The sequence below is a fragment of the Gigantopelta aegis genome, chromosome 10, assembly GCF_016097555.1.
Source record: "Gigantopelta aegis isolate Gae_Host chromosome 10, Gae_host_genome, whole genome shotgun sequence".
Classification (NCBI taxonomy): domain Eukaryota; kingdom Metazoa; phylum Mollusca; class Gastropoda; order Neomphalida; family Peltospiridae; genus Gigantopelta; species Gigantopelta aegis.
The window spans coordinates 27,929,736-28,051,631 of record NC_054708.1 but is presented as its reverse complement, the minus strand read 5'-3'; the positions used below and the strand labels follow the sequence as shown (position 1 = coordinate 28,051,631).

General features: G+C 36.4%; 1 protein-coding gene across 4 annotated transcripts; it reads left to right on the top strand.

Moving 5' to 3' along the window:
- Positions 1 to 3,752: 3,752 nt before the first annotated feature.
- Positions 3,753 to 61,168, top strand: LOC121382798 (cytosolic purine 5'-nucleotidase-like). Of its 4 annotated transcripts, XM_041512412.1 has the most exons (18): positions 3,753 to 3,816; positions 4,420 to 4,587; positions 24,208 to 24,281; positions 24,719 to 24,836; positions 34,375 to 34,470; positions 34,766 to 34,854; positions 36,990 to 37,047; positions 38,992 to 39,085; positions 40,631 to 40,710; positions 42,256 to 42,316; positions 43,423 to 43,458; positions 45,472 to 45,576; positions 46,222 to 46,288; positions 46,736 to 46,958; positions 47,859 to 47,919; positions 49,113 to 49,170; positions 50,008 to 50,126; positions 54,206 to 61,168. In XM_041512412.1, exons 2-18 carry the CDS (start codon positions 4,454 to 4,456, stop codon positions 54,473 to 54,475), a joined length of 1,743 nt encoding a protein of 580 aa, XP_041368346.1. In that variant the 5' UTR covers positions 3,753 to 3,816; positions 4,420 to 4,453; the 3' UTR covers positions 54,476 to 61,168. The 4 variants fall into 4 exon arrangements, with proteins under 4 accessions (XP_041368346.1, XP_041368347.1, XP_041368349.1 ...); XM_041512413.1 differs by lacking the exons at positions 3,753 to 3,816; positions 4,420 to 4,587 and adding an exon at positions 19,576 to 22,024; XM_041512415.1 differs by lacking the exons at positions 3,753 to 3,816; positions 4,420 to 4,587; positions 24,208 to 24,281 and adding an exon at positions 30,157 to 30,304.
- Positions 61,169 to 121,896: the final 60,728 nt, after the last annotated feature.

Genomic DNA, 121,896 nt, shown 5'->3' with positions numbered 1-121,896 from the left:
TCGTTCCAGCCAGTGCTCCACGACTGGTATATCAAAGGCTGTGGTATGTGATAATTCTGTCTTTGGGATGGTGCATATAAAAGATCCCTTGCTACCAATGGAAAAATGTAGCATGTTTCTTCTTAATAGCCTGAGTACTTTGCCGTTTGAGAGCTAGACAGACATATGTACGGTTATGATTGCTCTCTCTCCCTTCTTAATAGTCCGAGTACTCTGCTGTTTGAGAGATAGACAGACATTTGTACGGTTATGATTGCTCTCTCAGTCCGAGGTTATCCTAAGGCGAAAACACGGAATAGCCGACCACAACACGGTAGATAAAGATAACCGCTCTAATACAAGAATTCTAAGTTGGACGCTAAATACCTTTACATTGATCATTTTCGAGTTCACCAGTAACAAATATTTTGCTTATTCACTACTAATACACGCACTACAGGAAGAAACCTGTCAGCACCTATGTATTTAACTGGAATATTATTGAAAGCGGGTTAACATTGTTGCTATTGAAAGCGGGTTAACATTGTTGCTGCTATTCAATAGCAGGAGTAGCCTGTGTGGTGGCAGATTCTACCCTCAAGAGCTAGATAAATTAACGATAACACATTCACTGGTATGTTAAACAGCTGTGGTTTAAAATATGTTTGGGTGTTCTTAAACAACGTCCTTTTCCCCAGTGCATGAGCCATGTGCCTATATACATGTACATTGACATTCTTTTTCATTCCTGTTTTTTTTTAAAAGAAGTAAAAGAAAGCAAAGTAAGTGCACTTTTTTACACAGAACATCATTCGTTATTTTTAATTGCGTATATGTGTGATGACAATTTAAAGACTACAACATACTGCTCCTAGGTAATGAACAGGTAGTGGGTAAGACTGTGCCATAGTGGATTGTGAAATGCCTTCTGTGATGTCTCCAAATATACTGAACTACTGACAACGCACCAGTAAGATTTGTAACTAAAAGAATATAATAAGAACTAATGAAACATTTAACAGCTTTTGTATAATTGGATATTTTCTGGTAGGCAATAATTAATCCAAAAATTGGTTACAAAGGTTTGGGGCATTGTATGTTTTATAACAATCTCACATAGCAACAACTTAAAATTAGGTAGTGCGTTTTCAATGGAATTCAGTATGTATATACTGTGTAGTAAATTGGTTGAAAATGACACCTGTACAGCGTGATTGACAGCCACTCTGGACTAATAAAGTATGTGGGCGCTGTGTATTACGATTGACCCATAGCATGGTGGAATGAGATATATTTAAAGTGAAACGTATTTGCAGTGGGAGGTGGGGGGAAGCAGGAGCACTGCCTCCACCAAATATTAGTTTTTGGTGGGTCAGCCCCCCCCCCCCCCCCCCCCCCTTCAATTATCCAGTAACTTTTGTACATGGCTTGTTATCAACTATGCGAAGTCTGTTTTTATACATAGGCCTATTTATTGTATATTATTATTATAAAACATATTTTGTTATTTTGCATCATTTGAGATACAACTTTCCACAAACAACTTTGAAACCTTTTATATAAACAAGTTTTAGAAAATTCTAGGGTGCTCATGTATGTGCTCGTTCGCACTGGATTTTGCAGAGCAGACCATCATTTCATATAGCTTCTGAGATGATAAACTTCAAATTAAAAAATGGTTTAAAAAGTATTGCAGAAGATTCACCGTGACCAAATATTTCAGCCATGGCCATGGCTCTCTGACTATATATCAATATTATACAATTTATGTGTTAGGCTACACGTTTGACGGCAAAATACATAAACCTAAAATATCGTGGGTAGACTTAGGCCTACATCAAAATGGACTACACCATTCTTTGGAACTTTTAAACCATGACTAATTATATTAGTTACAGACGGCTTACCAGGAGTGTGAACCTATTCACTGTTTATCGTCTTGGAACAATTAATTTTTATTTGAAAAAAAGAAAGGGTGTGAAGATATTAAAAAAGGACTGACAGCAATCAACATTGTTGTTTTTCAAAAACGTAAATATGCATAAAAATGTATGGTCATTAACTATTAGGCCTATATATGGTGCTGCAATCATACTGAAGTGACCGGCCTCGGTGGTGTCATGGTTAGGCCATCAGTCTACAGGCTGGTAGGTAATGGGTTCGGATCCCAGTCGAGGCATGGGATTTTTAATCCAGATACCGACTCCAAACCCTGAGCGAGTGCTCCGCAAGGCTCAATGGGTAGGTATAAACCACTTGCACTGACTAGTGATCCATAATTGGTTAAACAAAGGCCATGGTTTGTGCTATCCTGCCTGTGGGAAGCGCAAATAAAAGATCCCTTGCTGCTAATCGGAAAGAGTAGCCCATGTAGTGGCGACAGCGGGTTTCCTCTCAAAATCTGTGTGGTCCGTAACCATATGTCTGACGCCATATAACCGTAAATAAAATGTGTTTTGGGTGCGTCGTTAAATAAAACATTTCTTTCTTTCTTTCATACTGAAGTGCTTCTCATAAGTAATATTTCCATGCCATCTCGTTAAATACCCAATAGAAATAGAATACGCTTAAATTATTTCATATTATATGAATCATACAGTTGCACAAATTAAACAACATAATAAGTACATATTATATAATGGTTACATCAGATATAGAATATCAAGTGGTAGATAAATTATTATAAATAATATATAGGATACATACATTTTTGACCTTTCCCTGTTTAGGAACAACGCAAACTTTAATTGATTATTCAAATTGATCACGTTTGCATATGGATAATGTTAAAAAAATATATGCTACACAGTTTAATTAAAACTTCCTTAATTTGGAATAGAGCAAAACCACGAAAACTGGTTCAAAACAACCACTATTCCTAAGTGAGCATGCAATGACTGCACATATATACACACACTTAAAATGACCCTTCTCGTTTAGGAATAAAGCGAATTAGGTTCAAAACGACCACGATTCCAAAGTATGAGACTATATTCCATAGCAGAATGATATACCTGAAGTGGACAACATTTGCAATGGTACTAAATAACCGTGGTCCGAATAACTCTGGCACGAAACAACCAAATTAGATGGCCTCAGACCACAATTAATTTCGCTATATGTTTCTATATAGCCTTAGTGGCTATAACATTTTTATTAATATCAGCAGGCCCGTGAGGTTTTGTATGTACCTTTGCCTGCATGGGGGACACATACCCTGAAAAGGACAACCCCTGTTGTCCAGCTCTTTCTCCCAGCATATTGGTTTAAACAGACACACCCTCTAAACCAGACCGGAGTACACCCATTTTACACAAAAAGCACTACTTTTGCATGGGCCAGAATTACCACAAACAAGTCTTCAATGTCAGCAAGTTACACATGTTTACAAACTACATGATATCCCCTGTCACTTCAGTCAAACAGTTGCCACTTCATAGCTGTCTGCCATGAAATAATCACAGTCAAACAGCAGACTACTTGCGCGGTGAAACTTCCGGATTTTCGACAACCAAATGGGAAGATAACTGTAATCTGAGGCCAGATACGAAATTACCATGGTACAAAGTGGCCAGCAACCTAATTCCGCGATACAATGTAGATCGTTATGCTTTTTTGATATTTGTTCTAAGTATCACTTAACTAGGTAACAATAATGCAAAAATAGTGCATACTACTTCTGTAGTAGTTTCGAAATGGAATAAACTGTTCCATTTTTCTTTGTTTTCTTTTTATTGCAAATATTACAGCGCATTGACATGGATCAGCTGTTTTGCACATTCACATTTGACAGGTAGACCTAGGACGATAGAGAAATAAACTTTATATTGCTGATTTGTAAGTGGACTTGCATATATTGTTAATATGCTATTCTTTTAATAATTTTTTGTTGATATTCCCACACTAATTACAGTGTGAATAGACTTGATTATATAAAAATCCGACTGTAAAGTGTGTCCCTGCACCCATTTCGTATTGCCACAAATATTTATAAAATCGGTTAATCTCAAGGCTTAACCCCAGTGCAGCTTTGTTAAGAATGTCCTATTATTCTAGTTTCTTGCTGTTAACTCCGAATTATTTACTTAAAATGTTTGTTTTGTTGTCATTTTGTTTTTAAAACTTGAAATGCTCGTTTGAGTTCATCTGTCACTGCTCAAAAACAACATCGAACATACAGGGATAACGATAACATGATGCATGTTGTTTATTGTTTTTGTTTTCAAAATAGTTGATCAGGTAAAGGTCACGACAGATACATTGCATTATTGGTTGTAATGAGTCGTATACACACTACAGGACTAGAAACTTGATGTATGAGATGCAAGCAGGTGTTTTTGGAGGATGTTTATGAAATAGAATGTCTCACTGGAATGGTATTCCATGTATTATTGATACATTTTATTAATATAAATTGAACAATTTATCTATATATTTTAGCATTGGTACTACCTACTGCTGAGTATCATTCAATATGACTGAGACGCTAACTGCTGCAAGTGTTACCATGGACACTGGGAATGGTGAAACTGTGAAGAATGGACATGTAAAATCTGATGTCAACATGGTGTCACAACCGCATATATATAAGAGGGAACCTCATCACAGGTAACTCCAGCACCCCCACCCTTTCCACCCTCACATAAAATCCATTGTTTTAAGGTCAAATGCTTTATTTATCTCTTTGAACAAAGTTTCATACTCTCCCGGAAAATATAAAAAAATTGCTTAAAGGTAGAGTCAACTCAAACAAGAGCCTTATGTGTTGGAAAGATGCATACCCGGACCACTAACACATACTGACACTTTAATAAATTAAAAACGCGTAATTTTAGAGTTACTAAAAAAACCCAGAGTTCGACAAATCTGCTAGCCCGACGCCCGTGGCTAGTGGTTTTTAAGTTCGGGCTAGTGAGAAACGCAAAACCACTAGCCCCCCCCCCCCTCCTCTCATCATCGCTCGATCGTGTTTTTTTTTCTTTCTTTCTTTTTCTCTCGGCTGAAATTTCGTTTAATAAATTTGATTGTGACGTTTGTCATCGAATAATATCAACAACGCAATCAGTATATAATAATAATCCACTTGAGCTAGGTCTGCAAATTGCAGTAACATGCTATCTCTACATCGTCACAGTTACAGCATGCATTGTTTACCTTTCCCTTTCAAGTTTCTGGCACAGGAAATAAAGTCTAATGACATGCGTGTTTTGATTGGTTAGACACGTCACGTGGTAGTTAATCTCGCACATATGTTTTAGGCTAAGAACTTGGAAATCACCAATCGCGACGACAGGTTAATCTCAATCAAGTAAACCCCAGCCTTGCTTTGAATTTCAGTGTTTGTTTTATTTACCTATTGATTTCTAATTTAACACTTCGCTAACATGTGGTTATCGGCAATCAGGAAAACAATTTACTTTAATGGTAACCGCATATGCAATGACTCGGCTTGGCCTATTACGTGTAGCGGTTTGGATAATACGTCACACCTGCTGATACAAGATAATACCTTTTTTGTTCATCAATTAACAACGGATTAGATGTTGCCGTTATATTCTTTTGATATCGGTCTGACACGGGATAATGCCCTGTATTTGGCATCACCGTTCCTGGCGACATAAATAGTAGGCCCTAAATATATAACCAACTACCAAATACACTGAACCATCTATTACCGTGTGTCACACTGTCGTACCCTCATTTAAATTTAATTATTTTGAAAGTGTTTTTAGATACCAACCAAGAGTTTGCTCAATTATTTTTCCCGGGGGGGGGGGGGGGGGGGGGGGGGGGCAAAAACGAAAACAGGACAATGACGATGGATCACACTTGACAAAAGACAAAACGTACAACACGACAAAAAACTGAAAGTTACAACATGATTTAAGTGTTTGTTTTATTTTACTGTTATACTCGTAAATGTGTAATGTTACAAAAATTATATAAAAATCCAGTTATAATTGATCAGGAATTTGGGCTAGTGCTTTATCTTGGTGGGCTAGTGGTTTTCACAAACCCACTAGCCCTGTGGCTAGTGACTTTTCAAAATATTTGTCATACTCTGAAAAACCATGATTATTCCTGCTAACTGGGGGCAGCCATTTTATTTTGTTTTTGTGACGTCCAGTGGTATAGCTTGGGGCGAAGTGATGTCGGCTCCGTCCATCTCCTCTATGCACAGTGTAAACAAACGCTCCAATTTACGACAAGGCGCTTCGCTTTCATCAACATGACTTGTAAAACAACATAAATTACTTGATAGTATAATAAACTATTTAACTAAATATATTTCAATTTGCATCAATAGAACGAAATGGAGTTATAGTATTTTTCATTTTTTTTAAATCCAAAGAAAAAATGCATATTATTAGGCCTATTGGTAGGGTACGTTCGAGCAAAAACGACCACTCAGATACCCAAGTGATACTTTTCTTTTCTTTGGGACGACGTAATTGGTCACTTATACAAGTAATAAATGATATGTATATCAAATACTATTAATGAAACACTGTTAGTTTATGAAATCAATGATATTTACTTGTTTTAAGTGTTTTTATTATCAAAATAAGTGCATAAAATCCTAATTAATTGAACTGTCATGTAAAAAAAACATTCTCATACAATATTCATATATTAATATACTTTTATAACCAGTGACCATACTGTCAACAACATTGTTTATCCTGATGTTGCTAAGTCTGGTGATTTTTGTCTTACCTTTACAATACATGTACAAACTAAAAAGATGAAGTATACATGTAGGTATAACTTTTTCGTTGGCTGCGGCATCAACTTTTGCATTTAGCTCAACATTGATTGTACAAATGTGGCTACATTTCTCATAAATCACATGTTCCGCATCAGTAAAGCTTCATTTATAGTTCTGCCTATGAATGTTCACCTCAGTGCATGTCAAAATTTCTTTTTCAACTTTTTTTTAGCATCACATTGTATTTGAACAATGGTCAGGTCATAGGGCTTTACGTGCACATTCAGAGCAAGCTGTTGTAGCGCACGCTATTTGAACAATTCTCTGACACAGTATTTATTGTATGTGTACACCAGTTTGGATTCACAAAATGGAACATTTGGTATATTCTTTAAATTGGTGGATTATTTGTAATTCATTGTTTGGTCAAAACAAAGAAGCATAGAATTAATTGATAATGGTATATTTGTATAGATCTACATAAATCCATGTTAAAATTACAGTCTCTGGTTACCATATTATAACATGTACAAATATGAAATACAAGCTCAAATGCACTTTTAAAAAACTTGTGTGTGTTCGCTATGAACGGAGATCGTCAAAAGTATACGCTTGATTCGTCGCCTGTGCCGCCATAGCTCGGCAAAGCACAAACGACAGCCTGTTATCAGTTTCAGTTAATACGTGCGTTTGCCGATTTCAAATTGTAGGGTTCATCTCAAAAAATTAAAAGAGAAATACGGAGGATATGGTACAACAGTCTTTCGTTAAACCGGTTTGATCTTGACAATGTATTATCGACAATCGTACTTTCCTATTTCAGAATTAATATTTTATAAAGTGTTAGTAGAACTTTCAAAGTTTAGTTTGTATACTAGACTAGTAACACATTAATCATGTATATATTTTTAAAATAAAATATACTAAAATAGACAATGAATGTTTTCACTTCTTAATTTTAAGTGTTAAAATCGATAAATTCAAATAAATATTCTTTCGTTTGGAATGGGTAAAGTTAGGGGAGGGGTGTTTAACGACATCAAAGTTAGAAAAAATTGATTTAATAATCATCCAATGCCATACATCCGTATATAAAATGTGTTGAGTGTGTTGTTAAATAAAACCTATCCTTCCTTCCATCTGCTGTTGGATGTCTAACATTTGGTAATTTTGACATATAATTTTACAGAGGAATCGGGTGCATGTGCAAGGGGAGGGTATTGGACATCAAAACCCTTACTTGCCCAAGCTTAAAAAGAATTGAAATGTATTTTCTGGGGGAGCATGGCCCCATATAAACTTCGCTCAACACAGTCTATAACCCCAAACCCACTACATTTGTTTTTAGCAAGGGATCGTTTATATGTACCATCCCACAGACAGGATATCACATACCATGGTCTTTTATATACCCACAGATGGGGATTGATCCTAGACTGACCGCGCATTTCCAAAAAACACCTTTCTAAGTAATGAATAAAAATAACATATAGTCTTGAAAAATGTTACGTAAATCGAACACAGTACCCTCTTCCTCTACCCCTAGAGCGTTACATAATTAGTAACACCCCGTTACATGTAACGCATATGCCAACAGCTGGCCACTGTCAAAATTTCAAGGCAAATCCCCCACCCACCAACACCTGGAAAGACGTACCATATCTCTATGGATATAAATATGTTTTGGAGATATGAGACGACCCCTCAATCAAGACAGTTGAATTTGTTAAAAAAATTGCGAAATCTCACATGATCTCTTGTTGGGGAATTCCACACTTGTGATAAGCCAATGAAAACCGAGATTGGTAGGAGCCCGTCAAAAGTGTCCCACTTTCGAAATACTGGCTTTGTTTTTGACCTGGATAAGCCAGCGTAGTGTAACCAATGCGGAGTGCGGCGTCATATATGCATCAAACGTAATTGGATTTTCTGTTCTATATGCTTAAATAATAAAAATATTCCGGATACTGCCGCTTTAAATATTCTAATATGCTAGCTCCTCCGAACGTTCAGTTTCTCAAGTTTCTGATTCTTGATGGTGAGAGCAAAAATATTACAAAATAAATTAATTACTTTTAGGTACATGTGCATTATCTAGTCAGTTTTGCCAATTTCTCTATATAGAGAGATTTAATACATTTTTAATCTTTACTCAATTTAACATGCTATTTTGAATGTCACGTCCTGGCTCAATGTCACGTCCAGGCTCAAAGTTTGAGGTGCTTATTTTAATCATTTAATACAACCAGTCATCATTATACCTTTTATTTATACTTGGAACATTGAAAATAAGGAGAATTAACAAGGATTTTTATTTATGAAAAATAGTTTTAAAATAAAACTAACTTTTATATGTCAAATCAGCCAGGACGTGACATTATATATTTTGAAAAATAATTTAATATGCTAATTACGATATGAAAGAAAGGAAAGTAGTATTTTCATATGCAGTATATTTTAGATATGATGTCCTGATACCTAATTTTTAAATTTAACATAACAGTAATGAAATATTACAAAAAAACAAATGTCACGTCCTGGCTTACAAAAATAATTTTTTCAAATAAAACCGTCATTAAAACCCATAAAAATAGTAAATTGGCAATAAAAGTATATTTGTATGTGCTTACGGGTGTTAACTTTAAGCTATAATAAAAACTTTGTTTAACAGATCATTTTGAAATTTCCACACCCATGGACCAAATACCATGGAATGACCCTTCTTCAGTTCGAAGACTATAATTCCTGACGTGATACGTTAGGTATTACGAAACCACCAGCTCACCAGAGGGCGTATTCACTGGGATGGTACAAAATGGCTGCGCCCTTTATATAATAGCCGTCACATTTAACTGTTTTATTAATTAACTATACGATTATACTTGTTAATATTAAGCAATAATGTGCATTATACATGTATATCATTGAACATGCATACCAGGCCAAATGCCTTAATTGTCCCCTCCTTTAATATACTTTTTAACGGGAAATTTCGACTCCCGAATCACTCTATACATATGCAATTGTTTTAATAGTTCGTAATTAACTGGACAAACAAAATGCTATTGATTAAAGAATAATTAAGCAAACAACAATAGTTAGTTTAAGTATCTGCAGGGCTTCTAGAATTCTTATAAAATCCACTAGCCATGGAATCAGTAATTTTGAGAATTTACTAGCTACAATTATAAATTCTCTAACCCTACTTTACTTCAAGTAAATACAATTTTACTAATAGTAATAATCATGCAGATACATGTATGTCACCTAAACAGGGAGATAGAGCTTAAAAACACTGAAATTTGGGTGGGAATTGGGGCAGGATATTCATATTTACAAAATAGACTAAAATGCAACATTTGACAACTATTTTCACTAGCTTGTCGGGCATGGCAGTAGTAGTTATTTACTTGCCCAACATTAAATATCACTAGTCATGGAAGTGGGGCTACCATAACAGGGCTGCAAAAAGTACTCGCCTGGTTGCCAAATGAGAGTTAAAATTCTGACGGTCAAGTTAAAAAATGCAACTACCAGTCTGACGGGCGATCTGTCTTTTTCTGACTGACGAATTTAATTTGTTATATACATATTTTGTTCTTGCATTAAATTTGTGGTATTTTCTGAATAGATTGTTCTGTTTAAAAAATTTCAGGATGTCACTTGAATTTTGTAAATCTATATTTTAAAAATTTGAAAAACTTAGTATTTATCAGAGTATTTCAACATTTATTGATTTGTCAGTCGCGGTTTGGGTCTTGTTTTCGTTTGCTACATGATGTTGATCACTTAGCAATTGTCCTTAATTTTTTGTTATTAAAAAAAAAGAAGAGAAAAATATGTATATATCATTTGAAGTGAACAATAATATTGGGCTAGTCTGCCGGGCTAGTACATTTTAGTTGGTTCTGGTCTGGCGGGCTAGTGAAATATTTTCCATTTCTCCCCTGCCATAAGCTAGAAGCTTGGTCTGTAAGCAGCTTAAAGTTTGATGCTACTTACAAAAGCAGGTCTCAAAATTAAAACATTTTTAAGTTACACTGTATGCCTAACATTCTAATTTTAGAAGCACAATTAAAGAGACAATCCTGAGTTTGATGCTAATATAATTTTAATTTTAATGACAATTTAAATGATACCTTCATTTTTAAGATACGTGAGTGTGATAGTGCACGTACTAGGGGTGTAACAAATACACATGGTGGTGAATATAATACATATGAATATGAGGTGACGAATATGAATATAAAAGTGAAAAGGTTTTGCAGAAAGGAAGAACAATATTTTTTAAAAGGTAAAAACTGATTAATAATGGGCGTTTTTTGACAGAAGTGAAATCAAGGTAAATATAGGGTACGACTGTCAAGTTGAATTGGTTGAATAAAAAACGATTGGTCTATGCGCTTGGTCGAATAATACAAGACCGATTTGGGCATTAATATATATATCAAAACAATCAAATCGGTATTGTGTTTTAGGTTAGTGTGAATTAGAGACATAAATTGTACAGTTTGCATTGCATATATGTATTTGTGTATTCGGTTCAGCTAGTGACGAATACGAATGCAACTACAATATAGATCGCTGTTCGTTGCACTGAATATTCAAGTATATATCTTTACACCCCTATAGCACGTACAGCACACATAATTTCAACCCGACGAAACAGAAAAACAATCCATGTTGCACTCAGCATGCACATAGAATAATTTTGTATGTTTTGTTGGCACTATATATATATATATATATATACATACATATATATATATAATTTACAAAATGAGCAGTTTTCATACCTTATGAAGTTATGTAGCTGATAGCAGTCCATTAAAATTTTAAAATGTCGTGAAATTTCCATGCAAGCTTTCAATATATATGACTTGTAGATCACTTTACTTTGATAGCAAATCGAAAAATATAGGTTTAATAGACAACTTCAAAGACATACACCAGTAAAAATCCAATCAGAACATCTTTGCCTACACTCTTACACTCAGACTACACTAATGAACTAAACTGAACATACATGTAAGTCATTACATTTACCAATTTACTTCATATATTAATAATGCTTGGTTTTCACTTGCCTTAAATAGCATTTTGAAGAGAGATTTTTCACTCACCTGGGTTTTTCAAAAACTAAGGCTTGTAAAATTACATATGAAATGCATTTTCGTGTTTCGAATATCAGTGTTTCTGATCTCTTGATTGTTTCAATAAACTAAAACTAAATTTTACCTCCAATACCTTTGTACCGGCCTCAGGTGGCGTCGTGATTAGGCCATCGGTCTACAGGCTGGTAGTTACTGGGTTTGGATCCCAGTCGAGGCATGGGATTTTTAATCCAGATACGGACTCCAAACCCTGAGTGAGTGCTCTGCAAGACTCACTGGGTAGGTGTAAACCACTTGCACTGACCAGTGATCCATAACTGGTTCAACAAAGGCCATGGTTTGTGCTATCCTGTCTGTGGGAAGCGCAAATAAAAGATCCCTTGCTGCTAATCGAAAAGAGTAGCCCATGAAGTGGCGACAGCGGGTTTCCTCTCAAAATCTGTGTGGTCCTTAACCACATGTCTGACGCCATATAACCGTAAATAAAATGTGTTGAGTGCGTCGTTAAATAAAGCATTTCTTTCTTTCTTTCCAATACCTAAGTTGTATTTACAACAAATATCTACATGTACATTATTATGTATTGGTAAGTAAAGTAGGGGTGCAACAATACGGTCAAAACCGTATTGCGATATAAGAAACCGTATTGCAATATGTATTGCAATATAGTTGATATTATTTAAATTTAATGTTTATGGATGTTTTTTTTAAATGAAAGCAGAATGCATAAACTTATTAATGATCTTTATTAGTTTCAGCTGTCAGGCTAAACCCATCATTACAAACATCAAACACGTCGACGTTTCTTTGATGGTCAGTTGCTTAATAATTGTTGCACGCGTTTTTTGTGAATAAAACTTGACATAGCTAGTTTGAGTTAAATAAGTAATACTAAGTATATAAATCGAAATATTTGTAATATTCATTCCATCATAGACCTAAATGATTATATAAACCACGACATTTATTAGTTGCATAATGTTCTTGGTCATTTTTATTTTTTAACAAAATACTAGTCTACTAGAACACCAGTGTGACGGTGTCAAACTGTTTTTAAATTGTCACATTTGGAAATCCTTGCTATCGGGTTTTTCCGTTGCTGCTCGCTTGACACGGAAATGTACGTATTGAATCGCAATATTTCGGCAGATCGACCGAACCAGAGGTTATTGGCCGAGTTGTTTTGAACGATCGGCCGAAGTATTCCGATTTCAGTGAAAAACAGCGATGTGTGATTCTCACTTGTTGTTTTATTTCTTTGAAGATGATAGCCGTAGCCGTATTCCAACGTAAATGAACAATGAATGATAATGAGTAAGTAACAAAACATTTATTTGTAATTATCGTTAACTGGTTATTTTCATTGGACTTCTGACACGTTTTGTTTAGAAGTTAGAACCAGGTATAACCGACCTATCACTTTGTATGCCAACAAGTAAGCCGACTACGCTTGAAGTGATTGTTACATTTCCTGTCATCACTAATTAATAAAATCATGTGGTTTTTGTTTGTTTGTTTGCCTATTTCAAGTCAAATAAGATACGAGGAAAAAAATAGCGTATAAAAATCGCGATACGCAAAACTGTACCGCGGTTCGTATCGAGCTGATCAATTATCGCGGTATACCGGTTTATCGTTGCAGCACTAAAGTAAAGTGAAGTTTTAGCCATGCTACACACATTAGGATGACCAGAAACACATTGAATATACAGGCACCAATTATTCTAAACAATTTGTTTGATTTTGATATGTAATTTTAGTTTTTAAAACAGCTCTGTTTATCAAAGACATACATAGAGGTTATTACCAGAGTGTTTTTCGGTATCGCCAGAGGCTCGCATAATACATTATTTTTATTCCTAATATACATGTATGATATTGACGATACCGAAATACACGAGGGTAATAATCTCTTTATCATATAAGCTCAAGCTTAATACAACATGTTTTTGTAAACTGTACACACAACTTTTAATTCCAGTCCGCCATTACTAGATATTCAAATGACGTAAGAATATGTGGCGTGGTGTATTTTTGAATGGAAATGATGTCAAACTCGAATTATGTCATTTTGGATGTCCTTACATCAAAATAAAGTTATGCCTAACATTTTTAGTTTTCTGAACACTGGGCAGCTTTCAGTGTCAAATTGCCATTGAAATGTGTTTATTTGATGACTATGAATGCATACGTCAATTATGGATTGTCACTCAAGTACGTTTGCTTAAATGTCAATAAACCTAGTGCCGAGACCTCGACTAATTTACATCTAATTTGCATAGTTATCAAATTCTTAAAGTACATATATGTGATCTGAAAAATATCATATACTTTGATTGCACTGAAAATGTAAGATATTATATGATAAATGTATTTATCCCATAACTTACCCGGAGCAGGATTTAGCTCAGTTGGTTGAGTGATTGCTGGAGATGCTTGCATCGCAGGATCGAACCACCTATATAAAAGATCCCTTGCTGCATTAAGAAAAATGTAGCAGATTTGTTTTGATGACTACGAGTCAGAATTACCAAATGTTTGACATCCAATAGCTGATGATTAATTAATAATGTGCTCTAGTGGTGTCATTAAACAAAACAAACTTTTCATAACAAGTACCCATGATATCCATCTCATAAGCCCATGTGATAATTTAGTGTATTAACCCGGTTAATAATGGTATGCAAATTTAAAGGTATATATATATATATTCATAACATTTAGTTGAAGTGCGTGACATCCAAGTAATATTTGTGCTAATCGTGATGACGTCATATTACCGATGGAGGCTACTTTAATACTGTAATTTACTAAATATTGCATGAAAATGTTATTTTAAAAGTGTTGTAGGATAAACAGAATTCGCTACTCATAATTTTTAACATGTAAAATATTAACCTTGCAGAGCCTTGACATATACCAATTAACATAGACTCAGTTAAAATGTTCCATATTAAAAAACACTTGTGCAAATCCACTATGTATAATTGCAGAAAACTCTGGACAGTCCCTTTAATTCTGTTACGTACACAAGTGCCTGCTACAACATTTTCAAGACACATGCCATGCATAACTAGAGAGTCCTTTGTCTTTCTATAATTGTCTAATACCGAATAAAATCCACCGACCATAGTGTTGATTACATGGATTTTCAAGTCAACAGGCATTTTTGAAATGTCAACATACCACTTGGTAATTAAATTCAGTCCTTAGTTTACTAACTGAAACAACATGTGTCACACACAGCTTATAATTAAGCATTCAGGTCAATGCTGAAAGCAATAATAATTTTAAAAACTGGAGTTTGGAGTAAGTTTATTATTGTTAATATCATTGAGTAATGGCTAGCAATGCAGTACAATTTATGTATGCTGCAGCTGGCATCGCAATAATATCTATACCCAGTTTTGGCTACTGTTAGCAAATTGCACACTATTTACAAAATTAATGGTGACAACTGTTGAAAGTCTTTTTGTCAGGTATTTCTGTTATGGCTTACTTATGAAAATGAACATTACTGTGCATAATTTCCCTATGGTTTGACTCAGATTATTTAGAGGGTGTATACTACCAAATCAAATCCCATAGACGACAATAGTAACATATGTGGCTAAAACTCCTACCTGCAACGTATCAACCGACATAAACGCCACGGATATAAATACTACCACCCCTTACACTTAAAGTGAATCAGAAAAAAATGGGGGTCAGGCTGCTCGTTTCTGAGATAACGGGTAGGGTCTATGACTACCCTAGTTTCGCACAAAATTCTAGTACTTTTTTTTTACAGGTACCCCATACATGTTTCAAGCACAAGGCTACTTGACACATTGGTACTAGATGAAATAAAATTGCAATTTTTTTTTACCCAGATGAAACTATTATTTTTTACAACCAACACACTCACATTTATAACCAATCACAGGACTTGTGGTGTTCACTTCTCTATCAAAAGTTTGGTGCACCTCGCACTTTGACCCAGCCGGAAGTTATTAGGTTTAGTACTACCTATACTGATAACATACATTTTTCAAAAAGTGTCCAGCTATGTGTCTTTATGACAACCAGGATCTGGTGTATTCTGACATAAACTGACAACCTCACTGAAGCTGTTGTTTCTACAGTGCAACCTAATATAATGTACACCTCAAAAAGCATATATATTGCATATAGTTTTGTACAAATGCAATATGTCATATTAAACAACAAAATGTTTTAAAATAAAACTCCTGAAGATATTTACTTTCAGTTGGGTGTGTGTACTCAGGTATATATGTAGAGACAACAAAGATAGTCAGAGTACCTCTACCCCTTTAAAGAATTCCATTAAAACACATGCACTTGATTGACCCCTAGATTATGAAGACCTTAACAGGCACATCAAAGAAATATCAGTATTAAAAAAATACACTGTCTGAGGAAGGAAACACAAACATGACTGTACCTGTATGAAGTAATGACTTAATGTCCTGAACATTAGTGTTGGGAGGAAATCCTGTATGCTGGGTGTGGGTGTCTTCAAGTTACCAGGTGTGGGAATTTGAAATCCATCGGCCATGCTGATTTTCATAATGAACCATCAAAACTATTGGCAGCCACCAATATTCCTGACTATATTTTATTTATAGCCTACTGTAGTTGGAGGTTTTAATAGTTGTGATATCTGGAATAATCATGCAGCTTTAACACATTTATTTTTGATTAATTACTGAAAAAAACTATTTTTAAATGACAAAATTACCCGAACATCTATTTTCTTGCATTAGTTTCTAATCCGGATGAATACAATATGTACATTAGATGTATTCCTACAATCTGTAATCCAGCATTTTATTTAGCTAGTAACATTAGGTAATACAGCTTTAACAATAAAATAAATTATCAACTTAATCCAAGGCAGATAATCAGATCTGAAAAAATTGGTTCTGAATCTAGTATAAACTCAAAATGCTTTTCATGAGAGCTAACTAAGTGATTATTAAAAAAGATCTGGAGATCTAAGTATATGTTTTAACAACCTTATTGTTATGTACAAATAAGAACAGAAGGCACAATAGTGACAACAAATTTAATTATGTTTTTGGTAAAGTTTTTCTTCAAATTTACTTTAAATTTTGCATAAAACTACAAATTTGTCTAAAATATAACTTAGCACCCTATAAATATGTCAAAATGACAATAAAAATCAACTTCTTTACAAATTTGAGTTTTCAGAATTTCATACATAAAAAATTAACAATGTTAATGGAAACTAAAGACATTAACCCACTATTGGCACATGCTATTTTTAATATAAAAATAAATTGCTATTAAAATCTTAGTTCAGGTTGCCTATATATAATACCATATTTAAGAGCAGTTGTATATGGCAAGTCAAGTACCATGTAAAAAGAAATTATTGAAATCTTTACAGTATGAATTATAGGCCAAAACCAACTTTTCTTCAGTGCTAACTTTGATTCAAACTCCATTCAGAGCCATGTACAGAGATTATTGTCAAGGTCAAGGTCATTGTGAACTTGCATGATCGAGTGATGGCTAATTTATCAACCAGTTAGTTTAATTAAATAAAATGACAAAATCATATTTTTTATTATGCACTGAATATGTGCTATAGGGTGTATACTACCAAATCAAATCCCATAGACGACAATAGTAACATATGTGGCTAAAACTCCTACCTGCAACGTATCAACCGACATAAACGCCACGGATATAAATACTACCACCCTTTACACTTAAAGTGAATGAGAAAAAAATGGGGGTCAAGCTGCTCGTTTCTGAGATAACGGGTAGCGTCTATGACTACCCTAGTTTCGCACAAAATTCGAGTACTTTTTTTTACAGGTACCCCATACATGTTTCAAGCACAAGGCTACTTGACACATTGGTACTAGATGAAATAAAATTGCACATTTCTTTTACCCAGATAAAACTATTATTTTTTACAACCAACACACTCACATTTATAACCAATCACAGGACTTGTGGTGTTCACTTCTCTATCAAAAGTTCGGTGCACCTCGCACTTTGACCCAGCCGGAAGTTATTTGGTTTAGTACTACCTAGAGCTGCAGATTGAGGAAATTGTATGGTTATTAACTGAAGTGTTCCAAATGATCGGTCAAGGTATTTTGAGTGTAATTAATTCGACTTCAGGAAAAGATGGTAGGCAGTCCTAGCTAGTTCAGGCAGGGGTACTGATTATAAATGGTTCACATGATTCTTATACATGATTGTGTTGTTGGTTAATTGTAGATGAAAGCTGTACTTGTATCAAATGTAAATAAATAAAAAAGAATATTGTGCAGATAACAAAGTATATATTTACAGGCCTCTACATTGCAACCCTTTTTGGGGGGGGTGACTAAAACACTTTATACGGTCACATCAAAGCATATTAAAGCATGAGTTAAAAAGCAGAGGAAAATAATTGTATTTCTATTTACCACATATTTATAACAGCATAGATCAATTAATTTAAATACTATATTTTGTGTTTCGTATATAGGACATGCACACACAATTAATCACACACACACACAATTAATCACACACACACACACACACACACACACACACACACACACACACACACACACACACACATATACATATATGTGACTATGTTCATACATACATACATACATACCCTCAGATTTTATCGGTATTGAAGGTATGTAAACATGGCTCCTAATTTTGCTATTTGGCACCTAAAAAAGTGGAAGTAGGTGTCATCTGGCTCCTGGACAGAAAAGTAAACATAGAGGGCTGATTTATAATTGCCATTAACTGCTGTAATAACTTTATTAAATATGGTTATTTTAGCCTGTTTTGTTTTAGAACCAAGTATAATTAATCCATCAATTCCTCTCAGTTGGCAAGCTGACTTAGCTGTAGACATTATTGTTTGTTACATTTCGTGTCATCAGTAATTAATAAAGTACTCTTTATAGCTTTTATTAAATATGAAGTTACTTTTTAACAAGTGGGTCTGCTGTAGCATTGAAAATGATTTGGTCAGTACAGTTGATCTCTGCCCACCTGAACATATGCGTCCATGCATGCAATATTTCCACCAATTATTGTTAAATTTAGTTACATCTTTTAATTAAACAGAGCTCTGCAAATACCATGATCTAAAACATTCAGCTGATAAACACACCTCATCAGAAATATATTTTACAAAAAGGACAGTGGGTTAGTTGTTAGTGGTTAGTGAGAGAGAAGAGGGTGTAGTGGTCTTACACACCTACCCACTGAGTCGTTAAAACTCACTCTGGGTGGGAGCTGGTACTGAGCTGCGAGCCCTATACCTACCAGCCTCATGTCCGATGGCTTAACCATGACACCACCGAGGCCGGTTTCCCAATCCCATCAGACTGATGAAAAATCCTGGATAAATCCCTGGACCTACATGTATAGAAGAATCAGATAAATCTACCAGATATTTCTTCAATGAGTGAAAAAGAAACACAACAAAAAACGGGAAGCTTTATGACCTAGCTCTCACCTCCTCAAATAAAACCCCCCAACTGAGACCTCTCCAATGACACAATTCACACGGCTTCAAAAATATCCCATGGGTATTTCTTCCACATATAGTGTAACAAATGATTGTATTTCATTTGTTAGTACAGTGAAACCCGCTTAACTGCATACCCTAATTGCCCAATAAAAAAATGTTAATATCCGGGCTATGCTAAAAGCCTGGCCATAATAAATTCAAGGGAAGTAACTCTTGTAAACAAACCCGACAATTTTATTACGAAGTTACAAGTACATATGCATGTATAAAGAAAAACAAAACATCAATAAAACGTTTGTACATGTAATAAACAATGTATTTTACAGCTACATGGGGTTAATATATTGCTTGCACGTTTACTACTTGCTAAAAAAGTCATTTATTTTCTTCTGGCTGACTGAATTTCTAACAATTTCCTGAATATGTGTTTCGAATGCATAAAAAATGTCAGTTCAGCGCACCATGACACTCCAAATATCGTCTCAGTGCCTTTACTCCCATCAGTGCCCCGGATGCAGTAAGCACAGGTTCGTCGCTGTCATCGACATCATCATCATCATCGCTATCTTCTGGCACTTCAAGCTCACACGGTTTAGCCTGCAAAACATCGGCACAAATCTCCTCGTCGGCTCGCATTCCAAAACATTGAAGGTTATTGTCAACGTTCACATACGTGTCAAACTCTGATTGGTCGATTGCGTCTGGCGGTGTGATGTCACTCGACGTAGTTTCTTCGTTTCCACTGTTACAATCAGCTGATTGGAATCCGGCTTTCCGATAACAGTTCACTAATGTTTCTTTTTTCACTTGACCCCATGATTTGTTCAGTATATGTATTGCATCTAAAACCGTGATTTTCTTTACAAACGTTTTGACCTGTATGTCTTGACCACTGTCAATTTCCGTCAAAATGCTATTCACGATCTGTTGTCTGTAGAAATACTTCAGGTTGCGAATGATCCCTTGGTCACACGGCTGGATGCAATGATGTAGTGTTGGGAGGCAGGAAAATAAGTTTCAAGTTTTTTAGCTTTGCATCAGCATCAGCTGGGTGCGCAGAAAAGTTGTCGACAATTAAGACAATTTTTCTCTTTTCTTTTCGCATGTCTTTGTCCAAATCACAACACCACTGTCTAAATAAGATCCCTGTCATCCATGCATTTGCGTTGCTTTGATAATCAACAGGAATGTCTGTTACTCCACGAAAACAGCATGGGTTTTTACTTTTCCCGATCACCATTAAGCGTCTTTTATCTGTCCTAGACATGTTACAGGCGACGAGAGCCGTAATTCTTTCTTTCTGTTTTTTCCCACCACTTAATTTTTCACTTTTGTAAGTTAAGGTGCTCTCTGGAATTGCTCGGAAATATATTCCAGTCTCATCGGCATTGGACTGTACTCTTCAAGCAATTTTGGAAGTTGTCCTTTCACCCAATTGTCTGTGGCCGGCAAATCTGCATCTTTTTTCTCTCCATGAGCTTTTTTTGTAAACTATGCAGTTTCTTTCCTTCCATCTGCATAGCCACCCGTTCGTTGGTTTGAAATCAGGTTTATTCAGCGTTTCAGCCAGTTTCTTTGCTTTTTCTTCCACAATTGGTCCTGAAAGTGGAACATCGTGACTGCGAGCTTCTGTAAACCATGTTTTTAAAGCTGTTTGTACATCGGCATCTTTTCCGGTACAACGTCTTTTTCTGTCCGGATTTTCATTCCGTTCCCACTGCAAACAGATTTCGGATTTCTTTGCCGCTATGCGTGAAACCTGGGACTGTGAAATTCCCAAACGTCTAGCGATGTCAGATTGAGAAACATTTTTATCAAGCTCTTCGATAACACCTATTTTTTGGGAGAGAGACAAATCAGTTCGTTTTCGTTTCACACTCATTTTCGTAATGAATGCATTGCGTGCGTTGGGTCTAACACGTTCATTACACAGACTGCGCAACCGATATGATAGGTCTACTCATTATGTAAGTGTTGTTTGTTAAGTAATAAACATCTAATTTAAACAAGACACTTGAGCAGATAGGGAGATAACGATATCTATTGCATATGTTAGTTTCCCTCCTCACAATAAAGGTTTTAATTAATCGAGAGTGATCGCTTCCGCTACAGGTGTAAACAGTCGTGCCGGCTATTATACTTGCGGCAATGTATTCAGCATAATCACAATGTATTCAGCATGATCACGGTGCGGTCTTGGCTTAAAACAATACGACTTGTTATTCAAGGCCAGTTGGCAGATAAGCCACAAGTTAATCAATTAACTGTGTTTGGCACGTGGAATTCAGTGTTTTTGCTGTGACAATAAGCGGGATATGTTAATAACAGGTAGTCGATTATCCGGGTGTTTTTGTACAAGCGGCTATGTAAACGGAACGGTGCAGGGACTTCCTATGTTTATAGCAGGGCTATTCTATTAAGCGGTATGCAAATAAGTGGGTTGCACTGTAGCATAATATATTGCTTTTGACATTCAAGTTACACTGCAGTTCTTATTCATGTGTGACATCGGCTCAAGCATGGCAGCCCACTTTGGGGAAAGGCTTTTTCCTACAAGTTAGTAATTGTGTAAGAATGTGAACAATATATAATAAGGATGTGCAACTGTTACAATACCACAGAAAACAAATTTTATTAGAAGGATACATGTTAACTTATTAAAATGGCAGACAACAAAAATACACCAGGTTTGAGGTAAGATATTGTACTAAATCATTACACATGAAATGTGAGCTAATTTGTACTTGATTTTCAGTATATTCATACTTTTATTTAATTTAAAATATTCCCATTTAAACTATTATAGTTCTAGCTAGCTCTGAGTGAGCAAAACAATTCGCCAAATTGTCTATTAGACTTCTAATATTGAAGAAATTGTCAGTTATTTTCATAAAAATGTCAATTATTACTTGAAATTATAAACTAAACTAAAATTTGCCAACTGCTTTCAAAATTCGCAGTTGGCGAGTGCCAGAGCTAGCCCTGCTATATATGCCAAACGTATCTTCTATACAACATATGTATAATATATCACAGTGGATTTTTTGTTTGACTTACACTCAACTACAATATGCAGTTGAGTATATTGTATTTCATGTACACTTGAGTTTCCATTATCCACACTGATTTAAATAACAAACTGTCTGCAGTATTCAAAGCTACAGTGTTCCACACCGAAGTAGGATTAACTATAAAAAAAAAAAAAAAATCTGGTCATAGAATGTCAGTGATGCATTTGATATCATGTTTCTTGACGCAGTTCATGTGTATATTGAAAGAAATATTTTATTTAACGACACACTCAACATTCATGTGTATATTGATACCCCAGATCATGTACTTATATTGCAGAACAACTTTTAATATTAATGACCCTGGAACGCGCAGAGGGAGTGGAATGAATGAACGAATGAATGAATGAATGTTTAACGACACCCCAACACAAAAAATACATCTGCTATTGGGTGTCAAACTATGGTAATGCAAATAAATACAGTGATGATCAACATCAATATAAAAATTCAAGATTTAAACAAAAACAGTGTAAAGAACTGCAAAAACACAAATATCACAGATAGATACTGAATTTTACTCAAAACTTCAATTTTGTGCTGTATTGGCCATTCTCAAAGAGAATGTTACACCCCTGCACCACAGTGAGGTTACAGCACATGCAGGGGCGGAGGGAGTGGAGTGAAACTACTATTTCAATGTAACTAAAAATCCAATCATGTACCGTACATTTTAAAGAAAAAAAAGAAAGAAATGTTTTATTTAATGACATAATCAACACCTTTTGTGTACGGTTATATGGCATCAAACATATGGTTAAGGACCACACAGATATTGAGAGAGGAAACCCACTGTCGCCACTTCATGGGCTACTCTTTTCGATTTACAGCAAGGGTTCTTTTATATGTACCATCCTACAGACAGGGTAGTACATACCACGGCCTTTGATGTACCAGTCGTCGTGCACTGGCTGAACGAGAAATAGCCGAATGGGCCCACTGACTGGGATCGATCCCAAACCGACCGCGGATCAAGCGAGCGCTTTGCCACTGGGCTATGTCTCGCCCTACATTTTAAAGAAGCTGTATCTACATGTACAACATGTACTTCTGTTGATAGAGCACTCACATGAGATGTTTGCATCATAGGATCAAACCACCTCAGGTAATTAAGTACCCCATTCTCTGATTTGTTTTTCCTGTTCCAACCAATGCCCCACAACTAGTTTATCAATGGCAATGGTATGTGCTGTCCTGTCTGTGGAAAGTGTATATAGGTTAAAAGATCCTTTGCTGCTAATGGATAAATGTTGTGGGTTTCCTTTGTGTAACAAATTACCAAATGTTACCAGATGATTAATAAATCAATGTGCTCTAGTGGTGTCATTAAACCAAAACAAGCAAACATGTACATACAGTTTAGGCCTACATTGTACATATACAGGAGGTAATTTTAAGCAGAAACCATACAAACATTCCTGTGGGGAGGGGATACAAAGCACAATATTTTACACGAACCTGTCAATTATGCAAATTTAAATCCACATATACATGTACAGTGTACCTCCAAAATTGGTTACTAAGTTAATCTTTACGTTTTAAAATTAAGAAGTGCCAGAGATAGCCCTGGCTAGAATTTGGACACATCAGATATACACTGTATATGTGCTGTATCATTTAAATTTCATCAAGTTGTTTAAAATAACTTTGCAATGACCAAAAAGTACAGAAACGTACATTGTATAATAAATATATTAATATATATACACACTAAATAATCAGAGAATTTTAAACACATTTGAGAAAGTAACAACAATACTAATATTACCTAATATATGTACATGTATGTTTATTCTATCATTTTAGAATTTTTGTGAATAGAAGCCTTCACTTGGAGAAGATCAAATTCTATGGCTTTGATATGGACTACACATTAGCAGGTATATATTTAAAACTTAACTTCGTAGCTCTCAAAATGGCAAATGAATATCTTTAAGATTTTAGCTGTCATTAATTTAATAGCAAAATTAGAATTGAAATTTTTTCTTGGCAGATGTATATATTTCATAATACATTTGTCAAAAAAGCAAATAAAAGCCTCATCTTCCTAACCGTTAGTGTGTGTGCTCAAATGACGTCACGGATTGAGCCTTTTTAAGATGTCATACTAATAGTGGCACAATGTAAGGATCAAATGAGTTAATATTTTGTTCATAATATTTGTCTAATGTAAAATAGGCATTCTATTTGTAGGCCTATATTACACTTGCATGCCTCATTTCAAATTACATCTTGGCCCAGTTGTGTTTATATTTTGTGAAATTTTCATCTTGTCTGGATTTATTCATACGTTTTATGTTTTTCATGCTATTTTCAGTGTACAAATCTCCGCGGTACGAATCGATGAGTTTCAACCTGCTGAAAGAGCGGCTAGTTGATGTGGGCTACCCGGCCTCCATTCGAGAGTTTGAGTATGACCCTTCTTTTCCAGTGAGGTCGGTATCCTACATTGAGATACAACTTTATTTATCGTTGCTATCAGTATTAAGATTGTTAAAGAATATGCAATATTTAAACATAATTATAGGTTAATCTTATGAAATTCTGCTTATATGTGTGTTGTTTTGTTATGAAAGGTACTGTACAGGTAAGGGCGTTTTGTTCACAGAAGCTTTTAAAGGTACATATATTAATTATCCTGCATGTGTATATATAGAAAATAAACAAAGTTCTTAAAATCACTTATATCATAAAAATCATTAAAAATATGAATTAGTATAATTGCATGGAATACACCTTGGTAACAATAAACCATATTGGGATAAAAGATATAGCAGAATAAATAATATTGATGTGATATTGATTTTGTCTGTGATTAAAAAAACAAACTCCAGACATACCCCAAAACACATACACAGAAAACAACAACAATAACAACCACCCCAACAACAACCAAACACTGTTAAATGATGCTATGTACGACAGATGTGAAAAACATAGGATATGCTGAAGGCCTTAATTATTCTAGGAAGTACTCAGTGATAGTTGGGTGCAGTAGGTCATAGCATTGATACCCCTCATGAAACCAAATGGATTTTCTCCATACCATCCATTGCCCCACAATGTACAATGTAATTGTATGCCAAAGGCTGTGGTATGTACTGTTTTGTCAGGCAAAGTGCCTATAATGTATCCCTTGCTGGTATTTGGTACAATAAATTTCTCTGTCAGCAACAGGTTTCCTCTTTTAACTCCAGACGAAATTTTGCAATTATTATCATTTGTTAGACACCAAAATAGCTATTGTTTTGAAAAATGTGCTACGGTGTTACTAGTAACGGTCCATTTCTTTAACAAGTAACCATTAGTCAGCAATTAATATACAATGATCATGTATAAGATACATAAAGCTTCATCTGTTGTGTGCATATATACATGTAGTCTTGGTCCTACAGTGAATCCTGACTGTGGGAGGACTATCTTAAATTCTCTTCAACTGAATGCTCATAAATCATTACAAAATGAAATATTGTGTGTGTCACATCCGTATGTTAGTACAGTCAGAACTATGATCGTACTTAAACACACCTTCTGTTCTTCTTATGTACATAACACACCTTTCATTCTTACATGTATGGCCTACATGTCTTGTGTCAACAATGCCTCTGTGAGGTTGTACCATTTGACCCAGTGAAACAGTTTCTTGAGTAAACAATGGTGGCATTTTGCCAGTATGCTGTGTCATGCCCTGCCTATGAGAAAAATGCTGTATAGACTGTATAGTTGTTGCTCATTTATGAATATTTTTACCTAATAAATTATAAATTAAGTCTTGAAATGTATTTTCCACACATAATATGATAAATTTTAAAATCATATCATATGTTAGTGTTTTGTTGAAATTAAAAAAATTTTTTTTTTTTTTTTTAAATAGATAGTTACAATAAAAATGGTATGTGATGCACCCCCTCCCCCCATTCTACCCATCTCAATAGTACCACTTACCAAAACTGTCAAATATGTAGGCCCACTGGGTATATATATGTGCATGATAAGACCCCAAATATCTGTAGGTTAAGATATGATGAGGTGTCATGACAGTTTCTGCTGGGGTGTTGTTAAACATACATTCATTTATTCATTCATTCAGTTATTCAGTCATTCAGTCATTCATTCATTATAGTTCTAACATTCTTGTCCATTCCTATCACATACATAAGTGCTGGTAATCTAAATGATATTGGCCTTTGTATATTGTGCTTACATTCATTATCATGTTAAATTTCTTTCTTGCCATCTTTCAAGCATGCTGTCCTGGTCATGTATTAGTACCTCATCTACTTGAACTGTCTTTCCGGGACAGGAAGTCAATGGTTAGTGGATAGTGAGAAAGAAATCTGTGTAGTGGCCTTAATGCATCATCCCATTGAGTTATTAAACATCTGTCCAAGTTAGAGCCATTACCGGGATGTGAACCCAGTACCTACAGATTACCCAGTCGAGTGGGATTGTACTGACCAGGTCATTGTCCTGACTTCTCTATCATTAGTCACCAACATCTGTCCTTGATAGACAGCCAGGGGTTGGATGTAGCCAAGTGGTAAAGTGCTCGCTTGATATGTGGTCAGTTTGGTATCGATCCTCATTAGTGGACCATTTGGGCTGTTTCTCGTTCAAGCCAGTGCACCACAACTGATATATCAAAGGCTGTGGTATGTGCTGTCCTGTCTGTGGGATGATGAATATAAAAGATCTTTTTTGTACTAATAGAAAAGTGTATCGGGTTTCCTCTTTAAGGCTATATGTCAAAATTACCAAATGTTTGACATCCAATAGCTGATGATTAATAAATCAATATGCTCTAGTGGTGTCATTAAACAAAACAAACTTGTTTTTTGACAGACAGCCCAGTAGATGAGCAGTGTATAACCAGGACTACATGCTTCAATTTTAAGTTCAGAATAATTAAATTAAATTAAAATGAGTTAAGCAAAATTAGTAGATTATTTAATATATACATGTAGTGCAACAGTTTTTTCTTCCATGACACTTTAGATATGTACCCATTGATTTGACTGTATGGTGGGTTTCATTGCACAATAATGTTTTTATTGGTGTGGGGGGGATGTATTTTTTCAATACTAGATCTGACACCTCGGCCTGTGGTTATAACATGAGTTTAAACTTAAATCTCTTAAATACATGATGTCCTACACATACAATTTTGTATGGCGTTGCCATGACGTCAAGTCTCAGGCTCTGAAAGAATCTTGAGTAAAGACTCTTAAAAGTTGTTTTAAGTTTGGGGCCAGGCACATCAAATACAGGGTGGGAGTGTTATGTGAATCACTGAGATTGCATCAGGTGCACTGGCTAGTGAATCATTCGGGTGTGTTTGACATGTGAATTTGTTTAATCTTTCAAATTATACTGGGGCATATATATAATGTTAACTTGGGCAATTTTCTGTTTTCTAACAGAACAAATCCCTAAAAAAAAATTAATTAATGTAATGAGCCAGTCAATAATACTGTTACCCATTTATATAAAAAAAAAATAATTAAAAAATCACATTCTATGAAAATTGTTCATCTTTTTCTTTTAAAAAGAATTCAGATTTATAATTTCATTTTGAAAGTTTGTGTTTAAATAAAATAATAGTTATTTTAAAAATATATGAACCAATGATCATATGTGCTTGTTGGACACAGTGCAAATCGCAAATGATAAGTTAGTTTACAGTAATATACTGTATTCCTAACAAAATACTGTAATTTCAAGTGACTTGTGTGTGTACGTTATATTACACAGAAAAGAAAGAAAAAATTAAGACATTAATTTTATAATTTAGTCTCTACATTAGAAGATTGTTTAAGAATTTAAATGACACATTTTATTTAATAAAATTAATAACTGTATTACATAGCAGAATTTTTGTGATGTAGTCTAAAGCTACATGTATATATTTATGTTATAGTTCTACATATCTTGAAATGGGTTATTAATAAGGTTTAATTAATACCTGACAGGGTGAGATTTGTTTACTTTTTGAAAACAATTTACATTTTAAAGTTATGGAACCAGATTGTGTTAAGGTTACACTTGGGTACAGACGTTTGTTATTTTACTGTAACCTTTTTCGTAGGACTCATCCTCAAAGTACAAAGTTGGCTAATTTTTAGAAATGTTATATATGGTACCGTATAACCGGAAATATTTATGTTCTAAAATGTTTGTGGTTTTAGGACTTAAATGTCTTGTGGTTTCTTGTTTTTAAGACGTGCAACACTAAAATGATTTATTTTTTTCTTCATGGTTTGGCATATTGGATATTTTATTCCATGGAATAAAATATTCAATATGCCAATGTTAATATGAATTATATATTAGATAATCAACATTAAACGATTCACATCAGCTTCCATTTGCATGATATCGCTGGTGTTTAAAGTTAAACAATGGGGAACATGATTACAATTAAATACAGTGTGCTATCAGCTTGACAACTTATCAGTTACTGATTTTATATAAAGTTGGTTAAGATTTGTCTGTGAAGTTTTCTAAGCCAGACAGTGTAGTGTTTAACCTGAGCTTGACACAGTTCACTCATTTTCCTATAGTATGTTGGCGTAAAATACTGCAGTAAATTCTCAGTTTATGATGACCGCAATGAATATTTTTCATAAATTTATTTAAGATTTTCAGATTTTTTTCAAGATTTTATATTTCCAAGGTTCCCCACTTCGGGCCCATTCAAATATTCAGTAATGCTCAAGGGGGTGGGTGGGTGCAGGTCCAAACGTGTAGCATTACAGTGGGTGGGTGGGTGTATTTAACAGAATTACTTAACGCTCTTTATTTATCACTAAAATCTTGTCTCTTTTTTTTTTTTTATAAACTCCCTGTCACTGCTACAGTGTTAAACAAACATAGGTAGTTATAGCTAGACATATTCACACACTAAGGATTATAAATCCAATGGAAATGTGTATCTGCGCTTTCCCAAATTGCAAAAACAAATGCATATTAAAATTATATTATATCTATCACATGACTTTTTTGTGAATGGGAAGGGGTGTGTGTCTCTAAGCATTATGTAATATTTTGGGGGTGTATGGTCTAGCATTATGGAGTGTTACGGGGGGGGGGGGGGGGGGGGTGGTGCGAGATTGTCTAATTTTGACAAAAATAGCATTATATAATATTTGAATGGCCTCACAACTATGAAAACCCACAGAAAACAAAAAACAAAAACCAATGAAACGTTCCGGTTAAACAGTATTCATTTCTTTTTTTAAAAATTGGTTAAAAGCAGCTATTTAAAGCAATGTTTTATTAGCTAATATTTATATGTAGTCTGTATAAATCGGCAGCTGACTATTTGTTTTTACTAAGAGAATGAGTCCTGCTTTTGGTTTTGAAATGGAATAAAATAAGTATGTATAAAAATGCTACGAAACATTTATTTATTTTTTATTACATTTGCACTCTATAGATACATGTACAATGTACATGTACTTTAAGGAATGCAAACATCATTATATATTTTTTATGTTCAGTTTGAAATTTAATAATAACCTGATTAACATAAATAATATGTCAGTGTTATATATGTAACATTAGTGAGTTTTGCATTAAATTAAATGTTTATATTGATATTAGTATAATTACAATTTGTCACCAATTTTGTGTGGGGTGGGTGGGTGGAGGGAACGATAAAAAAAAAAAAATCCAAAAACAAACCATGTTAATTGGCTCTTCATATATAGGGCCATGATCACATTATCTGTGCAACTTGCTTTCTGTGTATGCCAGGGCAGTTTCTTGCAAGTGGGCTCACGGAGACACCACAGTACCCACCGTGTGTACATAGTGACCGGCCTACAGGGAGCCAGTGTGAGAAAACTGGTCCTGATCGCCATCCTCCCCACCTTGGCACCGTGTTTGCTTGATAGGTAGCCGTGTATGTACTGGTCATTAGGAAATACCTTTTTGTCGTGTGATATATATATATAGCTCTGCGTACGGGTACATTTAAATTAAACGTCTAATTCTGGTATATTTCAGTTGGTTATATATATATATATATATGTGGCTCGTTTCGGTGCAGCCAGAATGATTCAGGAAATTAAGTCTTGTACACTTTGCAAATTCAACATTTGACTTGCACCTTCTTGTATATTTTATCTTCTATACTAAAAAACGTTTTTGTGGTAAAAAGCGGTATATAAAATAGTCTCATTGATTGTTTTTCTTTACTAAAAAAGAAGATACTTTATTCCATTTTGTTGATAAACATTACATGTACATATATTTTGTTAATTATTTTATATAAATGTGCACACTGTTGCATGATATCGCTGGTGCTTAAGGTCAGACCACACCCTAAAAAGCTAAAATACTTAATAATCAAGATAACGACTCCAAATTTTCAGGTAAACTTCTTATTGATGGAGTTAAAAGAAATATTACCTTCAATTCTCACTGTGCTATATACATGTTATGAAATCCAAGATGGCCGCCCTAAAATTCTGCATACACATGAATAACTTAAAATTCAAAAACTAATCATCCATTACTGACCAAATTCGGCTGAAATGATCAGAACAGTATGTTGTTATAAATGAACTAAAATTATAGCTCTGTTTTGAAGTAAAGTGATAAAAAATGTCAAATTTTGAAAGTCCCAATATATTATTCGGTATCACAAGTCTTTATCGCAATACACAACCCACTCTATTATACCTAACAAGCTGATTTTTAGTTCAGTTTTGAGAGGTTTTCTTCATGAATAGGTATGCCAAATTGTAGCCTTGTACCTGTAAAACTTCTCGAGTAGTAGTGTTTTATAGGCTATAAAAGATGCCGAAATGTTAAAATGAGAAAATGCTGTTTAAAGTTTATAACACAGCAAAACGGATAAATCCGACACATACAAAAGCATCTAGTGTCCACCAGGCAAATAAATGTCATCATTATCATTGTCTTTATTTTTCCCCTGTGTTTTTTTGTCTTTTCTGTTTCACAGATTCATTTCAGATCGCTCCGCAGCTGTGATACGACCAGTGTCACGACTCTTCATCATGGTTAAACAGTACCGACCGGGAACAATCCCTAGTTGTCTAAGAAAGGCAGAACTGGCACACTCTCCATCATTGAATAGAACTGTTGCTGTATTTACAGCAATTTCAAGTCTCCTCCTTCCCACAAACACCTCTTTTGGACACAGATTCCATATTATATGATGAAATGACTCGTTGTTGTTCTGGGTACCGCCATGTAGACATTTGGACAAAAGTTCGTCACTTGCAAGGAATTCAAAAACTGGCTTTATTTCTTGTAAAACATACTCGGGTAGAAGGTTTTTTTTGGCTTTTTCAAAGTCACCTTTGGTAGCAGGACACCAAGTGCCACAAGCGTCATGCCGATCTCCACGGTGATTCCAGATGGCCCACACTGCTGTTTTCATTGCGGCCAAGTTCCCAGAATTATTTCTTATGGCTGCTCCATAATGCCCCTGTATTCTCCACACAGCCTTTTTAGTAAGTTTTACCTATCCCTCCGATCCCGTTGTATGTTTTTCCATTATGCTGGTAGCTCTTGTTTTTGCAGTGTGTTATTTTGTCTGTCAGACGACGACCCATGCGCTTCTGAACATGTCCACAACACTCTAATTTTCTTATCTCTTTCCCAGGATATATGGGGGATCCAATGTTGATATCTGTGAAAAGCTTTTTGAATCACCATCACCAAGATAACCAGTATACTGTAAATCATGCTTTTTCTTCTGATCTTGAATAAATGTTTAGCACACCTGCTGGCTCCATTGCCCCTGCCGATCCGAAATGGTTTCTTGAACAAGTATCCTTGTGTGTCACAAACCACTGGTTGAATTCCTCATCAGACTTGTACTTTTTCCGTCTTGTTGAACAAACACCACAATAATTGGTTAGTGTTTCGCTGTCAAGTACTTTACAGGTTTTATCACTCACTGATAGACATGTTACAACGCCATTTTTGCTCTGAAAACCTTTTCTTTGCCATGTGCCGTCGAACGAGGCTACAGTTTCAGATGGACCAGGGGATGTCTGCCGTTCTTTTCCAGCATTCCGCTTGCTGATGTAACTTACAACCTTTGTTGCAAAATGAATTCGCTGTGATCCCTTTCGCCATGTTGTTTCAGACACAGGGGGAGGCAAATTCATCAGTCCGCAGAATTTTTGGGCCTGCGTATGGTGACGTCCAATGCCAAAAATGGACCATTGAAATCGCTCATTGACATCAAACACTTTTGAATCTGCAACTTTGTTTGATGATTGCAATGAATACTGTTCAGCACATTCATTACAAACAAACCTTATTTCTGAAGCAATGCCAACTTTCTTTTCAGAAATCACTTTTAGGCCTTGTCTGCTGTCACATAACATATTAGGACAGGGAAATAATTGCAGAAAATTACATAAGTTGGCAATATCTATTATTCTGTAACCAGTAAGTTCATTGTTGTCATATTCTACATTTGGGACACACTGCAAATGTTCGAATACCTTTCTGTATGATGCCGTTTTTAGCAGGATTAGAATCGCAGTCTGTTTTATCAACTTCAGAAAGTTTGGGAATTTTCAATGGTCCGGTGTATCGGTTTTCCACAGAATGGACGTTTTTTTGTCCGAGGCATAATAAATGTTAAATATTTTCAGTTCACATGAATCTATAAATGTCCTAAACAACTATAATTAAATTAAACCTGGGTATCCTTACTCATAATCATAATGTATTATATTATCTTCGCTAAATGTGTTCACGGTGTAATTTCTACTAAAGAGAAGCCATGCTGTTTACAGCTACCGACGCTATTTGAAAGGAGCCCGCTGATTGGCTGAATTGAAGAGTCTAACATATAGCCTGTGTATATATTAGCCAATCAAATCCATCGTTTCAGTCCAATAATGTTGTTATACTAAAACTATTCTCCTGAATTCTATCTCAATTTTGATCCTTATTTTACGAAAATCGGACGAAAATTAAAAAAGTTATGGATATATGAATATTTAATTAGGTATTGTTTAAATGTGTGTGTAGTAATTAATTACTAATTTAGCTAATTAATATAACTTTTTAAATAAAATGCTTTTTATGGTTGAAAGGTAACATTAATAAAGTGTTTGAATGTTTAGTTTACAAAAATACTATATTTTTATGATTTTGTTACTTTATTGGGTTTGGTCTGACCTTAAAGTTAAACAATAGGGCACTTACACAAAACAAAACAAAAACATGGTTTAAATATTAAAATTTTGTATTAAATATTATTTCTTCGATTTTCTTACATTTGAGAAAATAAAACTAATGAAATATGCATTTACGAAAGGTTGCTATCAGAAACTGATATTTAATTGAAATGAACCCGTGCAACATTAAACAAAATTTAATGATAAAAAAAAAGAAAAGAAAATCCTTTGATAATCTCTAACTATATTGTAGTTTAGCAGAGTTTGTTTTCTCAGTCTGTGTACATTATGAACAAACTGGCTAGTAGTAATTGAACAAAAATCTGTACATATATGATAGGAATTAAGTATTATGTTACTGATATTTTTGCATATCACTATGCCTTTTCGTTTCTTATATAAAGTGACCTAGCATTAACATACATTTTAAAGTGTACAATGTCATGTAGATTACAGTTTGATTTAAAAAAAAATTATTATATTATACAGTTCAGTTTAGATTTTCAAAACATTATAGTTTATTTTCTTATTGGCTTGTAACATTGACGGTAGATTATAAAAGTAATGCAAAAGAATTCATGTCTATGCAGATAACTACATGTGTACAGTGGTAACAAATGGATTTTCAATCTTTCTATTTTTTTTAATGGTGCATGTTTTTAATAAAAATAGTAATTAAATGTAAATCTTAAAAGTAAGAAAGATAAAAGCTACATTCAGTATTTTCACTGAGACATATTCTCACAGTATTCCAGTTAAAACTGCAGATGCGTACATGTGTTTTATTATTTATGTGTTTTAGAGGTCTTTGGTTTGACAAATGCTATGGCAACTTGCTGAAGATGGATGCATATGGCAACATTCTGGTTTGCGTCCATGGATTCAAGTTCTTAAAACCGTAAGTAAATAATCAGTCTTCACCAGGAAAGTCGATCGATCAGTCCCGGTCCCCTCCACACTCGCCTGGAACGTTTTAGGAGAGGGGCCAATTTATTGCCATGCAGTGAAATTCTAATACATTTGAGTTGAAACTTCATGTCCTTTCTCACCTATAGCACCATTTGTGGATAGGGGCGGGACTTAGCTCAGTGGTACATGGCTCGCCTGATGCGTAATCAGTCTAGGATCGATTCCCATCAGTGTTGTTAAGATGAGTTTTGATATGTCTAATTCAATAATTATTTATCTTTCAGACAGGAAATTGGAGAACTGTATCCAAACAAGTTCCTTGCATTGGATGATACTAGAATGTATGTTCTCAACACACTGTTTAATTTGCCAGGTATGGATTTTCTGAAATTTATACGAATATGTCAAGGCTAATGTCAAGCTAGTTACAAATGAAAAATATGTTTTGAAGGATCTGTATTAAATGTGCTTTGCAGAAAATACTTTGTTCACCAAATGCTTTGTGCATCTGTGATGGGTCATATTATGGTATGGTATTGTCTGTCCGTCCGTCTGTCCATCTGTTCATCCATCTGTTAACGTTTTCTTGTCTGGACCATATCTTGCATACAGGTGTACATACAAGACCATCAAACCTCACACATAGGAACAACTTGGGATGGTGGTGTATTGCATACTATTACTAGGTCACTACAGTGTGTCCACGTCTCCTTTATTTCAAAGAATCTCCTTTATTTCATGATTCTGCTAGATCTCCTTTATGTCCTCCTTTTTTTGTTTTTTACAAATCTCATTTTTTTGAAAAAAGGAAATTGTCTGCATTTTTATTGGCTTATTTCCTCACAATTGAGTGTGTAATTGTATTCAAGTGACTTTTATACTTTCAAATTGAGCTCCTTCTGCAATAAAACACTGGTTTAATAAGGATGTATTGTCTATTTTCCCATTCATGTCTATATTATAAGTGTATCTATCTATGGTGTAACAAGATAGGTCTCCACCACCCCAAGGCTGCGTTGCAACCACAAATAAAGCCTATGGCTTAGTCTCCTTTACTTTCATTTCAAGTCTGTGGACACACTGCACTGTGACCTACTTTTCACAGTCTACTGCACATAATAGTAAATCCTTGTCGGACCATATCTTGCATACAAATTCATACAGGGCCATCAAACCTCACATGTAAGAACAACTTGGGATGGCGGTGTCACATACTATTACTAGGTCACTGTGACCTACTTTTCACGGTCTACTGCACATATCAGTAAATCCTTGTCCGGACCATATCTTGTATACAGATTCATACAGGACCATCAAACCTCACATGTAAGAACAACTTGGGATGGCGGTGTCACATACTATTACTAGGTCACTGTGACCTACTTTTCACAGTCTACTGCACATAACAGTAAATCCTTGTCCGGACCATATCTTGCATACAGATTCATACAGGGCCATCAAACCTCGCATGTAAGAACTTGGGATGGCGGTGTCACATACTATTATTAGGTAACTGTGACCTGCTTTTCACGGTCTACTGCACATAACAGTAAATCCTTGTCCGGACCATATCTTGTATACAGATTCATACAGGACCATCAAACCTCACATGTAAGAACAACTTGGGATGGCGGTGTCAAATACTGTTACTTGGTCACTGTGACCTACTTTTCACAGTCTACTGCACATAACAGAAAATCCTTTTTTGGACCATATCTTGCATACAGATGCATACAGGACCATCAAACCTTACATGTAGGAACAACTTGGGATGGTGGTGTGTCACATTCTATTACTAGGTCACTATGACCTACTTTCACGGTCTACTGCACATAACAGTAAATCCTTGTCTGGACCATAAATTGCATACAGATGCATACAGGACCATCAAACCTCACATGTGAGAACAACTTGGGATGGGGGTGTGGCATACTATTACTAGGTCACTGTGACTTACATTTTAATGTCTACTGCACATAACAGTAAATCCTTGTCCAGATCATATCTTACATACAGATGCATACAGGACTACCAAACCACATGTAGGAACAATTTGGAATGGTGGCTGGTCCAAAACAATCTGTTCATACATCCCATTGCACAAATTTCACATAATTCATTAATATAGATATGGTTTTCCATCAACCTCCTGATGGGCGTATCATGTACCTCACCGGTACTGGGTTTTTTTTTTTCAAGTAGAGCTCTAAACAACATTAGTTTTTAATCTTCTTCATTAGTTAAAACTCATGGTCCACAGTATTATTGCCAAAAACAAACCCTAATATCAAGTAACTAAAATGAAAAGGGTGCAAATGTTGGACAACCGTAAAGAGTAGTTAAAAACATTCTGCATATGTTAATGGTTTTTTAGGTTATTTATTTATTTATGTATTTATTATTTTATTATTTATTTTTTGTCTTTCATGGAATGTGGGATGGTAATAGTAATTCCATATATTTGAGAAAACTTGAATTTAAATATAAACCATTTTTTTTTCATTACAGAAACCTACATGCTGGCTTGCATTATTGATTACTTCACATCGTCTAATAATTACAAAAGGTAACATCTTGATTAGATACTCCATAAATTGTACAACTACTCACTCCTTTTTTCTTTATCTTTGTTTTCTTTTGTTCAAAAGAACTTTTTACTCACCCCCACAACCCCCCCAAAAAAAAAACAACCCAAAAACCACTTCCACCCACAAAAAAAAAAACATCTCCCAAAACTTTAAAAACTTTAAATCTAAATTGCTTGATTGTCTGTGTATCATTCATCATATAATTCGGACAATCATTTAATTTTATTTTGCGTGGGATGTAGCCCAGTGGAAAAGCGCTCACTCGATGTGATCCCCACAACTGGTATATCAAAGGATGTGGTATGTGCTGTCATGTCTGGAATGGTGCCAATAAAAGATTCCTTGTTACTAATGGTAAATTGGTGGCAGGTTTCTTCTCTAAGACTATATGTCAAAATTACCAAGTGTTTGACATGAAATAGCCAATGATTAATAAATTAGTGTGCTCTAGTGGTATTATTAAACAAAATAAACTTTTACCTAAATTGCATGATTGTCTATGTATCATTCATCGTATAATTAAGACAATCATTTTATTTTATTTTATAATATTTTGGTGCTGTTCTCGGCCCACACATCAGCTACATGTATCTGAACTGTCGAGGACAGCTAGTGTCTTAGTAGAACTTAGTGAAAAAGAAATAGAGGATAATAAACAAGTTACCAGTTATTATCAAATTTATGTTCCGAGTGAAATTATTTTTACTTGTCACGAGCTTTAGCGAGGGCCAAATGAAAATTATTTCATGAGGGACATAAATTTGATAATAACTGGTACCAAGTTTGTTATTCTATTTATTACCCAGCTATTTTTTTCTCTAAAAGCCTTTTTTTCGACACGCATGCACGTACATGTATAGAAACGATATAAGCCACTTTACATACTGTTCTGAGTATTGCTATGACTTTGTATTTTAATCACGTTCACAGATAATGTTCATTAAAAAAAAGTCCTTTTTATCCTGCTAATAAATCTATAATGAATTGCATTAAAATGACATTTTGTTATAAATTTAACACTGAAAACAGAGCTGTAAACATAAACTAGGTTTGAACTACAGGATGTCATTTTATGTATTTGCCAAATCATGATGACATCATATTTAGTACCAACAAGATCATTGGTTTGTAAGCGTCAAATCGTCCAATAGTATCGTTCATTAATTACACCAGTGCAAAATATTTCTCACTGAGAAAGTAGGGTAAATATTTTCCCTGTTATGAGTGACCGCTGAGGTAATAATTATAAGATATTAAATGATTGATTGATTTCAACTTATTTTCGTGCTTATATCCAATTAAGGTTCAAGCACGCTGTCCTGGGCACACACCTCAGCTATCTGGGCTGCCTGTCCAGGACAGTGGGCTAGTTGTTAGTTTGTTAGTGGTTAGTGAGAGAGAAGAGGGTGTAGTGGCCTTACACCTACCCATTGAGCCCTTAAGAACTCGCTCTGGGTTGGAGCCGGTACCGGGCTGCGAACCCTGTACCTACCAGCCTGTAGTCCGATGGCTTAACCACTGCACCACCGAGGCCGGTGATATTAAATGAGCTTCCATTTTGTATCATGTTTGTGTCCCAAGTGAAATAATTTTCAATTTTCACAAGTTTTAGCGATTGACAATGAAAATTATTTTATGAGAGACATAAACATGACATGAAATGGTAGCGATTTTAATATCCTATTATAACCCATAATTGAACTTAATTTATATCACTCGACTCGTTTCATTGATGTTCCTCTAAGGTTGTAGTGTGCCAGTTGATGATATCATCATGTATGACGTCGAAGTGTTATGTCCCACTTGGCGTTATAATGGGACATATCACTTTGGTATGTACCAAGATATTTTTAACCGTATGGGTAATAAATTGATTTATTGACAATGCAAGTATCTAAGCCTTGTGATGGTTTGTTTTTCAGAGAGAAGGAGGGTGTGCGATCAGGAGAGCTGTATATGTCATACAAATCCATCTTTCAAGATGTCAGGTCAGCTGTTGACTGGCTTCACTACCACGTAAGATCCTAGAATTAATTTATCTGAAGATAGCCATGTAACTCGTATACTACACAATAGTTGTGTTTTCCTGTGTAATATATAGAGGTTATTACCAGAGTGTTTTTCGGTATCGTCAATATCATATATTAGGAATAAAAATTGTATTATGCGAGCCTCTGGTGAGCATAATACATTATTTTTATTCCTCTAATATATGATATTGACGATACCGAAATACACGAGGGTAATAATCTCTTTATCATATAAACTCAAGCTTAATACAACATGTTTTTGTAAACTGTACTTGCAACTTTAATTCCAGTCTGCCTTTACTAGATATTCAAATGACGTAAGAATATGTGGCGTGGTGTATTTTTGAATAGAAATGACATCAAACTCGAATGACATCATTTTGGATGTCCTTACATCTAACACCTAAAGTTTTTTGTTTTCTGTACGCTGGACCGCTTTCAGTGTCAAATTACCATTGAAATGTTTTTATTTGATGACTATGAATGCATACATCAATCATGGAGTGTCACCCAAGTAGGTTTGCTTAAATGTCAATAAACCTAGTGCCGAGACCTCGACTAATTTACATCTAATTTGCAAAGTTATCAAATTCTTGAAGTACACATGTACATGTATGTGATCTGAAAAATATCACATACTTTGATTGCACTGAAAATGTAAGATATTATATGATAAATTGTAATACTGTTACAAATACAATATGAAGGATGCCAAACTATAGAAATAATCAAAATTAAATGGATGTTAATAAAAATGAAATCTCAAAATATATCCTTTTCACATTTATTTAATGTTTCACTTCGTAAAAGACATTGAGGACATAGGCAAAAACAGTTGTGAGCTAGCAGTTTAATATACATGGCATCCCAAAGACAGGAGAGCACTTTCCATGGCTTTTAATATGCTATTTGATAGCCATACACTGGACGGTATACATTTCTGTTATGTCATGTTGGCTAACATAACCTGTCTTAAAACAGGTAATGGTTTACTATAGCTAACATTAGCTGAAGTGGAGCACACACACACACACACACACACAAAACACATGCACAGACACACACAAACGAACGATATGTAAAGTAATCTATTTTAAATTATGTAAAATTGAGGAGGATAATGATGTACTTATAGTCCGTTCCATCATTCTATAAAAATAATTTTTTGTAAATAATTTTAGTTTGGTTTGACGAAAGAAGAAAAAGTAAGTGTTTGGGAAATAACAAAATAAAAAAAATAAAAAATTATGTGCAATTAACAAATCAATCGGCTCAGAAATAAATAACTTGTAGTAAATTTCATAGTACGAAAACCGGTGTTAATTCCTTGTAAGATGGGCTATATGTCTGTCATATATCAAATATGTCTTGGGTGATAAAATGTAATTATCATATTTAATCATTTATTATATGAAAGTGAAACTTGTGAACTTTGTCTGACTATATGCCATTAATATCATTAACAAAGCATACCACAGATTGGAGAGAGAAAAGATTAATAATTGAGAATCCATTCTTCTGTGTTATCTAGGGTGCCTTGAAGACCGAAACGATAAAAAATCTCGACTTGTATGTTCACAAAGACGAAAGACTTCCACTGCTTCTTGAACGGTAGGTGCATGCATGTTGATTTTATGTTTTTATTTCTTAACACACTTGTGTTCCATAGGTAGTTCATGTCCATTATGGCAAAAATCTATATGCACATTCTGTGTTCTGTAGACTATATTCAGTCATATTACTGTTTGGCTGTCAATCTTTACATTTGATACAGAATTTGTATGTTGTACCACCTCGGTCAAGCTTGGACAGTGATTCAAAGCACCTGATGTTACTGTCACTGGGTATTCAACTTGACATGTAAGTACTTTTGTTAAATAAAACACAAACAAGGACACCTTTAAAAAAACAAAATATATATAATTAAATTCCTAGAGTTCACTCTTTATACAAACCTAGTAAAATCTTGTTGTAATGTATAGCTAATTGAGTACATGTAGATGGCTCTGAACTGTTTTGAGAAACAAAGATGTAGCCCAGTAGTAGAGTGCATGCCTGAGGCATGATGGGTTGTGGGATCGCTTCCACTTGGTGGGTTATGTCCCATTCCAACCATTTACATATTAAATACGTCTTGTTTATAATATCAGCTAGTTCCTGTATATTTAGTGTTTTTCTGGTTGTCCTTATACATGTATGTGAGTAGCTCGAACTGGATTTTACCTCCCAATAATTTCATGGTTAAAAGATATAAATAATGGCAGGCTTTCTGCCAGAAAATAAATAAAGGGCATGTAATAAAATCAGCACAGATCCTAAGTGCCCCATCTAGGTGGTTATGGGTCTGAAATATTTTAAAATTGGATACTGCATTCGTATACTGTAACAACTTTTAAACAGCAGTTCTCTTACTATAATCTATCGAAGAAAAAAATAAATAAATATATATATATATTTTTATTTTATTTTATTATATACATTAATTTCCAAGATTTTAGGGTACGTAATTTTACCCTTCATACCCTCTGGCAGAAACCTCGATTGGGAAGTTAAAATTAAATGCAGTTTGAGCTACTACAGACTAGAAACAGATTGTGTTAGACTTACTCTTTTTCTGCATTCAAGCTTTATAGTTTATGAAACTTTATATTTGGAGTTTAGTTGTGTTAAAAATACCTCTGTCTTAATCACATCATCTTTGGTGCCCCAAAGGTTGTGTTGCTCTGTCTGGCCAGTGCTTTAATGCTGGATATTCAAACACAAATATTTTTAATAAGAAAATATAATTAATATATAATTTTAATTTTAAAAAAACCCCAAAATTCCCCCCCCCCCCCCCCCCCAAAAACACCTCATTTTAGAGACATGTTCCAGTGTGCTGTCCTGTTGAAAAGCACATATAAAATATCCTTTTCTGTTAATATGTAGGGGTAACCCATGTGACAGCTGAGTTTCTACATGTATTCGCATGATAAGAAGTCTCAAGTATTAACACCAAAAAACACATGACTAAAGACAGCTAAAGTGTTGTAAACAAATATTCCATTCATTTCCGAAATTGTAAGGTCATTGAATTTTTTTTAATTTTTTTTTTTAATCAATATATCAAGTGATTACTGATTCAAAACATTTTATTTTTATTTATTTTTTCTTCAGAATTCGTGCACATGGTGGAAAGACTGTACTGATAACGAACAGTGACTACAATTATACAGATGTAAGTATAGCCTGTATTGGTTTTCATGTTTAGTATTCAACCATTGTTTTTAACCAGCCATTGTAATTCAGTTGGAGAGATGCAACACCACATTGTCTTAAATATTACTTCACTCAAAAATTCATCGGTTTTGCTCTACTGATGTGATGATTGATTATGAAAATCCATAATTGATTGTGTGGGAAAATATTAACTGTAATTGTTCCTCCAGATTATTTGGTTGAATTGATATAAATATACCGGCCTCGGTGGCGTAGTGGTTAGGTCGTCGGTCTACAGGCTGGTAGGTACTGGGTTCGGATCCCAGTCGAGGCATGGGATTTTTAATCCAAATACCGACTCCAAACCCTGAGTGAGTTCTCCGCAAGGCTCAATGGGTAGGTGTAAACCACTTGCGCTGACCAGTGATCCATAACTGGTTCAACAAAGGCCATGGTTTGTGCTATGCTGCCTGTGGGAAGCGCAAATAAAAGATCCCTTGCTGCCTGTCATAAAAGAGTAGCCTATGTGGCGACAGCGGGTTTCCTCTGAAAAAAAAAAAAACATCTGTGTGGTCCTTAACCATATATCTGACGCCATATAACCGTAAATAAAATGTGTTGAGTGTGTCGTTAAATAAAACACTTCTTTCTTTGATATAAATATGTTGGTTTTTGGTGTTTGTTTTTACATGTACATAAAAGAAAAATGATGTTAAATAGTTATTAAAGGTAAAATGAGCAATTTGTAAGGTCTATATCCCAGTGAACATGACAATAGGTGCACAGTGCTTATTATTGAAATCCTTATGTTCGTATAATTCTAACCAATGTTATTGAAAGTTGATGGTTTGGTGCAAACCGATTACGATAGATGATGAAATTCCAACTGATTCCCAACACTACTCATAGTTTTAAATTTCAATGTAGATAAGGTATTGAAAAGAAATGAAATTTTATGTGAAATTGGTGTTAAATCTTGACATTTATTTTAGTAATTGTCATAATCTTGTTTAATTGAAGTTTTGTTAGGCCTACATGTGGAATTAATGTTTTATAATTTCAATGAATGTTGTCATTAATTACCTCAGGTATTTTATTTTAATATATTTGTTTTTTTGCTTTCAGAAAATCATGACATATCTTGTTGACTATTCATCACAGGTATAATTTTGTTTTTCATTATATTATATTGAGAAAATGTATAAAACAATGTTTATATATTAGATTTTAAGATCGTTATAAGACAACATTTCAAAACAATGTTTTGTGGATTTAAACCATTTAGCATGGTCTGTTTTACAGTTTTTTTCTTGCTTTGAAGAAATAGGAACAGTCAATCTGTGACTGTGATGATGTCAACTATTTTGTTGAGGTCTACATGTATATTAAGTTTTCACATACAACTATTTCTCACAGACTATAAGTCCTTGATACATAAAATGTTAATCATAATTTTATCTGTGGATGTGCATCACACAGGATATCAAAAAGGTGGGAAATTTGTTTTGATATAAATAAGTGTTATTTGTCTGCTTACCTTTTCATTTAATTCTGTTAATATGAAGATCCACGAAACCTATCATAATAGCATCCATCTCTGTGCATGCTTAACAAATCCAACCACGTTTTAATTAATTGTTTTAAAATATTGTTTTCATAATATAAGTACATTAATTAATGAATGACATGAATTTTACATCACAATAAAACATTTTTTTTTAAATTAAAAAAAACTTAACATACACCAGACCAGTTTATGGTAGGGGATAGCTGAGCTGTGTGCCCAGGACAGCGTGCTTGAACCTTAATTGGATATAAGTACGAAAATAAGTTGAAATGAAATGGTAGGAGAAACTTTTTTTATTCCACATAAATACAGCTTAATTAAAAGTTTTGCATAACTGTACACCATGTATTAAAAGAGAGGACAATTAAGGCATTTGGCCTGGTATGCATATTCAACGATATATAATACACATTATTGCTTAATATCAGCACGTATAATCATATAGTTAATTAATAAAACGGTTAAATGTGACGGTTATTATATATAACGGGCGCAGCCATTTTGTACCATCTCAGTTAGTACGCCCTCTGGCGAGCTGGTGGTTACGTAATACGTAATGCGTAACGTCAGGAATGAGCCTTAGAACTAGAAAAACACAATCTACCTGGTTTTTGCGGGATGATAAATAGTCGTACATTGCAATGTTCTGTAATAATACACATCCCAGTAAGCCAGCAATAAGTATATCCAGCACTATATATACGCTTTTTCAATACAAAATAAAATACCATTGTCAAAGTGGCTACACAACAAGTCAAAACAATTAACAATGTTTTGCCCATGTATAAACCTACGTACTGAAATGATACACGGAGTGTTTTCTTAGTTAATTGGTGTATGATTCCTGTGATTCCTGATTGGCAGGTGTGTATATGATTGGTAACCAGACGAGCCAATTAATTGACGCTGTCTAGACACAAAAATACATACTGGTATTGTGGAATATTAACTGTCGCCCCTAAAATTGTAATGGACATGGTTTATTACTGTAAATAGTTCTGTAAAACTATTAAGTAGACTCTTCCATCTAAAACCACAGAACTGACCAATTACGTAGTCCCAAAGAAAAGAAAATTATCACTTGGATATCGTGGGTTGTCGTTTTTGCTCCAACATAGCATATCAATAGGCCAATAGGCCTAATAGTGTACATTTTTCCTTACTATACTATAATACTATAACCCCATTTTGTTCCGTTAATGCAACTTGAAATATATTTAGTTAAATTGTTTATTATATTATTACGTCATTTATGCTGTTTTACAAGTCAGGTTGATTAAAGAGAAGCACCTTGTCAAAAATTACTGCTTTTGTTTACACTGTACATACAGGACATGGTCAGGAGCTGACGTCACTTCGCCCCAAGCTATCCCACCGGACATCACAAAAACGAAACAAAATGGCTGCCCCCAGTTAGCAGGAATAATAATGTTTTTTTTATTAACTCTAAAATTACGCGTTTTTCATTTGCTAAAGTATCAGTATGTGTTGGTGGTCCGGGTATGCATCTTTCCAACACATACGGCTCTTGTTGGAGTTGACTCTACCTTTAATGGACATTTATACGTTTAGCTTAGACATAACACTAGTTTATCTACTTTTTCCAGAATGGTGTGAAGAAGGACTGGACGTCTTACTTTGACCACATTGTTGTAGATGCTCAGAAGCCGCTGTTCTTTGGAGACGGCACAACACTGAGACAAGTGGACAGGGTGAGGAACATAATAGAGGTTACAGGCTGCTGACACTACATTTCAGTGATAGAAACATGGTTTTCATGTATGCAAGAGCATGGGGGAAATGGCACTTAAGAGTCCCCATATTTTACTAATTGAATCTGTGTTATAAATAATTTATGTAGGAAATGAAGGTTAAAAGTTTGTTTTGTTTAACGACATCACTAGAGCACATTGATTTATTAATCATCAGCTATTCGATATCACACATTTAAAAAAAAAAGTTAACTCAGTCTTAGAAGAAACCACCTACATTTTTGCATTAGCAGCAAGGGATATTTTTTATGCATTTCCCCACAGACGGGATAGCATATACCAACGTCTTTCATGCCAAGATTATTTCATTTATTTATAAATAAAAATTTTAACACATTGAATTCTCCACATTACTTTCCAGTCTTATTGTTTGAAAGTATGTAAAGTCATACATTCAGGAGAGACAATCATAATTGCACCTGTGCACTAGGTAAAACTTGGAGTATTTGGCTTTTTATTAATTCCCTTTTTGAGCCTATAGCTGGGCACAAGCTCTGGCTTAGAATTGGTACTGGAATGAAAAATCCCCCAGTGTAAACTATTTTTAATGAATATATTATGTAATCTGAAAAACGTTCATTGCAGGAAACTGGATCTTTGAAGCTGGGTGATCACCAGGGTGAATTACTACAAGGACATGTATATTCAGGAGGTATATATACTGATTCTGTTGAAGCTGTATGTGAACCAAACAGATCTTATATATTTAGAAAAATTGTAAGGTCTAATGATCACACTTAGATGAAGCACTTGTAATATACTTTTATCTATACTTGTTGAACTGTAGCCACATGTATAGTTATTATATATGTATAAAAATCATCTTATATGTTAACAACAAAAAAATCTAGTGATCAAACCTTGATGAAATGTGACCATTACCAAGTCTTAAGAGTTGGTTTTAGCTAAAATGTAAGTAAATATGTTTTTGTGTGTGACATTGTGAAAGTGTTTTAATAAATAAAGTGTCGAGGTTTTTCAGAAGGTTTGAGATATTGACCTGAAATTTTGTGTATAGCTTTATCATGTGGAATATTACTTTTGGTAAATTATTGGTGCCAGTGCTTTATAATAAAGACCTGTTGTTTGGGTTATTAAGGATCCAGTGATGTTCTTGCACATCTGATTGGCGCCAAAGGTAAAGATGTCCTCTATGTTGGTGACCACATATTTGGTGACATCCTGAAGTCAAAGAAGAAGAGGGGATGGCGTACATTCCTTGTCATACCTGAACTGTCCGAGGAGCTCATCGTGTGGACGGACAGAAGTCAGCTGTACAATCAGATAGAAAACCTGGAGAGAGTACTGGCGGCCATCTACAAGTAAGTAGGCACATTTATTAGTCCCCCACCAGTCCAACTGGAGGAGATTATAGGTTTCATCTCCGTCTGTCTGTCTGTCTGTCCCACATATAGTTTACATTAAACTAACCACACACTCCAACCTGACCTCTCACCAAGTGCACTGTATGGTTAAGTATTCATAAAATAAAGGAAAAGGATCAAAGTTTTACCCTTTTTATTTTTATTTTCTCATAAGCTTCATAGACTTGTAAGTCTATGGAATGTTTTACTGCCAATTGATAAGCTTGTACTTGAGTAATTTGGAGAGAATGTTTTACTGCCAATTGATAAGCTTGTACTTGAGTAATTTGGAGAGAATGTTTTACTGCCAAATAATAAGCTTGTACTTGAGTAATTTGGAGAGAATGTTTTACTGCCAATTGATAAGCTTGTACTTGAGTAATTTGGAGAGAATGTTTTACTGCCAATTGATAAGCTTGTACTTGAGTAATTTGGAGAGAATTATTAGCAGGAAAATAATTAATTCTTTTTTCTTTAAATCTTAAATTATATTAAGTTTATTATGGTATTTTTTGTGGGGGGTTTTAAAGTGTTTCTGTATTGACAGTAAAAAGACAACAACATTTTGTTAAAACTGCATAACAACTTTACTGGAAAATGGGCCATATAATAATCCAGATAAAGAAAAATATTTGTGTTAGTAATATAAACTCTGACCAGTGTTTTTTTGTTGTATAAAATATGACTTGTCTATGAGAATTGAACAGAATATTAAACCTTGGTTGTTTTTCTCTTCCAAACATAAAATTAATTTGCAAAATCTATATAATGTTTTTTTTTATCTTTAATTTAAAGTTTTTTAGCACGTTTGTGTAATCATTTATTCATAATTTGTCATTTTGTCTGAAATTTGCACAGAAACCTAGACAGCAGTACAGATGAAAAACCAGACATCACAAAAATACAGCAGTCTCTCAGGGTGAGTTTATTATTTAACCTTCTGACTACTGCAGGTGAGATATCTCACCCATACAAGCTGACACACTGTATACATTATACTGTACATTCACTCATTCATATTTCCTACCGTTTTGCACCCAGCACTGACCAAAATAATTATAAGAGAACAACACTGATTGAGACTATCTTGATAATGGCCGTTTTAATGTTTTGTTTTTGCGTGAGAAATACCTAGAAATTTTGAGTTGAAAAGGTTGTTTTGAGCAAGTATTTTCGCATGACAATAATGGCAAAACGTCACATTCATTTTGAGGAAGTGCTAGCTGATTGTGACATCTAATTTGATAATAAATTTGACCCTTTTACCAACAACGAAAAATCGCAAAATATTGGGTTATGAATCGTAGTTTGTTTCCAAATAAAAAATCTGGTCAGAAAAACAGTTACTGGGTATTGGGAATACTGGACATCAGGTCACAAATGTGTATAATTAAACACACCTTTATTGATTGTTCCTAATTTTAATCAATATTAACTGATCTAAAATATCATAACATATTTAGCAATTCACGAAAATAATATTTAGCAATTCACATATGATTATTTTATGTGAAAAAGTGAGTTAAAGTTATGAATTTGTACCTTCTCGATGTGGTTTTTGTAAAAACATTAATCCAATAGTTTTTCTGAAAGCTGTCATTCTGCCTTCCTTAGGAGAAATGCTGAGTTATTTTTTAATAAGTTTACTTCATTTTTATGCCGAATTATTCATACAAAATAAGTTGATACTTTTTTTAAATATTTAACATTAGTATGTTTGCTGATTGTGTACTGAATTTGTTCATGTTCTGTTTGGAACACCAAATGATGAAGTGTGAATTTTACATGAGCTTAATCTGAACAACTTGTGGACTGTTTGTTTCACTTGTAGAATGCACGTTTTCAGTTATTTTTGTGACTTAAACAATACGGAACACATTATGTGATTTTCTTCTTTTTAATTCTTGGTGAAAAATGTAATGCATTAAGTAATCATTGCACTAAAAAAGTAATAATATTTTTCACAATAATCACTTGCATTCATGTATCTTCACTGAATGATTTATTTTAACGATTTAGTTTTTTTCTTCTATTTTATCTAATGTAACTTGTTTACTGCCAGGAATTTTTTTTGTAGATATGTAAATTTCACACCTAGTTTTAATTTTTTAGGATGTCGTCCATAAACTTGACATGTCGTATGGAATATTGGGAAGCTTATTTAGAAGTGGTAAGTTTAATTTTTTATTATAATTCAAGACATTGAAAGTTAAACAAGTTCTGTGAATATCATGTAACATACTTTTAAGATACCATATGTCTGTGAACTTCGATAGTTAATGGAAGTTATCATCTTAATGTACTAAGGATGATGGAGTCTTTTACTGTCCTTAAAAAACATTATTTTCTTTATGGTTTGCACATATGTGTTCTATAATACACAACCACTCTGTGATTATATATTGACTGTTTTCTTTCCACTTTTTGTATGACTTAACATTGTGAGAGTGTGGGGCAAGGGGTCACTGGCCCCCATCTAAGAAGATTGTGCATTAAGCTCTCCTTGTTCGAAGGTGGGTGGTAGTTAGCTCAGCTCGTTGATTGCTCGTGTGAGGTGCTTGTATTGCAGGCTTAAACCACCTGATTGGGGGTTTTCTTGTTCCAACCAGTACACCACAACTGGACAAAGGCTGGTATGTGCTTTCCTGTCTGTGGGAAAGTGCATATAAAAGATTCCTTGCTGCATTAAGAAAAATGTAGTGGGTTTCCTCTGATGACTAGATTTAGAATAACCATATGTTTGACATCCAATAGCCGATGATCAATTAATCGATGTGCTCCAGTGGTGTCGTTAAACAAAACAAACTTTGTTTGGAGGTGAATTAATGTTTTATAGCCTGTCCATTTGCTGGCATCTTCCGTGTGTGGGTATGTTGAGGAGAACAGTCATGGGTTGAGTGGAACTGTAATAATTAGTTACACTATGAAAATTATGTTTTAGTTCACGGTTAATTACATTCCCAGTGAAGTGATCTGTAGCTGAAATGTTTGTATTTGTGTCATCTAGGCTCACGTCAGACGTTCTTTGCCTCTCAAGTACAGCGTTATGCCGATGTTTACTCGTCAACATTTCTGAATTTACTCCACTACCCATTCTGCTATATGTACAGAGCTCCACCGATGTTGGTAAGATAACACAAGATTTAAGATCGATAGACAAATGTAGATGTTGAATGTTGTGTGTCTGTATCACTGAGAAACTAATACATATAAATATAGATGTTTAATGCTGTGTGTGTCTGTCTCATTGAGAAACTAATACAGATAAATGTAGATGTTTAATGCTGTGTGTGTCTGTATCACTGAGAAACTAATACAGATAAATATTGATGTTTAATGCTGTGTGACTGTATCACTGAGAAACTAATACATATAAATATAGATGTTTAATGCTGTGTGTGTCTGTCTCACTGAGAAACTAATACAGATAAATGTAGATGTTTAATGCTGTGTGTGTCTGTATCACTGAGAAACTAATACAGATAAATATTGATGTTTAATGCTGTGTGACTGTATCACTGAGAAACTAATACTTTTTTAATGCTGTGTGTCTCTGTGTCACTGAGAAACTAATACAGAGAAATATAGATGTTTAATGCTGTGTGTCTCTGTGTCACTGAGAAACTAATACAGATAAACATAGATGTTTGATGCTGTGTGTCTCTGTGTCACTGATAAACTAATACAGATAAACATAGATGTTTAATGCTGTGTGTGTCTGTCTCACTGAGAAACTAATACAGATAAATATAGATGCTGTGTGTCTTTGTCTCACTGAGAAACTAACACAGATAAATATAGATGTTTAATGCTGTGTGTCTCTGTCTCACTGAGAAACTAATACAGATAAATGTAGATGTTTAATGCTGTGTGTGTCTTACTCATCACTGAGAAACTAATACAGATAAATATAGATGTTTAATGCTGTGTGTGTCTGTATCACTGAGAAACTAGTACAGATAAAATTAGATGTTTAATTCTGTGTGTGTCTGCATCACTGAGAAAATAATACAGATAAATATAGATGTTTAATGCTGTGTGACTCTGTATCACTGACCGGCCTCGGTGGCGTCGTGGTAGGCCATCGGTGTACAAGCTGGTAGGTACTGGGTTCGGATCCCAGTCGAGGCATGGGATTTTTAATCCAGATACCGACTCCAAACCCTGAGTGAGTGCTCCGTAAGGCTCAATGGGTAGGTGTAAACCACTAGCACCGACCAGTGATCCATAACTGGTTTTACAAAGGCCATGGTTTGTGCTATCCTGCCTGTGGGAAGCGCAAATAAAAGATCCCTTGCTGCTAATCGGAAGAGTAGCCCATGTAGTGGCAACATCGGGTTTCCTCTCAAAATCTGTGTGGTCCTTAACCATATGTCTGACGCCATATAATCGTAAAATAATGTGTTGAGTGCGTTGTTAAATAAAACATTTCTTTCTTTCTTTCTGTATCGCTGAGAAACTAATACTTGTTTAATGCTGTGTGTCTCTGTGTCACTGAGAAACTAATACAGATAAATATAGATGCTGTGTGTCTCTGTCTCACTGAGAAACTAACAGATAAATATAGATGTTTAATACTGAGAAACTAATACAGATAAATATAGATGTTTAATGCTGTGTGTGTCTGTATCACTGAGAAACTAATACAGATAAATGTAGATGTTTAATGCTGTGTGTGTCTGACTCACTGAGAAGCTAATACAGATAAATATAGATGTTTAATGTCGTGTGTGTCTGTGTCACTGAGAAACTAATACAGATAAATATAGATGTTTAATGCTGTGTGTGTCTGTATCACTGAGAAACTAATACAGATAAACATAGATGTTTAATGCTGTGTGTGTCTATATCACTGAGAAACTAATACAGATAAATATACATGTAGATGTTTAATGCTGTGTGTCTCTCTATCACTGAGAAACCAATACAAATAAATATAGATGTTTAATATCGTGTGTCTGTATCACTGAGAAACTAATGCAGATAAATATAGATGTTTAATGCTGTGTGTTTGTATCACTGAGAAACTAATACAGATAAAATTAGATGTTTGATGCTGTGTGTCTGTATCACTGAGAAACTAATACAGATAAATATAGATGTTTAATGCTGTATGTGTCTGTATCACTGAGAAACTAATACAGATAAAATTAGATGTTTAATGCTGTGCGTGTCTGTATCACTGAGAAACTAATACAGATAAAATTAGATGTTTAACACTGTGTGTCTGTATCAATGAGAAACTAATACAGATAAATATAGATGTTTAATGCTGTGTGTCTGTATCACTGAGAAACTAATACAGATAAAATTAGATGTTTGATGCCGTGTGTCTGTATCACTGAGAAACTAATACAGATAAATATAGATGTTTAATGCTGTGTGTGTCTGTATCACTGAGAAACTAATACAGATAAAATTAGATGTTTAATGCTGTGCGTGTCTGTATCACTGAGAAACTAATACAGATAAAATTAGATGTTTAACACTGTGTGTCTGTATCAATGAGAAACTAATACAGATAAATAAAGATGTTTAATGCTGTGTGTGTCTGTCTCACTGAGAAACTAATACAGATAAATATAGATGTTTAATGCTGTGCATCTTTATCACTGAGAAACTAATACAGATAAAATTAGATGTTTAACACTGTGTCTGTATCACTGAGAAACTAATACAGATAAATAAAGATGTTTAATGCTGTGCATCTGTATCACTGAGAAACTAATACAGATAAATAAAGATGTTTAATGTTGTGCATCTGTATCACTGAGAAACTAATACAGATAAATATAGATGTTTAATGTTGTGCGTCTGCATCACTGAGAAACTAATACAGATAAATAAAGATGTTTAATGTTGTGTGTCTGCATCACTGAGAAACTAATACAGATAAATAAAGATGTTTAATGCTGTGCGTCTGTATCACTGAGAAACTAATACAGATAAATATAGATGTTTAATGTTGTGTGTCTGTATCACTGAGAAACTAATACAGATAAATAAAGATGTTTAATGTTGTGTGTCTGTATCACTGAAAAACTAATACAGATAAATAAAGATGTTTAATGCTGTGCATCTGTATCACTGAGAAACTAATACAGATAAATATAGATGTTTAATGTTGTGTGTCTGTATCACTGAGAAGCTAATACAGATAAATATAGATGTTTAATGCTGTATCACTAAGATACTAATACAGATAAATATAGATGTTTAATGCTGTGCATCTTTATCACTGAGAAACTAATACAGATAAAATTAGATGTTTAACACTGTGTCTGTATCACTGAGAAACTAATACAGATAAATAAAGATGTTTAATGCTGTGCATCTGTATCACTGAGAAACTAATACAGATAAATAAAGATGTTTAATGTTGTGCATCTGTATCACTGAGAAACTAATACAGATAAATATAGATGTTTAATGTTGTGCGTCTGCATCACTGAGAAACTAATACAGATAAATAAAGATGTTTAATGTTGTGTGTCTGCATCACTGAGAAACTAATACAGATAAATAAAGATGTTTAATGCTGTGCGTCTGTATCACTGAGAAACTAATACAGATAAATATAGATGTTTAATGTTGTGTGTCTGTATCACTGAGAAACTAATACAGATAAATAAAGATGTTTAATGTTGTGTGTCTGTATCACTGAAAAACTAATACAGATAAATAAAGATGTTTAATGCTGTGCATCTGTATCACTGAGAAACTAATACAGATAAATATAGATGTTTAATGTTGTGTGTCTGTATCACTGAGAAGCTAATACAGATAAATATAGATGTTTAATGCTGTATCACTAAGATACTAATACAGATAAATATAGATGTTTAATGCTGTGTGTCTCTGTATCACTGAGAACCTAATACAGATAAACATAGATGTTTAATGCTGTGTGTCTCTGTCTCACTGAGAACCTAATTCCATTCCAAGCTGCTGTTAGCTTGATGCCATACTGCCATACTCAAATAAGTGCACAAGATGGCTCCCTTATATGACTTTGACCTACGGCAATTTATATTACAACAATGGCAATGGACCATGGTGCCATTGTTACGTTCTAACCCTGCTAACCCTGCTAGGTATTGTAACACACAGATGACAAAAAAATAGGCTTTGTACTATATAGGAGGTATTTGATTTGTAACAGATGACTGGGATAACAGTGTAGTGTATATGTGTTTCCTCCTCAGATGCCGCATGAATCGACAGTGAAGCACCAGACTGGTTCAGGAGAGACTGGAATTGCTCCGAGCTTCACGAGAGCCCGAAGTTACGAAGAGGTTGCCTGCATGTCCTCGCCGACAAAACGTCCACGACAGGTGACCTCACCGAGCAAAAAACAAGTCCCGCACCTTCGTGCCGACCTTCCACAGAAAGTGACGCATCACCACGACGAGGGCGACGATAGCCCCGACGACGATTCTTCGAGCCACACCAGCGAGAAGTCCGAAGAATGTTGATAGAATCCTCAAACCCAGAGAGCCACAGAGTGCATTAACTGTGATCACGAATATATATATGTCTTGTAAACACTGCTGCTTTGTGATGGTGTAACTGTTTTTCATATTGAAGGTTTTACATATATCTGCTGCTGTATGCATTTCTAACTGCAGCTTGTACGTACATGTACATTTGTGTATGCAATAAGGTCATTGCATGCAGTTGTGCTCTTTTGAAACCATAATCATCAAATGCAATATGATGTTCAGATGCTATATTGTGCTTTAACTGTTTTTTTGTGTATTTGTATAAATGTGTGACTAAAAAAACCATTGTTACTTCTTATAGCTCACATGATATTCAGGATTTAGTAAGTACGTATTTAGACACAATCTGAACACTGTTATACCCACATGCTGTTAAAAGTGTCTACATGTTTTTTTTTGTATTAATTTGTTGTTTAGTACTGTTGATCTAAAAAAAAAAAAGGCTTCATCATTCTGCATAAAACGTCCCACTCAGAATGTATTTTTATTTTACTAAACATACCACTATAAATTACAGACCTCACTGCCTGCATGTCCTCACCGACGAAACGTCCACGACAGGTGACCTACCCGAACAAAAAACAAATGTATCTTTGGCACATTCTCTGAATTTCCTGGTGGATGTGTCCAAGACGGGGTAACTTACTTTATGGGGAGCCATTTATTTTTTATTTTAAGCTATTCCCATACTGAGCATTGATATTTAATTCTTTTGTAGCACTTTCTTTTATTTTTTTTTATTTTTTTTATTTTTGGTGGGAGGTAAATTCATTTGTTATGAGGAGCTAAAAATGGCTCCTTAGACCAGTCGGAGGAGAGTGAGAGCGAGAGATGGCGCCACTTAAGCGGTGAGGTCTGATAAACCGTATATTTCCCTAAGTGTTCTTTGTCCAGTATGGGGGTGGGATTTAGCTCAGTCAGTTGAGTGCTCGCTTCAGGTGCTTGTGTCGCAGGATTGAACCACCTCAGTGGAACCGTTCAACTGATTGGGTTTTTTCTCGTTCCAACCAGTGCACCACAACTGGCAACGGCTGTGGTGTGGGGTTTTCTGTCTCTGGAAAAGTGCATATAAAATAGCTCTTGCTGCATTAAGAAAATGTAGCGGGTTTCCTCTATTGACTACGAGTCAGAATTACCAAATGTTTGAAATCCACTAGCCGATGATTAATATATCAATGTGCTCTAGTGGTATTGTTAAACAAAACAAACTTTTTGTCTAGTTTAAATATGGCTAAATCATACACTTGTTGATGTAGAAGATGAATATGGCTAAATCATACTTGTTGATGTAGAAGATGAATATGGCTAAATCATACACTTGTTGATGTAGAAGATGAATATGGCTAAATCATACACTTGTTGATGTAGAAGATGAATATGGCTAAATCATACACTTGTTGATGTACATGTAGAAGATGAATATGGCTAAATCATACACTTGTTGATGTAGAAGATGAATATGGCTAAATAGTCGATTTAATCTCCATTTAAATTAGATACTGTTACAGGTATGATTTTATGTGTTAAAACATTGTGTGTTTTTGTCTCGCCTTGCTAAAGTTGGAAGGCAAGATATAATTTTTTAAAAATCTTTTGCATTTATCTCTACAATGGTCATTGTTTGAAATGTTTACATGAAGTGAAAAGAGATGCTGTCAGAATGCATTATAGTGTATACATCATTATGTTTTTATCAAATTCATTAAAATGTAATTTCATTTCATGTACAATGAATGGAAGCAAAACTAATCAGATGTATTTAATTTAATGGATGAACACTTACATCTGTCTATGCAAACTTACATGTACTTCAATTGATGGACTTCACACAAACAATAATAATTAAAAAAAAAAAAAAACCCATAAAAAAAAACATTCTATGCAGAACCTTTAAATGGTATTATCATTGTTAAATTAATGCTTCTGTAATACTGCCATCATACACTTAGAAACCCTAATATTTATTTTTATACCAGGCTACAGATTTTCAAGGCTATCTTAGTGTCCCATCACTATGACATATGCCATAGCCTTTGAAGGTTTTTGATGTTGTAGTGCTAAAATAGCTTTGAAAATATGGACCCAGGGCCCCATTCCACGAAAGAATTGTAGCTAAGGTTAATTGCAGTGACTTAAGGTGAGTTTTATAACTGGCACCGTAAACTCTACAGTCGTTCCACAAAGCAGCCTTACGGTAGTCGTAAGTACCCCTTTAATGATTAATATACAGGTATATTCGTAATCGTTGCAAAGAAGTGTGAATTAGTTCAATAATTAATAAACTGGTTACCGACTTTTCGGAACTTCTTGGATGTATTTATTGGTATTGGCCATCCATGAAGTAACTTTGTCAATTGTGTGCTAAGTGAAAATTGACGAATGCAGAAGACAGAGTTATCTCCCGTATTTTCGTGTGGAATTCATATGGCCTAGAACGTTTTTCATGGAACGCAGAGTTTCATAAAAGGTATTTGGTATGTATTACATCTATTTTTACAATATGAGTTACTATCCTTCTTAGAAAATCATCACGTAAATGTCATATGACATCCAAGTTAGTGGCTTACAGCTGCCTCGTACCTATTGTAAGTTTTCACAGTAATTAACGACAATAGTAAGCTACATGTATGCTGTGTCGTGGAACGGGCTGGCGATCGTAGAAAAAAATTAAGGTAGCGATGGTAGGTATTGACGGTGATAGTGCTAAGATCACTTCGTGGAACGAGGCCTAGAACAGCCACTTAGTACCTGATTTTATTTCGTTTGTAGGTGATTTTGACACCAGTGTTATTATTACATCATTTCACGCTCGTTCAGTGTCTGACTTGTGCTGCTGTGCCTGTATATGCAATACATTATTTTACATGACATGGTATGTTAGTGGGAAGTTTGTCTAGTCATACCAAGACATAACGAAAGCTAATCATCTTGTCGCAATATTCATAATCCATCGACAATATTATTTTTGAGGAAAGTACCAAACTATATTTAGTTTTCCTTGAAAGTTGATGAACATGTGTTTTCATGTGTACATGTATACATGAGATACATTTTAAATAATTATATGATGTAATATAGTATTTACATAAAGATGATTGCATCATCAAACATTACCCAAATAGTTACAATTATTGTAATTGATTTTGTTATTTGTAGTTGTGTTAATGTTTCTGTAATCCATTTTCATTTTATCATTGTACAGAAGTGTAGTGCAATATTGACACCCACCCACCCCCCGCATTAGTACAGGAAACATTTATTGTGAAAATATTTTGAGAATTGGAGTTATAGTAACTGTTATAGACATGTATTTGCAATGCAATATAATATATAAGGTGAAATTATTTAACTGAATGATCTGCCTCAGTAAAGAACAATTTGTTGATTTATTTTTAAAATACTGGGAATATGAAAAGGAATTAACATCCTTATATTATACATTGTGTTCAAGAACATTGTTTAGAATCAGTTTTGAAAAGCAGTGTTTTATGCTTTGTCCCAAATAATTTGACTGAAATTTCATCTTACATTTCACTTCACTTTATATCTCACTTAGATAACATCTAATATTAGCTAACAAATTTTGTTTTGAGATGACCTTTTGTCTCGGAGCAGTCATTTGCAATACTTGCAGATTTATATCGCCAGCATTTTGACTGGGTGAACGAAAGGTCACCTGATCACATAATGGCATTAGCTGTGGTCAGATCTTCAGATGAGAAGAAAGCAGAATTAAATTAATTATAACATGTGATTTTTATATGGAAACACAAATTAAATCGGATTTGACTTGAGACAGATAAACACTGAAGCAGTCCATACATTGTGTGCATCAACTTAAAAAAAAAAAAACCCCAGACAAAACCACCAAGCTAACAATACTTTCTACACTTAATTTTGACATTATATTTGATTTGAAAACGGGTCATGGAAGCCTGTGTTATTTTTTAATATTAGATAGTGTGTTGAAAATAAAAGTGCTAGTCTAAGATGATTATGTCTGTGTAACCGATTGTTTGTTTCCGTAAGTTAAAGGCTGCTGTAACACCTGTAAACTGATTGTGTTGATATATATATCCTATTGCATTTTCTGAATTTACCTCAGCAATATACAGTGTACAAATGACAATATGTAGTGTACAAATAGTCCCAAGTTAGAATAATATGCACAATAGGAAGATTGATTATCCATGATTTCAAATGTAAACTTGAAAACATTATTTTTGTTCAGATGATGTTAACACAATTATTTATGATTTTAGAAATAGGTGCAATATATTGTAATTAAGTTTGGGATTGTGATGGTTGTGTTATTATGCTGTTTATGGTATTTCACTAACAAACATGTATTTACTAACTTAGGCTGAGTAATTTGGTAACAGTTGTTTTCAATATCTGTTTATGGTAGGCTAGAGTTGTTCAGTCCAGTTTTATTACTTTATTTTAAATCACAAAGTGTTGGTGTTTGTGATAAAAATGTATTTTAATTAGTGTTGTCCAGATCTTTAAAACTATTTTTGTTTTTCATTTGTGTAATGAATTCTAGAAATTGGCTATTAGTGTTTGTCACGTTTGCTTAAACATAGCACTTTTTCTTCTTCGTTTTTGTCTGTTTGTTGGTTTGTCTTTTAGTTTATTTTTTTTCTTATATTGGCTTAATTAAGGCTTAAGTGGGCTGTTTGTCCAGCATACATGTAGGTTAATGGTCAGGCGTTAATGGTTAATGCGATAAGTTTCTGTTGTGGCCTTATACATGTCTCTCCCCTTTGAACCATTAAAACACGCTTTTTATATCAAAGTAGTACTGGCTGCCAAAGGCTGGTGGCCAGCCATTACACCATTGAGAACGGCCTGTGAGTAACATCTTTTTTTGTAAACCATGTGAAATAAATGGAGAGTGATTTTATGGAGATTTTTATACCAATCGGATATCAATGATTGTTAGTGGAAGAAAATTATTTATTATTAATCTTATAAAATAGTCATTATAATACATTTCTCTTGTATTGCTTGTTTTTGTTGGTTTTGAACTTTGAATGAATATATGACTAAGGTTGTTATTATTTTTATAATGATGTATAATACATGTATATCTTTATTTATTGTCAGTGGTGGATCCCAATGGATCCTCAAACATCCCCTTAAACAAAGAAAAGAAAAGAAAAAAAAAGCTCACATACATGTATCATATATTTTTACTGGCCTAATCTCATCATTGTTTCATACAGTTAAAAGCATATTAAATATCCACAAGTCTTCAGGTTATAGGGAAAAATGCTCATAAATATATTTCAAAGATCAAAGGAATCTTGTCTTGGTGATAAATGTCTTGCTACCCAAATTTGTGTCCATTTAGACCTGCCACTGACTGCATGCCATTGTGAGTTGCATTGTTGACTTACATTTTTAATGAAAGAATATATTTTAAATATAGTTACTCATTCCATTTATTGTTTTGTTTTTAATCTTAACCATCTTGGTATGAACATGTATGTGATTTTTAGTACAGTGTGATTTCCAGAATATTATAGTAACACAGAAACCCAAGTTTTAACATAATATTCTTAGAATTTTATATGGCAAAAACGTCCAACGTTTTGTTTTGTTTCAACACTGCCGTTAGAAATACTGTACACGGCTGAAATAATATCAATAATGGTGTGTTGACAGTAGTCTAGTTTTCATACGGAGATGGTTATGTTGATGTTTGCATGTTGTTATTAATGAAAGTTTTATTATATCTATACTATGAGTTAGTTACGTTTTTTTACATAATATATTACAACCAAACTGTTTGTTCATCATTTAACTTTTTAACTTTTGTTATGTGATAAACCAGTGCTGTATGACTATTATGATTCTGTAATTTTTAAAAATATTTGTTTATATTTATAGTTTATAGTCTGAAGAAAGAAATTAAAAAGAGATAAAGTTTTCGGATCAGATAGAATAGAAAGGTGGTAAGATTCTTGAAAGACGTATTTGTGACCTGTTTTTGTTTCTAATTTGTCTGCATAATGAGATAAGTTAAGAAATCAACTATAATTTTTATTTTATTTTTTGGTTATAGTTTCTGCATCTTAAGGGTGATTTATTAAGAAAATCATTTCATTTGACCACCATTTTTTTAATATCTCAGCTATAATTTTATTTCTTAGATTAAAAGGTTTGTTTTATTGTACATTCAATTAATACTTATTTTACTAAACAAATTGTATTTTTATGTCAGTAATTAAAAGTGTTGTATTCATAATTATAATTGATGTACAGATCCATAATTGTATGTACTTTTTATAATGTTTAAAAAAAACCCCAAATCTTGTTTATTGTAGTCGTAAGGATATTTATTTCCATATCCATTATAATTATGATGTGAATGATTTAAATGTTGTTTGTTTTTTGTTTTCATTATGCCGTTAATACATTTAATAATATTGTTCTAAATTTTCTAGTAGAATCTGCAAGAGCATGAACACTAGTCTTTTAAAGTGGAGGTGTTGCAGTTGCATCTCATTCAGTAATTTAAAGTGTTACTCCACTCAAAAAAAACAAACAAAAAAACAATTCAGTATCTGAAAAAGAATTCCGGTAAAACTGGAGCTCATGTCCACCAATCAAACCTTACTTGTAGAATCATGCCAGTGATTTAAAAATAATTTGAAAAAATTCCGAATTATCCTGAGGGTATACGACATGTTTCATGTGAATTACGAATGCCTTAAACATGTTTTATTTTATAAAATAAATAAATTGTAATGTAAAACTGAAGACTGATTTAGTTTAGGTATTTTTATAAATAAATAAATAATTTTTAATGTAAAATTGAAGACTGATAACCCATCCCGTATGTATTGGTATGGTTCGCTGTACCACGGCCACTAAAATAGACTCTCCCGATATTTTTAGAATTTGTATGCTCCCAAATAATGTTATAAAAGGCGAAGTGTGATTGGTCAATATTTAAATTATTATTTACAGACGAAATGTTACCTGAACATTGGAGACTACGCAGTGCTGTTAGCAATCTGATTAAAATTAGTTCTACTGGTCTAAATAAGGCATTCGTAATTCATATGAAACATATTGTATACCCTCAGAATAATTCGGAATGTTTTCAAATTATTTTTAAATCACTGGCATGATTCTGCAAGTAAGGTTTTGATTGGTGGACATGAGCTCCAACTGGCTGCTGTTAGATCCACATGTAATAGTGGAACTAATTTTAATTAGATTGGTGACATTCAATCTTCTTTTTTGTTAAATCACAATATGGTCTATTTTATATTATGATTAATTGTTAATGTTTAATTATTTGCTATCAGCTACTAAATAGTATTATTTATGTAGGGACAATAAATCATGTTAGCAAAGTATTAGCAATGAGTCCATGTAGTTATTTCCCTTGTTGCGTAATAAGGTTTGCACTACTATTGGATGTTTTTGCAATCCAGGAGAACTCTCCATGAAGCTGCATGATGTTGGAGACTGATATGTTAATTAATGATAGCCTTTAATGTGTGATTTTTAAACTGGAGTTTAATAATTACATGCTAGTATATCTAGTGTGAAAGATGCCAGTCAGGTTAACTGTTATGTTCTAACCTCTGTTACGACAACACACCACCATTTATCATGTTGTTACTTTTGGTAGCAGCTTCATATAGTCTGGTTTAGGAAATAGTTCCTCATAAAAAAAAATAGTACAAAATTCTTATATACTTTTTGAAATGTTTGTTTGATGATTACACATAGGTTGACCTCTAGTATTTAAATAACCCACTGGTTTGAAGTAACTTGTTATATGTAGTACTAACTGATAACAACTGTGCAAATGGTATAGTGCCACTTGTATAACAGAAACACGAGGCGGTGCTCAAGCATGAGGGCTGTTAACTGAACAATTTTGTGGTCAACCTATGTTGATTTTGTTTACAGGGTACTTATCATTTGAGATCACTCCATAAAGTTAGTAGTCACATGACCCTCTAGATAGAGTTGTATTTTTCACAAAATATATTCAGACAGAGAAATTGTATTGAACTGTATAGAGTAATTAATGGTGGTGTGTAACCTTAATACGTGTGTTGATATTGTGGCTTCTTAGAAGTGGAGGCTTGTGCTGGGTCATCACCCTAAATCCAAATCCAGAACAGATACATCTATAAAGGTACATAGTCTTCTAAGAACATTGAATATTTCTAACACGAGTTTCTTGCTTGAAATAGTAATCTTTTCACTTAGTCCTTTAAGCACATTGAATGATATTTCTAAAAACATTGAATGATATTTCTAATACTTTGAGTTTCTTGCTTGAAATTGTAATCTTTTCACTTCTAGCCATGTGAAATTTATATCAGAGTATGTTTTATCTGGGTCATGGTATGTGCTGTCATGTCGGTGGGAAAGTGCATTTAAAAGATCCCTTGCTGCTAATCGAAAAATGTAGTGGGTTTCCTCTAAGACCGTTTTAAATACCAAATGTTTAAAATCCAATAGCCAATGATTAATAAATCCATGTTCTCTAGTAGCATCTTTAAACAAAACAAACTTTTACTGTTTTATGTTATCTGGAGACTAAGAAATGGTTATGTTTGTCATCAATTGATGTATTTTCAACTACAAATCACCATCACAATTAAATAGACCAAAAGATTACATCAAGCCACTATCATACTAGAATATAAAATGGTCAAGAACACCCATGGTGTTTAGATACGTGTTTTTTAAAGCAGGAGATTATAATGCTTTAGTTCAGCGAGAACTACAGGACAGTCTGCAATGGAGTGTTCATGCTTATTGGTTTTTATTAAGTAATTTTGGTGAAATATATACAACAGCTATCTTGGTCAGTCATATTTTGATCAATTTCACACAATATAGTGGAATGTATGAAGTAAACTTATGAAAAAAATAAATTATAACTTCGTCAAAAACCCCAACCAAAACCCCCACATACTAAATAAACTACACTTGGCATGTATTGCCTTTTAACTGAATATCATGAAAATACCAACCACGCATACGACTTGTACAAGTACATTTACATGTTTCATGTTGAGTTATGAATAATACACAATGTATGTAATATCATTATAGAAAATAAAGTAAAACCTCTTTTTTTTTTACATACGTCTGTGAAGATTACTCATTGTCCGCCCCCAACCCCTTCAATAAGTTGAACGGTGACTTAATGTGTGATGGTGCATGCATATAAAAGATCCATTGCTACTAATGAAACGAAATTAGAGGGTTTCCTCTTTAAGACTATATGTCAGAATTACCAAATGTTTGATATCCAGTAGCCGATGATTAAATCAAATGTGCTCTAGTGGTGTCATTAAACAAAATAAACTTTAACCTTCCAGTTGCCGACATCTTCCGATGCCTATGTTTTTATATTTGCTTGACCAAAACTCCATTAAAATGTGGTATATGTCGTGTGTGTATTTTTCTTTTAAATCTCATAAAGGTGTCTTGAATCGACATTTTGTTTTTGTAACCGGCACACTTTGTAATTATGAAATACTTTGTGATGGGGAGATAACTGATCGGAGTTTTAGTCACTTAAGCCTGTAGCAGTTCGAATGTCTTGCGTATAGGTGTGAGCATGACCTGGTTATATGGGATCGCACTAGGTGTATGTATTCTTTACTTTAGTACTTTAAACTATTATGTTATGTACTTTTACTTTTTATCAATAAATGGGGAGAATATAAAATATTTTATATCATAATGCGTTTTCGTTGTTTTGTTTAACCTTCAGTTCGTAGAAATCGGTAAGGCCTCTCGGGCTTCAGCCTGGTCAATATTCAATGGCCTGATTTAATTATTTTAAAAAAAATGTCGAAAACGAAAATCTGAATATTGTTGGTAACGTGTCTGAGCACATTGGGCATAATGTCGGCTCATGCTTCTGATGAGACCGTGATCTCTGGAATAATGATGGAGATCCATTCGCGAGTTGAAACATGTTTAAGGTTGTGAACATACGCGTGGTTCTCTCGAACCCTACGACCCAACAAATCCCATACCTGCACCACAGGGAACAAGTCGGTTTAGTGCCTCAATATTATTACTCTGAAGAAGTCCACTCGTTAGTCTGGCTGAATTCTGGCGTGCATTATCCCGTTGAAACGAAACGCCTATATGCTGCTACTTGAACGGAATGACAACTGGTGTGGTGATTTCGTCACTATAATGCTGAGCATTCAGATTCCCATGAATGATGAAAATGATGTTTTGTCCGATGTCTTGAATTCCTCGAATCCTGCCCACACCATGACGTTACTACCACCACATCGGTTACGTTCAGTATACGAGGCGACGTTGTACCACTGTCAATCCAGGGTCTGATTTTATTTTGTAAGTCACGATTTTTCTTTTATTTATGCACATTTACCAAATTGCTAAACAAATTTGGCTACGCATATATATCTAACCCTCCACGTGTGTTCAAGTCTTTACGCCCAGGGTGGGAGTACTTCTCCCCCTGATTAAAATGTTTATTATTATTATCACCTCATTTTTCATTCCATATATTTCGTATGATACACGTTTTTATAATAATGTACGCATCTACATCCTATAATACTAATGATAGTATGCTAAAATTAGAGCCATTTACATTTTTTCCTTAAGGACCTTTTAAGATGATGAACAGGCTCAGACCCGTAGGAGCCGGGTGGGGCTAGAGGGCTACCCCCCCCCCCCCCCCCCCCCCCCCACCCACACACACACTTTTTTCGCCAGTTTTTATTTCAGGACTTATAATGCTAATACGGAAACCTGACGATACAACCATAAAAATTAGCCCCCTCCACACTGAAAATCCGTCCTACGGGCCTGCTACATTGCTAAACACAAAATAATTTGGCAAACGACATCAAGTACAAACCTTCAGTTAAGGAACTACCTGTACTACAAACGTGTTTTGATAGGAGACACGGACATATAAATGCCATTGTGGAATAAGAGGTTAGAGCTGCTCAGTATATCTTACGAGAATGTAGGCCTACTACACATCATTCACCAAGAAAGACATTCAGGCCTACAATTCTGCCTTTTTAAAACTAAAATTATAAGGATCCGAGACGTTATCAAAAATCCAAAACAAAACAAATCCAAAACAACAATCCACAAACAAAATAAAAATAACACACACACACCCACCCACCCCCCCCCAACCCCACCCCCCACCAAAAAGCAACCCCAACCCAAAAAAACCCCGCAACAAATAAAAACTAAACTAAAAGCAACAAACAAAAGCAAACAACAAAACAAACATCAAAAAATACTGAGTATATCGTAGTCTGAGAATGTATGCAGAAGAAAGTCTTAGTATACATTGCAATTAAAACAATTTGGAATCCGTGTCCATGCTAACATACTGCCATTCGTCCGTACACGTGCGTGGGGCGTTATTCCCGATTTTGACAATTTCCAGGAAGGTCCATGAATCATTGTGGAACATTATTTCTGTCAATCTTTTTGATTCTGTTGATTATACAGTTGTTATTGTTTTGTTTTTAGTCATTTTTATTGTTTGATTTTGCGATTTACTGATAAAACCCCCCATCAACTTTCAAATTTCACTTCTGACCCCAGTCGTCCTTCAAAATCTTTGGTGGTCGTAAAACCTACTGTAATACTGAACTACCGGTTGTAATGTTTGCCCAATTAATTCACTATTATCATATAACCATTCCCCACAGCTAATATACCTTGCAAGTTTGTCAGTTGTAAATTCTTATTAGAGTTCCCCTACTTTTTTGAAGAGTATATATGCACTAACCTGAGACTTTTTATCATGTATTTCCATCACTCTATCCTCAGAATTAGTTACAATCATTGTACAAATGCGTACTGATTCGTTTACAAACTTTATAGCTATTTGGTAGTAATGCTAATAATATGAATAAATGTTGTTATGTAGATTCGAGCATTTTCGTTTAATTCGAGCAAAGGTCAGCCTGCCCCCACCCCTACAAAAATGGGAGCCCATGGGGTTGGAGTTAAAATAAGCTCATCAATAATTGTTGGCCTCCCACTGGCCAGATTTGTTTTTCTTTTAAATGGACAATTGCGTCTTGACAATCGTGTGGAAAAAAGAGCAAACATATCTACAACGAACCTGAACATAGTATTTTAACATTTAAAGAAATTGTATTTATGCTATATAGAAAACTGATATGTTTATATATGCATCATTTTGCAGTCTTTGTTATGTTGAATTTAGAATTACAAAATAAAGTCAAAACAATCAAATTCACTGGCGTAGGAAGCGAAGGGGTAAGGTGGGCATGTGCCCCCCTCACACTTTTCAGATAGTTTGCTTTATATTTGCTTTATAATGGTAAAAGTGTGTAAATATAAAAGTGCCATCTATTTAACGACCGGAATAACTAGTAGACATCCAATATCAGACACCCAGTCGCTCCTACACTCTCTTGTCTAACATCAGGCTGGAATCATAGTACACACAAATCTGCTAGAGCATACAACAAACAAAAAAGTAATAGATTTGAGAAGTCGAGCTTGATACAAATAATAAACGGTATTGCTCGCGGCAACAAATAATGGATTTTTTTTTTAAAGAAAAAGGAAAGAAAAGAAAGAAAATAAGAGCTTCAGTGATTAAAGGGATGCTCGCGCAAGGCTTAAGGACTGGTCTGTGTATTCAACGATATAGAATGCACAGCATTGCTTAATATCAACATTATATTTAACGGGCGCAGCCATTTTGTTCCATTCCAATGAATACGCCCTCTGGCGAGCCGGTGGTTACGTAATACTTGACGCGTAACGTCAAGAATGGATGGACGGAAATATTTTATTTAACGACGCACTCAACACATTTTACTTACGGTTATATGGCGTCAGACATATGGTTAAGAACCACACAGATATTGAGAGGAAACCCGCTGTCGCCACTTCATGGGCTACTCTTATTCGATTAGCAGCAAGGGATCTTTTATATGCACCATCCCACAAACAGGGTAGTACGTACCACGGCCTTTGATATACCAGTCATGGTGCACTAGCTGGAACGAAAAATAGCCCAATGGGCCCACCGACGAGGATCGATCCCAAACCGACCGCGCATCAAGCGAGCACTTTACCACTGGGCTACGTCCCGCCCCCGTCAGGAATGAGTCTTATAACTAGAGAAACAAATGTACTTGGTTTTTGCGAGATGATAAAATAGGCATGCATTGCAATGTTCTGTAATAATATCCATCCCAGTAAGCCAGCAATAAGTATATATTATTTTTCAATACAAAATAAACCACCATTGTCAAAATGGCTACACAACAAGTGTAAATAATTGTACTATGTTTTGTCCATGAATTAACTTAGTACTGAAACGATACAAGGGGTGTTTTCTTAGTTAATTGGCCTATTCTGTTAGTTGCCGCTACCTGTGATTCCTGATTGGCAGGTGTATGTTTGATGTGTAACCAGATGAGCCAATTAATTACCGCTACCTAGACACAAAAATACATACCGGTATTGTGTAATAACCTATCGCTCCTAAAACTGTTTTATTATTCTTATTATTTTTATTTTTTTGTACATGATATCCACATTTGGAATGACAGAAAATTTGATAAGACAGCAGTGTTAAAGATACATATTCTAAATATATGCATACACATAATTATCACAAATATTAACCTTAGTAACAACTGTAACAATGTACTACTATTCTTGTCAGTTCTATATAAATACAACTCTGAGCCCGAACCTCTGAACACGTCTAGGACATCATCGGACGATGTCTCTGAAATGGTCAACATCATCTGACCAATTTGAGAGTTAGACGTCGCACTGCAGGAAGAATGGGACAGAATCCTCAAAATATTAGACTTTTAATCAGGAACATGCCACGTCGGATTCGTACATGCCTGGCGAATCATGGGATTGTTACCCGTTATTTATTTCTTTCAAAAAAAAAAAAAATATATATATATATATATATATACATGTATATATACATATATATATATATACTCTTCAAAAGAAGAAACGCAAAACCACATTGTCGTAACATTTGGAGAATTGATTTAATTATTGAATGGTGAGTCCGATAATTACCAAATGTTGCAGGATTGTTCACAATTCACTCTAGTCCATTGTGAGTAAGTGATAGGACACACCACCAAGGTCAAGGTCATCTGGAGTCAATACCGGGTGTGGCCTCCGCGTGTGTTGACAACTGCCTGGCACCGCCTGCCCATTGAAACAACCAGAGTACGGATGACGTCCCGGGGGATGGTGGCCCACTCGGCCTGCAAGGCTGCTGCCAGCTCAGGCAGGGTCTGGGGCTGTGGTTGTCGCTGTCGGTCCAACTCGTCCCATAGATGCTCAATTGGGTTCAAATCCGGTGATATCGATGGCCAAGGAAGGACATTAATGTTGTTGTTCTGTAGGAAAGCCGTTGTGAGACGTGCTGTGTGAGGCCTGGCGTTGTCATGTTGGAACACTGCGTTGGCGTTGGCCATAACTGGAACGATGTGTGGCCGGAGGATCTGGTCAATGTAGCCCTGTGCATTCAGGTTGCCCTGCACGTGGACCAGGTCAGTTCTGCCAGTGTGTGAGATGGCTGCCCACACCATGACACTACCCCCACCGAATCTGTCCACTTCCTGCACGCAGTTTGCCGCATAACGTTCACCACGACGCCTATACACGCGACATCTTCCATCATGACGTCGGAGCAGAAATCGGGACTCGTCACTGAACCACACCTGTCTCCATCGCAGTTGAGGCCATTGTCGATGAATCTGGCACCACTGCAGTCGGAGTCGACGGTGTTGTGGTGTTAAGATGACACCTCGAACTGGACGTCTGGCACGAATTCCTACCTCACGTAGGCGGTTCCGTACGGTCTGGTCGGATATCCTGCGCAAACCTGGTATTGCTGCGGCTGTGGAGGTGGCAGTAGTCAATCGTTCCCGAAGGTGGCGTACCCGGATGTAGCGGTCCTGCCCGGGGGTAGTGACCCGTGGTCGACCGGATCTAGGGAGGTCACGTGTTGATCCATGTTGCTGGTAACGGTCCCACAGTCTGGAGATGGTGCTTGGGGACACATGGAATGCCCTGGCAACGGCCGTTCTGGATTCGCCTGCGTCTAGTCGGCCGATGGCGGTTCACTGAGACGTGGCATGTCCTGGATTGTCAACTGTCGGCCAGATACAGAGGCCAGGCAAGCGAACACCCTGCACTTTTATACTGTCGGTGTTCATGTTGCACGTGCAGACAACGCACGTGCAGTGGTGACATGGTTTGCACGTGGCTGCGTTTTTGCGAATATTCACATTTTGGAACTTTATTGTACAGTAGCTGCGTTTTATCGAATGTAACCGTGGGAATGTGTTTGGGACATGCAATGACCTTATATTCACAAAGCATGAACCGGTAGGAAACATAAAATCGGAGTTATAACCCATTTGTACCCTTTTGCGTTTCTTTTTTTGAAGAGTATATATATATATATATATATATATATATATATATATATATATATATATATATATATATATATATATATATATATATATGTGTGTGTGTATATATATTTGTTTTATCCCACTGTCCCATTTTCTTTCTTACCTTAGAATTCCATCTCAGTTTTTACCGATCTGGCAACTCTTCTATATTTCAACTTCTTTCACTGTCCATCTCCATCTCCCAGTCCTTGTATCTCCAACCGCAACAGGAGCATGTTTTTCTCTTGTGTCTAGCCGTGCCACACACCTGCCATTTCTCCCAACAGATTTAGCTGTGGGTTTAGTCCGACCACTTCGTAGAGCGTTCATGATCAGTAGTTACTTCTGGCATTAAGAGGCACTTGTAACTACCTACTACACTGGCGGTCGTTAGTTAATGCCGTGGGTCAGACCAACTTTGTTAGTGGCAGAGGACGAAGATGCCAGGTGGGTGCACAGAGGTACAGACTGCACCCGTGGATTTTTTTACTCGTTATTAGTACATGAAAGACAAACTTCACTTTCACAGTAACGACCCTTGTTGAATATCTGAGTCATTTCCGGGTATATCTTACCCGCCTAGTTTGAATTTTTTTGTGTCAGTGATTTGTCACATGAGTAGTACCAGGATCTACCCCGTGTGTTTCTGCTTTGCCACTAATTACTATTCAGAAAAGTATTGAAACATTTCTGTTATATTGTGTTATTTTTTAAAAGAACATTCCGGAGTTTGTTGCAATTCTTAAGATGTTATCGACTAACAAAGACTTTTTAACGATTGTAATTACATATCAACTATATTTTTCTGCATAAAATATTAGTGGCTGTATATTAAACGTGTTTCTCATCGTTCTAATATGTGTACTAGGTTAAATTTAATTTTATTTCCTAAAATATATTTTGTTCGTGCGTATGAAATTATTTGAAGACAAAATCCAGTTTGGGCTTCTTACAAATATTAAGACGACCAGAAACACATTGAATATACAGACACTGATATTTTAAACAAGAAAATATATTTAATATGTAAGTGTAATCGTAGAAATATGTTATTAGTCGGAAACATTTTACAATGCAGCAAACTCAAGAATGTCCCTTTAATACCCCACCCCCTCCCGTAATATTGATATAAAGAGAGAACTTCACCATAACCCTAACCATAACTCTATCCCTAACCTTAAGGCTAACCAATAGGGGGCTAACGGTTCAATATTTTGCCTGAACGGTAATTGTACATAAGTATCATGATTATGTTCATTATTAAACAACTTTAGCAAAGTCAAAACAAAAGCTGTCCTCCTTTTGTAAGTAATCAATATTTGAGTTGAAGGAATCGAACTAGGCAAGCGCCATTAAAGTTATTTAATTCTAGAATATTCGATGCTCAAAGATATCACGAGAAAGACATGGCGTGCTTGTGAAATGTCATACGAAATGATTTTAAAGCTTTTACATCTTGTTGACAAATATGATTTGTCTCGTCGCTGACAAAGAGTAACTCCAAAGTAAAAAAAAAAAGAAGCTTAGGCTCGGGGCAAACCAAATTAATTTGGTATTAATGTTTGAAAACCAGGAACTTCATTCTAGTTGAACAAGCGGTACTAATGGTAGGAAACCTTTCAGAAAGCAAACAACACAGCAGTACTTTCATCATCAGAGAATGATCATTATTTAGAAGCATAAAATCTAAGGCAAACATACCCCCCCCCCCCCCCCCCCCAAAAAAAAAAAAAACGTGCCGAAGAAAATAAGATTAGAAGGTGGTTTTTGTTTTGTTTTGTTTTGTTTTTTTAATGACTACTATTATTACTTCCTGGTCAGATAAAACGGGCATGTACTCCTAACTGCAGTTCTCCGCAAAATAAACACAAACAACAAACAACCTCCCCCCCCCCCCCCCAAAAAAAAAACCACACCGAAAAAAACGAAAACAAGGAAGAAAAAAAAAACCCCAGTAAAAAACCCGCCAAACTGTTGTACTGCTCACCAGAAATATTTCTGCAATTTTTTCGAATGTGACCTTTAGTGTAAAATCGATACCCGTCTTCTTTACGAACACATGAAGACCCCAATGCCCAGTAGGTTCCATCATGGGCGTACATGGGGGGGGGGGGGGGGGGGGGGGGGGGGGGGGGTGGTCGATGGGTTCGACCGAACCCCCACTGAAATCGCTTTTTTTATAATTTAATATATCTGACATTGATATCTGACATTATTATATTTACTCAACATAGAAATATATGCCCAATATCTCTGCAATCTATTTTGGAACCCCCCTTTTCAAAACTCAACATAGAAATATATGCCCAATATCTCTGCAATCTATTTTGGAACCCCCTTTTCAAAATCCTATGTACGCCCATGTCCATAGACAGTGTATGATATGAAATTCAATCTTTAAAATCTATTTTAATTTCTAACGATTGACAATTGGTTTTTGTTGGGTATATATATATATTTCCCTAGCAAAACCAGAACGCATTTTATTCGATTCCAGCATAGCCACATGTTGCCAGGAAGATCGCCATTTTACCAAATGTAATGCAGATAAATATATAAGCAAGACCAAAGTGATATACAGCGCTTTCAACCTGTGGCAATTCTTAGGCGTGAGAAAATTAATAATCATGGTCCAGGGACTGCAGGCCGGATCCAGGGCAAAGTTTTTTGTTATTGTTTGTTTAAGTCCAAAATGGAAGTCTCTAAAAAAAAAAAAGTTAAACCATACAAGTCGGTCATCGGTAGCACCCGCGAGTGATTGTTGGTATTGAACCGAGGATAGGTTGAATATGCTGTATTATTATTAATAGGTAACGAATTCAGAGACCTACATAATCATAAAATATTTTTATTTTTAGAAAAAGTGTGAGATTATAGTACCGTTGCGTGAGAGCGTGATGTTTGTTACAAATGCATGAGACTCACGCCAAATGCGCGAGAGTTGACAGGTATGAATATATACCATTATTCTGTTCAATTATTTAGACCCAAAGTTTTTTGCAAATGTTACGTTTATTTCCTATTCGATATTTGTTTTCTTTGCATTTACATGAAAACAAACCCAAACCCCGACAGGTTTTATATACAAATAATCATATAAAATGCACGAAGTTGACTTAATTCCACTTTTTAAAAATCTTCGTGTCGTTTGAATGCACGTTATTTCTCCTATAAATAACTAAGGTCATTTGCATATCAAAACATTGGGATCTGAGGCTACGTGAAGGCCATTATAGCTTGTTTCACTAAATCAAGGTTATTATTGTTTTGCAGTGTGTAACAGCATTGTCTAATCTTTCCGTTAAACATAGATGTAAACAAACAGAACATGTAACCCTTTCTTGTAGGTGCATTATATTTAATAAATTTAGCTAATGTAAACACAACTGAGGTGTAGCACAGTAATAAACACAAATCACCTCACACACCGCAGGAATGTGCTTTCCACATTTATAAATAAATTTAAGGCAGGGCCGGACCCAGAAGACCAGGGGAGGGGGGGGAATAAAATGTCAAAGGCCACCAACATCAAATAATAATAAAAATGTTATTTAATTTGCCTCTAAATTGGGAACTCATACGTATATATATATATATATATATATATATATATATATATATATATATATATATATATATATATATATATATATATATATATATATATATAGTATTTAGGGTGGTGCTAGGGGCTGGGGTTTGGGGGTGGGGTGTTACATTTGTAATGCGAAAAACCAAAGGGCTATTGTTCGGACTCGTATGGGTTCAACCACTTTTTCATCCCGCAGACACAGCCCTGAATGTTCAAAATACGATAGCATTGCTTGGTCAATAACATCATTATTTCGATCTATGACTGCACGTGCTATTGTAGCAATGTGTAAACCACGTAAAATACAAGTTAGGTAGGGTATATAAATTCATTGAAAATGTAGTAGTCGACATTCTTGTTATTGTTATTTGAGGAAAAATATAGGTAAATCGAAAAACACTTCAGTTGATGTAAAATTGTGTATTAAGAACGTTTTCGATTATTTTGAAGATGAATATCAGCGCGGTAGACTTAGGTATACTTCTTATCGAATTGTCGATCGAGTTGCCGCTGCACTTAAAGTTTCGGTTTCAACAGTAAAAAGAACTGTGAAAAATCTAACCTCTACGAATCCAAGCACAGAAATCACTGTTAAAAAACGCGACCGAAAACTCATCGATTTATTTGATACAAATGTTATTAGACGACGAGTATACAGATTTTATAGAGAGGGCGAATTACCTACATTACATAAGATTAACGTGGCTTTAAGGGAGGAATGTGGAATCAACATATCCATATCAACTTTACGAAGAACACTCTATGACCTCGATTTTAAATACCAACATATGTCTACAACCGGAAAAGTGATTTTTGAGGACGCCAATATATCACACAGGAGACTGTCCTATCTCCATGAAATATCCAGTTTACGAGAACAGGGGTATTTAATAGTGTATCAAGATGAGACCTGGGTGAATGTCAACCACACAACATCCCACCACTGGACAGATATCCACCCGGGCACAAGTACTGCCAATCACCTGCCGAAATCAGACGCTGCTGATCGAGTTCCTAAACTTTGTTCGGTGACTGGGAAGGGAAAAAGACTTATTATTTGTCATGCTGGCTGTGATAAATATGGATTGATAGATGGCTGTGAATTGATCTTTGAGGCTCAAAAAAACAGACGGAGACTATCATGGTGAGATGAATCATGACAATTTCATCAAATGGTTTGATGAACAACTTATGCCTTCTCTACCAGAACCTTCTGTTATCGTCATGGATAACGCAAGCTACCACAACAAATTAACTGAGATTACACGATGTCCTGCACTAAACGCTAAAAAGGAAGAAATTCAGTCGTGGCTACGAAACAAAAATATACCTTTTGAGAGTAACATGACAAAGCCAGTTCTTTATGAACTTGTGAAAAGTAACAAATGTGCAAAGCAATTTGTTACTGATGGTATTGCTGAACGCCATGGGCACTTGTGTCTAAGACTGCCGCCAAGACATTCTGAACTCAATCCGACAGAACTGATCTGGAGTCAAGTCAAAGGGCACATAGCTAGTCATAATGATGGTAAAATTACCACGGTGCGGAGAGAACTTGCACATGCATTGAACTCTGTCACACCTACACACTTCTCTGACGCAGTTAAACATGTAATAAAGATCGAAGAAGATTTTAGAAAACAAAATAGTTTTATAAGAAATAAAATACCCCCTGTGATAGTCCCCCTTAACGAAGATAGTGATGAAGAAATGAGTTCGTCGACTGATTAAGTTATTTCTCCATACCCATCAGGAGTATTACTTTAATGTATGCATGAACTCTTTAACACCAAAAACAATTTATTTCTATATCATTCACTATCAAACAACCTAACAACCTATAAACTAATCGACTAGAAATGCATATAGACTACACATACATACGAGATAAATGTTTATTTAACGACACACTCAACGCATTTGATATACGTTTATGTGGCGTCAGACAAAACGGTTAAGGAGCATTATGACAGTGAGAAAGAAACTCGCTACCGCCACATGGGCCACTATTTCCGATAAGCAATTTTGATAAGCAATAAGGGACGTTTTATATGCACCATCCCATAGACAGGGTAGCACATACCACAGCCTTTATACATCAGTTGTGGTGCACAGGCTGGAACTAGACACAACCCAATGGGTCCACCATGTGGGATCGATTAGTCGACCTACCATGAGCGAACGCTTTACCTCTGAGCTACGTCCCGCTCCATATACAAAAGAAGCCTTAAGTGGGGTTGGGGTTGTGCAGAGGGTCACACCTCCACCAATCGCATGCATACCATATTCTTCTCTCTCTCTCCCTATAACCATATAACCATAGATTAAAATATGTTGATTGAGTGCGTCGTTACATAAATGACGTCTCTCTCTCTCTCTCTCTCTCTCTCTCTCTCTCTCTCTCTCTCTCTCTCTCTCTCTCTCTCTCTCTCTCTCCCTTCAGCGCGCGCGCTTGTGTATTCCACAATATAATTATAATATTTGATACATATTTTTTTTCAAACTGAGGTTTTGTCACTTGAAGTCCCCATCTGAATCCGCGCCTGCTTCATGTTTACAGATATTTTCTTAAATATAGGTCATACTACGATTTGTGCGGATAGGACGATAGAACCGAACATTAGTTTGAAACGCACTATAGAATGATGCTTTTGATATGCAAATGACCGTAGTTATTTATAGGAGAAATAACGTGCATTCAAACGACACAGAGATTTTTAAAAAGTGGAATTAAGTCAACTTCGTGCATTTTATATGATGATTTGTATATAACACCTGTCGGGGTTTGGGTTTGTTTTCATGTAAATGTAACAGAAAAATATCAACCTTCACTGAAGGGATTCGAACCACAGACTCTCAGTACGAGAGTCCAGTGCTCTACCAACTGAGCTAATAGGGAAATTCCCACTAGCTACTGCCAGTAGGAGCACTTTATACCAACACTACTACATACTCCCCCCTCAAATGAAACTACGTCCCGGAGCTGTGGGCCACGGGCAGTTGAACTGTTACGGGTCCCGACTGGGTTATAATTGTATTCTTGTATTAAGAACACACCCAGTCCCTACGTCGGCTCCAAATGTCATATATACATACAGTGTTATATATTTTTACCCCGTTACATACTCCCCCCAGTTTAAAAAATGACGTCCTCGTCATTTGACATCAAATTGTTTCGACGCACTCAAAACAATTTGTAAAACAGCATTCACTGCGTCTGAAGGCATCTGTTCAAATAACCTGTTTGAGCCATGTTAGCCAGAAACAGCCCGATCTCTCCAATCATGGCATCATGACAAAATACCACTTAGTGCTCTCCCTCGTAGATCGACGGTATAGGGCTTCTTGAATTGGTATAGATTCCAGAGTTGAATACAAGGAACATCTTCTGCTGGCTTTTTTTTCAACAGGTCTGTGATCTGTATCAGCGTCTTCTAGAATGGTTCCCCATCTTTCGTAGAAGAGCTGTTTAACAGATGAGTCAGCAGCGGAGGGGTGCTGACTCTGTTAGTTATATAACATAAAGATCAACCTCGACTGACGATCCAATTCGTTCGGATTGGTGAAGGTAGCCTTGCCGCAGGTATTGTTCGTGGTTTTTGGCTTTCATCGTCTGCGGAAACGGAAAAGATCATATTGGCAACAACAGATTTCTGTGCAGTGTTTCTGCATCGACCGTGTCCATCCTCTTTACGAACTACAAAGACAGGGATATCCTTATTCGGCTGGTTTTGCACAATATAAGGATCCTCTTCCCACTTATCCGCAATCTTGTGTTTGCCACAAACGCCAAGCAACGAACTAACACTCTATCCCCTATCTGTAGGATTGAACCACGCACCTTGAGATCATAGTTTTTCTTTTGATGCTGTCGACTATGTTCTGCTGCTCTGACTGCTAACCCCATAAGAATCCAGTAATCGTTTGCGCAAGCCTGCTGTGTATCACTCGGGTTCTTCTCACCCTGGATTGATTCCACCCCAGAGCAACATCTGAAGTCGGCATTTTCTGCCAAACATAAGAAAGAATGGTGAAAAACCCTGTCGACTCATGTCTAGTACAGTTATAGGCATGAACTAAGGGTGCTACGTGACTCTTCCAATCAACCTTCTTACCTGGATCCAAGGTGCCAAGCATATCCAGTAAAGTTCTGTTTGAATCTTTCTGTCATGCCATTACCCATAGGATGATATGGCGTTGTTCTAGACTTATTGAGATACTGCAATGTCACACACCTCTTTCAACAGTTTACTTTCAAAGTTAGCACCCTGGTCAGAATGTAAGCGCTGAGGAAACCATAGTGAACAAAGAAATGATTGAACCTTCTGCAGTGGTTTTTGCAGTCTGGTTCTTTGTAGGTACGGCTTGAGCATATCTTTGTAAGTGGTCTGTAATGACCAAGATGTTTTGAAAGCCACCTTTGGACGTTTCTAGTGTTAAAAAGTCAATACAAATAATTTTTTTTCCTGGTGGTTATGCTTGGGAGCTCTGCTGTTTGTTGGACCCTTACGTCGCAAACACCTACCACATCTCTTCACCCACTCATCCACACACTCTTGGACATAAACGGCCAGAAAAAACGATCTTTTCAAAAGAGAAAGAGTTCGCTCACGTCCCATTGACCAATATCATCATGCCAAACCTCGCAATGCTGCGTCTCTAAACTTTGTAGGAAGCCATGCATTCTTCTCTTCTCCCCTGACAGTATCGAGCGATAAAGAACACCTCTAGTGATCAAGCTCCCTGTGCATGGACACGGCTTCTGCTTACGAGGTAATGCATAAATGGACGTCTACCTGGAGTCATGCTTCTCAGGAAAGGTTCAATAGTAGAATCTTCAGTCTGGTGGCGTCTCCAATCTCGGGACGTCATGCTGTTTATCGAGGCACCCTCTTTCATCATTGTCAATGACACCAGCTGACATACAAAGACTCTCAACATAACAGGGAATTTGACATGGCCGCAGAGATAGCTTTGATGGATTCTGCATCACCTGTATCGTCTCTACCTGGAAGTCGAGAAAGAGCATCAGCATCCGAATTACTTTTCCCTGGCTTGTACAAAATATAAAAGTCATAGGATGCTAAAGCTGCTAACCACCTGTGCCCTGTGGAATCGAGCTTGGCCGTTGTTAAAACGTATGTGAGGGGATGTTATCGTATACACCACAAACTTATGACCATAAAGATAATCACTGAATTTATCTGTGACGGCCCATTTCAAAGCTAAAAATTCAAGCTTGTGTGATAGTTCCTCTCATCTGGAAACTGACTTGCATACGCGATAACCCTCTTCAACCCATCTTGTTCCTGGTAAAGAACCGCACCAAGCCCCGACGCACTTGCATCTGTGTGAAGCTCAAAAGGAAGAGAGTAATCAGCATAGGCAAGTATGGGTGGCGATGTTAAGGCTTCCTTCAGTCGTTGAAAGGCAATCTGCTGGTCTACACCCCACACCCACTCAACCTCAAGTCGCTTCATCTTTGACTTTTTCTTCTGTTTGGTTCTGGTCGGTGGAAGAAGACTGTTGAGGGGTCGAGCTATTGCTGAAAAATTGGGAATATATTTGCGATAATATCCCATAAATCCGAGTAACTGTCGAAGTTGATCAGGATTTGATGGAGCTGGCCAATTAACAATCTTTTCCACTTTCTAACTAAATATATATTCTTAATTTACTAACTGTAAAGACAATAATTATTAGGGTAATTATATTGTATACAATAACGATAAATATATATAGGTCTAACCATTATATATTTTCGCTTATATTATGATGTTTGTTTATAGGATGAGGAATATATATTTAAAAATACATTAAAATTACATTAAATATACTTTTAAATACTTATAACCACTACCTTTCCCTAGTGTCAACTACATTATCAATTTATATCTATCCATAGTTAATACAGATTATGATTTTTATTTATCAATAGTTAATACAGATTATGATTTTATATCTATCAATAGCTAATACTTAAATCATAATGGAACATAATGTGCACAATAATTATATAAATATATAAAATTCATGTTAGTCAAACCTGTGTAACCGTCGCAGAAAAGATGAAAAATAATCAAGAAATAGTTTGAGAATTATGTCGTGTGTGTTGATGGCTTGCTGTTCAATGTGAATGTGGCACGGACTAGCCGTGACCAATGTCACATGACACCAGAATAAAATATCATTGGCTAAACTCCAATTTGACCGGAAAGAAAAGTTAGGGCGTTGTCTAATAGGGTATTCTCTACGACGAATATCCTAAAAACAAACGAAATAACCCATTAATAAAATATTATAAAATAAGTAGCAAATAAAATAAAACATATATACATACAGTGTTATATATTTTTACCCCGTTACATAAATGCAAAGAAAACAAATATCGAATAGGAAATAAACGTAACATTTGCAAAAAACTTTGGGTCTAAATAATTGAACAGGATAATAGTGACTCCAACCAGAATTTGCCATGAACAAAATTAAGGAGGGCTGAAGATCACTCTCCTATTATGGTGCTAGAAGAGCAATTTCATGAAGTTTAAAATAAACAACCCTCAGTTGAGGACGAAAATTTTGGCTCCCCTCACACACCTCAGATATACTTCCTATGGCCCTGTTTAATGGACACACATGTAGTATTCTCTTATCAAAATCACAGACCCTGGTTTTTAAAAACTATGGCGCATTTTTCACTATTAGCTTGATGCGTTTTTTTATAATTAAAATGAGACATTATTTAGATTACATGTATATTGTTTAAATTATCCATTTCCGTACATCCGAAGGTTGCTGGTCATCCTGGTGTTGCTAACACCACGAAAATGCATTTTAATTTTTTTTTTTTTTAAACGCACACACCCCTCTAAGAAGTAAAGCTATTGAGATCAGCCGAGTCTATTTTAAGCTAGGATCTGCGATTTCATGACTTCCACCAAAGCATTCTGAGCTCAGAGTTGAGATATAGAGCAAGATATAACAGTTTGTGCTATTGACTGAGAATGACAACCATAAAACATATATATATATATATATATATATATATATATATATATATATATATATATATATATACTCTTCTATATATACACTACGTACCTGAAATATTAATGTTAATATCAACTATTAGACCGAGCATATGTTTTGACCACAGAGATCCTAGTAAAGAACGTTCAGGGTCCCGTTCCACGAAGCGATCTTAGCACTAAGATCATCTTAACTGCATTAGTTAATTATGTATTTAAGGTGATCTTAGCGCTAAGATCGCTTCATGGAACGAGGCCCAGGTCTGTTTATCAACACACCGAAACACATTCCATAGTTTGCACGTGCATCACGCAGTTTTCCCGTACACGTGCGTGGGGTCTCATTCTCGATTTTGACAACTTCGATTAATCGAATTAATTAAGGTCGATTAATCACTGTGGAACATTATTTCTGTCAATCTTTTTCATTCTGTTGATCATACAGTTGCTATTTCACTTCTGACCCCAATCGTCCTTCAAGATCTTTGGTGTTCATAAAACCTACTGTAATACTGAACTACCGGTTGTAATGTTTGCCTAATTAATTCACTATTATTATATAAGCATTCCCCACAGCTAATATACCTTGCAATTTTGTCAATTCTTCTTAGTTCCCCTACTTTTTTTGAAGAGTATATAGAAACACACACACACACACACACACACACACACACACACACACACACACACACGAAAGAAATGTTTTATTTAACGACGCACTCAACACATTTATTTACGGTTATATGGCGTCAGACATATGGTTAAGGATCACACAGATTTTGAGAGGAAACCCGCTGTCGCCACTACATGGGCTACTCTTTCCGATTAGCAGCAAGGGATCTTTTATTTGCGCTTCCCACAGGCAGGATAGCACAAACCATGGCCTTTGTTGAACCAGTTATGGAGCACTCACTCAGGGTTTGGAGTCGGTATCTGGATTAAAAATCCCATGCCTCGACTGGGATCCGAACCCAGTACCTACCAGCTTGTAGACCGATGGCCTAACCACGACGCCACCGAGGCCGAACACACACACACACACACACACACACGGATATATATATGTATATATAATTATATTAAGAATATTGTTTGACCATATTGTAGAAGATAATTTCAATGACAATAAGCTAATACGGTGGTAATCCAAAAAGTTCTCAGACGTCTAACCAGGGACCGGCCTCGGTGGCGTCGTGGCAGGCCATCGGTCTACAGGCTGGTAGGTACTGGGTTCAGATCCCAGTCGAGGCATGGGATTTTTAATCCAGATACCAACTCCAAACCCTGAGTGAGTGCTCCGCAAGGCTCAATGGGTAGGTGTAAACCACTTGTACCGACCAGTGATCCATAACTGGTTCAACAAAGGCCATGGTTTGTGCTATCCTGCCTGTGGGAAGCGCAAATAAAAGATCCCTTGCTGCCTGTCGTAAAAGAGTAGCTTATGTGGCGACAGCGGGTTTCCTCTGAAAAAAATCTGTGTGGTCCTTAACCATATGTCTGACGCCATATAACCGTAAATAAAATGTGTCGAGTGCGTCGTTAAATAAAACACTTCTTTCTTTCTTTCTAACCAGGACGATGTATACCGTCTGCATAATATGATTATTCAAGACCGACAGTTAACCATTAGGTACAAAGCTAGTTAAAGGAAAAGTTCGTTTTGTTTAACGACACCACTAGAGCACATTGATTAATTAATCATCGGTTATTGGGTGTCAAACATTTGGTAATTATGACTCGTAGTCATCAGAGGAAACCCGCTACATTTTTTTCCTAATGCTGCAAGGGATTTTTTTATATGCACTTCCCCACAGACAGATAAACACATACCACGGCATTTGTCCAGTTGTGGTGCACTGGTTGGAATGGGGAAAAACCCTATCAGCTGAATGGATCCACCGAGGTGGTGCGATCCTGCGACGCAAGCACCTCAAGCGAGCACTCAACCGACTGAGCTAATTCCCGCTCCTAAAGCATTTTGCAAGAAATGTTTTTAGAATATTAGTATTCTGACACGTGCTGTTTATGACGAAGGTTTCACGTGGTCGGTGTGGGATCGATCTCCGTCGGTGGGCCCATTGGGCTATTTCTCGTTCCAGCCAGTGCACCACGAATGGTATATCAAAGGCCGTGGTATGTACCACCCTGTCTGTGGGATGGTGCATATAAAAGATCCCTTGCTGCTGATCGAAAAGATCGAAAGTAGCCCATGAAGTGGCGACAGCGGGTTTCCTCTCTCAATATCTGTGTAGTCCTTAACCATGTCTGATGCCATATAACCGTAAATAAAATATGTTGAAAAAAGTAAAGTTTGTTTTATTTAACGACGCCACTAGAGCACATTGATTTTTAATCTTATCATCGGCTATTGGACGTCAAACATATGGTCATTCTGACACTGTTTTTAGAGGAAACCCGCTGTCGCCACATAGGCTACTCTTTTTTACGACAGGCAGCAAGGGATATTTTATTTGCGCTTCCCACAGACAGGATAGCACAAACCATGGCCTTTGTTGAACCAGTTATGGATCACTGGTCGGTGCAAGTGGTTTACACCTACCCATTGAGCCTTGCGGAGCACTCACTCAGGGTTTGGAGTCGGTATCTGGATTAAAAATCCCATGCCTCGACTGGGATCCGAACCCAGTACCTACCAGCCTGTAGACCGATGGCCTGCCACGACGCCACCGAGGCCGGTAAAAAATATGTTGAGTGCGTAGTTAAATAAAACATTTCTTTCTTTCTCTGTATGACCGTGGCTTGCAAATTATTGATCACCCATCATATTCCCCAGATCTAGCACTATACATGTATGACTTTCATCTATTTCCTAACCTGTAAAAAAAAGTTAGCTAGCGGGCATTACGTATCTGATAATGATGTCATTTCCGCTTCAGATTTTATTTTTTCCCCCCCCCCCCCCCCCCCCCCCCCCCCACCTGCAAGACGAATCCTTCGTCAGAGGGGCGGGACGTAAATTAATGGTAAACCGTTCGCCTGATACGCGGTCAGTCTAGGATCGATCCTCGTCGGTAGGCCATCTGGGCTGTTTCTCGTTCCAGCAAGTGCACCACGAATGCTATATCATATTTGACAAAAAAACATGAAATTTTCTATTTGCAATTTACCTTTATTTTTAAAATGCCAGCAGCAAAATAGTTCTGGCTTTCTTACAGTGAAGATACCACTTTCTACAGTGACGATAACACATTTTAGAATGAAATAGTGAAATTTTCACTTTAAAATGTGCTATCGTCACTGAGTGACTGATAACACTTTTATTTCACTGATATTTTAAGATATTTCACTAAATATTATATATATATATATATAGGCTACATCATAAGAGTAATATTTCACTACTCGCGCTATTAAATTATAGCTAAAACAGGATGCAATGTTTCTAAATCTGGTACATGTATCTAAACTCAATTTCGTGTTATGTTATAAAAGACAGAACAAAAACAACAAAGACGTGTCTCAGCCTATCAAAATGCCTATCAGAGCGGACCCTAATTGAATAACGCGAGGAATGTTCAGAAATAGTCAACACTTTCATTACACCTCTTATTTTCAGGCAGATGGCTCTTCATCATACTAAACAGTGTTTATAGCGGAACCATTAATTAACCTTCGTTATATGGGTCATTGTCAGCTCTGAACTCCATTTGTTTTCCCCACTATATCGGTTCCGTGAAGTTTGTGTTGCAGGATATTAAATTTTATTTTGTTTAACGACACCACTAGAGCACATTGATTTATTTATTTCCTACCTCGACTCTCTCCACCCATTAACTATCCCTAAATACCAGAGAGAACTTCAATGAAATAAAGTTAAAGTTTGTTTTGTTTAACGACACCACTAGAGCACATCGATTTATTTATTTCCTATCTCGTCTCTCCACCCATTAACTATCCCTAAATACCAGAGAGAACTTCAATGAAATAAAGTTAAATTTTATTTTGTTTAACGACACTACTAGAACACATTGATTTGTTAATCATCGGCTATTGGATGTCAAACACGTGGTACTTTTGACATACAGTCTTAGAGAGGAAATCCGCTATATTTTTGTCTATTAGTAGCAAGGACACCATCCCACAGACAGGATAGCACATACCACGGCCTATGATATACCAGTGGTGGTGCACTGGCTGGAACGAGAAATAGCCCAATGAGCCCACGGGCGGGGATCGATCCCAGAACGACCGCGCATCAAGCAAGCGCTTTTACCAGTGGATACGTCCCGCCCTCTGTTGCAGGATACAGTAGGAGAGTAAAACCACTAACATAGGGGCCTACCTGTCTACGCCTCGATGCTGTAGTGGTTACACGATTCCAATAGCCGATGATTAATAAATCAATGTGCCGTAGTGGTGTCGTTAAACAAAACAAACGTTTGGTTAAACTGTCGACATTTTAAAGGTCCTATATTACAGTAACAAATGGCTTATATATTTAGCTAACTTTACCTATGATATACCAGCCGTAGTGCACTGGCTGGAACAAAAAACAGCCCAATAGGCCCACCGACGGGGGTCGATCCAAGAGCGAACGCGAATCAAGTGGGCGCTTTCCCACTGGGCTATATCCCGCCCCTTCAGTGAAATAAAAGGCAAGTAAAGGCAAATAATACCAAACATATTAAATGTAATGCACACGTTACTGCTGTTGTACCTTATAAAGACATGTAAACGTTTCCGGTTTTGGATGATAATGTGTAATAAATCGAGGTTATTTCATGTTGTTTGCGCGACGAGTGTGATATGATTGCAAACTTCACGAGATGAGATATAATTCATATTTGACAAAAAACATGAAATTTTGTATTTATTATATAATTTTTGGCAATTTAGTTTATTTATAAAATGCCAGCAGCAAAATAGCTCCGGCTTTCTTACAGTGAAAATAATACTTTCTACAGTGACGATAACACATTTTAGAGTGAAATTTACTCTAAAATGTGTTATCGTCACTGAGTGACTGATAACACTTTTATTTCACTGATATTTTAAGATATTTCACTAAATGTTATATAATAAAACATTTTTTTCCCTCAGCCTAATCCACTGAAAGAAATTACCGGTGATTTTGTCCGAAAATCCTTTAGAAATAAAACCCGTGAAAATGCTCTAGGTACAATACAGAAATCCATGTAATCACAACAGCGATCATCTGATATATATGCGAAATTCAGAAGAAAAATCACCATACTAACCAAGTGTTGAAAGAAAGAACTAACACTAACAAAAAAGAAGAAGAAGAAGAAGAAAAGAGGGGAAAAAAAAACAAAAACAAAAGGGAGGTATGAGGAATAGAAACTTAGAATTGTTAGTTTCCATTTTTATTAAATGCTATTTTTTGTTTTAATATTCCTATAAATGGTTTAAAAAAAGTGTGCCAACAGACCAGATCGTAATTGCGATGAGAAATACACGCCACATGCGGCACAGATTTTCATATCGATCATGGCCTGTGGGTGGAAAATGGCGTATTACAGAGATCAATACAAGAATCACGCCTTTCGAAATTGCACGTCGAACACGTTGTCCCAGAAATACAAGCCAGCAGGTCAACGGTGGACCTCGCAGCGCTTAATAAGTTTAAAACGAAAACTTCCGACAGCAAATGCGCATGCGCATATCCCCCAAAGCTGGTGTATCGTATCCCCCTTCGGCCATGTTGGGACATCTGGGTTAATGAGTATTAATATTGCACGTATACTCATATCTGATATGTAATCAGGTTCAGATCAGTCTCATGATGTTTTTCTTTTCGCTTTTAACTTCATTTACTGTAGACAAGAGCATATGAGAAAGTCGTTCAAGAGGTTTTGGCGCTAAGTTTGTAGCTGTGTGATTTCTCTTCCATAATGGAAAAATAAAATGTTAAAATAAATAAATAAATAAAATGTAGTCATATTAAATTTACAAAACAGAAAATAAATCCTGCAAAACGGCATATAAGGGGCATTGGGGAAAACATACATTTATTTTGACAAATAGGGTTTATATAGGAACATGGATTGCACGAAGACAGCAAAATTGTCGACAACATTAGCCTGGTAAAACAAATTTAGTGTTGACATCAACTGAATTCATCCACTAAAGATTTTCCAATAATTTCTTCTTTTTAGTAGTAAATGATATGATTTAGTTGTAATTTTTATGAGTATATAGTTCAAGGTATAATGCATGCTTACATTTCAAAGCAAATAATTTTGGCGCGAAGCCATTATGCAACTTTGAGGTAGCACTTTCAGTTTTGTGTCCCATCTTCTGAATTCGACAACTAACATTCCCCCACCGCATAAGCGTACGAGAAAGGGTGCAGGTTTGGAGCAAAACTTCGAATTGGGGCAAACATTATACAGATATTCGGGCAAAATGTGCTAAACTAAGACCTTTTTACCATGTATTTACACCATTCTACCCTGAAAATTAGTCGTAATCCATGTAAAAATGCGTAGTGATTCGTTTGCAACCATATATAGCTGTTTGGCTGTAATGCTAATATGAATAAATGTTGTAATCCGAATTCGGACAATTTCGTTTAATTCGGGTAAAAGCCAGCCTGCCCACCCACCCCCTTACAAAAGTAGGAGCCCGTACGCCTATGCCCCACCGCCACCTCTCAGCTTCATTCATCACTACACAACGAGTTTTGTTTCATACTTCGAATTATGATACCGGCCTCGGTGGCGTCGTGGCAGGCCATCGGTCTACAGGCTGGTAGGTACTGGGTTCGGATCCCAGTCGGGCATGGGATTTTTAATCCAGATACCGACTCCAAACCCTGAGTGAGTGCTCCGCAAGGCTCAATGAGTAGGTGTAAACCACTTGCACCGACCAGTGATCCATAACTGGTTCAACAAAGGTCATGGTTTGTGCTATCCTGCCTGTGGGAAGCGCAAATAAAAGATCCCTTGCTGCCAATCGGAAGAGTAGCCCATGTAGTGGCGACAGCGGGTATCCTCTCAAAATCTGTGTGGTCCTTAACCATATGTCTGACGCCATATAACCGTAAATAAAATGTGTTGAGTGCGTCATTTCTTTCTTTTTTCGAATTATGATATGGCCACGAAGTCCGGAGATGTTCACTATTTGAAATTTGAAAAAAGCTAAAACGTTTGGCAAATGTATATTTCAGAGGACAACTATTCGAACGGAAAGACCGTTTTTACATGGGACAAGTGTTTCTTGACAAGTTTTCAATGACGAAGAAAAAATTATTATGTTCAATGGTTAACACGTGAACAAGGACACATTGCCATGTAGGTGATGGAAGAAAGAAAGAAATGTTTTATTTAACTACTCACTCAACACATTTTATTTACGGTTATATGGCGTCAGATATATGGTTAAGGACCACACAGATATTGAGAGAGAAAACTCGCAGTCGCCACTTCATTGACTACTCTTTTCGATTAGCAGCAAGGGATCTTTTATATGCACCATCCCACAGACAGGGTAGTCGTGGTGCAGTGGCTGAAACGAGAAATAGCCCAATGGGCCCACCGACGGGGATCGATCCCACACCGACCGCGCATCGAGCGAGCGCTTTACCACTGGGCCCTTGTAGGTGAAGAATACGGGTAGTTTCACTTATTTACATACGTTTCACTGAATAGACTATTGTAGCGCATGTCTCTGTAAATTGCGAGAACGATCGTTTCGTTCGCACAACACCCAATGTTTTGTTCGCGAGTTAGATTTGGGACATTTACATACAGAAGTCATAACGAATTTGGTTTTGTTTGCGTTACCCATAAATGGGTTACGACAATATTATTTTTAATTCTCTAAAAATTATTAAAAGGTTTTAGATTTTCGTGGACATAAGACACGATATGTTTTGTTTCACTGAAACAGTAATAAGCATCACCAATGAAAAAAAGTTTATGTTTATCGACACCACTAGAGCACATTGATTTATTAATCATCGGTTATTGGTCATTTTGACACAGTCATAGAGACGAAACCCGCTACGTTTTTCCATTAGTAGCAAGGGATCTTTTATATGCACCATCCCACAGACAGGATAGTACATACCACGGCCTTTGATGTACCAGTCGCTGGCTAGAGCGAGAAATAGCCCAATAGGCCAATCGATCCTAGACCGACCGCGCATCAAGCGATCGTTTTCCCACTGGACTACAATGTCATCATCACAACAACATGAGACCGTGCTCAAAGTCTCGTACGTGTATAATGTAGTTCTCTGCCTTCACTCATCAATATTATTCACGATTTACATACTTATCCTCTCCCCCCCCCCCCCCCCCCCCCCCCCCCTCGCCAATACAAAATGATTTCCGAAGAGCACAAGACCGCTGCTCTCATGGTCGGATATTACCGTGGATGAGGCGGCGTACGTGACTGTTCTCCACTTAATGCCTATTGTATTGACCACGAGAGTGCTTCTGGTACGTCTTAAAATCTATGTTTCTTCGCCTTCAGTAATTTAGTAATTAAATGAACGAAGCCTGTCGAATTCTCTAAGTACGTTTATTATTAAATGCTGTTACCAAGAATACCCCCTTTTTGGCTATTAATAACTTCTTATCAATATCTGCTTCACAACCTCTCGTAAAGAAAAATTAAAATGCGTTTTGTACGCATCGATCTGTGATGTAATACACATACATTTTTTTTTAAGGGATTGTCCTAAGTTTTCTGCCATTGTAGGACAGGATAGGAAACCATATTGAAGTACTATAATCACGTGCCTATATCCAATTAAGGTCCAGGCACGTCTCTTCTGGGCACAATCTCTGACTTCGCCAGTGACTGGGACCGGGATCGAAGAGGGTCGGTGTGAGTTCGAAGCCGCAGAATTTGGAATAGCAATCGGTGAAAAATTAAATACTTTTAAAAAAAAAGTTAACAAGCCAAAAATAAAAAGGAATTAACTGCTCGGTCAAATATTTATGTAATTTGGTGCATTTTAAAAGGACAGTTCAAAATAAATGAGAAAAAGAAGAGAGGATCGGGCTATTTACTAATACAGAAAAAAACCAGTAGGCTAATTTTGACGTACAATTATGAATGAAGGTCTAAAGGTGAAAGTCCGATCTGTATGTGCACATGTTTGTGACTAATAAGGCCTTTTTAATAACTAAAATCAAACTTTAAATATATTTTTTCTTGTTTAGAACATCCGTGTCTCTATATCCAGCGTGTTTTTGATCGTCCTAAAGTTTGCAGTAGCTTAAACTTCTTTTTATTTCATAATATATATTTCCCCGTGAAAACTAGGTCGTAGTGACCCAGTTATTGTACGCGACACACAGCTATACCATGCTGTACTGCATGCCAGGTTTGATGATCCTATGTGAATTGAAAGGAAGATACGGCCCGGACAAGGATTTCCTATCATGTGCAGTAATGCGTGAAAAGTAGGTCGCGATGACCTAGTTATTATTTATTTATTTATGTGAAATACTTATACGTTTGCCATCTTGTCAAAATATATGTATAATTGTATTATGTACCTCATATGCCGTGGTTTACGGCCTGAGAGTAAATAAAGTTCTGTTCTGTTCTGTTCTTCTGACACACCGCCATCCCATGTTGTACTGCATGCCAGGTTTGATGATCCTATGTGAATTGATAAGGATGATATGGCCCTGGCATGGATTGCCTGTCATATGCAGTAATGCGTGAAAAGTAGGTCGCGATGACCTAGTTATTGTACGCGACACGCGCCGTTCGAAGTTTTACTTACATGCAAGGTTTGATGATCCTATATGAACTGATAAGGACAATATGGTCCGGAAACGAAAAGTTTACGGACGTACAGACGTACGGACGGACAGACGGACATCGCCATACCATAATACGACCCATCAAAGACGGACGTATAAAAGAGCTTTAGTAGTCTGGAAAATTATCCATTAGCACACACTCAGGACAGTCTCTTGTTCAGTAGAAATAATAGTTTATATTGTTATAGGCGTAGTTTGATCATGATTATTAATATTTTTAATTCGGAAGGAAGGAAATGTTTTGTTCAACAACGCACTCAACACATCTTATTTTACGGTTATATGGCGTTCAACATATGGTTACGGCTAAATCACGATAGCTCCATACACTGTGGTTTGGCATCACACGTCATCGTGGGGCGGGGCGTAGCCCAGGGGTAAAGCGTTCGATTGATACGCGGTCGGTCTAGGATCGATCCCCGTCGGTGAACCCATTGGGCTATTTATCGTCCACAACTAGTGTAACAAAGGCCTGTCTGTGAGATGGTGCATATAAAAGATCCCTTGCTGCTAATCGAAAAGAGTAGCCCATGAAGTGGCGACAGCGGGTTTCCTCTCTCAATATCTGTGTGGTCCTTAACCATATAACCGTAAATAAAATGTGTTGAGTGCATCGTTAAATAAAACATTTCCTTCCTTCCACAAGTCATCGCGTTGCAGGAGGGATGAAACATCATGTGACGTATCTCCTGGGGGGGGGGGGGGGGCGGCCCTGACGGTAGTGGATCATGGAAGCAATCACGACTTTTCTTATTGACTCTGCCTTGTGCAGAGATACAATTTTGATATCGGAATACGGTTTTGTCGTACAGATATATATATATATATATATATATCATATAGAATGTATGTAACTTTGTCTAACACCCACTAGCCGAATTTCGTTGTGCTAGGTGCCAATAAACGCTCATTCCATCCATGTTGCAGCCGAGAAGTGCCCGGGACAGCGTTCTTAATCTACAGTCGGAGGAACGCAAGAAATAATCCTCTATTAGATCCAGAAAATCTCCGAAGACTGAAGTTCTGTAAATATCGTAAGCCTGGTGCAAATAATAAGTTATAATTCACCAGCCAGAGGTAATGCTTGATCGATGGTGCCATGCCGGAATGCGACAGAACGACCGGCTATCAAGACAAAACATCACGATCGGCTAAGGACGATTACATATTGTGATCACAAGGACTCGGCGCTGGTTACAGTGACTCGTGCATTTGCTAGACCGGACCGGCCTCGGTGGCGCACTGGTGAACTACAGGCTGGTAGGTACAGGGTTCGCAGCCCGGTACCGGCTCCCACACAGAGGGAGGCTCAATGGGTAGGTGTATGGCCACTACACCCTCTTCTCTCTCAGTAACCACTAACCCACTGTCCTGGACAGACAGCCCAGATAGCTGAGCTGTGTGCCCAGGACAGCGTGCTTGAACCTTAATTGAATATAAGCACGAAAATAAGTTGAAATGAAGACTAGACCGGGAGCGGAACGTAGCCCTCGGTTGATGCGCGCTCGGTATGGAATCGATCACCGTCAGTGGCCCCATTGGGCTATTTCTCGTTCCAGCCAGTGCACCACGGTTGGTATATTAAAGGCCGTGGTATGTGCTATCCTGTTTGTGGGATGGTGAATATAAAAGTTCCCTTGCTACTAATAAGAAAATGTTGCGCGTTTCTTCTCTAAGACTATACGAAATATTTTTAATATCCTACAGCTGATGATTAATCGGTGTGCTCTAGTGGTGTCCTTAAACAAAACAAACGTTTTAATAGACCTGTACATTTATGGATGGATGGATGCTCAGACTGCAAAATACACCGAAAGTTCAATGGAGTTCAATATAAAATATTATTGGGTGCAGCCGAACCCTGAAGGACAGCAACCACGTACAATATAGCTGACTAATGCTAGTTGGAGTGGACGTACATCAGCGATAGGGATTTCGCCTTCCTCAATCCACTGAACATATAAACTACATGAATGTCTGTTGCGTTATTTCCCAGCTGAGATATTGCGTGATTTTATTAACCATTCTATGCACAACTGATTAGCTCTATGGAAGATACTGTCTGGGGCATTAAAAGACCCGTAGCGATAAAAATAATGCTTGTTCAACAACACTTCAGCACATTTTAAACTTGCTTAGCAGGATGGTACAGCATGCTTTTTGATATACCAATTGTATGGCACTGGCTTAGACGAGGAAAGCCAGAGTTAATGGACAGCGACAGAGCCGGTTTAAGGATCCGCGGGGTGTGTAGCAGAAATAACAGTGGGTCCCCTTTTCCAGGATATATATTTTTCAACCCCCTCGGGAGAGAGGAAAAATTACCTGGGGAAAATAAAGGTACACATCACCGTCAGTCCCCTGAAGCGGGGGACCCGTAGCACGTGCTATTAGGATAAACGAATAAATGAATGTTTAACGACACCCCAACACGAAAAATACATCGGCCATTGGGTGTCAAACTATGGTAATGCAAACAAATAAAGTGATGATCAACATCAATATAAAAATTTAAGATTTAAATAAAAACAGTGTAAAGAACTGTGCAAAAATACAAATATCACAGATAGATACTGACTTTTATTTAAAATTTTAATTGTATCCCGAAGAAAACAAGGGGATTTGTACTGTATTGGCCATTCCCAAAGAGAATGTTACACTCCTGCACCACGGTGAGGTTACAGCACGCGCAGGGGACTAGGATAAACCGGCTCTGGGCCCATATTTTCGAAGCTCTCTTAGTGCTACGAAATAGTAAAACCATCGTAGGGTGTGACGTCACTACAGCACACGCCATAGTGACGTCATAGCTTACGATAATTTTACGATTTCGTAGGCTAAGATTGCTTCGAAAATATGGCCAGGACAGCAATCAGGGGGCGGGCCATAGCCCAGTGGTAAAGCGCTCGCTTGATGCACGGTCGTTTTGGGATCGATCCCCGTTGGTGGGCCCATTGGGATATTTCTCGTTACAGCCAGTGTACCACGACTGGTATATCAAATGCCGTGGTATGTGCTATCCTGTCTGTGGGATGGTGCATATAAAAGATCCCTTGCTACTAATGGAAAAGTGTAGCGGGTTTCCTCTCTATGACTGTGAAAAAATTACCATATGTTTGACATCCAATAGCCGATGATTAATAAATCAATGTGTTCTAGTGGTGTCATTAAACAAAACAAACTTTACTTTTGGACAGCAATCAATCCTATGAGCCCACACCCCTAAGGCGAGCGCTATGTCTACCAGCGAGCTACACCCGCCTGGAACCAGAGATATGAACCCGTTTGCCTCGACTGGATTCAGCCATCCTTCATTTTAACAATAATTCATGCACACGTCTGTCGTGTTTCTCACCTGGCAATTACACTCGACCAGATATAATTACAAATTAAAGGGGCATACCATAATTTCGACCCGTGAAAATTAACACTAAGTTTATTTAATCTACAAACCTGTAACACAGTTGGATAAAGTTACAATTGAATGAAACTGTCACTTTAACATGGTGAAATACCCTCTAAAAATAGACTAAACCTCGACTCCATAACAATTACTTCTCAGACGCACGTGCATTTTTAAAAATATGAGAAATGCATTTTGTGATATTAAAATAAACAGGATGTCTAAAAACACTTCGAATGTACGGAAATGAATAATCTAAACAATAAAATCTAAGTAAATTATGATTTCAGTAATCAAAAACGGCTCTAATAGTAAACAATATGCCTTAGTGTTTAAAAACTAGGGTATGTCCCTTTAATACATGGTTTATAACATATACTTGGCCACACAAAAAACTGTAGGTTTGAAAAGCAGTTTGGTTAAATATGCTAAAAAGATAACAATGTAAATATGATAAGAAACACAATTTATGTTGTCGTTGTTAATATGCAAATAAAACATATCGATAGTTGAATTTTTTTTAGCAGCAATATTATTGGCTTTTTGCTCTTTTTTGTCTAAATGAGAAACTGAAAATGCATGAGGAGTTGTTATCGTATTTTGCGAGGATGAGTACAGTAACGTATTTTGCGAGGATGAGTACAGTAACGTATTTTGCGAGGACGAGTACAGTAACGTATTTTGCGAGGATGAGTACAGTAACGTTTTTGGAACAGTCGTTTTCAATTATCCCTTAAATAGACTTGACTCATTTTAAGGTCAAATTATAAAAAAAAACGAAAATAAATGTAACAATTTGAAAAAATTGTATATTACTATGTTTTTGAGGCATTATGTTAGATTATGCCAGAAATATTCTTTCAAATTTAGTTTTAAAAAAAAGAAAAGAAAAGAAAAAGAATGAAAAGAAAGAAAAAGACATGAAAAGAAAAGGACCAATCATTGTTTGTTATTATTGCGGATAAAAATAACTAATATATATATATATATATATATATATATATATATATATATATATATATATATATATGTGTGTGTGTGTGTGTGTGTGTGTGTGTGTGTGTGTGTGTGTGTGTGTGTGTGTGTGTCTGCAAAAACCTCTTATAAATATTTACATTAAAACTGCAACTGCACCTATACATGTTGCAAAATATACTTGAACCTGTATGTACATGTTTCAATATCTATTTCTTTTTTTGTGTGTGTTTCTCTATATCTATATTTGTAACTAAATACAGTAAAAAATTGAATAAAGTGTTTCTGTCTTTTTACTTGTATGTTTGTAAAAAAATATTTAATGTGCTTCTGTATCCACATAGCTACATGTTTTTCTAGCTGTCTTCCTATTTGTATCTATTTTAATTACGACTTTTATTTACAGAATTTCCTAGTACAAAGAAACTACAACCAAAGTTTTTTTGTTTAGTTATATGTTTATAAAATGTCCTTCTGTTTTTAACGTATTTATGTTTTTCTATTTGCCTGTCTAGTTGTATCTATTTTAATCAGAACTTTTATTTACAGAACTTTCTTGTACAAAGAAATATATATATATATAACAAAAAGTTGAAGAAAAACAAAACAACCTTGATTTTCAAGGATATTCGTGAAACCAGTAAACAACTTTTAATAACGTACTCATCTAATCAAACAATTTAGCACACTAAGCAAAAACCCTTTCCATTATTACCACAGGGACAGGGCATCAAACCGAGGCTACGTCCTACAACTGCTGCAATAATTGGGTCCGTCCTTTAGGTATGATATGCTACGCTGCAGCAAGTCTTTGTAGAAGACACTGCAGCTGTAAATGAAGGATAAAACACCGTCTCTAACATGGCTCCAAGCAAGTATGGCGAAGACGGCAAGCACCGAGAGAACCAGATAACAAGCACCCTTGGCTAAGATCTTGGTACCTTAGAACCCAAGGTGCCGGTAGCACGTACTGTGGCCTGTTGTCCACTTCTTCACTCTGAGCATGCGCTACCAGGGACAAGGTGATGGTCACCTGATGCCTAGTGGAAAAGGAAGCACACATTTTGGGAGAGGTCAGCCTCAGGGTAGGTTTTTGGGCTAGCGAAAAGTATTGCCAACTACCGTAATGAAGTGTTCTGTGCTGACGTGTGCACAAAATGTTTTAAAAACAAAATTCAAGGCCAGTTAGGTGCTGTCAGTGACGCACATGGCGCTTGTTGTCACAAACATGTATTTGATGATTAAAGACCACTTGTTTTTGGACGCATTCATATTAAGTCTGACAAAATACTTGAAAACAGTTTCAAAGATTCACTTTCTGGTAAACAGTAAATTACTGAAAATATGTCCGTGAAGGTGATCAGTGGATAAAGAAACTAGTAATATTGACCATGATGACAGGTAAGTTGTTTTTTAAAGTTTGATTTTGTTTTGCTTGCCAGTTGTTATAACTACTGTACACCATTACTTTTATTTGTTTTAAAATTAAATATAACACATTTTATTTATTTATTTTAATTATTACTATATTTATTTTAATTATTATTATTATTATTATTATTTGTAATGACATTATAAACGTGTCTGGGTCGGATTTGATGAAAGTCGATTTATGTTTCATACAGGATCACATTTCAGGGTTTTTTTGGTATCTTAATGAAATGTTTATAGACATTCTTCTACATATATGGTGATATTTTGTAATGGATTTTAAGCCTTTTTATTTGTTAATTAGGCTAAGGTATGGTTAACTTTGGACTAACGTTTGGTGAATTAACCAACTAATAACCTTTCAACTGTATAATAGATTTTAACTCATGTCTCTTGTTAAGGTTGAATTTTATATTTGATTAACCAAGTGTTTAATATATAGTTAACCTCCATGCCCATACATGTTACCGCAGAGTAAGAAGGAAGCATTTGGTCACAACGCTACAGTGGAAAACATTGTCATTCAGTAAAAAACCTGAATGCTCTGTAAGAAGTCAATAAAACATATTGCAAAACGTAACCTAGAAGAAGCGTGATGTTAATCGAGTCAAACACACCCTACCCACTTTTATAAACACCGAGCTGGATGGAGTACAATCTCCATGCTGGGCTGTTAACATAAAAGGCAAATCACAGTAAGTGGGGAGTTAACGAGTTTGAAAAAAACTGAATGAATCAATGAATGAATATACGTAACCCACTGCCGCACTTCGCAAGGAAACCTGCCTCGGTGGTGTAGTGGTTAAGCCATCGGGTTTAAGGCTGGTAGGTACTGTGTTCGCCTCCAGGTACCAGCTCCCATCCAGAGCGAGAGTGATGACTTAATAGGTAGGTGCTCAATAACCACTAAACCACTGTCCTAGACAAAGAGTCCAGATAGCTGATGTGTGTCCAGGACAGCGTGCTTGAACCGTAATTGGCAATAAGTATAAATGAAATGAATAAATTCGCAAGGATCTTTTTGCGCTCAGGTCCAGTTATACTCACATCGTGCTAAATATTGCGTATAATGTTTGTTTTATTTAACGACACCGCTAGAGCACATTGATTTATTAATCATCGGCTATTGGATGTCAAACATATGGTAATTTTGACAGTCATAGAGAGGAAACCTGCTACATTTTTCCATTAGTAGCAAGGGATATTTTATATGCACCATCCCACAGACAGGATAGCACATACCACAGTCTTTGATATACCAGTCTTGGTGCACTGGCTTGAACGAGAAATAGACCAATGGGCCAACCGACGGGGATCGATCCTAGACCGACCGCGCATCAGGCGTGCGCTTTACCACTGGGCTACGTCCCAACCTCATTCCTGACGGGGCGGGACGTAGCCCAGTGGTAAAGCGCACGCCTGATGCGCGGTCGGTCTTGGGTCGATCCCCGTATGTGGGCCCATTTGGCTATTTCTCGTTCCAGCCAGTGCACCACGACTGGTATATCAAAGGCCGTGGTATGTGCTATCCTGTTTGTGGGATGGTGCATATAAAAGATCCCCTGCTACTAATAGAAAAATGTAGCGGGTTTCCTCTCTATGATTGTGTCAAAATGACCATGTTTGACATCCAGTAGCCGATGATTTAATTAAATCAATGTGCTCTAGTGGTATCGTTAAACAAAAGAAACTTTTTTTCATAGCGTGTTTGGTTTTTGTTTGTTTGGTTTTTGGGGGGAGGGGAGAGGGGTAGCCAATCACACCCCATCTAAACGTTCTAGTGCTAAGCACGGATTACATCTAGTATTCGATATTTGAGAAACCAGCTCAAAACTTTGCACATTTAGAGTCTTGACGGAATTTAACTCGGCGGTACAGTGTTCTCCTCACGCGCGATGGGTGTCAGGATCGATCGGCCTCGACGGACTCGTTTTTTCCCCTTAGTCCTAGCCACAACAATATGAACGCGGAAGATCCAATAAGTATTTCTACACCAGTGGCCCTGCCGTGAAATTGGTCTAAGACAGTAGGCCAAGCGTACACTAATGTCTGTTCATTCATCTACACTCTAGTTTAATTCTGCGCCAGTTCTTTTAACATGTGCTTGACTGTCGTAGTAGTAGCATCACTGAAAGCCGTTAATGCGAATAATCAGTAACATGATTTAATTATTACGATTACTATATAGACTGTAAATACGAACAAGGTGACTGTCGTGTGTTTTCTTTTCATGTCTTACATATCCCTTGTGGCCATTTTTATGTGTGTCTTTATTTTATGTTAACAAAACTAGTCCAACCAAGAGTAGATAAAATGATTTGAATACGGAGAGAGAGAGAGAGAGAGAGAGAGAGAGAGAGAGAGAGAGAGAGAGAGAGAGAGAGAGAGAGAGAGAGAGAGAGAGAGAGAGAGAGAGAGAGTGTGTGTGTGTGTGAGAGAGAGAGAGAGAGAGAGAGAGAGAGAGAGAGAGAGAGAGAGAGAGAGAGAGAGAGAGAGAGAGAGAGTCTAGATGTATATCATGTTAACAAAATGACGTATGCTGCATCCAGGCAACCATGTTTTTAACCAAACATCAGCAAATTGGATAATAAAGTGAAGAAGTCCACAGATGAAATGGTTAAAGATGTAGTTGTAGTTGTTTTGAATCGGCATGTCAAGGGTATGTATGCAATTAATAGGGATTTGATTTAGTTTTGTTTTCTTCCCATACCGTTAGTTACAATTTCAACAGTGATCCACAAATAACATTTGTCGTGAACTATCCATCAATCTATCTGGTTTTGGTTGATGCTTTGATCTACACGTTTAAAATAATAGATCTTGTTTTGATTGTTGCTTTAAACTACACAAGATACATACGTTTAAAAACGCATGAACATTTGTCCTGAATTATCCATCAATATATCTGGTTTTGATTGTTGCTTTAAACTACACAAAATCCATACGTTTAAAAACGCAAAACAATTTGTCCTGAACTATCCATCCATATATCTGGTTTTGATTGTTGTTTTAAACTACACAAGATTCATACGTTTCAAAACACAAGAACATTTGTCCGGAAGTATCCATCCATACATATGGTTTTGATTGTTGCTTTAAGAATCATACATTTAAAATACTTCAAAAGCATATGAACAAAATAATTGAAATGAAGTGGGGATTTTTTAATTATCTTTTTTTAAATTATTATTATTTGCAATGTATAAAATGCGTCAGTCTGCAGAATGCCTGGTTCACTGACCTTTCCCAGTAATTGTTTTGACACATTGCCTGAAGTGTAACATCCTGCAGCAGATAGCACTCCAGTCTTGACTTTTCATTCCATGCAATGGGTCAAAAAATGTAGGGCCTTTACTAGCCTGAAATAACTACTGGTGATGATGGTGGTGGTGGTGGTGGTGATGGTGATGGTGGTGATGGTGGTGGTGGTGGTGGTGATGGTGGTGGTGATGGTGGTGGTGGTGATGATGATGGTGGTGGTGGTGGTGGTGGTGGTGGTGATGATGGTGGTGGTGGTGATGGTGGTGGTGGTGGTGGTGGTGGTGATGGTGGTGGTGGTGGTGGTGGTGGTGGTGGTGGTGGTGATGATGGTGGTGGTGGTGGTGGTGGTGGTGGTGGTGATGGTGGTGGTGGTGATGATGGTGGTGGTGGTGGTGGTGGTGATGGTGGTGGTGATGATGGTGGTGGTGGTGGTGGTGGTGGTGGTGGTGGTGGTGGTGGTGATGGTGGTGGTGATGATGATGGTGGTGGTGGTGGTGATGGTGGTGGTGGTGGTGATGGTGGTGGTGATGGTGGTGGTGGTGGTGGTGGTGGTGGTGGTGGTGGTGGTGGTGATGATGATGGTGGTGGTGGTGGTGGTGGTGGTGGTGGTGGTGGTGGTGATGATGGTGGTGGTGGTGGTGGTGGTGGTGGCGGCGGCAGCAAAAAGAGAAATGGCACAGCAATTTGTCCAGCTAAACAAACGGTGCATTTCTTAAAGTGACATGCCCTAGTTTATAAATATCACGGTGTATTTTTCACTATTAGAGCCTTTTTTCTTTTTTTTTCTTCTTTTTCTTTTTTTTTTTTTTTTTTTTTTGGGGGGGGGGGATAACTTAAGTGAGACATTACTTAGATTTTGTTTTTGTTTAGATTATCCATTCCTATACATCCAAGTATTTCTGGTTATCCTGGTGTTTCTAATACCAAAGAAAATGCATTTTTCATATTTTTTAAAAACACACGTACCTCTGAGTAGTAACGGTTATGGAGTCGAGCTTTAGTATATTTTTTAAGGCTATTTCCCCGTTTCAGCATGACATTTGATTTCAACTTATTTTCGTGCTTATATCTTATTAAGGTTCAAACACGCTGTCCTGGGCACACACCTCAGCTATCTGGGATGTCTGTCCAGGACAGTGGGTTAGTTGTTTAGTGTTTAGTGAGAGAGAAGAGGGTGTAGTGGCCTTACAGGCTTACACCTACCTAGTGAGGCCGTAAGAACTCGCTCTGGGTTGGAGCCGTACCGGGCTGCGAACCCTGTACCTACCAGCCTGTAGTCCGATGGCTTAACCACTGCGCCACTAAGGCCGGCTCAGCATGACAGACGGTTGTTTCACCCTTTTGTAACTTTATCCAAATATGATTTACTGGTTTGTAGATTTGCCAAACTGAATGTCCATTTACACGGGCTGAAACTAGTCTGCTGCTTTAAAGGGTCTATATCTATATGTCAGAACTGTTTGACATCCAACAGCCGATGATTAATAAATCAATGTGATCTAGTGGTGTTATTAAACAAAACAAACTTTTTTAAATGGTATATACTGATTTTACATCCATTATGTTATGTTTTTGACTAACAGAAAGAAAAAGAAAGAAATGTTTTATTTAACGACGCACTCAACACATTTTATTTACGGTTATATGGCGTCAGTCATATGGTTAAGGACCACACAAGTTTTGAGAGGAAACCCGCTGTCGCCACTACATGGGCTACTCTTCCGATTAGCAGCAAGGGATCTTTTATTTGCGCTTCCCACAGGCAGGATAAACGATGGCCTTTGTTGAACCAGTTATGGATCACTGGTCGGTGCAAGTGGTTTACACCTACCCATTGAGCCTTGCGGAGCACTCACTCAGGGTTTGGAGTCGGTATATGGATTAAAAATCCCATGCCTCGACTGGGATCCGAACCCAGTACCTACCAGCCTGTAGACCGATGGCCTACCACGACGCCACCGAGGCCGGTCTCGACTAACAGAGCATATTAAATACATTTTTTGTTCGTCGCATCTCTATAATCAGGGGCGGGAATTAGCTCAGTCAGTTGAGTGCTCGCTTGATGTGCTTGCGTCGCAGGATCGAACCACCTTGGTAGATCCATTCAGCTGATAGTTTTTTTTCTGGTTCCAACCAGTGCACCACAACTGGTCAGAAGTGGTGGTGTGTGCTTTCCTGTCTGTGGGAAAGTGCATATAAAAGATACCTTGCTGCATTAGGAAAAATGTAGCGGGTTTCCTCTGACGACTACTTGTCAGAATTACCATGTGTTTGACATCCAATAGCCGATGATTACTTAATCAATGTGCTCTAGTGATGTCGTTAAACAAACAAAATAAATCAGCTTTGAGACGATACTGGTTTACAGCAAATCGGGTGCTCGCTCGCTCTATCTCTCTCTCTCTCTCTCTCTCTCTCTCTCTCTCTCTCTCTCTCTCTCTCTCTCTCTCTCTCTCTCTCTCTCTCTCTCTCTCTCTCTCAGCTTTTTAAGTTTGTGGGGAGTATTTAAAAGATTCAATGCTGCTTTTGGAAAGGTGTTGCGTGATTTGTGATTGTGGATTGCATGACGAAATAACCATGCCAGGCATCAGTTCTAAAACTTGCTGAGGTGTCAAACAATATTCCTCTTCTTTTTCTTTTGAAATCTCTATCTCTCTGTTTCTCTGTTAATTATTCGTGCTCATATTGCATGCAGACGACACTGAATATTTAACAACACCTCAGTACAAAAAAGACCCCCCCCCCCCAAAAAAAAACCCACAAAAAAACACAAAAAAAACCAACAACAAAAACCCCATGAGCTACTGGGTGTCAAACAAACATAAATGACAACATAAAATTACAAAATGCATTATCATGACCAGACCTTTAATTTAATTTCTATACATTGTATTCCCAAGACGATTTAGTTATGTATAATAGGTATGAAACTAGAAAAACCTTGCAAATTTAATTTGACAGTGCACCAAGCACAAGCACACAACACACACACACACACACACACACACACACACACACACTACGAATGACAAATAATCTTTATATGTCCTGTAATTCAGTTGAATCATAACCAGCATTCTTAGAGTACCAGGCCCAACCAAATTTTCATATTTCCAAAGTTCAAGGGCCATAACCCTGTGACAAATGGGTAAATCGCCACGACAGTTAAACGTTATCTGTAACAGTACATGCTAAAGCTATATGCAAAAATTCAGCTCAGTATTTTGAGGCATTGCACACACAAAAGTAAGAAAACAAAAAAATAACTGTCATATCTACTACGCTCAAGGGCCATAACTCTATCAAATTTCAGCTTCTTAAGGCTTTGATGCGATGCGATAAGGCTTTTACATGCTCATGTACCACGGGGGTTTCGAGCATGTCCGCCCCAGGGTTTTGGCCTCTGGAGGCCAGGGGCCAAATCCTGGGCATGAGGCTTTGAGAAAAAAGAAGAAAAAAAGTCCGGAAAACAAAATTCCGTATTCAATACATTCAAGGGCCATAACTTTGTCAAAAATGGACATATCGTCATGAAAGGTAAACTTGATCTGTAATAATATATGATAAAGACATATAAAAAATGTCAGCTCAGTTGCATTAAGCATTGTAAAAACAAAACCCATCCGGAAGACTATATGTGGGACAGACGGACGGACAGACAGACAGGAGGACGGAGATGAAATTTATAGTCCGCTTCAGTTGGACCGGTAGGGGACTGATAAATAAACTACACCATAATAGATGTGTAGAACTTAAACGAGGTCATGTCGTGCAGTTGGTCTCTGCAAGACTATCTTGGTCAAGCTGTAAACTAGCCAAATTTGCAAATGTTATTACGCCCGTGAGATGCATTATTAGCGATACAACGATACCAATGCAACTAATCTGAGACAGGAAGAGGATTTAAATGAGAAACAGAACGAGCATTTTACCAACCGGAAAAAGGGACTTGTTTTCCCAGACGACAGACATCTTTCAAGGAGAAAACCACGCGGTTTTTCAGTTCACTTGACGTCCTTATTAAGATGCATTGGTGGAGCGATTGTTTTTCAAGTGAACGTCGCCTGTAAGTAAACAATACTGATTACACCAACTGAACCGCTACATCGATTCAAAGGTATCTGTAATCTCATTATTGGCCTGCACAGGTTTTATTTCATCTTGTGACTTGAAAGAAATTTAATGCAGTGATCTGCCTATCTGTTCTGACGTGTTCGGCGGCCATACACCATCTCCGTTGTGCAACTACCTGCATGATTTCGGATTATGGTCTTTGAGGTGGGCTTCAATTAGGTTTTCATTATAAAAGAAGAAGAAGATGATAAGAAACAATAGAAAAACAAATAGAAAACCCATCTAAGCTCTATTGTAATTATGTAACATTTTACTCGGGCTACGGTATAACTTAATATATACACCGAGTCAAATTAAAGGGACATTCCTGAGTTTGCTACATTGTAAGATGTTTCCGACTAATAAAATATTTCTACGATTAAACTTACATATTAAATATATTTCTGCATAAAATATCAGTGTCTGTATATTCAATGTGTATCTGGTCATCTTAATATTTGTAAGAAGCCCAAACTGGATACTGTCTTCAAAAAATTTCGTACGGACGAAAAAAATATATTGTAGGAAATAAAATTAAATTTAACCTAGTACAAATATAAGAACGATCAGAAACACGTTTAATATAGAATCACTAATATTTTATGCGGAAACATATATTTGATATGTAATTACAATCGTTAAAAAGTCTGTTCGTCGATAACATCTTAAACATTGCAGCAAACTCAGGAAAGTCCCTTTAAAAACTTCATAACCGTTACATCTTGGCTAATTAGCAAATATGACAGAAGAACGTGTTAATAAGGTACTTTTTATTGTATGACGTCCAAAGAAAGAATAGGAATAAATCTTGAGTCAAAAATCTGTTCGATGCGCCCACAGCATTCGTCGAAACCACAAACAGTTAAAATGGTAATTCACAAGTAGGGTCGTCTGGTGAAATCACAGGTTCAGTAGCGCGTATGTCCTCCATGTGTACCCACAACTGCAAGACAACGCCGCCTCATTGACTGCCGGATACGTGTAAAGACTGCATTAGGGATACGGTGCCATTATTCCACTAATGAGGCACCAAGTTCCTGCAAAGTCTGTGGAGGGTTCCTGAGAGTGCACAGACGTGCTTGATGGGATTCAGGTCGGGCGACCTTCAAGTCCAATCCATGACATTGATGCCCGCGTTCCTGAGGTAATCCTTTGTCAAGATGGCCGTGTGGGGTCTGGCGTTGTCATGCTGAAAGATCAGGCCTGGACCATGAGCTGCCATGAAGGGCACAAGTTCCTGGGCCAGCACCTGGTCGCGGTATGCAGCAGCGTTGAGGTTGCCACGGATAACAAGAAGTCGAGAACGGACATTTTCATAGAAAACCCCCCAAACCATTACACTTCCGCCTCAACTTCATTGACACAACCGGCCTCGGTGGCGTCGTGGTTAGGCCATCGGTTTACAGGTTGGTAGGTACTGGGTTCGGATCCCAGTCGATGCATGGGATTTTTAATCCAGATACCGACTCCAAACCCTGAGAGTGCTCCGCAAGGCTCAATGGGTAGGTGTAAACCATTTGCACCAACCAGTGATCCATAACTGGTTTAAGAAAGGCCATGGTTTGTGCTATCCTGCCTGTGGGAAGCGCAAATAAAAGATCCCTTGCTGCTAATCGGAAAGAGTAGCCCATGTAGTGGCGACAGCGGGTTTTCTCTCAAAATCTGTGTGGTCCTTAACCATATGTCTGACGCCATATAACCGTAAATAAAATGTGTTGAGTGCGTCATTAAATAAAACATTTCTTTCTTTCACTGACAACACTGAACATGACATTCACCACGTCGTCTCCAAACCCTCTGCCTGCCATCGACAAATCGCAGTGTGAATCTTAATTCATCGCTAAACACGACTCTATTCCATTCCCTCTGTGTCAATCGCAAGTGGCGTTGTGCCCACGGTTGACGTTGACGTCGATGAAATTGGGTTGAAATGGTTTCAACACATGGGCGCCGTGCGTGGAGGTGAGCGGTTCGCAGCCGATTTCGGATCGTTTGCGCGGACACCCGACGTCTGAAAAGTTCATTAGGTCTCACTACACAGATCACTTCCGGGTGAGAGTTCATTCATCATGGTCCACTATAGTTCCTAATTGTGACACATGTTGTGGTTCACATATTCACTTCTAGGAAATGGTGAAGAATTAAAGCAATATGTATGTTTAATGGTAAGCCTTCTGGCTGTATTTTGCCCATGTTATTTTGTAATATTGTGCATCGACCTTTTGGGACATGGGTATATAGCGCAAGTGACAGCCGGAGTGAATCGGTTAATGAACCACCTGTTCGGACCGGTACTACAGCCAGATGCGGTCATATAGCAAGAAACTGAGACGGAAATGTTCTCAATTTTGGAGTGAATATAAATGCTTATATAATGTATGTTCGTAATGGTGTATGTTGTTAGTGCCAACGAGAACCTGTTCTATGGGCAATCTTCGCTTGAAGTTGGGCAGTTTAACATGGGTTTCAATGGCAGATGACATCTGTGTAGTGAGACCTTAGTGGTTGCTGTAGCTGCCATGAAACGGTTGCGGAGGTGACGTAACAATATGATGGTCATCTTCCTGTGACGTCACACGTGGTCTACCCGGACGGGGGCGATCAGCTGTGGGTGCCCGTTTGTTATACTCGTGTCCGCAGATCATAAATTGCCCGTCGACTGCAACCCAACGCCCTTGCAACGTCAGCTGCTGACGTTCCCGCGTGCAACATGCCGACGGCACATTCACGCTGCACATTTGTGAGGCGTGGCATCGAAACCAGTCGTAACAAATATCGTTTTAATGTGCTTTTTTCGTTGTCAGACTACTGTGAGCAAGTAACGATGAAAATGCGTGTGCTATTGTAGTCACGTGACCAGTTGCACGTGCAAAACCACTTTTGCCTCAATGGTGCTGTGCACATGCTATGGATCGGGTCACGTGGGCTGTGATGGGCTTCAAATGGAGTGTCGACATTGTCATTACAATATTTATTCCTGAAAAATACCTGCTTTCAACACTCATTGACTTTATTCAAATTTAAAATTGTGAAGTTTTTAATTTGACTCAGTATAGTACAGAGTAGATGAGAACAATTAGTGTCATTGACATTCAAACTAAATAATAAAATAACATAAAAGAAAATAATGTAAAAGTAGTGTCATTGACATTCAAACTAAACTAAACTAAACAATAAAATAACAGAAAAGAAAATATTGTAACAGTAGAGTCATTGACAATCAAACTAAACTAAACAATAAAATAATAGAAAAGAAAATATTGTAACAGTAAACCGACGTTTTTTGCAAGAAACGCGATATCCATATGCTCACTTAAAGGGACATTCCCGAGTTTGCTGCATTGCAAGATGTTTCCGACTAAAAAATTATTTCTGCGATTAAACTTACATATTAAATATAGTTTCTTGTTTAGAATATCAGTGTCTGTATATTCAATGTGTTTCTGGTCGTCTTAATATTTGTAAGAAGCCTAAACTGGATTTTGTCTTCAAATAATTCGTACGTACAAAAAAATATATTTTAGGAAATAAAATTAAATTTAACCTAGTACAAATATTAAAACGATCAGAAACACGTTTAATATACAGCCACTAATATATTATGATTATGCAGATAAATATATTTGATATGTAATTACAATCGTTAAAAAGTCTCCCGTTAGTTGATAACATCTTTAAAATGGCAGCAAACTCAGGAATGTCCCTTTAACGAACTCCCCCCCCCCCCAAACAAAACAAAAAACAATGAATAAAAACAGCACTAGTCTAATGGTGACAAATACGCCGCAGTGTTAAAAACGAAACCTGGGTCTGTCACGTTAATAATGTTTTAACATACCGTACATTGACCAACTCTTCTCTATGCAGTGCTGATGCATAAAGGGAACTGTCGTCATCAAACGGATTTACCAGTTCTAAGCATTTCCTCACGAATCATCCTTGAATTGATTGTCTCCTTTCATCGGTGTATGCCACAGTGAGACTCTCCGCCTGTCCCTTTCTGGCGTTTCTTCACTTTGCAGACATCTTTTTAGCTAAACACTTAAAGGGACATTCCTGAGTTTGCTGCATTTTAAGATGTTTCCGACTGATAAAATATTTCTACGATTAAACTTACATATTAAATATTAATTACATATCATATATATTTTACTGTATAAAATATTAGTGGCTGTATATTAAACGTGTTTCTGGTCGCTGTAATATTTGTACTAGGTTAAATTTCACTTTAGTTCCTAATATATATTTTTTTCGTACGTACGAAATTATTTGAAGACAAAATCCAGTTTGGTCTTCTTACAAATATTAAGACGACCAGAAACACATTGAATATACAGACACTGATATTCTAACCAAGAAAATATATTTATCATGCAAGTTTAATCGTAGAAATATTTTATTAGTCGGAAACATCTTACAATGCAGCAAACTCAGGAATGTCCCTTTAACACATTGGGAAATGTTTTGAAGAAAAAACCCAGTTTATTTGTTTTAATCGGAAGCAACAATAATATAGTTACAAGAGAATACCAAGAACAACGTACACTTGATAACTATATCAACTCATAAGTGAAACATTAACCTTAAGTAATTTCCAATTTCTGTAACAGGTGACATCTGAAGAGATTAGAGTTCAAAGAAAGAAAGAAATGTTTTATTTAACGACGCACTCAACACATTTTATTTACGGTTATATGGCGTCAGACATATGGTTAAGGACCACACAAATTTTGAGAGGAAACCCGCTGTCGCCACTTCATGGTGCGCAGTTTTTGTTGAGTAATTTTAGCGCAATTTTGAACGGTCAGTCGAAAGGTAAATGATTGAGCTAGTATAGGTTTTGAATCGAGTATAGCTCGTTAGCGAGTCGAGAGTAGCTCGTTACTTATCGACCTTTATGATGCTGGTTGTCTCCCTAGGTTGTCCGTAGGGTCCTGATAAGGACCTGACCTCTTCTGGTCGTGGCATGACAACCCCGAGGAGACTCGTGCAATTGTGCAGACACTGGCAGGCAAGGCGATTTGTTCCGGGGTGGTCGAAGCGCTGATGTTGGTTTGGTCTTCAGTTTCCTCCTCAGTATGTTGGTAACTGTATTTTAAGGGGTTTGTTGGGCTTGCGCCCTTATACTATATTGGTCTTACTTGGTCAATCTTCTGTTTTCTGTTTTCCAGTTGTCCTTCAGTGCCCTAAGTGACTTACCGTGTCTGCTAGTTTTATTCATCATTAATAAAGTGCATGGTGCGATTACATAAAATGTGCGATATATACATGTGGTTATTCTGGGTCGTGGTTGGCTGGCTTGGACCATTAGGCGAGCTGTAAAAAGAGAGGTTGATAATTAGTGATCCTATCCTGTTTGATATATTGGCTTTGGTTGGATGGTTAGCGCCTTATTCACTTGGTTTGCTGCGATCTCATTTGGGAGTGCTATGTACCAATTTGCCAAAACTCGATTTTTAGAGTAGATTCATAACATAGTATATTTACATTAATCTATTCGGAAGTTCGCTACCTCCCCACCTTTGGCCACTTGCAGTAGAGTGCATCGGGTCCGAGTTCCAACTTGGTTGCAGCTCTTATGTAAGGGCTTACAAGCGAGTGGTTTTGAACAATGCCTATGAATAATCTATTAACACTGTATTGGTTCTTATTTCACCTAGGTTGGAAAGCATCGAGTAGAGTTCGAATTGGTAGCAGTTCCTTCTTAGGGACGTTCTAGTGAATGGTTACGAGTGCCTATTATTGGTTTATTTTATAGTTTTGGTTTGGTGGACTGGACCAATTTGCCAAACACGATTTTAGAATAAAATCATAACATAGTATATGTACATTAATCTATTCGGAAGTTCGCTACCTCCCCACCTTTGGCCACTTGCAGTAGAGTGCATCGGGTCCGAGTTCCAAATTGGTTGCAGCTCTTATGTAAGGGCTTACAAGTGAGTGGTTTTGAACAATCCTTATGTATAATCTATTAACACTGTATTGGTTCTTATTTCCCCTATTCACCTTTGGCCCCTAGGTTGGAAAGCATCGAGTAGAGTTCGAAATGGTAGCAGTTCCTTCTTAGGGGCGTACTAATGAATGATTATGAGTGCCTATTATTGATTTATTTTATAGTTTTGGTTTGGTGGACTGGACGAATAGATAAACTGCTTTGAAGGTTTTATGTTTTAGATGTTTATCCGGGTTTAGTAGGAAGTTTAGCGTTATTTGTTTATTATGGTTGGCTTCGGTTATTGACTCTATCATTAGTTTTCTTTGTGTGGTATGTAGCGTGCAATCCAGGAGATAGTGTTTCATATCTTCCCGGGTGCCACAATCACATTCTGGGTTTAGTTTGGTAAATGAGCAGCTGTTGAGTTGTGAAGATTTACCTAGGCGTACTTTAGTGATTAGTTTATCCACAAAGGTGTTTTTGTATTTAGGTCTTATTGAGTTGACTAGTGGCTTGATGTTGTAGTGCCATGTATTATTTGTAAGGTCCCAGTTTGCTTGCCATTGATTTATGTAGTGTTTTCTTGCTTTTGACATTAGCTCTGTTATTCCTAGTGGTAGTGCGGTAATCGTACTGGTGATTGAGAGTGCTGTTTTTGCTCCATAGTCGGCTACTTCGTTACCAATTATTCCTACCTGAGCTGGGACCCATTCGAATACTACTGTTAGGTTAAGTTGGTTTAATTCGTGGAGTTTATTGTGGATAGCTGCTAAGATGTCTGGCCTAGTAGATTTATTAGTTTGAAGAGATTGGATTGAGCTAAGGCTATCTGAGAAGATAACACTTTTAGGATATTGTTTATTTCTGATCCAGATTAGTGCCTCGTAGATGGCTGTCAGTTCTACTGTGTAGACTGATAGGTTGTCTGGCAGCCTGGCATATTTAACAAGTTTGGAGTGTTTAGATATCTTTTCTTCTACTATTGCGAAGCCAACCCTACCATTATCTGGGGTTTTTTAGTCATCCGTGTATATATGGATGTGCTCCGGGTAATTTTCGTTGGCTGCGGCTTCAAACAGGACTTTTTTAAAAGGTGCAAATGGTGTTTCGTCTGTGGCTTTTTTAATTAGATATGGAGTGTAGCACTCCATAGGCTGATTAATATGATATAGAGCCACTGGTATGTTATCAATTCCTACCTCTATTTCTAGTTTACTAGCTGTCACGGGCATTCTATAATACCCGTAACTGAATAAAACACGATTGTCCAAATATCTCTCCTAACTGTATATGTATTAGATCTCTCTGTAACGGGCAGTTCAAAACCGCTTTGGCTCGTCTAGGTATGATCAGAGATACGATCTTATATAAAGTATATATTATTATAGCACGTTTAGTTCACTAGAAAACACAACAAAACACAATACACTTTGGAATCTGTATTAACCTACGCTGACAAATGTACAGCCGCAGTAGTTAATTAATAACAACAATAATGACAACCCAGAACTGATCACTTAATTAGTTAATCTCTAGGTGTCTAGTTTACACAATATGCTAATCACTTCACCGTGACACAACACCCACATGTGTGATAATTGAGAAACGCTTCTAGGGGAACTTAATTAATAAAGGAATTACAACACTATTCCTAACTGGTTAATTTTTAATTAACCCTTAACTACTCATTCAGTAACCTTGTAACACAGAATTAATATTGGTACCTATCACAATAAAGACAATAACCTACAGTTTACCTAGGTCTTCTAGGATGACTGGCTAAGCTTTATATTACCAAATACTCGTATAAATTTAGAACAAAAAGTCTACGATTTACTTCGTCAGATGACCGAAGACACTGTCTAAAGAATATTGGTATAATACAGTATTAAAATATTTAAAGTCACATCAATCACATCAAGGTTATACAACAGAGCAGAAATAAATATTTACCAAAGTCCAACCGGACTAACGTTCCCCCGGGATACCTTCCTCTCGTTCTGTCCTTTTTGCTTCTCCCAGATATCTCTAAACCCTAGCTATTTATTATAAATCGCGGCACCGAATCGCGGCACCGAATCTTATCATCTGATATTCCACCTCTTCCAGAGTCGGTATATTTCTCTCTGATCGTCAGTCGGTATATTTCTCTCTGATCGTCAGTCTGGCTGTCGCCATTCCGCGAGCAATCCCCTGGCCATAAACAGCACTACCGGAGATATTACGTAACTACTAGCCACATGGCCTCCACACCTGCTCTGGGTGTGTATTAGGCGTACCGATCGAGGACCGTCGCGCAGAAGTATTACGTAACAAGTTGCCCACCTGGATAAGTGCAATTTGGAACTACACACGGCCTTCTAAAACAATTAATATCGCCACAGGCGAAAACAAATTAAGAGCATGTTCCGTCACACTAGCCCTAGTGGCAAATGAGTCATTGAGTTTTTTGTTTTTATTAAATTCTAGTCCTGGTTTAGTTATTATAGGAGTAAGTTCCTGAACTGGGTGGTCTAACTTAAGCGAGTGGATTTTGAGATGGTAATTAAGATGTTGGATATTGCGGCGGTATTTAAGTGGCATGATGTTAAATTCTACTTCTAAGCTTTGGCCGCTAGTATTACGTGGAACTTTAGCTATTGTTCTTAGTGCTTGGTTTTGGATAACATCTAATTTTTGCAGTAATTTTGGGTCGGCGCAGCTGTGGGCTTGGGCTCCATAGTCTATCCTGGAGAGTATACATGCTTTGTAAACCATAAGCATTGCTTCCGTTTGCGCTCCCCAACTGGTGCCTGAGATTGCTCTTAGTAGGTTTAGTGTATTTTTAGATTGTCTGATTATATTATTTATATGGTCACTAAAGGTTAGTTTTGAGTCGAATGTGACTCCTAGGAATTTAAATTTTTTGACTCTTGGGATTGGTTTATTATTTGAAGTTATTTGGTGATTATCGGCTGAGTTGACTTTATTGAATAGCATACAGACTGTTTTGGTTTCCGATAGTTTGATGCCCCAGTCCTGGGCCCATTTATTTAATTCGTAGAAATACTTTATTAGACGGAAACATCTTACAATGCAGTAAACTCGGGAATGTCCCTTTAACTGAACATTTGGATTAGCGAATGAGCGATAAAACTCGTTGCTGATACATAGCTACTCTTACAGAATAAGAAAGAAACGTTTTATTTAACGACGCACTCAACACATTTTATTTACGGTTATATGGCGTCAGACATATGGTTAAGGACCACACAGATTTTGTGAAGAAACCCGCTGTCACGACTTCATGGGCTACTCTTTCCGATTAGCAGCAAGGGATCTTTTATTTGCGTTTCCCACAGGCAGGATAGCACAAACCATGGCCTTTGTTGAACCAGTTATGGATCACTGGTCAGTGCAAGTGGTTTACACCTACCCATTGAGCCTTGCGGAGCACTCACTCAGGGTTTGTAGTCGGTATCTGGATTAAAAATCCTATGCCTCGACCTGGATCCGAACCCAGTACCTACCAGCCTGTTGACCGATGGCCTAACCACGACGCCAACGATGCCGGTAGAGTTCAAAGAGTCTACGCAACTATACTGTTCGCCATCATCGACGATATCGTATTCCTCGCCATAAGACTCATGGACCCTAATTTTGCAGATCTTGCACATTGTCCATTCTTCGCTTAATCTCGGATCACAAGCATCACCATAGGAATAACCACGACGTCCACATTTTGGGATTCAGTATTCTCATATCAAAGATGCGCGAATGGTGTCGTTAAACAAAACAAACTTATTGACGACAACTGTTGGAGCTAGTATATCATTTCCAGCAGAGGACTGCCATAGTTGTTAGACATACAGTCTTCATTATTGGGATTACACTTGCATTTGGCAGAGAAATCCTCTTTTGAGTAGTGGGGATGTCACCTGGGTATTTTCTATGGAGGGCTTTACGATGGAGAATGTTTTGTTAATATTTACAACCGCAAACATTTTGGGGCATCTGTGAGGATAGAAACATCCACTTGGGACGTAATGAACACTTAGATTTTCCAATATTTATGTCTTGGTGGTCAGCTTTGCTTTAAAGACGGAGACCCAAGTATCAGACAGTGCTTCGGATATTGTCTTTACTAAATGTATTTTCTGGGTTTTTTACCTTATTACCAGAGGGGGATCCCTTACACTGATGCAATCTACCTTTCAAGGCATCATGCGACTAACAGAGTCATTTTCATAGAATCTAAGCACTTGTTCAGTGATTTCTTGTGGCAGGTTGCTATTTGGTTGGATTACACGTCTAAGTGGTCGCATGTGCCTTTAACACAGTGTTATGCTTTCTGGGACTGCCAAGTGGTAATGCCTTCACTTCTCTAGATTTTGTTTTATTAAGTGATACTGCATTTTTATACTTGTAGCCAGGGTTTCCGCTAGAGGGTAAAACGGGTATGTTGCCATACCCAAATTGTATATTTAAGTTAAAGGGACATTCCTGAGTTTGCTGCATTGTAAGATGTTTCCGACTAATAAAATATTTCTACGATTAAACTTACATATTAAATATATTTTCTTGTTTAGAATGTCAGAGTCTGTGTATTCAATGTGTTTCTGGTCGTCTTAATATTTGTAAGAAGCCCAAACTGAATTTTGTCTTCAAATAATTTCGTATGTACGAAAAATGTTTTTTAGGAAATAAAATGAAATTTAACCTAGTACAAATACTAGAAAGATCAAAAACATGTTTAAACTTACATATTAAATATATTTTCTTGTTTAGAATGTCAGTGTCTGTGTATTCAATGTGTTTCTGGTCGTCTTAATATTTGTAAGAAGCCCAAACTGAATTTTGTCTTCAAATAATTTCGTATGTACGAAAAATGTTTTTTTAGGAAATAAAATGAAATTTTACCTAGTACAAATACTAGAAAGATCAAAAATATGTTTAATATACAGCCACTAATATTGTATGCAGAAAAATATATTTGATATGTAATTACAGTCGTCATAAAGTCTGTTAGTCGATAACATCCTAAAACTTGCAGCAAACTCAGGAATGTCCCTTTAACCTCACCGTGGTGCTGGGGTGTAACATTCTCTTTGAGAATGGCCAATACAGCACACATTGAAGTTTAGAGTAAAAGTCAGTATCTATCTGTGATATTTGTATTTGTATTTTTGCACAGCTCTCTATACTGTTTTTATTTATATCTTCAATTTTTCTATTGATGTTGATCATCACCATATTTGTTTCCATTACCATAGTTTGACACCCAATAGCCGATGTATTTATCGTGCTGGGGTGTCGTTAAACATTCATTCATTCATTCATTCATTCATTCATTCATTCATTGAACCTTTTGACAAAACACGACTCATCATTATGGAATGATTTTTTTTAACCCTAACCCATTTTGTTTCTGGGTGAGCCCCCCTCCCCCCAGCCCCTGTTGACTGATAGCATTCAACGCCATACCATGAAACATGTCGTATATCCTCAGGATAATTCGGAATGTTTTCAAATTATTTTCAAATCACTGGCATGATTCTGCAAGTAAGGTTTTGATTGGTGGACATGAGCTCCAACTGGCTGCTGTTAGATCTACATGTAATAGTGGAACTAATTTTAATTAGATTGCAGCGAACCCGTCCCCTTTTGGCTGGGTAGGGACAGTCACGCTAAAAGTACACCCGAATTCCCTTTTACTGGTGTAACACCTATAATTCCGTCACGGCGTAAGTTGTAACTCCGTCACGCTGTGTGAAAAATATCAACTAACAAATATTAATAAAGCACTACATTTTCATTGACAACACACATTATATTTAATAGAAAATAGATTCAAATAAACTTTCATTAATTATTCAAGCCGTTAGACTAATAAGAAATAACTCATTACCTCACTCAAAATGAAGGTTTACTTAAATTATGCAAAGTATAATTTACAATATTTTGTTGTCCAGCATCTATATATTTTCACTTAAGCTGCATGCGTTTGCTGACGAGCGCTTCTACGGTAGCGTCTAAAATGTTTCATTTATAACAATCTGATTAAAATTAGCTCTACTGGTCTACCAGTAGATCTAACAGCATTGCGTGGACTCCCGTGTCCAGGTGACATTTCATCTATAAATAATCATTTACATATCGACTAATCACACTTCTCCTTTTGTAGCGTTATTCGGGAGCATGCAAATTCTAAAAATATCGGGCGAGACTATTTATGCAATAGGCGAACTTGTTGGTCTATTTCAACATTAAAAAAGTGTGTGTGTGTGTGGGGGGGGGGGGGGGGACTGCAGTAATAAACTTTGGATTGTACACTAGTATAAATAGATGTTATGGTTATATCATCACGGTTTTTTTCGTCTTGAAACAAAAGTTCAACATTAAAATTTTATATTGAAATTAATTTCCGGCATGATTTTCAAGTAAGATTTTGATTGGTCGAATGAAAGTTCAACTGGACATGAGCTCCAATGGGGTGCTGTTAGATCCACGGGTTATTGTAATTAACCAGTGGAGCTAATTTTAGTTAGATTGCAATTATAACGGAAACCACGTTTATTTACCTTTTTCAGTGACACCATTTATAAGCGGTTTTTCGAGTTTCAAATTTGCCATTCGTCTTAACATCTTTAAAGGGACTATACTGAATTTGTAGTCATTTAAAAAAAAAAATGTTCGGCAAACAGAATACTTTTACGGTATTAAAATTACTTACATTTTCTTTCTTACAATGTGAATATCTACAACCAATGCATTTTTGAATATTGTAGTGTTTTGCACCATCTTAGTATCTAATCTTATGTACGTACGAATTTCTTTCTTTCAACGTCCAAAAGAAATTTGAAGATTCACCAAATGTAATTGAAAATGTATTTATTCGTATAATGCTTTACACTTTCAAACATTTTAAGTTAAGATAGTTTTTTTAAAACCCCAGGTTATAGGGACATTCCTGGGTTTGCTGCAATTTTAAAGATGTTACTGACTTACAGACTTTTTGACGACTGTAATTACATATCAAACATATATTTCTGCATAAAATATCTGTGGCTGTATATTAAATGTCTTTCTGATCGTTCTAAAATTTCATTTTATTTCCTAAAAAAGATTTTTTCGTACATACGAAATTATTTGAAGACAAAATCCAGTTTGGGCTTCTTACTAATATTAAGACGACCAGAAACACATTGAATATACAGACACTGATATTCTAAATACGAAAATATATTTAATATGTAACTTAAATCATAGAATCGGTCTACAGGCTGGTAGGTACTGGGTTCGGATCCCAGTCGAGGCATGGGATTTTTAATCCAGATACCGACTCCAAACCCTGAGTGAGTGCTCCGCAAGGCTCAATGGGTAGGTGTAAACCACTTGCACCGACCAGTGATCCATAACTGGTTCAACAAAGGCCATGGTTTGTGCTATCCTGCCTGTGGGAAGCGCAAATAAAAGATCCCTTGCTGCCTGTCGTAAAAAGAGTAGCCTATGTGGCGACAGCGGGTTTCCTCTAAAAACAGTGTCAGAATGACCATATGTTTGACGTCCAATAGCCGATGATAAGATAAAAAATCAATGTGCTCTAGCGGCGTCGTTAAATAAAACAAACTTTACTTTTCTTAAATCATAGAAATATTTAATTTTTCGGAAACATCTTACAATGCAGCAAAGTCAGGAATACCCCTTTAATTATCAATCGAAGGCTGCCTAGAGTGAAACTAATAAACTGCGAACACTTGTATATTATTATCGTCCACTTCCGCTTATTTTCATTCAAATACTTCCTGCACAGTATTGATTTCTGTTAGTGTTTGTTTTTATTTTGGTAAGGATCCAAAACATCCTACCAGCTATAGCCCTATTGCTTTGACAAGCTGCATTTGTTAAGCCATGGAACGAATGATCAATCGTAGATTTGTCTGGTGTCTTGAATCCCATAAACTGGTTACTAACGTGCAATATGGATGCAGATCTAGACGTAGGCACGGTTGATCATCTTATTAACATTTGAAACATTTTGCTAGAAGCTTTCATTCATAATCAGCATTCGGTATCAGTCTTTTTTTTATTTGGAAGAAACCTTATGATACCATGTGGAAGTATGGGATTTTAAAAGACGACTATAGCATGGGCCTATAACCCCTGCAATTGTCCACGGCAATCAGCAATGCCGTGGAGTTTTTAATTGTCCACAACACCTTTTTGCCTTGGACTATATTCAGGTTTTTTTTCAACGGCATGTTTTTGGGGTTTTGTTTTTGCCGTAGACATTTTTTTAGTTGCAGGGGTTGGCCTAAAGACGGGCGCACACGAGCGTTAAAAAAATGCAGCGAGTTCTATATATTTGTTCAGGCATGTGACATGTACAAAATAGAGGCGTACGTGATGATAATGCGTCGCCGAATATATTCAGTTCAAAATTTAAAAACTGAAAGTGAAAAGGCGCATACATTCCGTCAAATGTTATATTGAAAACAAATTACGACGGCAAAACGATGGTGCCACATATGGTGTTGTTAAATGTATGTTCATCAAAGACTGTACAATACAGACGTTGGAAAATGACCACGTGTGTGTGTGTGTGTGTGTGTGTCTGTCTGTGTGTGTGTGTGGTGTGTGTGTGTGTGGTGTGTGTGTGTATGTGTGGTGTGTGTGTGGTGTGTGTGTATGTGTGTGCGTGTGTGTGTGTGTGTGTGTGTGTGTGTGTGTGAAACTGAAGGAGTCAGATATTAAATGTGAAACTATATACATTCTTATATATAGACACAATTACGTATGTGGTAGGTTTTTTTCCTTCTGATTTCTGTATTCCACTAGTGTATTTTCTGTCTGAAACCTCGATGCCAACATAATAAAATGTCTGTTCAAACACCTTTTACCGAGGGGTGACTATTGCGGTCAGTGTTACTATTTCAATAGTATTGCGGTAGATAAAATACTATTGTGACAGTATTGCAACAGTATTGTGGATTTTTAAATCGATTGACAACAGTAATATAAATATATATTTGACAAACCTATTATATATGTATGTGTGTGTATGTGTTTGTCTGTGCTAATGTGTGTATGTACGTATGTTTATGTTTGTATGTATGCCTGTGTTTATTTGTAATAATGTCACTAGGTACTGAAATCATATTCAATAAATTTATAATATAAAGACCACACATTGTTGTTGTTATGCTTTCACTGTGCATACTATCGAAACTATCGATAGTTGAATTAGCTATCGATGCACTGACGATCATAACAACTATCGATAGTTCGATGTATCGTTACATCACTATTTTTACCATGTCAGCGCCCTTCTTTCACAAATCCTTGGTTCCACGCCCATAGTAAAATTTAACATGCATATTTAACATTTTAAAAAGTTAACATCTTTAATTAGCAATTCAAAACAAGCGCCAACTTTGTGTACGTATCTTTAAGGGCATTCCACGTAATCTGAACGACAAAATCCTGATGAAAATTGTATCCGGTTTCTTCCTGTGTATTGATATGTGAAATATTTGTTATCAACGAACTCATAAAATTATCAGTGTAATGGTATTTAAAGTCGAACACAGGGTTATTGTTGTGTTACAGCGGGAATATTTGCCTACCTTGTGGTAGGCAGCAATTCCATATTTTCGCTATAGAGTTTTCTCTGGCTAAGAGAGCAGAGCGATCATAACTGTCCAAATGTCCGTGTAGCTCTCGAACGGCAGAGTACTCGGGGTCCTAGCCAATCTAATTAAAATTAGCTCCACTGGTTAATTACTATTACCTGTGGATCTAACAGCACCCCGATGGAGCTCATGTCCAGTTGACCTTTCATTCGACCAATCAAAACCCTACTGGCAAAATCATGCCAGTGATTTGAAAAGAATTTGAAAACATTCGAGATTATCCCGAGGGTATTTGAAATGATTCGGGTGAATTACGAAGTATGCCGGAAATTAACTTCAATATAAAATTCGTTTCAAGACGAACAAAACCCACCGTGATGGTATAGCCATAAAATTTGTTTATACTAGTATACGATCCAGAGTTTATTTCTGCACTTTTCTTCCTGTTTTTTAATGTTGAAATAGACCAACAAGTTCGCCTATTTCATAAATAGTCTCGCCCGATTTTTTTTAGAATTTGTATGCTCCCGAATAACGCTATAAAAGGCGAAGTGTAATTGGTCAATATTTAAATTGTTATTTATAGATGAAATGTCACCTGGACATGGGAGTCCACGCAATGCTGTTAGATCTACTGGTAGACCCAGTAGAGCTAATTTTAATCAGACTGACATTCTTAAAGAAACAACAAACAAAATTACTCGTAGATTATTGAAAGTTTGCTTTCTTTGCAAAATGGCTGCTAGAAATGAGAAATTCCCGCATGTGTCTACGAACTTACACACGTGCAATACTATATCTATTGTTACGACTAATACGATTGGTCAACCAATGACCAACTGCTCCAACAAAAAGAACGATAAGACAAATATTTCCCACTACGCTACGAAACGCGGGAAATAAAAATTTACGAAGTTTTCATTCGGTTTAACATAAAGCGCAAAAACGAGTGTTATGAATGTGTTCCTATTGTGGCTTACTGGCTAGCTGTGTTCCACATTTTGGTGGAGTGTAATCATCTGAAGCTGACGAGAAAAACATATTTCAAATGTTCGAAAGTTTTAGAAACATTTTGATTTCTATACACAATTTTAAAATATACTTTCCTTGATATTTGTAACCCCTTCAGCTCTTTACACAGTTTTTGTAAAATTATATATACTTTTTTATTTTTTATTTAGAATAGAATGGAATAGATGTTTAACAACACCCTAGCACGATAAATACGTCGGCTATTGGGTATTTTTAATTTAATCATATTCTTATACTGACCTTGTTCTGTTTTACGACCTTGTTTTTCGAGCGGGTGGCGTCAGCTAGTCTGACCATCTAAGAAAAAATGTCGTCTTGGTCTCTGTGGAAATATCACTTGTAGGTATTCGGTACCGCCTTGTACCCCCAGGCGATATTCGGATTTTGGTAATAAATAGATAGGATTTAGAGATATCGGGGAGAAACATAGGAAGGCTCCAGGGGAACGTTGTCCGTCCGGACTGTTAAATATATTATTTCTGCTCTGTTGTATAACCTTGATGTGATTGATGTGACTTTAAATATTTTAATACTGTATTATACCAATATTATTTAGACAGTGTTTCCGGTAAACTGACGAAGTAAATTGTAGGCTTCATTGTCTAAAATTATTAAAGCTTAACCAGTCATCCTAGAGGACCTAGGTAAACTGTAGGTTATTGTCTTTATGGTGATATGTACCAGTAGTAATTCTGTATTACAAGGTTACTGAATGAGTAGTTAAGGGTTAATTAAAAATTAACCAGTTAGGAATAGAGTTGTAATTCCTTTATTAATTAAGTTCCCCTGGAAGCGTTTCTCAATTATCACACGTGTGTGTGTTGTATCACGGTGAAGTGATTAGAATATTGTGTAAACTAGACACCTAGTGATTAACTAATTAAGTGATTAGTTCTGGGTTGTTATTATTATTGTTGTTGTTAATTAAATAACTGCGGCAAATATATTTGTCAGCTTAAGGTTAATACAGATTCCAAAGTGTATTGTGTTTTGTTGTGTTTTCTAGTGAACTAACGTGCTATATTATATATACTTATATAAGATCTTATCTCTGTTTATACCTAGAGCTGAGCCACTCGGGTATACACTGCCCGATACAGATAGATATACAGTTAGGAGAGATATTTGGATAATCGTGTTTTATTCAGTTACGGGTATTATAGGATCCCCGTGACAAGCCGATATGTATTTTTTTGTGCTGTGGTGTCGTTAAACATTTAATCATTCATTTCATCAGTCTGGTTGAATTCAGCGATGGAGAAATATCTAATGTCAAAAATGATATACTTTTAATCATTGTGACATGTATCCTTAACGAGACATTCCTGACTTTGCTGCATTGTAAGATGTTTTCGACTAATAAACTATTTCTACGATTAAACATACATATTAAATATATTTTCTTGTTGAGAAAATTAGTGTCTGTATATTCGATGTATTTCTGATCGTCTTAATATTTTTAAGAAGCCCACACTGGATTTTGTCTTCAAATAATTTCGTACGTACGAAAAAGTAATATTTTAGGAAATAAAATGAAATTTAACCTAGTACAAATATAACGATCAGAAACATCTTTAATATATAGCCACTAATATTTTAAGCAGAAAAATATATTTGATATGTAATTACAAGCATTAAAAAGTCTCTGTTAGTCGATAACAACTTAAACATTGCTGCAAACTCAAGAATGTCCCTTCAAATATATCCTTTTTTGAATCAGTGTGAGCACTGTCAGTGTCTTCTGACAGTACGCCACAT

Coding starts and splice junctions, on each gene's coding strand:
- LOC121382798 (XM_041512412.1), top strand. CDS start 4,454: ATGACTGAGACGCTAACTGCTGCAAGTGTTACCATGGACACTGGGAAT. Junction 39,086..40,630: donor TTGACTGGCTTCACTACCAC/GTAAGATCCTAG, acceptor TGTGTTATCTAG/GGTGCCTTGAAGACCGAAAC. Junction 46,289..46,735: donor AGGACATGTATATTCAGGAG/GTATATATACTG, acceptor TGGGTTATTAAG/GATCCAGTGATGTTCTTGCA.